This window comes from Vipera ursinii, assembly GCF_947247035.1.
Source record: "Vipera ursinii genome assembly, chromosome: 4".
NCBI lineage: Eukaryota > Metazoa > Chordata > Lepidosauria > Squamata > Viperidae > Vipera > Vipera ursinii.
The window spans coordinates 63,974,216-64,118,394 of NC_139514.1; the positions used below are offsets into that span (position 1 = coordinate 63,974,216).

The 144,179-nt window shown below is 37.4% G+C and overlaps 1 protein-coding gene and 1 long non-coding RNA gene across 2 annotated transcripts; both read right to left on the reverse strand.

Annotated features, from left to right (window-relative positions):
- Positions 1-12,384: 12,384 nt before the first annotated feature.
- On the reverse strand, positions 12,385-115,839 carry LOC310639918. Its single transcript, XR_014492430.1, has 3 exons — positions 115,713-115,839; positions 107,743-107,840; positions 12,385-12,418 (listed from the first exon to the last, which is right to left on the reverse strand). It is a non-coding gene; the product is annotated as an uncharacterized lncRNA (long non-coding RNA).
- On the reverse strand, positions 24,183-26,588 carry LOC310640339 (la-related protein 1B-like; the record flags this gene model as incomplete). Its single annotated transcript, XM_083362554.1, has 1 exon — positions 24,183-26,588. Exon 1 carries the CDS (start codon positions 26,502-26,504, stop codon positions 24,183-24,185), a length of 2,322 nt encoding a protein of 773 aa, XP_083218680.1. The 5' UTR covers positions 26,505-26,588.
- Positions 115,840-144,179: the final 28,340 nt, after the last annotated feature.

The following is a 144,179-nucleotide window of genomic DNA, read 5'->3' on the forward strand; positions in this document are numbered from 1 at the left end:
GATACCCAACTTTTTCTTTCCACCCCGAACCAACCCAGTGATGCCCTCACCGTGATGTCCCGTTGCCTGGAGGCGGTTCAGGTCTGGATGGGGAGAAACAGGCTTCGTCTCAATCCCACCAAGACTGAGTGGCTGTGCATATCGGCATCTCGGGCTAACCAAACTATTCCACCTCTAACGATGGGGGGGTGAGGTGTTACCCCCCGTTGATAGGGCTCGCAACTTGGGCGTCCTCCTGGATTCACGACTCAATTTTGAAGACCACATAGGAGCCGTGACCAGGGGGGCTTTGCACAGGTTCGCCTGGTGCGCCAGTTGCGTCCCTATCTGGACTGAGACACCCTACGCACAGTTACTCATGCGCTCGTGACCTCCCGTTTGGACTACTGTAATGCACTCTACATGGGGCTGCCCTTGAAGACCACTCGGAAGCTTCAACTGGTGCAGAATGTGGCCGCGCAAGTTGTAATGGGGGTCTCCCGATACTCCCATGTAACACCTCTACTCCGTGAGCTGAATTGGCTTCCGGTTGCCCTCAGGGTGAAATTCAAGGTGCTGGTTATCACCTATAAAGCCCTACATGGCCTGGGTCCGGGGTATTTGAGGGAACACCTGCTGCCGGCATCAAATGCCCTTCGCCCAGTGCGCTCCCACAGGGAGGGTCTGCTCAGGGTCCCACCGGTAAGAGATTGCCGGCGGGTGACACCCAGGGATAGGGCCTTCTCAGTGGGGGTGCCTGCCCTCTGGAACCAGCTCCGGTCATTCCGCCGGGGCCTGAAGACCTGGCTCTTTGAGCTCTCGGGCCCAGGCTGAGGAGTAATTTATTTTAATCGGGGTTTTAATTGCACAGGGTTAGTTTAATTTTTTTTAAATTGGTTTTAACTTTTGTATTGCTGGTTTTTTAACTCCCTGTAAACCGCCCTGAGTCCTCAGGGAAAGGGCGGTATATAAATGTAATAAAATAAATAAATAAATAAATATTGTATAGATTTTCTTAAAATAAAAACATTCCAACATAACAAGTCACTTTTTTGCTACTTCAACTTTCTCAGCTAAATTTAATGTCAGGTCAAGTATAACTAATCCTCTTATATTTTCCTACTCCCTATGAAGAAAAAGTTATCAGAAAGATAAATCAGAAATTCATGGAAATACCATGTTTGGCGGTTTGCCTTCCAACAGATGTTAGGCTAATTGAAGTTTTACAACACTACTCCATGCTTCTTTGACGGTTCCTTTGGGAAGGTATCTTTAGCATCTTATTCTTGGGTTGATGGGAACATGATATCAGCTGTGTTGCTTTTATTCAGTATCTTCATTCACTTATTTTAATCTCAATGTTTTATCCAGTATCAAGAAGTTCGTTCCCTAGGATTCTAAGCAAAGATGGGTACAGCACATTTAGCATATAGCACAACTATTCCAGTTTTTTTTAATCAGATCTGTTTCTTTTGAATAAGAAGCAAATTGGCAATCAATGTGGTTTGCAGAACAGAGGTGTGACATGTGCTGTTCTAGGAGCATACCACTACATTCTGCACCAGCTGAAGCTTCCAGATACTCTTCAAGGCATCCCCATGCACAACACATTTCAGCAGTTCAATCTGGAGTTAATTAAGGCATCAGGCTCTCCATCGAGACTCTCATAGCATCATTTAATTTGCCAAAGGGAAAGACATGCAATTGGGCATCATCAGCATATTCACCCCATGATGCCAGATGAGGTCACCAAGTGGTCTCATAATGTTAAAGAAGAGAGGAGAAAGCACTGAACCCCAATGGCTGAGGGCAGGATCTTTCCTCCCCAATCATCAGTGACTGGAATTGACCTTGAAGGAAGGAAGGTTTCCTCTATTATATTAATAATCAAATGTAGTTTTATTGTTTGTATCATAGTATGTCACCAAAATAAATGTTGACTATATAAATGCCTTACACAGATATAATGTGACAGTACATAGGCTTAGTGATATTTATACATAAATATTTTCAGGCAAGTAAGAATAATGTGGTTAAATGGTGATATTGTGAAATGGGAATTTCCAATTATTGACTGTTTTCATTGTTGGGATGTTAACTACTTCTGGGAAGATCTTGTTACATCTTGATCACATAATTTATTCCATTAATAATTTGGTTTCAAATTGATTCACATACTATAATATCCATTTCTAAAAACCAAATACCACCTATTAATCTCAAGGTGGAATGGGACGTTTAGGCTCCTACCCTTGGCCACACGTCCTTCACCTCAAGCCTACCGCCTCTACCCATTTGCCTGCAGCGTTCCTCCTCGGCTGGGCCACCCCTGCCCATTCTCCTTGGCCAATGGGCTCCTGGTCCTCCACCTTGCACTGGGATGAAGGGCGCAAGGTGGAGGGTCAGGGGCCCATTGAGGAGGAATGCTGCAGGCAAATGGGTGGAGGCGGTAGGCTCAAGATGATGGAGGTGTGGCCAAGGGTAGGACCTCCTTGGCTGGGCCACCCCTGCCCATTCTCCTTGGCCAATGGGCTCCTGGTCCTCCACCTTGCACTGGGATGAAGGGCGCAAGGTGGAGGGTCAGGGGCCCATTGAGGAGAAATGCTGCAGGCAAATGGGTGGAGGCGGTAGGCTTGAGATGATGGAGGTGTGGCCAAGGGTAGGACCTGAAGGATCCTAGACCCATCTCAAGGGTATGACTTATAGAACAATTCAATGAGGCAATTGAAATGGCCTGATATAGCTTATTATTACTAAAAAATTTCAGATTCCCCCTCTTCCCTGTTCCAAAAGGTATGATTTTATATTTAATAAACCAAACTGGCTTCATTAAAATTACTCACTAGTAGATGTGCAGCACTTTCTTGGAAAATGTGAAAGAAAGGAAGAAAGCTTACTGCCAGATTATGCCAAACATAATTAGAAATAGGCTATGCAATATGCTATTTAGTGGAATGAGAAAGTCTGCCAGGTAACATGAATACTTGCTGCTGGAATTTCAGTTCACAAAATAAACATTTTGGATACTGTCATTAATTGGTATAAAGCAGGGGTGTCAAACTCAATTTCACTGAGGGCCACATCAGCGTTATGGTTGCCTTCAGGGGGCCGGGTGGGCGTGGCCAGGTGGGCGTGACCAAGTGGGCGTGACCGGGTGGGCGTGGCCAGCTCAATGCTGCTCACTCAGCGCAGCTTACTCGAAATGCCTAGGTCAGGAGAGAACACGTTGCACCAGCTAATTTGATGTGGGGACATCTCATTGCCCCACAAGCTCTTCACCTCCCCAAACATCTGCAGCCAAGCATGTGCAGAGGATGGAAAGGGCCTTCTTCCCAAGCCCAGGCATGATTGGTAGTTTGTTAGCTCAAATGTAGATAGCCTCCTAGTCTCCAAGCTTGGAGAGAGAGTGTGTGTGTGTGTGTGTGTGTGTGTGTGTTCCTTCTTCTGCCTTGACAGATCTCTGGAGAGCAAGAGGAGGCAGGGAGCAGCACTTCCCAGTCCTGCATGAGGGAGGCTGGCCCTTCTTGAAAGGGAAACCCCATTTCCACTCATGCGTGGAAAGGATGCTGGCTGGTTGGAGCAGCCTTCCCTCATGCAGCTTCCCTGCCAACTTATGCTCCTCTCCAGAGATCTTCCCTCAGCAGCGGCCGGCAAAGAAGCTCGCACGCGAAACAAGCCTGGCAGAGGAGCCGGAGCAGCGAGCAAAGACGCCCGGCCTGGATCCTGCAAGGCCCGGCCGAGACGCGTCCCCAGCAGCGGAGCTGCTCCAGCTCCTCTGCCGGGCTTGTTTTGCATGCGAGCTACTTTGCCTGAGGCTGCTGGGGACGCGTCTCGGCCGGGGCCTTGCAGGATCCGGGCCAGGCACCTCTGCTTGCCCTCAGAAGCACCTGGCCCAGAATTGCATGCGAAAGAAGCCCGGCAGAGGAGCTTCAGCACAGATGCGCCCGCGGGAGCTGAGCCGCTTGTCTCCTCGTTCGGGCGCTGTGGAGGGCGAGCCGAGGCGCCCGGGCCGATCCTGCAGCGCCCCAGCCCAGATGCCCCCACGAGAGCTGAGCCGTTAATCTCCTCGTTCGGGCACTGCGGAGGGCGAGCCGAGGCACCCGGCCTGATCCTGCAGCGCCCCAACCCAGATGCGCCCGCGGGAGCTGAGCCGTTAATCTCGTTCGGGTGCTGTGGAGGGCGAGCCGAGGCGCCCGGCCCGATCCTGCAGCGCCCCAGCCCAGACGCGCCCGCGGGAGCTGAGCCGTTAATCTCGTTCGGGTGCTGTGGAGGGCGAGCCGAGGCGCCCGGCCCGATCCTGCAGCGCCCCAGCCCAGACGCGCCCGCGGGAGCTGAGCCGTTAATCTCGTTCGGGTGCTGTGGAGGGCGAGCCGAGGCGCCCGGCCCGATCCTGCAGCGCCCCAGCCCAGACGCGCCCGCGGGAGCTGAGCCGCTTGTCTCCTCGTTCGGGCGCTGCGGAGGGCGAGCCGAGGCGCCCGGCCTGGATCCTGCAAGGCCTGGCCGAGATGCGCCCCCAGCAGCGGAGCCGCTCCTCACCCTCCGCAGCGCCCGAACGAGATTAACGGCTCAGCTCCCGCGGGCGCGTCTGGGCTAGGGCGCTGCAGGATCGGGCCGGGCGCCTCGGCTCGCCCTCCGCAGCGCCCGAACGAGATTAACGGCTCAGCTCCCACAGGCGCGTCTGGGCTGGGGCGCTGCAGGATCAGGCCGGGCGCCTCGGCTTGCCCTCCGCAGCGCCCGAACGAGGAAACAAGCGGCTCAGCTCCCGCAGGCGCTTTTGGGCTGGGGTGCTGCAGGATCGGGCCGGGCGCCTCGGCTCGCCCTCCGCAGCGCCCGAACGAGGAGATTAATGGCTCAGCTCCCGCGGGCGCGTCTGGGCCGGGGCGCTGCAGGATCGGGCCGGACGCCTCGGCTCGCCCTCCGCAGCGCCCGAACGAGGAGATTAACGGCTCAGCTCCCGCGGGCGCATCTGGGCCGGGGCGCTGCAGGATCGGGCCGGGCGCCTCGGCTCGCCCTCCGCAGCGCCCGAACGAGGAGATTAACGGCTCAGCTCCCGCGGGTGCGTCTGGCCCGGGGCGCTGCAGGATCGGGCCGGGCGCCTCGGCTCGCCCTCCGCAGCGTCCGAACGAGGAGATTAATGGCTCAGCTCCCGCGGGCGCCTCTGGGCTGGTGCACTGCAGGATCGGGCCGGGCGCCTCGGCTCGCCCTCTGCAGCGACCGAACGAGGAGACAAGCGGCTCAGCTCCCGTGGGCGCGTCTGGGCTGGGGCACTGCAGGATCTGGCCGGGCGCCTCGGCTCACCCTCCGCAGCGCCCAAACGAGGAGATGAAACGCCAAAGCATGCCAGCAGAGGTAACAGAGCGGCTCTTTCTCTGGCCTCCTCAAGTCCGCCCCCACCCACACAGCAAGTAGAAAAAGGTCCCACTCACCTTTCCACTCCTCCTGTTTCTTCCTCCGTTGACTCCACGTGCAGTCCAAAGAAGCAAAGAAGTTTGTAGGCAGTCCCACAAACCAAAGAAGTTCATTCAATCAATTCGAACTTTGAGAGTTGTTTTTTTTTTGTGAGCAGTTTGAATTGATCGATTGAATTTTTTTAGTCCCACTTTTTTTTTGGAACTGGGAGGAGGCTGCCTGGGCTCTGGCCAATGAGCTGTTGAGGGGCTAATGAGCTGCAAATGTTGCTGGGCTCCACCAGCACTTGCCTCCTACTGAGCAGGTGCTCAGCCGGGCCGGCGCCAAGGTGGTGGGGGCCGGACCTTTGTAATTTCTGGGAGAGTTGTGCGGGCCGGATTCAATCATATGGCGGGCCGTTTGTGGCCCGCGGGCCTTGTGTTTGACATGTCTGGTATAAAGGGAGCAAACAGTTTTTCTTGTAATATATTTTAGAATGACTTTTCTGTTCTGAAACAATACTTTTCTCTTTTAGTATGAAAAACAGGTCTTTGTCACCTCTCAAGAAATTTTTACTACTCTTACACTTTCAAATGAATGGATAAATTTCCAATGAGTTTCCCACAGAAAATATCATACAGGTATTTTCTGAATGAAAAATCATGGGTTCTTGAAATAGCAGAGCTGCAACTGTAATCTGATGGCAGTATTAGAAGCTCACGTTGCTGGAATAGTTCAGAGTACTTTTTACAAAGTTTGGTTGGTTCATTGGGTGGACTTTATTAGTTAGGAAAAGCTTAGTCATTCTAATCCAAGGTCTAATAATCTCCTAGATAAATTGCTGTAATGATCCTTGACAATAATGTAAGATTTTCAGTTGGTGAATTCTTGTTAATTTGTTTCTAATATTATTGGTCAGAACACTTATCTTCTTGGAGTTTTCTGATGCCACACTTCTCCATGTAGAAAAAGGATCTATCTGATCAATTTGCCTGAGGAACCCATTCTTGACAGAGGGTAATTTATTTCTCACCTTTAAATTGGTGGTGGTACATCCTTTCTTTAAGAAGCCATTGTTGGCTTCCGGTTCGCATGCGTGGTGCTTCCAGACGTTCAGGGACAGTCTGTCTCCTGCCGTCCGTTTCTTTCTTGTTTGTAGGACCCTGAAAAGGGTCAAAAATTGCCCTGGAGGGGCAATTACCAAGAGGAGGACTTCCCTGCAATCACAGAAGGATGGCAGCCCTCCGCTGGAATCCGGGATCATCTCCTTTGGCCCAAAGAAGAAGAGACCGGCCATAAAGATGGCCGATCACTAAGCCACTCCCTGCCGAAAGCCAAAAATACTACCTAGCACTACGAAGCAATCTAGAGGACCTGGGTGAGCTTTTACCTTTCCTATTCCTATAATCATCTTCCTGTGGAACTTTCTTGAAAATCTCCTTCCCTATTTTTGAGAAAACGGTGAATACTTACTTTGAGAAGAAAGCTTAAAGCCTCAAAGTTACAAAAGAAATCCAATTAATGCAGCAAAGAATTTAAGCAAATTCAGTTGTACTTACTAAAAAGCTTCTATTTGTTGCTGGGGACTCACTATCCTATTCTTTCTTTAAACTGTGAATTAAAAAAAATTAGACCAATTCTACAAAAGTTCTATATTAATTTGAAAAAAAAAGAAAAAAAACCCTCTTACATTTTATGTTATATATTATTGATGACATCTTGTGGCAAAACCTGGTACAGCAAGTAAATTTCCTTTTTCTGTTGTGAAAGCTCTCTGAAGAACAGAGCTGTTATTCACCTGGCACTGAATACAACTCTTCAGGAGGTGGAAAGTTTTTGACTATTATTAAAACAGCCTCCATGGAAGATTTAACTGTAAACAACAACAAAATGGATGAATACATCCCACCACTTGATTATAAACTGAAACTGGACACGATCTTGGCAATAACAGAGGAAATTAAAGCTAAGCTGCAAGAAAAATCTGACAATTTAAAGCCATCAAATCAAACTCTGACCTTAAATGAGGAAAAGATAACCCAAAACCAAATAGAAGTGAAAACTAACACTAAAACATGAGATTTCAAAGAACAACAAAAGCAACCTACAGAAACCTTAAAGTCCAAACTTTAATAGCAACTACAAAACTTACAAGCCAAAAAGTAACAGCACCTGAAGAAAGCTACACCAAGAGTGAAGACAATAAAGGCCTTCAAATACACTATATTGAAAATTCAATTAATCAAATGACAAATACAATACCAGCTACTACTTTCTACCTAATCCAAATAGAATTGGAAGAACAAAAAGATTTCACTGATTTAATGACAATTATATTATATCAACCACCAAAAACTGAACTACCAAAGCAAAAATACAATGGTTACAAAGGGGACATGTTCCTTACAAAACTGACATTTGGATACGCTCCCTGGATTCAAATAAGGGGTATAGGAAGAAAGGAAGATATATTTGAGAATTTAAACATACCAAGATGATTGGCATCAAATGAAGGCAAGAGTTAGATTTAAAAGACTGAACTTGTTTATCTTTTGGGATTCCTAAAGATAGACTATAAAAATATCTTTCTTAATCTATGGATTAAGGGGAATCTCTAAAAATATATCACTGATTTTACATTTAGCTCTTAGATTTGTAAAGGAAAAATAACTCTGAACTATATTATAGAATTTGGAATGACATATTAAAAGATAATATTTTAATAATTGATGTATGGTTAAGATGCCTTATAGAATATTCAGTGGCTATTTTTGACCTATACTATAGAATTTAGAATTTTATATTTAAAAGATAGCATTTTAATAATTGTTGAACGGTTAAGGCAAAAAATACATTTCTAATAACTGGTGATTTGCTAAGATGAAAATTAGACTTTAATGGTAAAACATAAGAATGTTTTGTAATGAACAATGTAAGTTTTGTAGACAAAAGAATTATTCTTTATTGAAATAGGGAATTGTGGGTCACCCAAAATATATATATATATATATATAATAGGCTATGCTAAAATATCTTATTGCAATTAGATAAAATTAGATAGCATTTTAATAATTGTTGAACGGTTAAGGCAAAAAATACATTTCTAATAACTGGTGATTTGCTAAGATGAAAATTAGACTTTAATGGTAAAACATAAGAATGTTTTGTAATGAACAATGTAAGTTTTGTAGACAAAAGAATTATTCTTTATTGAAATAGGGAATTGTGGGTCACCCAATATATATATATATATAATAGGCTATGCTAAAATATCTTATTGCAATTAGATAAAATTTAAAAACAGAATATTGATATGTATTAGTGAAAATATATTTTGAATTCTGTTGATTGACTTGGTTATAACCAGAAATATACTAACTTGCTTATTTTGATTATGTAATCACTAAGGGAATTAGAGAGGATATCTCTGTTGATTAACCTGAACTATTTACAAATGGTTATTTCTTATTTTAATTATCCAACCACCACATTGTTTCACAAATACATGTATATGTAAATATTAAAATCAATAAAACTTGTATAAAAAAAGAATCCATTGTTTAACCTGGCAATTAAGATACTTTGTTGGAAAGGTGAGTAACATACAGCTATAGAGAATCCTGAGGTAGATTGATCAGATCTCTACTCAATTAGGATTCAGGTCTGGATATGGAACAGATAATACATGGATTGTTAAATTGGATGACTTTGGCCAGGGCCTGAATGCAGTAGTATGAGCTGCTGTATCTGTCAGCAGCTTTTGATACCATCAACCATGATATTCTTCTGACATGGCTGTCAGACTTAGGACGCAGGGTTACACTGGTTCTCCTCTTTCATAAATAGCTGATTTGCTAGCAATGGTAAAAGGGGCTTAGCATTTTCTTGTCTACTAATCATCATTTACATGAAGCCATTGGGTGATATCATTCACCAGTATAGTGCAGTATCAGTATGTATATTATTCAGCAATACATGTTCACCCATGACTGGGCAGGACATACAGTGGAGATTCCAACTTCCTTTTCTTTAAACATGCTGGAGATTTCCAGTATGAAGGAGATAGACTCATATGAGTTATAATTATTATTGATTCAGTTTGTAAACTGTCTTTGTGCCAGAAGGCACAAATAGCAACTAAAAATTAAAATACAACTAAATAGTAATTTTTAACATCTTATAAAAACAGATAAAATTGCTATTCAAGCTAAAAATCTAGCCGGAAAGGAAAATCTTTTCTAAAAGCAGAAAATTGAGATATAGTTCCAGAGACTGACACCAACCAAAGAAAAGGCTCTCTACTATGCATCAGACAAATGGAACACAAGGCCTTCTTTAAGACAGCCTCTCCTGGTCAGTTGATATTGAGATACTAGCAGAAATAGTACAGGTACATATGATATTATATTCATTATCTTCAAAGAATGGTTAATATTTAAACCTAGACAGACTGAAAAATGATTCCTACTCTATTTTTTATTATAAAATAGGCTGCACTGCAAAACTAATTAGCAGGGGAAAATTATTTGTGTTAATCTTCCAATTTAGAGAATCTTAATCCCCTCCTCCATCAACTAATCTTATTAAATGAATTCAGAAATAGTTACTTCCATTAACCTCCAGCCACAGCAACCACCAAAAGACTATAATTAATTGCAAAAACATTTTTAAACACTGAAACATATTTAATCTGCAGTTGTGTAGTTCTGATTACAAGGAATAAATATGCATGCTTGACCTTTTACAACTCTTCATGTTAACACCAGAACTCAGTAAGACATTTAGTTGAAAAGAGCAGAGTGGTTTATCTTGAAATCAGGATAGTGATATATCACCAAATAATCCCTTTTCTTTCCCCTTTTTATTCTAACAAATAAAAAACACTAATATATATTATCTTCCTGAAGTGAGCAATATAGTTATTCAGCTTTATTTCCAAAAAAAGCAGCATATAACCTGATTTTTCCAATTATGATCATCATCTGTAACAGATTTATTTGGGTAAGAGAGAACTATTTTGGCTACATACTGACACAAAAATTTACAAGATTATAAAATAAAATTGATTAGCTTTAAAATTCAGGGGTCTTTATTTCTTTAATGCTTTTTGTTGCTGTTGTTAAGCTGCAAAAATATCAAATAAAGTTTACATCCTTCTTGGGGAGGACAACAGTCTCCTTAATCTTCTACTGGAAGCCTTCAGCTGTAAATTCTCAATTTGTCCCTTCTATCAGCACCATTCCATAATTGCGGAGAGAACAAGGAATGGTCTTAGAGGCCAGAAAAAAAGGCACTACCATGGCAACTAACAGACAGGTGTCTGATCTTAAGTCCATTTCAATAAATTAATATGAAAAAGTATCTCAGACAACCCCCTCCCTAATTCACATGAAGTGAGGGAGGCACATTCAGGATTGCATGATTCTGTTAGTCTAGCTCAGGGGTAGGCAACCTTGGCTCAGGAATTCTGGGAGTTGAAGTCCAAGAGTCATAAAAGAGCCAAGGTTGCCTACCCCTGGTCTAGCTGTTCCAATAAAAATAATTTAGATCTATAAATTATAGGATTGATTTCTTAGTATGGTCTGTCTTCTTGGGCTGACAGTATCAATTCAAAGGAGATGTGAATATAACAAGTATGTTATACAAGTAATGCTAGGCAAAACCTCACTTTTGTGTCTATCATAATAATGTGATCATATATCCTCACGAAGAAGCCTCCTGGGGAAGGCAAAAATAATATAGCACAAATGTTGATAGCTTATCCTGTCAACCGAATAGGCTGACAGTTTGCCACTAAAATTTAATTTAATAAGTTTGTGCTGCAGAAACAAATGGAAGTTACTATTTCAGCATTTAACGGTAACTATAAAAAAAGTCTCATAGGAGCCAACAATTTTTCATATTACACAACTACTTTTTCTAGTCATACAACCTAAATGCTTAATAATGAATTAAGCATTATTTCTACATAAACATAGTTGAAATCAAAATGTGCCCTTGTTCTCACCTCCCCCTTTTTTTTCATCTCACCTATGTGGCCATGTTAGTTTGTGACAAAAGAAAAACTGCACTTTAGAAGTTAGTAAATTTATTTGAGGTGAATTTTCACATATGACATCCACCTCATTAGATGTGGGAATAAAGTATTGTGAAAACGTTTTTATAAATACATATAATGACATGAAGAAAAAGCAGATCAGGAGCATGTAAGAAAACCTGAAACTTGCTTAAGTTTATCACCTATGTGATAATTTCAAATATTGAAATATTATATAATAATAATAATAATAATAATAATAATAATAATAATAATAATAATAATAATAATAAAGTTGGAAGGGACCTTGGAGGTCATCTAGTCCAGCCCCCTGCTCAGGCAGGAAACCCTATACCATTTCGGACAAATGGCTGTCCAGTCTCTACTTAAAAACTTCCAGTGTTGAAGCATTCACAGCTAATGGAGGCAGGTTGTTCCACTGATTAATTGTTCTAACTGTCAGGAAGTTTCTCCTTAGTTCTAGGTTGCTTTTCTCCTTGATTAGTTTCCATCCATTGCTTCTTGTCCTGCCTTTGGGTGCTTTGGAGAATAGCTTGAGTCCCTTCTCTTTGTGGCAGTCCCTGAGATATTGGAACACTGCTATCATGTCCCCCCTCGTCCTTCTCTTCATTAAACTAGACATACCCAATTCCAGCAGCTGTTCCTTATATGTTTTAGTCTCCAGTCCTGTAAATCTCTACTTAATTATTATTTTAAACATTTATTGTGTTCCATTATCCAGTACCGTTATAAGATTTTGTAGCTGCTCTTTAAATGTTCAAATATTATAAACATTGTAATCTGTGCATATTTCATATGATGATTGTTCTTCTATTTCTGATCCAAACCAGTGAGTAGAAATTACATTTCATATCCTGCTTTTAATGCCTCTTACTAGTAATTTTGTTAATTAACACTTCCAAGTATAGCTTTTCTTCAGAATTCAGGAAACTGTGAAATTGCTTTATTGGTGATGAGCAGGCTGAAGAAATGTTCCCAATTATTACTGTGCATCTGGAGTAAAAAAATGCACAAACTCAGTTATCTAGCACAGAGAATTAAAGCAATACACAAACATCTTGTATTAGTAGATGATTAATTATCTTATGTTAAAGATTCAAGACATGTTGATGGATAGCCCATTGCATTATAATCTTGTTTGGTTACCTGTAACCTAAGCAATGGAATATGAATAGGTAGATAATTTTACATGGGTTCCATAAAGAACGTTCATCATATTAGTTTTTGTAACAACACACATAATAAGTCAAAATTTCTATCACTTGGTAAGAGGAGGAAGAGGAGGAGGAAAACCATAGCTTCACATTTTAATTACTAGCTCAAATTATATCCTTCCCCCCCCCCAATAAAATGAAGAATTAAAAACACCCAGTCAATCTGATTAGAGTTTGGAGATGAAGTTTGTTTAATTTGACAGCAATAAATTCCTAATGCTTGTTAAAGCAAAAGTAATATCATAGCTTACTTTAACTTGGCATATATCACTTATTTTTCAGCAAGGAGGATTTTGGATTAGCTGTTTGAATTTCTTAATTTAAAATTGATAGATTTTTAAAGAAAGAAATCCTAGACTAAAAATCTTCTTTTCTACTGAAAAAATAATTCTTTGTAAAATACAAAGGAAATTAAATAAATTTTTGCTTTTACTCTGTATGCATTCAGATATAATTCAGCTTTTAAAAGGGCACTTGTCAACATATGGATTGACAGTTGGTACAAGAAAATGTTAGTTTTTCTTATTCTTCACAGCTTAGAAGAAAATTACAAGCATCTTTCCACTTAACAATTGCAATGTAAACTACCAACTTTCATGGTTAGAGGAGACTGGTTAAATATATATGTACTAACTAAAAGATAAAACATCTCAGCTGTTGGAAATGAATCAAAAGACTATTAACTAACATTGTAATGAACATTTGCCTTCTGTAATAATAACTATTGCCAGAGTCATGCTTAATGAACAGAATAGCCTTTTATGCACAGATAAGGCAAAAAAAATTACTTTACACCTTGCCAAATGATTTGAATGGAATGCTGTAGAACAGGGGTTTCAAACTGCCGGCCCGCAGATGCATCATAGCGAAACTGCACCCATCCCATTTCCGGCAATGGCAAAAAAAGTCAATATACGTCATGACACGTCACATGATGTTGCGAGTTTGACACCCCTGCTGTAGAAAAAAATTTCTCAACTTTAAGACATGTGGATTTCAACTCCCAGCATAGCAAAGTTGCCAAGGTTGAGAAACACTGCTATAGAAAGTTTAACTGCTCTGTGAGACTTCCATCAATGGAAAAGTCAGGAAGCAAGAAACACAAACAGCTTACAATACCAATGCCTACTGTTACGTATTGGGCTTGTGGTACCACACCATGTGCATTGCTGGTGAGCTAACGGCTCTCCAGAAACCCAGACAGGCCGTCTCCAGTCCTGCAATTAGTCAGCCCCAGGCGGCAAGCACGAGTTCAATCCTATTGGCTGCTACTGTAGGGCTAGGCTATATATTGTGGCTGGGTGCGGCCCAAGCTCAAGTACAGTTCCAGCAAGAATAAAAGAATGAGTTTCTCTGTACTCAGCCTTGTGTCTTCATTCCTGCTCACCAGAGCCCACGACTTAACACCTACTACAAAAATCTGACAGGGAAATATGGCAGCATGTCAAAATGAAGAAACAATATGAAAATCTTTGCCCCCTTGAACAAACAAACTATCAAGCAATTCCACTGAGAATATGTTTGCAGTCCTGTACAAAGTATAACGATCTGAAGACCTATCAAAGAAATACACACGAGAGACACACAGAGACATAGATACTCATGATTTAGATGATAAAAAAAATCCACTTGAAATAACTCAAGTACTTTTAAAATGTCTAAAATAGTGGTATTAAATTAAGTGACAATAAATTAAGAAGTGAATTTTAGTTTGGGCAATATCTTCCCAAATTTTCTAATACCAGGAATCTCTCTAAGTACATACAGTATATCAGTTTTGAAGTAGTATTTCTTTGAGCAACATTTATTTTTCTTTTAAACTGATAGATATCCATAAATATATGCATTTACTAGGATAGCTTTATCAAAACAATGGAGATGTGAAAATGGATTTCAGACAAATCTTTGAACTATGCTAATGGCTATCCATGTTATTACAAAGAAATATGCATTTTCTGATAAAAGCTTGTAATACCTTTTAAAATGCTGGTTTCTAGCCCAAAAGTAACAGAGCATATCTAGGTAATGGAAAGTTTCCTCGATTCTACCAAAAAGAAAATAATCTTTTTAGTTGTATAATCTTTAATTTCTGAGTAGAGAGTTGTATATTCTTCTCTTCTAAGAAATAATCATTATTACTAATGAGTATCTAGAAGCGAGGAGCACTAAATTTGATCTCTAATGAAAAATGGCCTATATTAAGGCACTATTTTTAGACATGATTGCATTTGCATTTATATTGAGGACCTATAATGTCCTCTTCTCTTTCAGACACATAAATTTTGAGACACTTGATTCTGAATATCAATGAAAAATTTACAGAATATTTGGTGTACAGATTTAACCAATGTCTAAGATAATATCAGAAATCAGGAGAAAAGTACTACTGTATGTTCTTCCTTAGCAGTAATCTCTACTTTCTATCTGGCAAAGGGATTTTCTAATATTAAAATAAAAAAGCAAAATAAATATAAATGATACAAACGTGTACAAATGGCAATTTTTAGAATAGTTCAGAATTACTTTCTTTTCTTTGGAAATTATCGTTTTCTGGCATTTTCATAACTCTGAAGTATTTATTTATATAAAGTATTTCATTCTATCATCTTTATTTCCTTTAAAAGGAAATAAAAATAAAAAGAAATTCTTCTTCCTCAAGGATAAAAAAACAGTCCAGTTGCCTTTTCAAGAAAAAAAAGCACCTTTGAGGTTCCTCTAAAAGGGTTCACAAAACACAGTTCACAAAACACAGTAAAATAGTGTGAAAGCCAATACATATAATACAAAAAGAAACAGTATGCATATTAGCTATGTTAACATGTTGTGATACAGCTTCAGTCCCTGACATGTTGATGATGATGATGATAACTTTATTGTCACTTTGAATGTACACCAATCGGCATACATCAAAATGAAATTTCGTTGCATACAGCTCTCAAAGGGTCACCACCATATATACTCCTTGTTCGGGGCCCGCTCAAATTTCACATTGTCCATTTTAGTCTCTAGGGAGTGAACGATGGCAAACAGGACAGATGGAAATGGGGATCCATGTGGATTAGCCCTCAAATTCGCTTGTATTCTGACAACCTTGCCTTCTTTCCTTTTTCTGATCCTGACTCTTCCACCCTTTCCTTAAAGAGGCCTTGCTTCTTTTCGCCCCTGGAGCACGCTGCTGCTGCCACCACCAACTCCTCCAAAAGCCTCTCTCTCTTCCTCTGGGCCTGCTGACAGCCTCATCCAGTTCCTTTGCTCCATAAGCTCCAGGTCCTCTCCTCCTCTGCCTCCCCTGGAAACGGTCCTGATTTGCAGTAGAATCCATCCCTGGGCCAGCAGTCAGATCTTGCTGCTGGTAGAACAAATTCAAACAGCGCCAACGACTTTTAACAGTCTCACCAACAGTTCCAAAACAACTAGAAACTCGCCATGCCAGCAAAGATTGTCGGTCGTATGTCGTATGTTACCTTAGTTCCACCATGTTGCTCAAACACATTAAAATCTTCCTGATCATGTGGCCTATAGCCTTTACTATCCCTCCCAAAACTATTCACCTTCAAGAGCCAATGCAGCCACAGCCATTCCAGGTGCCGCCATCTTAGAACTTTTACAAGAAGAGCAAGCCAGCAGATATCCTAACCTGTATAAATTTGAAGTTCAGTTGTTCTTTTAGATTCTCCTGAGAAAAAGACAAATGGACCAACGAGCAATGGTGTAGACAGCATATTTTCCATTCAAATTAAGCCTGAGTAATCAACAATAGTACTAAGTGTGATGACCAAACTTGAGCAATACCTAACAGGTCTAAAATCTATTAACAGAAATATTACCAAAGACACTACTATAAAAAATAAAATCACTTGTAATTAATGAATGGTTTAAGCTATAGACTCTGTTCTCAAATTTTGAAATGGCTCACTTTGTATGTGATGGTCATGATTTATTCAAAATACAGAATGACCTAATTGATTTATTAAATAGCACCTGTAGAGACATTGATGAAACATTAAAATACTTTTAAGCCAAAAGAAAGCTATTACACAGTGTTTTTCTTGTTGTTTTAAACTCCTTTTTGTGCACAGGAATAAATTACACTACAACCTACAACCTGTAGTTGCAGCTTTCTACAGTTGTTCTTCTAAATTAATAAGTATGACACCTTTCCAGACTTCATCAGAAATATCTCCCAGAGCATCATCCGGTGAAGCAAATGCTAAAGGAATATGAAATGAAACAATCCTATGCAAGGGAGTCAATTTGTTATTATGATGCACTAGCACATTTTTTAAAAAGAGATTGTTTTGACATAAAAACTAAATAGAAAATCAGTAGGCTGCAAACCAAGACATAAGCATCTTGTTTCTTTGCAACTTTAACTTTGAGTCTTTCAAAGGTCCCATTGAGATGTAGAAGAGAAAAATCATGTCTTCTTATAAATGGGTATTTTGTGATCAAATATATTTGTCACAGTAGTTACTGTATTTGGTAATGGCACCTAGCATTTGCTGACTAAAGTACCAAATGTGTCCCAGGGATCAGAAAAGGGACAAGATGACAGAGAGGAATTGTCCATTGCCATCTAGAGAAATAGAAGCTAATAATAAACAGAGGAATAATTTGGGGAATGATCTATACTGGAATACTTGCTCAGTTGCTGAGCAAATTATTTTTTCTCCCCTCAAGGAAAACCTGGCTGCCTCAGGCAAAGCTGGCTTATTTTTCACAAGCTTGTAAGTGTAATGATAATTTGATAATTTCTTCTATGCTGCACATTTAACCTCTTTAATGATACTGTACTCTCACTGAGATTTGGTTCTGCTTTCTTTGCTGAAAGTGGTGTGAGTTATAGTTTGCATTATTCACAACTTATGCACCACAAAAGATATTCCATTGCCCTCATTAATCATCACTTAAATTTAAATAAAATGTCCAAATTTCCAACTCAGCAAAAGCATTATGGGGTACATAATATAATTAAATCACTAAAAGTGCTTAAATGAACAGCATATGCTAAGTCTCTCACAAAGTTGGGTTCACTGGTTTATTTTACCTTCCATGTAAAAGGTTTAATTATTATACTGAAACTAATAAGAAATTAATAGATTTCTAAGGTTCTGCAAGCCCTCAAATCTTATAGCCGTACATTAATCTTAATTACAAAATGTATGGTTGAGTTCCTTCCGTATGAGTTATTACAACATAGAGGAAACTGGGGGGGGGGGACTTGTAAACTCTTCAGTGAATATATAAGACAAGATGTATGACTGTCAGCAAATAATTTATGAATGAACTAAAAAAATGCAAGCAAACCTTAGAATGAAGGTTCTCATATATTCATTCACCTACTGTATATAGTTGTTTCAAATTGCTTTTCATTGTTAAAATTGTATAATTGCTATTGTGGCAATACTTTAAAAAATGTAGTACTGTGCCTATCTGACTGCAGAAGAAAATAGGTAGATAAATGCATGGTTACTCAGTGAATATATCCTGCTTCATGTTTTGAATATAATTAAGGACTGGTTCAAGGGACGCGGTGGCTCAGTGGGTTAGGACGCTGAGCTTGTCGATCAGAAGGTCGGCAGTTTGGCGGGTCGAATCCCAAGTGCCGCGTAACAGAGTGAGCGCCTGTTACTCGTCCCAGCTTCTGCCAACCTAGCAGTTCGAAAGCACGTAAAAATGCAAGTAGAAAAATAGGGACCACTACGGTGGGAAGGTAACAGCGTTCCGTGCGCCTTTGGCGTCTAGTCATGCCGGCCACATGACCACGGAGATGTCCTCGGACAAGCGCTGGCTCTTCGGCTTTGAAACGGAGATGAGCACCGGCCCCTAGAGTCGGAAACGACTAGCATACATGTGTGGGGGAACCTTTACCTTTACCTTTAAGGACTGGTTCACAAATATAAAACTTTCACCTTCCATAGCCTTATAATTCCATGTCATTTCCATGTTCATTGGAAAAATAAAAGCCATTGAGAATGATGGTCTGAAAACTACTTGAAAAGCCCAGCTACTCAGCCTCTTTATAAGATCAGGTACATCCTATTGATTCCTACAAGGATTGTTTGATCTTTGTAGACTGGATAGGTTCAGCTCTAGTAGTTCTCTATCCAGTTCTCTTGACAACTCATTATGGCAGGACTATAATATTATATCTTAACTTGACCTGGAACATAAAAAGTGGTTTATGTTTATATTGTATAGAAAACAGAGATGCTTAGATACTATGATGGATAACCGGGTCATAGTAGCCCCCCATCCTGACATTGTTTAGAAATTGCCTGAAAGCCTGGATTCTTTCCTTTATAGGATTTTTTTATATGGTAGTCTAAATATTTTTCTTCTAGATGGACATTGTTTTTTTCCTTGTTTTATTATTTGTTTTTAATTTTCTTTGGCTTCCAGAGTCTTGATAGGGTTCAGTACAAATGTGACAAGTAAATAAAATAAAATACTACCTAAATTCCTGGGATGAGACAGTAGTTAACTTATGGATTCATTGAGAGTTTGGGAATAATTTCTGAATGCTAATATTGCGTCTACATTCCACATCTATTTATCTATTTTCATAAATGACATGGGTCTATGTTTTTGGGGCCATAGCTGTCTTCTATCTAATAATTTCTCCAATGTCAAGGTTTTCCTGCTACTAAGGCAACAATTGCATTAGCAAGGAAAACATTAATCCTTCTTCCATTTTGTATTCCATGCAAATTGTACACCATTCTGTTCTATTTCTATTAAGTATGTTTTTTCAGGATTGCTGAGAGTAGAATTTAAATAACTTGGAAGACTGATAAAAATTGATTGGGCTTGAAAAACTGATGAAACAGTACTCCAAATAGTTGGCTAATATTTCAGTTATATTTGTACTTCTATAAAAGACAAATACCAAGTACTACATATTCTCAAATTTCTCTCCTCTTCCCATTCATTGCACCAAACATTTATTTTACACTGATATTATAAAAAATATTTACATATAGAAGAGGCAGAGGAAGATGGGTTTATGAAGGAGCTCTATATGATCACAGTATGTGTCATTCATCAGGTTAAAGTTGTCATCCTATTTCTCAAATAGAGCACTTCAGAGAGATGAAAGAATCAAATGTCCCGAAGTTATTAATGAGACAAGATGTGTAGGCATGTAAATGTTCAGCAAAGGAAACACTTTTTTATGTGTAAAATGATGGAGGAAGGAAAGGATTAAATTAACAGAAAAGGATTAAATTTGGATCAATGGATCCAAAAGTATATATACTGATTTACAAAAACAAACCTCTAGTAGGCTACATTAGTGTAGCATAGGGAATTTTTATAAGGAACCATGAAAATATACTTTAGCAATCATATTTGAATAAATCAGTGCTGTGCTCAGAGATTTGAGCTTTGTATTATAAAATGTCGTAAAATTACCTCAACACGTAGAAAATCTTGGACAACATTTTGAATTTCTCCAGAATCTTGAGGAATAATTTAAGATTCAGATCTTCAGTTCCATTCACAGGAAAGTAAACTTTATGTTTTTAGTAATAGTTTGTACTTAGGTCCATTAGCACTTTTTTATTTGTCTGTCAGCAACAATGACACTTTTGCTGAGAAAATATTTAATACACTGGCTAACACTGATTTTAAAAATTCCATAAATAAAAATGCCAATTTTACAACTGGTAAAATTGGTATTTTTTTCTAAATGAAAACTGATGTCCAGGTAGTAAAAGAGGAGATATAAATTAAAAATGTCTCCAACAGCTCAAGATTAGCTCTGACAGAATCCATTTTCTGTGTCAATCAGTACATCTTCCAAACCCTGCTTTGTCTTCCATTGCAAGATTAACTAATTATACAACATATAGAAAATTAAATACCTCTAGCAAAAAAATTAAAGAACAAAGTCTCTTCATCTATTATAATGGACATATTAAATCATGGCAAATAAACAGAAGAGCACTGACACTAATGTCCCCTAAACTCTGCTAAAGATGTTACCTAGCCTGGTAATGAAACATTCAGAAACCAACCCACAAGCTCGGAGAATTTAAATCATATTCATTACAGTATATGGACATATTAAAGGTAATAATAATAATAATAATAATAATAATAATAATAATAATAATAATAATAATAATAATAATAATAATAATAATTTGGAAGGAACCTTGGAGGTCATCTAGTCCAACCCCCTGCTCAGGCAGGAAACCCTATACCATTTCAGACAAATGGCTGGCCAGTCTCTTCTTAAAAACTTCCAGTGTTTTTAAGAATATGAGAATATTTATTGGAATGACTTCAGTTAGAGCAGAGGTTCCCAATCCCCGGTCCATGGACCAGCATGCCAGCAACCAGTCCACACAAACAAGCAAAGCCCCATCTGTGGGATGCAGGTAACACACAAAACCCATGCCCCTCTGGTCTGTGGAAAAACCTTTCTCCATGGAACCGGTCGCTGGTTCCCAAAACCTCTGAGTTACAGCTATTAATAGATAGCAGCAAAAATCTGTTAAGATTTTCTGCCACTTAGTAATCATATAGATTTTGCAGCTCATTTCTAAAGTACCCTACTGTAATGTTAGCAGAAATAGTGCCCATGATTGGGACAGTTAGGTTAATGTGTCATTACATTCCATGGTGCACTTATATCAATTAATTGAATTGAACAGTTTAGTGCAAAGGGACAGATAACAACCAATTATCATACCGTATAATACTTTCACACACCAATGTATATAATAAAGAATCACCATTCAGATAGAAGAGATATCCACAAGGAATGATGAACACTCTGAGAGTGGCTGAGTTATGAAGGTCAGCTCTGCATGACACAGATTATCATGGGATTCTACCTTGTTTTTTAAGGTTATTATTGGGAGATTAAAGGGAAGAGAACAATTACACAGACGATTTTGGCTCCTTTTTTCTGACGATGTTATCACATCACTGCCACATCTCCTATCACCTTCAGCCACCAAAAATAGTAAAAATGTTAATATTATGGCCCTTGTCCACAAATGTTTATGTATCCTTGTCCTGCTGGCACTGAAGATGTTTAATACTGCATCTAGTTTGACCTGACCCTTATCTGGGCAAATTAGAAGATAGTGTCATATGAATAAATGCATCCCCAAATAAGATACTTTTTATAATTTCTGGACTTTCTGCAACCTCTCCCAGTACAATTAAAAACATAAAGAACCCAAATGAACAATTGGGAGCAAGCATAAAGCTACTTTTGACCTTTTTTCTTCTGGCTAAAAAAATACAAAAGGAATATGATATAGAAAGGGCAACTATTTTTATATGTTATTGTACTCGGAGGACAAATTAAACATGTCCTTAAACTTTCCCCTTTAAATTGCTTGACTTTGAATCATTTCTCTAGATTTTTTTTTCTGAGTAGCTTTGCTTAGTCATTGTGTTCCATTCATATATTTTGCAATATTTCAACTGTAAGCAAAAATGTGGATTTAGCTTTACTTTTATCATGATAACCATAATTTGGGAGAAGCAGCCTTGCTGTTAAATTAAACATAACATATGCATACTGCAGCTACAGTAGGTAAGATTTTAAAAAGTGGAAGAGGAAAGATGTTGAAATAGGATTGAATTGGAACTAATATTTCCTTTAAAATGGGGAAGCTCACTGAATGATCAGAATTCCATGAGAGTTCCAAGATTTTCATTTTAAAAAATAGGGGAATTCAGATGACATACTAATTTAGAAGTAAGTCCCACTGAATGTAACAATGTTTTTATTGTGGTAGGTACATAAAGGTTACTGCAGAATCTGAAAGTGATGGCTGAATAGATCCTGCAGCTTCAATAAGTCTAACAAAATGTGCTTCTTATTACATACATGGTATCATCAAGTCATTGCAGAAGTCTGGTCATGTTGTCAATACCAACCATAACAGCCAACCTGGAAACAGGCCCAAAATAGCTGTAAATCTGTATAATTGTATTCATAAATAATGAGCCTCAATAAATTCTTATTAGGAAACAAGCCAGACAGGTTTTAGCAATAGCAATAGTACTTAGATTTATATATTGCTTCATAGTGCTTTATAGCACTCTCTAAGTGGTTTACACAGTCAGCATATTGCCCCCAACAATTTGGGTCCTCAATTTACTGATCTTGGAAGGGTGGAAGTGTTCTGTCTCAAGCAAAGGGGGCTACTATTGCTTGATATAGGCAGATAAACTCCACAGAAAGGGTTTCATGCAGATTACTTTAATTCATCAGGCATTCTCTAAACATTAACTCACAGTTAATGGAGAGATTCTTCTGAAGCCCATTTCATAATCTAAACCCAACACGTAGGTGAAAAGAGGTAGTATTTCCCATGCTGAAGGAGCCAAACAACTCCCGTGGCTAGAATTCATAAAAGCCCACTGGCCTGCACATAGCCAGTAATCCCAGGTAGCCAATCAGAAGTCCCTCCCAGTGGCCAATCCGAAACACAGATGTAACCAAGTAACTTACCCAAAAGGTTATCCCTTAAGGGGACAGTTCTTAATTCCTAAAATAGCTATTTACTCTGACCAGCGCAGCAAGGATGGGTCAGCCTTGATCTGGTCAGGATCAAACTCCTGGCAGTAGGGAGAGTTAGCCTGGAGACTGTACACCAGAGGGAAGGAGAGTGGTCAGGGTACACCAGATTCATAGAAGCAGTGGTCTACCACACTAGACAGGAACCAAAGTTCAGACTATGTCAAGAGGCCTCTGAGGTAGTCCAACATATAGTGGCAGGTATAAGATGCAGGCAGGAGCAGCATATACTAAATGACATAACCAAGTAATTAGCATTGTGTACAACCAAGTTCCCAACCTTTTTGGCTTTGTGGACTGGCAGGGGGGAGAAAGGATGGTTCCATGCATGCGACAGACAAGCGCATGCAAGCATGCAGCTCCATTTGCATGACTGGAGCACATAACAAGCATGCAAATGGAGCCCACCCACACACGCTCACCCACTGCTCATACAAATGGGGATATGCAAATGTGTGCTCACCATCACTCTGCACCCTGGTTCCAAAAGGCTCAAGGTCTAATAGGGCTGCACCTTGGGGTCTGGGGACCTAGGTTCAGATGGAAGATTCCACAGAAGGTCATAGAGAATACAAAAGCTACGATCCAGTGCGACTTCCAGATCCAGACAGACAAGCAAGTATTTAACAATCAACCAGACATAGTTAACAAGGACCAAAAGATAGCAGTAATGATAGATATAGCAGTGCCAAATGACAGCAACATCAGAAAGAAGGAGTATGAGAAGCTGGATAAGTATCAGGGTCTGAAGGAGAAATTGGAGAGGATGTAAAAAGTAAAGGCCAAAGTGATCCTAGTGGTGACAGGAGCACGCAGGGCTGTGACTCCTAAACTGGGAGAATGGTTCCAACAGTTCCCAGGAACAACTTGAGAGATCTGTCCAGAAGAGTGCAATATTAGGAACAGCAATGATACTGTGTAGGACCCTCAAACATACCATAGAGAATCCAAGATTGAGGAAGACACATATCACCCATAAGGGTTAGTAGGAATTTTTTTATGGTCTATGTGTGATAAGAGGATGAGATACAGCAGCACAAGTACAATACAAAGCAACAGATCTATGCCGTGTTTTTCTTTTTCTTCGTGTCCCAACATCAATAATTCTTGATTCTTTAACCACAGGATAGAATCTTGGTGTTTTGTTAGGATCTTGCAGTCTTGGTGTAAGAGGTGTTTTAGGTGTTCTGGTAGGTTGAACTCCAGGAGATTCAGGAACAGCTGTTGGCAGTGAGCGAGCCATCGTTGCTGGAGGTATTTCCTGGACACCAAACAATTGACAAGCCAGCTCTTCAGTTACATCTTTTGAAGGACCAGGAGGATCATCCTGATTTGAATCCATTACATATTCAGGAGTAAGACTGTCAAATTCTTCCTTGCTGATAAGATGTAACTTCTTAAAATTTTCAACTTCCTGCTTCATAGCAATACAATCATTTTCACCTTGCTCCATCCACAAATCCTGTTCATAGTAGTATAATCCATCATTAATAACTTTGGCAAGTTCTGATGTAATTTTTGCACGTGACTCATGATTGCCAGTTCGATCTCCTCCAGGATGTTTTCTCATATATGGTGGGGTCTGTGTCACAATCAAAATCTTATTTAAGTCTTGATCATCAATTTCATAATCTGAATCACTTTCTGACCATTCTGTGAATGTATTCTTCCTGCCTTCTATTTGTTCCATCTCTTCATCAAACAAAAAATCAAGTTCTTCCTGTTCTTGTTCTTCAGAAGACAATGGTGGTGGTTGTTGATTTGTCAATTCCTCATGTGCAGACACAGATTCCTTTGGCTTTACTAAGGAGGGACGATGTCTTTTTTTAACTTCTATCCAAAGTTCAGAGTCCAAATCCAGGAGGCTTGTAGATAATCCTTTGGATATTACTTCAAGATTGCTTGTTTCAATGCTTTTCTTAGTATTTAGACTTCCTATTCTTGGAGAACTTGGTGCAGATTCTGTATGTGAACCAAAAATCTGGCCTGGTATGAACTCTGGGCAGTTAATAAGCTGAGAAAAGTCTCTGTGTGTAAGACTACGTGGAGAGGGACCTGGAATTGGCCATTTTTCTGGTTCTATCCTTTTCCTCATCTTCTGATCCACTATTTCTATTTCAGTACTGTCCTTTAAGGCCTCTAATATTAAGTTAACATTTGTAGTGAGAGCCTGCACCCGGTGGAAGCTGGCAATCAAAGATATAGGCAAGAATCCTTGCTGGTCCATCTTCCTTCTCAAGAAGAAGTCTCTTTCCAGGTTTTCTACACTGAAATAATATTCGATTTGGCATTTAATGTATTCTTTAAGCAATGTTTCATCCACAGAATACATCTGTACTCCTGTTCCATCATCATAATAATACATCATATTAGTGCTAAGATCTGGTTGAAATGGCGGATCAGTCCTTTCACTATATAGTTCTCGGTAGCCACATGAATAGTCATGGTTCATTCGTGGATTTCCTCTTCCACGTCCTCTTCCTCTTCCCCTGCCTCTCCCTCGTCCTCTGTAAAATCCTCTAACACTGCCACCTTCACTTCTCACACTCGAAACTTCATCATGATCTTCTCGCTTTTCCCTGTCCCTTCGCCAGCTAGTTCTTGCCTCATTGTGTCTGTTGTTGTGAGGCACAAGCTTGCTGGTTTCTGGCTGGGACCTTGAACTGTTCTGAGATCCTGGCCTTTCTTGGTTATCTGGCTTCATATCATCTAAATGAAGTGGTACCCATTTATGCTTATTACCTTTTTTCTTTTGATTGTTAATCGGACTCTCATCTTCACTAACATTTTCTCCATGAATATCTGGATTTATCTCCAAATTTTCCTTTATTTTATTGGTATTTTTCTTTTCATTTTTTTCTTCTTTCTCTTTTTTTATTGGAGCTTTTTTATTCTGATTACTTACATTTTTACACTCAGAGTTTGCAATTTCACTTGGTGTTGGCCAGTTTGTTGCATCATTGAAGTAATCTGCCTTACTGGGTTTCTTTATCTTCAACTTTCCTGTTTTTATGACTTTAGTAGAACACTGCAGTTCAGAGTTGGGGGGAGGCTTCCAACGTGTCCAGGGATTCTCTCTCGGCGGTGGTGCCTTGACCACATGACCCAGCTGCGGCCTCCCCCGTTGCCACTTGTCGTTGTTGTCCTCTTGCTGTCGTTGCAACTGCAAGCCCTCGGTGGAGCCACTTTCCCGGGAAGCTTCGGTTACTTGGCCAGAAGGAAGCAGGAACGGCTCCCGATGGTTCTCTTCGAGTAACCAGGCCCCACCATTACTCTTCTCCGCACCCCGAGATGGTGGCTGCGAGGCAGCCACTGACATGCCGAGAAGGGGGAGCCGCTGCACTGCCCGGCACACTCCTCTCCCTCTGTTCCCTGCTGGGCAGCAGTAGGAAGAGAAGCGGGGTGCTGAGAGAGCGGAGCGAAACTCAGCAACAGATCTATAGAAGTAGGGGTCTACCCACACTAGACAAAATCCAAGGTGCCGACTATACAAACAAATCTCAGAGGCAGTCCAACACATAGTGGCAAGGTATAAGATGCAAGTGGGAACAGCATATACTGAATGGCACAACCAAGCAACTGGTATTGTATACAAGAACATACTGTAGCTGTCCATTGGAAACATTTTTCCAACTAATTTGAATTCACTTCCATTTGCATAGTCTAACTTGGTCTGCTCTTTCAAATCTTCATCATAAATCTAATATTAAAGCAGTGTAAAGCCTATTATCAAATTTTCTTACTATCAGCACTTGCTTCATTATTTTAAAAAAGCATATATAAAAATGCGTAAAAATTAAACAAAAGATTGTTTTAAAAGAGAATGTCAATATCAAATAGCAATGGAATGTTATTGTAATAATCTTCAATTGACAACAGCTAAAAATTAAAATGTAAATAATAAGCACTATATTCCTAATCTTGCTATGGCAAGATCTATTCCCTTTGGGGAAGAGCAGACAGAGTCCAGAGAAAGTGTGAAGATGTTTTTATTCATGTTGTTGCAATAAATCCATATTTCCTATAGTTTCACTGTATTGTTTCCATTGTTTCTTTGTGTTCATTTTGGTGTTTACATTTTTAGGGAGCTGTGGACATTACAAGTCACTAAAATTGTTAACAAATATTCAATAATATCCAGTAATAGTTGCTTTTGAAGTTGTATACAAATAGTTACTTTGTATAAATAAAAGTTATGTTCCTTAATATTTTTCTCTAGTATAAACTCAGAATCATTTTGTCTCAGTACAAATTCAGGTGATTGATTCCAACTGGATTACTCATAAAAGGCAACAACTGAGAAAACAAATAGGAAGCAACAAGGATTTTTCAGAAGTACAATAAATCATACAGTGAAATATAAGGGAACAGTATAGTCTGTATGCACACATGCACAAATCTGTCCATTGCAAGTTCCATAAACTAATATCTGGGAGATTTCATTTCTAAACAAGAATGTTAAAAATGATTTTTAAAAACAAGTGGGATGCACTGCTTATTACTTAGAAATGTACTTGCCTACAGAAATAATTCCATTGGCTGTGGGGATGGGTATAGCAAATATAGGCTGCAATATTTATGTTATGGCTTCCAGACTGGAGATGCAAAAATTGAGACCACTACTGGATGACAGTTAAGGATGGAGAAAACTTTGTTTCAGGTTGGCATCTGATGGATATCTCTATTTTTCATCCAGTAACTTTATTTATGAAGGGACCTCTAGTTAAAGGTGGAGACATACAATACACCATTCTGTGGTCATTCATGGGGGAATATCATATTAGAATCTGTGTTCTAAAATCTCTTTCTTCTCTACCTTCAATAATATCAGGGAATTCTGTAACAAAAGCATTCTCTCTAATTGAGAAATAAGTTCCCTTTTAACTCTTACTTTTCTTGCTTCATATGCAAGCATGGATTAAGATGAGATACTTTTAAGAAACCAATCATTATTGGGGGGGGGTTAGAACAAAAAGGTTTATAGAGGTTTTAGCTTGGCTTTAAAAATATACCAGAGCTAAAAAATACATCAGAGTCTTGCTAGTAGGGAGCTAAAAACTGTTGCTGGTAATTCATTTGGGGTATTTTGTTTGCAGCATAATGAGCAGTCAGTAGCAATCATTTTTGCTAATCACACCTTTACCCCCTCCCCAAATATGACATAATACTACAAAACTGTATACAAACTGGACAAGCTTTGTTTTTAAAAATACTTATATCAGTAGATTTATTTTAAAAGCTTGTGCTATAAAAAAAACTTACACCTCAAAGAACCAAGGGAATTTAAATTAGCAGTGTTCCAATATCTCAGAGGTTGCCATAAAGAGGAGAGAGTCAAGCTATTCTCCAAAGCACCTGAGGGCAGGACAAGAAGCAATGGATGGAAACTAGTCAAGGAGAGAAGCAACCTAGAACTAAGGAGAAACTTCCTAACAGTGAGGACAATTAAGCAGTGGAACAACTTGCCTCTAGAAGTTGTGAATGCTCCAACACTGGAAGTTTTTAAGAAGAGACTGGACAACCATTTGTCTGAAATGGTATAGAGTTTCTTGCTTGAGCAGGGGGTTGGACTAGAAGACCTCCAAGGTCCCTTCCAACTCTATTACTTTTAATATTATTTTAATGTTTTTTTAAAAAAAGTTGTTAGCCTATTTATGTCAGCATTCATAACCTGAAGGAAGTTGACATCTCCACATTACAAGAATTTTCATAAGCAATATTTTTAAAATTATGCTGGACTGAAAGGTTGCTCTAATATGAATCTTTAGTGACTTACACACCCTATTTGCCATCAAGGATCACACTGTATTTTAAATTATAAAAATGTTCAGGGTTTACTTCCAGCCTTGATAGAAACCATCTCAAACCCTTTTTCATGGCCCAAGGTTCTGTCGAAAGGTTTCTGTAATTTGTATAGTAGGGCTCAGAAATGAAAAAGATTGGTAAAGCAGTAATTTTTTCAGGGAAGATTCCTATTTTTTTTTCTACAGGAAAGAGCTAATTTTATAGTCTGCAGACTTCAAAAGAAAATGACACATGCCACCATTCTTCAGCCCTTCCTGCTTGCAAAGAGCAAAGGGTCTTGCTCTAAGCAATCAATTCAGGAAGAGAAGCAGATGAACCACCTAATAAGCAATAAAAATCAGATCATAAAACATTCTGGTCAATATGTCAGTAAGCAAGTAACCAGTGAAGGTTGACTAACAAAGGGGGTCATACAGTCTGATTTCTTACTCCTAGCAAGGACACAAACAGATGAGTTTTTCTCACTATAAGAAAAGTGAGACTTCACAGATCCTATCCTGGAGAGGGATCATATATCAGAGTCATCAATTTGGTTGGCAAAAAAGTGAGCTATGAGAACAAAGCCCTGGCAGTGGGGAAAGTAAATGTGAATCAAATTACCTGGGTAAATGGCAACCAAAGAACCATCACTTTTTCCTTCCCTGTCATAATATTGAGTTGGAACAGCATTGCAAAATAAGATAAAAGTTTTCCAGTTAACTGAAGAGTAAAACTCACTTAAGTATAATGAAAATAAATTTGCATGTCAGAATTCTTAATCCTGGAAAACAAGATGAGATAGAAATGATGCATCAGAACTGCATATCCTATCTTTGTAGCAGAGATGGCAAACTTTCTTTTTAAGAGCTAAGGCCAAATCCTATGATAGGTTGGAAGCTGTGCATCATCATTGAGCAGAGCTGAATAAACAGTAAGTGGAACCCAAGCAAAGCCAAATATACCATCCTGTAGCCCAACAACCTCTTGTGACCCTTCCTCATGTCATGTTTTTACTTTTATTATTCTTATTTTCTCTCTTTTTGCCATGTTTTATAAAGGGCTTTCTCTTCACCAAGCCTTTTCCTTCCTGATTCTTGCACCATTATCCTGGCTATCCCGTCAGCTATTATCTTGGAAATGGGAGGAAAAAAATGTCTCTTGCTATTCCACTTCAAAATTAGGAATATTCTAGAGGCACAATGAACCAATCTCCAAGCAAGCTGTGGGATTGCTATTGATCCAATGGCTACCTTTAGAGCTTACACTTCAGAGTGGCCCATTTTTATATTTATGTTTATTTTAGAAGGTTACATATGTTTTTCTCCAAAGTAGTAGGGAATAGAACTGTCGCGCCCCGCGGGCTCGACGCCCAGCGGCGCCATGGGCGCGACACTCACCGGCGCCGTGTAGTATCCATTTAGTATCAGTTTGGAATTATTTACGTCTAGACCATAGAGGAATATATTGTTTCTTTTTATCATGTTTACAATAAGACTTTAAAAAATGGATAAGACTCATATCCTATATTCATCCCTGAACATCAGGAGGATAAGATTATTTTGCAAATATTTAATATTTTTCTCTTTCTTTTTCCCAAGTTCAATAAAAATTCATTATAAAATGTCAAATTCAATATATTAGCAATATAATTTAATATCAACAATACACCTTTAAACAAAATATTTATTTTCAACATGGCATTAATATATGTTTTGATCTGAAATGAAGCTATGACTAGACAAAACCAAAGCAAGAGTTAAATAGCCCTCAAATTTCTTATCTGCAGCAAAAAGGAAATCTAATATCCAATCTTTTTCAATCCCTTTTGAAGAGTCCAATATATGAAATTGTATTTTCTGATGAATTAACTTTATTATTAAATCATAAGAAGTATATTTTATATTGCTTAAAGCTTATAGCTAGTGATTTTGCAAGACTGTGTATTCCAATTCTTTGGTTCATGTATCACGTATGTAACTATATTAGTCTTCATTCTATTATTTTAACTGAACTGAATATTTTAAATACTGATTGATTTAAGGCTCTTAAAATTGCTGATAAACATCTGGACCATACTATTTTGTCAATTGTATATATTTCCAGATGGATTATAGGTAAATCAGAATCAGAATGTAATATCTCAGGGTCTTCAAAGTATTTATTCTTTGTTTGATTCAGGATGTACCTGAGCAAACATGTAGCATCAATCATACTGTATTCAAATTCAAATTATTCCTCACCATCATTGATCAATATATTTTAGCCTGGATCAAAATGCTAATCTATTCATAACAAAATATATCTTATAGCTTCCAAGACTGGAAACAAAGATTTTTGTTTAGAGTACTTAATTCCTAAAATTTGCAGATTTCTATTCTATTCTATGACTCTATTCCCCTAGATCAGGGGTAGGCAACCTTGGCTCTTTTATTACTTGTGGACTTCAACTCCCAGAGTTCCTGAGGCAGCATGGCTGGCTCAGGAATTCTGGGAGTTGAAGTGCACGAGTCATAAAAGAGCCAAGGTTGTCTACCCCTGCCCTAGATGAAGGTACAAAATTGCAAATCGATGGATAAAAATGGTGGAAAACCCATGTCTTCCTGGAACAAACTTCCTAAACTGAATCTGAACCTAAGACCTAATTTGGTTGGAAAGATTTAGGAAAGTATCTTAGTACTATAGTTCTATGGAAATGTTTATTTTATTACATAGTTTAAAAGGCTTTGTTTCATAGATTCCTAAGAGTGTGGAAATAAAGAGACCCAATAATAATGTATATAGCATACAAGACACATGAAATTATGTGACAATATGGAGAGATTCAATCAGTAATTACGATTTAGTATCAATAAATATCAATTTAAATACCATTAAACAGAAAGATAACATTTAAAAAGCATTATTATATCCCAGGGAGGATAATAATTAAGTTACAGTAAAGAGGGCAGTTTAAAAATGAGAGAAAAATGTTGAACTAGCATGAAAGATTGTTATATCATTTAGAGGCAGAAAAGTCTATATATTTACCATACATCCTGTTTTGAACAGAAAGAAAATCATTGTATGGAGAGAAAATCAGATAATTGTATATGTCAAGTTTCAAATAAACTCCTAATATAAGCATCTCTGAAAGATGAGAACTAAAACAGTTTGCTTAGTAAAGCAAATGCAATATTCCCCAAAATATTGTATACAACATACATTGGTCCAACAGAGGAAAAAAATCATTTATTATTATTATTATTTATTCGGTTTATATATACCGCCCTATTCCCAAAGGACTCAGGGCGGTTTACAAGGCAAAATTTAAAAACAATCCAATATAAAATTAAAATTAAATTAAATTAAGTCTAGCCGCAAAAATTAAATCACAATTAAAGCATGAAAGAAGGCAGGTGTACAAACACAGCTGTCAGAAGAACAAATGAGTTGTATGCAAATATATCAGACATAAAAAACAGCATAGACAATCTAAATTCTCTTCTCCTTCACTGTATTCATTCCAAAATCTGGTAATTTAATTCCAATAATTGATTGACTTGGTTGCCTATATTAGTTCTATCAAAAGACAACAGGCTAAGCCAAGCAGAGATTTCTGTGACTATAAAACAGAGAAGGGCCCTGCTTCTGTTAGGATGGCTGCCTAAGCTCACTAAGCTTCCTTGGAGAACTGAATTATGCTTTTCTAAGTTTCCCAGGGAGGTAAATATTTTTCCTTGTCCTCTGTAATTCTTTATCTTTCTAAAAATCAGAAAAAGGATTTTTTTTGTCTCAGCTCCATCAATAACTAATGAAGCATGAACTATAGAGCTTCCTGCTACAAAAATGTATAGAATTGAGCTGAACATCCAAGGAATTGTTATTATATTCCATGTCTTAGTGACCTAGAGTTGCTGGTTGGAGAGCTATGTCAGCAACATTCTCTCATGATTATCCAAGTGGGCATATCCAGAGTTAAGGCAGAAAAAGCAGTGACAGTACAGGTGCCACGAGGGAGAATCATAGAGATGTTTTATTTTAATTGTTTCCAATCGCCTGTCGTTTAGTCTTCGACATATGTTTAAAACACCATTATGATCCACTGATCAGATTTCATAAGATTGCACTGTTATCTGCAGAATCCCATATATTCAGCATCCTTCATCCAAAATTATTGTAAACCACCACCCAGTCCAATATAGCATAAGGCAGTAAACCTTACTATACTTTATAATGCTATTCCATGCAAGTGCTGAAACTGGGACAAAAAAAAAATAAGAGCATAGAGAAATAGTGCAATAACTGAAAATATTCTGACACATTTATTGCAATTCTATTTATTTTAGAATTAAATAAATTTTGAGAGGTCCTTCCTTATTTTCTATTTTAAAAAAAAGCTGCTGGAACTTCTTTATTATTCCTGTACACCTTTATAAAAATATGTGTCATCCTTTCTTTCATTTCAGTCAGCAAATTCCCACAGAAGACCTTTGGGTGGGAGAATTTATTACATTTTCATATCCAGACATGTGAGTATAAATGAAACAACAATGTATATTTTATACATATAAGAATTATACTGCCATCATGAGCATATTTTCTTTATAACACACAAAGAACATTTTTAATCAAATATCCACATTAAATGTATGGTTTATAAAGAAATAAAAATACTATACCAGAATAGTTGAGTTAGATAACAGCTACTGTACATATTTTTATCATTATTTTTAGTTCAGACTTTTCTTTTTCAAATTTTATCAGAAGTATATATAAAAGTATCAATGGAGTATGCATTAGTTATATCCAAAATTTAAATTCCCAAATTAAAGTGAGCTACTTTCAGCCAATTTTGTGGTTCCATCATCAAGTGCTTCATAACAAGACCTGAGTTCATGAAATTGGAACCAAAAATCTGATTATTTTTTTAAAAAAATGATTTGTCTTTTTTGTCTTATGGTCTTGTAATCACATTCTACATATATAGAGAGATATAGTCAGTGGTGGGATTCAGCTGGTTCGCACCACTTCAGCAGCATCGGTAGCTAATTTTTTGTTACCCAGGACCACAATGGACTTCCGGAAGTGGCATCCACACAAAGAACCAGTTATTCACATATTTGAATCCCTCCACTGGATATAATATTTCCACTTCCACTGACAAGAATATGAGAAAAATTATAATTATGTGCCTCCAATTTATAAAGATTCTTTTCACAAACTCCATAGCCCCAATGTACACTATCTGTTTGAAATGTATCCCTATAGAAACTATATGTTATTTAATTCTGCCAAAACCAAAAATAGCTATTTCTAATTTTTGATCAGAAGTTAAAGTTCTAATTCAAAACATCATTCAGGCTTCAAAACTTTTGAAATTAATTTCACATGTCTGTAAATAAGTTTTTAATAATACACTTACTTACAGTATTCAGAGCCCCTTCACCATTGTCAATTTTGTTATGGTGCAGCCTGATTCTACAGTTATTGAAATTCATTTTTTCTCATTAATCTACACTCAGTACCCCAAAATGACAAAGCAAAAACAGAGGTTTAGAAATTTCTGTAAATTTATTAAAAAGAAAAAGCTGAAATATCACATTTGCATAAGTATTCAGACCCTTCAGTCAGTACTTCGTTGAAGTACTTTTGACAGCAATTATAGCCTCGAGTCTTTTTGAGTACGACGTGACAAGCTTTGCAAACCTGGATTGGGGGTGGGGGAAATATTCTGCCATTCTTCCTTGCAAAACCTCTCAAGCTCAGTCAGGTTGGATGGCAACCATTGGTGGACAGCCATTTTTCAGGGCCCTTCACAAATGTTCAATAGGGGTTCAGGTCAGAGCTCTGGCTGGGCCACTCTAGGACATTCATAGAATTGTCCCTAATCCACTCCTGTGTTGTCTTGGCTGTGTGCTTAGGATCATTGTCACGTTGGAAAGTGAACCTTCTGCCCAGTCTGAGGTTCTGAGCATTGTGGAACAGATTTTCATTGAGGATATCCCTGTACTTTGCTCCATTTAGCTTTCCCTCAAGCCTGAACAGTCTCCCAGTCCCTGCTGCTAAAAAACACCCCCAGAGCATGATGCTGCCACCACCATGCTTCACTATTGGGATGGCATTGTGGAGGTGAGGAGTGTTGCCTGGTTTCCTCCAGACGTACCATTTAGAATTGAGGCCAAACAGTTCAATCTTGGTTTCATCAGATGAGAGAATCTTGCTCCTCACAGTCTGAGAGTCCTTCAGGTGCTTTTTTGTAAACTTCAATGTGTTATGCACTAAGGAAAGGTTTCACTTAACCACTCTGCCATAAAGCCCAGATTGGTGGAAGGCTGCAGTGATGGTTGTCCTTCTGGAACTCTGTCCCATCTCCACACAAGATCTATGGAGCTCAGTTAGAGTAACCATTGAGTTCTTGGTCACCTCTCTTACTAAGGCCCTTCTTCCCCAATTGCTAAGTTTGACAGGGAGACCAGCAACCAAGAGTCTTGGTTGCACCAAACTTCTTCCATCTGAGAATAATGGAGGCCACTGTGCTCTCAGGAACTTTCAGTATAGCAGAAATGTTATTGTAGCCTTCCCCAGATCTGTGCCTTGCAATAATCCTTCTCTGAGCTCTGCAGGCAGGTCCTTTGACCTCATGGCTTTTGCTCTGCTATAGTGTGTAGATTAATGAGTAGATTAATGAGAAAAAAAATGATTTTCAACAACTGTAGAATCAGACTGCAGCATAACAAAATTGACAAAAGTGAAGGGGGTCTGAGTACTTTCTGAATGCACTGTATTTTCTTACATTGTGGTTCAGGGAGGCATAGCTCTCACTTGAGACATGAATCCTGGAAAAATCATACACTTGCTGCTAGATTTAAATCAGGAGGTTTTCAAAATTTAAACCCCAGCTGGATTATGTTCTTAATGCATAGCCTTGAAGATTTTGCAAGTGGAATAAAATGGATAAAAAAGACATGTGAGAGGGATAAAAAAGGATAAAATACTTCTAACTTCTATACATTTATATTTTTGTATTTTTAAATTTCTTGTTTGTTTCCTTGTTTATTTAATAAACTCCCAAACAACCAAGGGCGGAGAGAGAGAGAGAGAGAGAGAGAGAGAGAGAGAGAGAGAGAGAGAGAGAGAGAGAGAGAGAGAGAGAGAGAGAGAGAGAGAGAGAGAGAGAGAGAGATCCACCTTTACCGCTTCAGGTGTCAAGGGAAATACAAAGGACTGGCTCTTGTTCTTATGGCGGCCTTAGTCATCATTAATCAATGTTCTTGTAGTGTGCATTTGATGTTGTCTCTCTGTCTTCTTCTGGTTCTACCTCATGTTCTTTGACCTTATACATTATAATTATGTACTATACATTATAATAGTAATTTTTAAATGAAAAACACAATCCAGAGTTTGTCTATAAGTTATTTCAATGTTACATGTTTATATTACTTGGATGATAAATGTTGCTTATGTGCAACACAGATACATACAGGACAGATGCAGAATACTCCACACACATAAATACATACATACAGTATGTATGTATCATATTTTTAAGTCACTTTAAAAAAAAGAATTCTCTACATTTTTCACTTTGATTCAAAGTGTCTCGTGGGGGGGATCAAGAAAGTGGTTTTGATCAACCTCTCTCCTAAATATATTACATTTCTTTAGACTTATTTTAAAGAGACAACTAAAAGAACTGTATGATTAAAAATAAATTGTACTGAGACATGTATGAGAGATACTAGTGGAATCTATTTCCATGAACTGGATTTTTAGCAAGTAAAGGCTCATTGTTAAGTATGAAATTGTTTCTGTGATATAACCCTTTGCTCTCCTTTGATCAAAACTTTATTTTCAAATGTCCTACTGTAGTGAGAACTATAATTGCTATCTGCAGAAGAAGTTCAAAACAATAATTTTATGGGAGAATTGTAAAAAAATGTTCATGAAACAACTGAAGAATTCTATATCTTGATGATTAATCTCTGAATTGACCTTACATTAATTTGAAACAGGATATCCATATGTAAGCTAAGAAATGTAGCTTTCTTCAGATTGGATGAACTAAGAATTCTGCTCTATTCCCACAGAGACATCCTTATCTCTGCATCCCATTTCCTACCAGCAATTCTAATCAAACCATTACATAATACACAACATTACATAATAATTTAAGTATTAGGAAGCAATGCAAAAACAAAAAAAGTTCCCCTGATGATGAATAATGCATGGATGTAACCAATGAAAGGAATAAAGCATGAGATTTAAAATTATTAATGTTACTTTACACACACATTATATATAGTGTTAATTAACAGGAAAAAAACAGCAGAGGAAAAGGCCCAGAACTTTTTTTCCTCCCATAATTTATATTCCTGGCTACTGCTGAAATTAAAGATAAGTCAGAATCAAATGCCTCCATCCTTTGCTAATTCTTAAATGGTGATTAATCTGCCTTGAAATGTCACTCTTCAATCCCTTGTAATTGCAGTGTAGAATACAGTGATATATTTAGCTTATGGTCTCACCAAATACAGCACATCCAGATGCATTATATTTCTGCTACAAAAATGAGATTCATTTCCACTGCATACAAATCGATGAAAACTATCTTGGCAAAGAATTCATATGCAATAACCAGGCTGTTACATCGTTGGGATAAAAAAACAGTTGCAGCAAGGACTTCTTTTCGTGTCTTCCTACATCTTGACTTTTCTTTCTTCTGGTTAGGCTGGAATTATGAGTAAACTACAGTGCTAGAGTCAGTGTTTTACTCATGCAAAATGGATTTTCATCCATAACCTTGCAAATACAAGAACCAAACAGTTGAAACTAAGACATTCTGGTCATCCTAATTAAGTTTCTTTACCTATGGCAGATTATTATTTCTTCCATTTTCACAGCTCTCTATATACATGGAACTACTAATAAATACTGTGTATTCAGCAGAGAAGCTTCCTCAGGAAGCATCTTGTGCAGTAATTATTCAAAGTCCAATGAATAAAAGATACCAGAAGATAAAGAAAATAGTTTATTCAGCAATGACCACTGGATTTGTCTTCCAACAACAGATCACAGCACTAGCATGGTTCCAATACATGCATAGCACATGTGCCTATTTTCAGTGTGGAATTGCAGGAGTTCTCATGCCAAAAAAGCTTTCTTGACTTCCTTTCATTTTTTCCAAAATCTGCCTGTCAATCCAGATTTCCAATGTGTCTAGTGTCTAGTCTTTCATTGATTGAAACATATAAACTCAGCACCTTTCCTAGGAAGGCAATAAGCAATAGCACCTGGCTCCTGATAAAGGGAGGAGACTACAGTCATACCTAGGCACTCGACTGCTTCAAAATTCATCGAAGCAGAAATCTTGTCCTGGTCTTTCTTCCAGTGGTTGACATGCAAGCAAGAATTTGCTGATGTCAGCTGCCTTGTGACTTACTATTTCTTCCAGCCAAAATAGGCAGTCACGTGGTAAGTCACATGTTATTCTTAGTACCTGTTGTTTTTAGTATTCAGCATGTTTTCCAGCCCCTTCATGGATTACTGCCTTGTCGTGGCGAAGGGGCTTGTGTAATTCAATGAAGCTATGAGCTATGCCGTGCAGGGCCACCCAAGAAGGAAAGGTCATAGCCGAGAGTTCTGACAAAACGTGATCCATTGGAGAAGGAAATGGCAAAACACTCCAGTATCTTTGCCATGAAAACCCTATGCACAGTACCAAAAGGCAAAACGATATGACGCTGGAAGATGAGCCCCTCAGGTCGGAAGGCGTCCAATATGCTACTGGGGAAGAGCAGAGGGCTAGTACTAGTAGCGCCAGAAACAATGAAGTGACTGGGCCAAAGCCGAAAGGACGCTCAGCTGTGGATGTGTCTGGTGGTGAAAGGAAAGTCCGATGCTGTAAAGATTTTTTCTCCACAAGAACCTGGAATGTAAGGTCCATGAATCCAGGCAAGCTGGACGTGGTCAAACAAGAGATGACAAGACTAAACATCGACATCTTAGATATCAGCGAACTAAAATGGACAGGAATGGGTGAATTTAATTCAGATGACCATCAGGTATACTACTGCGGGCAAGAATCCCTCAGAAGAAATGGAGTAGCCTTCATAGTCAATAAAAGAGTAGGAAAAGCAATACTGGGATACAATCCTCAAAATTTAGAATGATCTCAGTTCAAATCCAAGGCAAACCATTCAATATCACAGTAGTCCAAGTCTATGCCCCAACCACCAGTGCTGAAGAGGATGAAATTGACCAGTTCTATGAAGCTCTACAGCACCTTATAGAACTAACACCAAAAAATGATGTCCTTATCATCATGGGGGATTGGAATGCTAAAGTAGGAAGCCAAAAGATAACCGGAATAACAGGCAAGTTTGGCCTTGGAGTACAAAATGAAGCAGGGCACAGGCTGATAGAATTTTGTCAAGAGAATACGATGGTCATAGCAAACACTCTTTTCCAACAACCCAAGAGACGGCTCTACACATGGCCATCACCAGACGGTCAACACAGAAATCAGATTGACTATATGCTTTGCAGCCAAAGATGGAGAAGCTCTATAAAGTCAGTAAAAACAAGACCAGGAGCTGACTGTGGCTCAGACCATGAGCTTCTTGTTGCAAACTTTAGGCTTAAATTAAAGAAAGTAGGGAAGAGCACTAAGCCAGTCAGGTATGAATTAAATCATATCCCTGTTCAACATACAGTAGAGGTGACAAATAGATTTAAGGAATTAGATCTGATAGACAGAGTGCCTGAAGAACTATGGACAGAGGTTCGCAACATTGTACAAGAGGTAGCAACCAAAACCATCCCAAAGAAAAAGAAATGCAAGAAAGCAAAATGGCTGTCTGAGGAAGCTTTGCAAATAGCTGAGGAAAGGAGGGAAGTGAAAGGCAAGGGAGAAAAAGAAAGATATGCCCAATTAAATGCAGAATTCCAAAGAATAGCTAGAAGAGATAAGAATGCCTTCTTAAATGAACAATGCAAAGAAATAGAAGAAAACAATAGAATAGGGAGGACCAGAGATCTTTTCAAGAAAATTGGAGAGATGAAACGAACGTTTCATGCAAAAATGGGCATGATAAAGGACCAAAATGGCAGGGACCTAACAGAGGCAGAAGAGATTAAGAAGAGGTGGAAAAATTACACAGAAGAACTATACAAGAATGAGCTTAACGTCCCTGATAATCACAATGAGGTGGTCACTGACCTCGAGCCAGACATCCTAGAATGTGAAGTGAAGTGGGCCTTAGAAAAGCTGAGCAACAACAAAGCTAGTGAAAGTGACAGTATTCCAGCTGAGCTATTCAAAATCTTAAAAGACGATGCAGTAAATGTGCTACACTCAATTTGCCAGCAAATTTGGAAAACTCAACAGTGGCCACAGGATTGGAAAAGATCAGTTTACATTCCAATTCCTAAGAAAGGCAGTGCCAAAGAATGTTCAAACTATCGCACCATTGCACTCATTTCTCATGCTAGTAAAGTTATGCTTAAAATTCTACAAGCTAGACTCCAGCAGTATGTGGATCGAGAACTACCAGAAGTACAGGCAGGATTTCGAAGAGGCAGAGGAACAAGAGATCAAATTGCTAACATACGCTGGATCATGGAGAAAGCTAGAGAGTTCCAGAAAAATATCTACTTCTGCTTCATTGACTATGCTAAAGCCTTTGATTGTGTGGATCATAACAAACTGTGGCAAGTCCTTAAAGAGATGGGCATACCAGACCATCTTATTTGTCTCTTGAGAAACCTATATGTGGGCCAAGAAGCAACAGTGAGAACTGGACACGGAACCACTGATTGGTTCAAAATTGGGAAAGGAGTCCGGCAAGGCTGTATACTGTCGCCTTGCCTATTTAACTTATATGCAGAGCACATCATGAGAAAGGCAGGGCTAGATGAATCAAAAGTTGGAATTAAGATTGCCAGAAGAAACATCAACAACCTAAGATATGCAGATGATACCACTCTAATGGCAGAAAGTGAAGAAGAACTAAAGAGCCTCTTCTTGCGAGTGAAGAAGGAGAGTGCAAAACTTGGGTTGAAACTAAACATTAAGAAAACCAAGATCGTGGCATCCGGCCCTCTCAATTCCTGGCAAATAGATGGGGATGAAATGGAGGTAGTGACAGATTTTATTTTCCTGGGCTCCAAGATGGGGAGATGGGGACTGTAGCCAAGAAATTAAAAGACGCTTGCTCCTTGGGAGGAAAGCCATGTCAAATCTAGACAGCACACTAAAAAGCAGAGACATCACCCTGACAACAAAAGTGTGTATAGTCAAGGCTATGGTCTTCCCAGTTGCAATGTATGGCAGTGAAAGTTGGACCATAAGAAAGAATGAGCGCCAAAGAATTGAGGCCTTTGAACTATGGTGCTGGAGAAGACTCCTGCGAGTCCCTTGGACTGCAAGGCGATCAAACCGGTCAGTCCTAGAGGAGATCAACCCTGACTGCTCTTTAGAAGGCCAGATCCTGAAGCTAAAACTCAAATACTTTGGCCACCTAATGAGAAGGAAGGACTCACTGGAGAAGAGCCTAATGCTGGGAAAGATTGAGGGCAATAGAAGAAAGGGACGACAGAGAATGAGGTGGCTGGATGGAGTCACTGAAGCAGTAGGCGTGAGCTTAAATGGACTGCAGAAGATGGTAGAGGACAGGAAGGCCTGGAGGAACATTGTCCATAGGGTCGCGATGGGTCGGACACGACTTCGCAACTAACAACAACAACATGTTTTCCAGAACGAATGACCTACAAGGACCAAGATATCACTATATATCCAAAGTAGAATTTAAATTTGAAATTATTACATGGATTGATCTTTATGAGCCATGGCAATAAACTTTGAATTAAATGTGTTCCAAAGAGCTGTCAGAGATCTGGATTTGGGACAGACCTAGGGAAATTCTCCTTGAGAAAAGATTTTTTTTTAATTACAAAACAAAAATAATTTGTTTTACAATAACAGTGTTGTGCTTTCTCATTTATTATGCTATTTCATCTTTTGCTCTGTTTCCTGGTATTTTTCTTTACTGTATTTTATTAATTTTTCTGCATTCCACTCACATATTTTGGACCTCAATTTACGTCTGCAATTGAGCCTGGAATTTTTGTCATAAGTTGTTGAGGTTGTAAGTCACATGATTACTTGACCGGACTCAAATTTATTTTTTTTATGTTTTTATGACATTTGTTAAACAAATCACATGATCATTAAGCAAATCATCGGTCATAAGTCTTAATCCAGTTTATCCAATGGGTATTTTTTTTCCAGGAATGGCAAAAAATATCACAAAACATGATCACAAGCCCATGGGAGGATGCGAGCACTGCTAAAAGACAAGCTGGTTACCAAATGCCTGAAATGCAGTAACATAACCGCATGAATATGGGTATTGCACTCATAACTTCAAGAATGGTTTGTAGATAACTTTTTTCAATCCATCATAACTTTGAATGGCCATTAAGCAAGTGGATGTAAGTTGAGAACTATCTATATTCCTACTTTTTCTTTCCATGCCATAAGTTTTTAGCCTTAAAATCTATTCTATTCTTTATTTCTAACCTATGCCCCTTTTTCTATTCATTTTTGCTTTTACCTATTTCTTTATGCTTATCTCCAATATCTATGGTTTTACATATTTTTACAGTTTCTTTGAACTTCCTAGATTCTGAAGTTTAATCTGTAGCTGAATGTCTTATATCATGTATTCCATTTTTCAGTCCTCTATTTATCTAGGACATTTTCTAAATTTTAATGCCTAATGCTGTCCTCTCCAATCCCCACAAACACCTTCTAAATGCTGGATTGGTATCTTCTCTGGCTGGTCCTAATTTTCAAGACTGCAGGCAGCAAAAAAATGATTCTGCAGCACTTGGTCTTAGCTCCTGGCACTTTCACTATGAATTTCTTTCTTTCTTTCTTTCTTACTTTCTTTCTTTCTTTCTTTCTTTCTTTCTTTCTTTCTTTCTTTCTTTCTTTCTTTCTTTTTTTCTTTCTTTCTTTTTCTTTCTTTCTTTCTTTCTTTCTTTCTTTCTTTCTTTCTTTCTTACTTTCCTTCTTTTTCTTTCTTTCTTTCTTTCTTTCCTGACTTTCCACTGGCATATGTGCTTTTCTGAGGTCCTTTGGAAACTCTTCTGGGCAACAAATTTGCCTTCAAAGTGCTCCTTCACTTGCCTTTGGGACCCTTTCAGACTGATTTGTGTCTTTTCTCCTTTTCGTTGGGTGGTCAGGTTTCTGCAGCCCCTCCCATCATTCCAGGCAGTTGCTGCTGTCCTTTGGCCAATACTGTCTTGCACTCCATTACAACTGTTAGATCTTCGGTTCTTTAGGCATTAAGCTGCACAGCTATTTATATGGTTGAGCTCTAGGCAGCGACCAATAGGTTTAAAGTATCAGTTTCCCACCCCAAATCTCATTATCAGCCTGGAGACAGCAAGTCTGGCTCAGTACAGCAACCGTTACATAACACAGACAAAAGTAATCAGACATTAAACAAGTGATCAGACATTAAACAAATGATTTTACACAGAAAAATGGCCAATAAATTACAACTGTCCAGGCCCACTAGAACAACTCGCTGCTGGACAACTCGCCATGGCCAACTAGCCATGGGACAAGTGTTAAACTAATATCAAAAAATGGTGGAATAGAATAATTAAAGAAAGGATGCCAAAGGAGGGACAAAATAAAATGTGAATGACAACAATTAAAATAATTAAATTGAATTGTTGAATTGGCCTGTGGTGAGTTGGCCATGGCGAGTTGTCCTGCAATAAGTTGGCCATGGCAAATTGACCATAGCAATTTGGCCATGGTGAGTTGGCTGGGGCGAGTTGTCCCATTCTGTCCTTTGAATATTCTGTAACTGTAGCCACTATTCCTGATGATTGTGCATGGGCAGGGAGAAAGAGATGATGTATCTTCCCAATCATTCCCTGACTCAAATTGGCTAGAATTTTAGTAGAAAAATCTGCCACCGCCCAGATTACCACTGTTCTGAGATTCCTGTCACAGCTGCTGCTGTCATGGTTTGGCTGCTTTTGTGCTTCTGGGGGATTGGTATTGCTGTTGGCTTCTGCCTTTGATATTTATGGAGATTCTCAGTCATCCAGGTCATGGTTGTCCCAAAAGTGCTTTTTCAGGAGGCAACTGGACTTTCTTGTTTTTTCTCTGAAGACATTTCTCTTCTTATCCAAGAAGCTTCTTCAGCACCATCCAGTCAGAGTTATCAAGTTGCCTCCTTAAAAAATCACCTTTGGGACTGCCTTTGACGTTATTTACTTCCTCTTGATTCCCTCCTAACATCCTGAAACTCTTCAGCATCTTCTTAGCTTAGATTTTCACACACATATTTCTTTCCCCTCTTAGGTTAAGATAACCAAGACAGATCCTCAAACAGCGTAGACCCCTCAACAGGATACGGGCTGGATAAAGGAATTCAGCACATTTATCAGCCTGCAGCTGTCCTCCCTACTGAGCTTAACTGATTTTGAAGAACCTAAGTAGGTCAAGTCTAGCTAGTACTGGAAAGGGATATTGTAGAAAATTCCAGCATTGTGAGATACATTGAAAATTTTGGCAAACAGAATCTTGGAAGAAGAATTAAAAAAACTACCCTCTTAGGGGAAAAAAACCCCTCATATTCATGCAGTCATCAAGAAGTGAGCTTGACTTGAAGACAGCTTGCTTTATCTTCTACATGAAAAATTGCTTTAGTAGCATAGTTGAAGATTTTAAAAAATCATCAGTGAAAATCAACAGAAATGAAATTTGTTAGGTTTATGCAAACTAAATATATTTATGATAACTTAAAAAAATATTATGGTATAAAATTGCAAAGAATGGGGTCTAGTTTGGTATATCATATGACATTTTAAAAGCAAACAATTACGAAAAAGTGGTCATGATAGTAAAAATATTCTGGTATCAGTAAACTAACATATGGAGTGTGAAAAAAATTGTTCCAGTTCAGATCATAAAAAATAGAACTCAATTCCCTTGATTGTTTGTAATTCAGCAGTGTCACTTTATAATCTTATTTTGCATCTTTTGTATTCAAGAATGCTAATATTGGTCAACAAAAATATGAACTATAAATGCTTTGTTTTTGCTTTTTCGCTTCTGCCAATTTTGGTGATTTTCAGTAATATTTTTGGTTCAAGAAAAAAAGGCTATTTTAATTCAGGGTTTCTTGCTCTGTCATCTTGGATCTTGGATAATTTTGTCTAGAAATTATATGCCTTATGTACTGTGTCTGTGGGTTTTCTCTGTTATTCTTATCATTATCATGATAGTTATTGTTAACTGTAGATCTGTCATGGACAATCCTTCTCTCCAGGTTTCTAATTGCCTTTTTATCAGCAAAATGATTTGTCATCTGCAGACTGGTTTACTTGGCAGTAGAACTGCAGAGCCTCTCCTGATAAGAATTAATAGGACAGAAAATGAAGGTTACAACTAGTATATATATAGGTTGTAACTGCCCCCTTGCTCCAGCAAAAAGTTATTAAAGATAAGAATTTTTCTGTATAATCTCTTCATAAACTAGTTTTTAGGCTGTTCTTAAAATCAGTGGCCATCTAGTTCCCATGATAATTCAAAACCAGTCTAATGCCAAAATAAATGATATTTGGCAACCAAATGCTATAATTTCTGTTGCTACACGTTACCAATATTTTGAAAATGTGTTGCAGCTTGCATAATATCATCTTTTTAAAAATTAAGCATAAATCACACCAAACTAGAACTCTTCAAAGGCTTGTCTGGTATAGCCTTCTGTTTCCATAGAGTCCAGGCAGATCTACTTACAATGGCAACGGAGCACCTATAACAAGCCTACAGCAGTTCTTTACTTACAATGACAATTGGGACTGGAATTTCAAATTCTGCAAAGTGTGACCACATCATTTATTGATGGAAATCTCTACAGACCCAGTTGCCATCTCTCTAATCATTATCAAGGCAACTTCCTGCCACCTTCCCGCAACCAAGTCAGTGGGGGAGCTGGCAAGAAGTTGCAAGACCCGACACTGGGTTTGCCAACAGGCTGGCAGGCAAATAAGTGGGTTCTGTCAGGTGGGAGAGGGCACAAAGATTGCATGAGAGTGGAAGGCAATGTGTGAGGATGCAAAGGAGGCACAGTAAGGCACCTGCCAAAAGGATGTCCTTTTGTCACTGGGGGCTGGCTGAAAGAGCTACCCGCAAAAAGAGCTGAACTCCTTTGTCAGGGTAGGAAAAACAAAGCTCAGATCGGAGTTCCCTTCTTGCACTCCACCACAGACATTATCTTCTGCACATTATCTTCTGCAGTGGGGAGCTGAACTCTTTCAGTGTTGGAGAAATGGAGCTCAGAAAATGAAGGTCTCCTGAAGAGACCTATTGCTGAACCCCACTGGAGGAATTTCCTTCCATGCACAGAGGGGAGCTAATATCTTTCAGCAAACAGCTCTTTCAGCTACCCCCTAGAGAGGAGAGGGAGTCTAGATTGAAGCAGAGAGCAGAGATGCAACATCGTAAGGTAAGGAGTAAGGGGCTTCAGGTGGGTGGGGAAGCCCTGGGAGGCCCAGTGCAAGCCGCATATGAGTGTCTCCCTTCTGAGACTGAAAATCTTGCTTGTATTTTAGCAGGGAGGATTTTCAGTTCCAAAGTGGAGCTTCCCAGAATCTCCTACATTCCTTCCCAAAGCCACCCTGTGCTTCTTGCCCAGAACTTTGTACACTTAACAACCCACATGAACCCTTAGGATCCACATCCAGAAGTGCTGGGTTTACATTCATTGAAAAATGAAGTCATGTGGGCAGTCACATGATGTCTCACTTAATGACTTTACTCAGCAACCAATATTCTGGTCCAATTGTGGATGTTAAGTGAGGACTACCTGTATCTGGCATTTTCCTCACCAATTTAAATATTCTTTCCTTTCCTCTGCATAAAAGATTATTTCTTTATACTTCATTCCCTTGAATCTAAAGTTAAGTCATATGAAAAAAAAATTAAATGATTTCAGACTACATTTCTTGGGAAACTAATAGCATCATTTGGCAATAATTAACATTATTTTTTAAAAATGGAATTTGTGTCTTTGTTGTATAACAGCAATTTTATTGAGCTGATAAGAGATTTTTAGATTGTTTTAAAATTAACAGGGACATTTCATCATTGGTGTAGAACACAGCAAAAGCATTTAACAGAAGTTGCATTGCTGACTATGCTTCCCATAAGGAGTAACGTTTAAACTTAAATCCCTAGACAATATAGTTAAACTTTAACCATCCCACCTATATATTCAGTAATAGAGATTTTAGAGCTGATCAGAGTTTCAAAGGGTTACTTTGATTAATTAAGCTTTGATTGGATTACCCAGTTGAAGCAGATTCACACAGCAAAGCACAGATTTGTTTTGAAGCAGAGAAATAAATCAAGTGGTTTTGAAGCACATCAAAGTTTTATGAAATACTTTACAAGCTTGATGGCTTTTCTCCTGTTTCTACAATTGTTAGAGCAAATGCTGCAATTTCAAAGTCATCCATGGGAAATATTGAGAATAGGTGTCTAAAGGAAGGTAGAAAATAGGATGAAGCAGATACAAGTAAAACAGGCAAAATAAAATATAAAAGGATAAAAAAGAAAATAGTACAAATGTTCAATCTCCAGTGTATAATTTTAAAAAAAATACTGAAATCAACTGAAAATTGTTTGGCTTCCATACACTTTTTAAGCTTCCCCCTTTTATGGTTATATCATTTTATTTTTGTTTGTTTTCTGCCTTCAAGTCAGTCTTGACTCCTGGATGAGCTCCTTCAATTCTCTCAGAAAGATTTTTGCCATTGTCTTCTATTTAGGGTTAAGAGATAGGGACAGACCTAAAGTAACCAAATTGGTTTCATGACTAAGGTGGGACTAGATCTCTCTGTCTCCTAGTTTCTAGCCTATTGTCTTAATCACATACCAAATAAAGTTCTTTATACATTATTTCACTAGCGCTACAAAACACAGTGATGAAAATAACTGATTACAATATTTGCCAGATGATTTGAATGATTGCTTTATATAGCTGTGAGAACTAAATGGTCTAAACAAATATTGGATGGCTTGCAGGTACAGTATGCTAATTTCTATTCAGGGGCAAACAAAATTCATAGACTTTCTTGTGTAATAAATAAAAAAATCCTATAAGTACTAAAGTACTAAACGTTCAATAAAATAACTTTTTAACAATAAATCCTTTTATAATTATAAGCAAAGAGCAATACAATATATATATATATATATAGGTATTTCATTTTTTAAAAGCATACTTGTAAAAGAAAAGCTTTGAATAACAGTTCGACTTTATTTGCATACTTGAGGCATTCCATTAAAAAAAAACAAAAATCTTAAAATATTTCTGTGGCAAATATATTTTAGAAAAAATACCTAAAACCCACTGTTCGTTTATTTAAGAAAAAGACATTTGCTGATATAAATTGATATAAATTTGGTTTCTACAGGATATACAATTTGGAGATAGAACAGAGAAGGTCTTCTTGGTGGTATAGCATTAATTATTGAAATTTTCAGCCTTGGTGGATATGCAGAAACCAACTGAAAGTAGTTTTAAGTATTTTAAGTGTTAACACTTTTCAATAATATATTTTTGGGAGTTTTTTTACTATTTATGATAAGGTTTTAAGCCAGGCTATGAATAAACAGAAGTGGCAGCTGCTAGAAGTATTTATTCATTCAACCACATACAATGGTTGAAGGTAGACTACAATATTAGAGATATCCTACTAGAGGTACAGTATGCATTATAACAAGTGGACTTTGATGTTTAAATATGCAGATTGATTGTGATTGTCCTGAGGATGTATTCAGTCTGGGAAGGAAAATCTTTCCTAGGTATGGATTATTAAGGGGGGCGGGGGTGTCTGGCATCTTAGAAGAAGTTTGATGAAACCAATGAGGTGCTAGTCTAAGTTTTATGACTGTATATTTATTTAGGGGACAGAGGTTACTAAAGAGAGCGGGCAAATCAGAGGATTTTAACTTCTAATGTTCTTTTCTACTGTATATTATTTTTCTACCTAAATTCTAACAATGTTGTTGTTGTTGTTAGCTGCGAAGTCGTGTCCGACCCATCGTGACCCTATGGACAACATTCCTCCAGGCCTTCCTGTCCTCTACCATCTTCTGGAGTCCATTTAAGCTCACGCCTACTGCTTCAGTGACTCCATCCAGCCACCTCATTCTCTGTCGTCCCCTTCTTCTATTGCCCTCGATCTTTCCCAGCATTAGGCTCTTCTCCAGGGAGTCCTTCCTTCTCATTAGGTGGCCAAAGTACTTGAGTTTTAGCTTCAGGATCTGGCCTTCTAAAGAGCAGTCAGGATTGATCTCCTCTAGGACTGACCGGTTTGATCGCCTTGCAGTCCAAGGGACTCGCAGGAGTCTTCTCCAGCACCACAGTTCAAAGGCCTCAATTCTTTGGCGCTCAGCCTTTCTTATGGTCCAACTTTCACTACCATACATTGCAACTGGAAAGACCATAGCCTTGACTATACGCACTTTTGTTGACAGGGTGATGTCTCTGCTTTTTAGTGTGCTGTCTAGATTTGCCATGGCTTTCCTCCCCAGGAGCAAGCGTCTTTTAATTTCTTGGCTACATTCCCCATCTGCAGTGATCTTGGAGCCCAGGAAAATAAAATCTGTCACTACCTCCATTTCTTCCCCATCTATTTGCCAGGAATTGAGAGGGCCAGATGCCATGATCTTGGTTTTCTTAATGTTAAGTTTCAACCCAAGTTTTGCACTCTCCTTCTTCACCTGCAACAAGAGGCTCTTTAGTTCTTCTTCACTTTCTGCCATTAGAGTGGTATCATCTGCGTATCTTAGGTTGTTAATATTTCTTCCGGCAATCTTAATTCCAACTTTTGATTCATCTAGCCCTGCCTTTCTCATGATGTGCTCTGCATATAAGTTAAATAGGCAGGGCGACAGTATACAGCCTTGCCGGACTCCTTTCCCAATTTTGAACCAATCAGTGGTTCCGTGTCCAGTTCTCACTGTTGCTTCTTGACCCGCATATAGGTTTCTCAAGAGACCAATAAGATGGTTTGGTACTCCCATCTCTTTAAGAACTTGCCACAGTTTGTTATGATCCACACAATCAAAGGCTTTAGCATAGTCAATGAAGCAGAAGTAGATGTTTTTCTGGAACTCCCTAGCTTTCTCCATGATCCAGCGTATGTTGGCAATTTGATCTCTAGTTCCTCTGCCTCTTCGAAATCCTGCCTGCACTTCTGGTAGTTCTCGATCCACATACTGCTGAAGTCTAGCTTGTAGGATTTTAAGCATGACTTTACTAGCATGAGAAATGAGTGCAATGGTGCGATAGTTTGAACATTCTTTGGCACTGCCTTTCTTAGGAATTGGAATGTAAACTGATCTTTTCCAATCCTGTGGCCACTGTTGAGTTTTCCAAATTTGCTGGCAAATTGAGTGTAGCACTTTTACTGCATTGTCTTTTAAGATTTTGAATAGCTCAGCTGGAATACTGTCACCTCCACTAGCTTTGTTGTTGCTCAGCTTTTCTAGGGCCCACTTCACTTCACATTCTAGGATGTCTGGCTCGAGGTCAGTGACCACCTCATTGTGATTATCAGGGACGTTAAGCTCATTCTTGTATAGTTCTTCTGTGTAATTTTGCCACCTCTTCTTAATCTCTTCTGCCTCTGTTAGGTCCCTGCCAATAGATTTTATGAATTACAACATAAAGGGTTTTTTTAGCATCTTGTTTCAAATAAAATGATGCTTTCTGCCCTTGTACTCCTCAACTTTTCAGCTCTACTGTAGCCAATGTAACCACCTTAAATAGACAGTATGGCGTTTTAACAGATGAACAGGAATACAGTATAGATGTGAAATGTGCTCGAAAGTAGTATGTTCAGAAAAAGATTATTTCTGCCCAGAAATATTGAAAGAGCTTTATATCAAGAAATGTGGCATTTCTATTCCACATTTAATGCAGGTTAAGTACATTAAATAGATTACTAGGTGAGTATTTGGCTATTTGAAGTCCTGCTTACCAAAGTGTCATTCCGCCCCTATTCTTTTGCTCAGCACCCTTCTGAAAGTTATCTAATGTACTTCTTGCAATCAATTCAGCTTCCTGCAAAAAAAAAATCAATGTGTGATCTTTCATAAGCTTCCACACTTTTAAACACTATTAAAAGTGCCATCACCTGCATTTTACACTATTGTGTGCTAAATTAAATCTGTTAAGCAAACTGAGGGAGAATGAAATATACCCTTTACTGATTATCACTAAATAGTTCACAAATTAACACTGTGCCTCAAATGAAGAAATAATGTCTCTCTTTGAGTCAAACATATGCTTCCAGTAACTTGATTAAATAGTTCAGGGGTGTCAAACTCAATTTCATTGAGGGCCGCATCAGCATTGCGGTTGCCCTCAAGGGGCCGGGTGGGTGTGGCCTGGGTGGGCATGGCCTATTGGGTGGGCGTGACTAGAGTGTGTATGGCCTACTGGGTGGGCATGGCCAGCTCTACATCGTTCGCATCAAGGGTGCCTATGGGGGCCTGGGCAGGGGTGGGATCTGAGGGTCTCTGGCAGGAGGGTCTCTGGGCCAGAGCCAAGGCAGTGGGGGCCGTTCCCTCACTGTTTCCAGGATGGCTTTGCGGGCCACATGAAACCACTTCGCGGGCCAGATCCGGCCCCCGGGCCTTGTGTTTGACATGTCTGAAATAGTTGGTAAACACTGAATGCCATCTGCTGACTAATGTGAAGTATTTACAAGGGCAATAATTCCAAGTACTAAGTTTAATAAATTGGTTTACAGTTCAGTGTAACAATATTTGGACTAAATGTCAGCCTTTCCTCGGTAAACCAGACAGGAAACACCTGATGGACTTAATCCTACATTAACAAAATGTTGCAAGTCTGAAAGTACAAACTACTTTCATCACTTTTAACTGCTTGACCCATTAGTGCAGGTGCTTCTTAAATTTCTTTCCCTGACTGTTAAGCCACAGGGGATTCCTGCCTCTCTTCTCTGATGGTTGCCTAGGCGACATCTCTTCCTTTCATTCCCCAAAGTCATTTACAGATTCCATTACATCAAAATATATTTTATTTTTATTAAGTTAAACTTGGACATTTAAACTAATTAAAAGTGACTGATCAAGTAGCTGATTTAAGCTTAACTTGTACATTAAACAGAATCCTTTAATATGGATCAGATCTTAAGAATCAATTAATGCATTACTGTAAAGTTTGGGATGAAATGAGTTCAATATTAATATTAATATTTCTAGCAATGTAAGAAAAATATTTAGTTCGTATTTGTTACTAGGGTGGATACATCTCATTTGTTAGCTATTATTAAACATTACAAAATGGTTTATTCACATGATTATACATTTAGGACATTTTAAATTCCATAAGCTGATATTTTTAACTGAAATATCAATAAACTACGAATCATATTGATGGCCAAATTTTTTTGTCTGTATGTACTTTTCTTAACTATCCTGAATTTTCAATTTAGTTTTGGATATTTTGAATATTTAAATACCAATTATTTCATGCTAATGACTGCAATAAAGTTAAGGTACTATATATTATATTGATAGTGAATACAAATCTAGTTCTGCATTCAGTTTTCACCTCACATTTCTTAGGATTATTTTACAATTATATATTTTACATAAGGATATTGCACAAATTATACAGCATCAGCAGATCTATAAACATATACGTGATATTCTAAAAAGCAGAGAATGTATACTCACCTAGTAGTCAGAGGTCTTTTAGAATACTGTACATGCGTTTAAATTGAACATGTGTTTAAATTTCATGTACATTATATGGAACATATTGATGCAGAGAAATACCATGCTTCCCCCAAAATAAGACCTAGTCTTATAATTTTTTTGCCTCCAAAAGAGGCATGAGGTCTTATTTTCAGGGGATGTCTCACCTGCTTACCTTAGGACCACCAAAGCCAAGCCTCCCATGCCCCAACACCTGTCACGCCACTGCTTGACTTCTGTGGCCACTTGTGGCTGCTTGTGGGCATTACGCCAGTGCTGCTGTTCACGGCAAAAGGCTACATGGCGCTTTGCGCCAGTGCTGCTGCTTGCAGCCGAATGTCACACAGCACATTGCATCGGTGCTGCCACTCATGCATGCTATGTTACATGCCATGGCATGATGCGCCACATGGCCTCCTGCCATGAGAGGCAGCATCGGCGTGAAGCACCATGCAGTGTCTTGCCATGAATGGCTGTACCAGAGTGACAAGCCACATGGCATCCAGCAGTGAGCACCTGCAAGCAGCCACAGAAGAAGTTGGGCAGAGACGCAATAGGTGTAGCGGCATATGAGGCCTGGCTGTGATGATCCTAAGGTAAGTGGGTGCGGGCCACTTGGGGCAGCTCCATCCCCCACCCCTGCCCTAGCTTGATTTTTATGCATGCACCTCACCCCAAAACTAGGGCTTATTTTGGAGGTAGGGCACATATTAGATACAAACATAAAAATCAAGCTAGGGCTTATTTTCGGCATAGGTCTTATTTTCGGAGAAACACGGTATATATCAATATACAAATTTATGGCCTCTTGCCCTTGCACGAGTTGTGGTTGATTGTGTTCACATGCAAAGCTCCCCTCACACAAGCAGTGACTGTCTTGTGCTTATGTGTGAAAGCTTTTCTTGCATGGGTGGCAGTGGCTTGTGCTGTGCGTGAATCTCTCCTCACACAAGTGGCAGCTGTTTGCACTCACATGCAAAGCTCCCCTCATGCATGTGATGGTTGTGTTACACTCACGTACATTCTCCTCACATGAGCAGAGGCTACTTGCCCTCACACATGAAGCTCCCTCACGCAAGCAGTGGGCATCTTGCACTCATGCACAAAGCTTTCTTTGCACAAGTGGTGGCTGCTTGTGCTTACTCATGTCCACCTGTCACTCACTGTCTACCTGGGCTGACAAGCCAGAAAGTTGGCGATTGTTGTTCTACATGGTACTTGGGTTGGGATGAAATTAGGTTTTCCAGTCTGTATTAATTCATATTAACCCACATTTTATTCTGCAAAGGTAATTTTACCAATTTATTTCATATTATTTCTCAGTCACTCTTTTACATTATTTTTTCCTTGTAGTATACACTTGGGTGACAATAACAAGCTGGGAAGAAAATATGTTGTGACCTTCCTTTGAGTCAAGGTGATTTTTTTCATCTGGAAAGAATTGATTTTCCAGTGTTTGTATCAGGTTAATTATAACCATGATTAATCTTCATCTGATCATGCACCGTACATGTTTTATGGACATACACTGATTGGAAGATTCATTCTGAAAAGGCTATTGTTTAACATATAAACACAGCCACCTAGTTGTGATTTATCTTTAGTTCTGACTGAAAGACTGCATTGTCTGTATGCCTTTCATCCATAACTACATGTATTTGCAATTCTATCCATCTTGCATAGAACATATGTTTTTAGCATACATTTTTCCCATGTGGCTAAGTGGTCCAGTTTTTATAAAATGATCTGAATGGTTTATTTGTCTATATTTTTTTAAGTATATCAACATTCAGCAAATATATGCAACACCAATTTCATGAAGTTATGGTTACTGGTCAAGACCACAGCTGATTGATAGCTGGTAGGAAAACTATTATTTGTATTTAATCACTAAAATTCCATACAATTTAATTTAAAATAATAATAGATATCACAAATTTTAAATATTCTAACACAAATGACACCATGTGCAATACTTTCATGGGAATCATCCATACAGTCCAGTGGCGTAGCGTGGGTTGTCAGCACCCGGGGCAAGGCAAGTAATTTGCGCCCCCTAACCCGTGGATTTTAGCACTCGAGTCTCTTCCACTAGCTCAGGAATTCTGGGAGTTGAAGTCCATGAGTCATAAAAGAGCCAAGGTTGCCTACCCTTGAGTTAGGTTCAAGGCAAAAAAGGGTCTCTGGAGAAGAGGGAAAATGCTACTTTAAAACTGAAACAAGGCAACTTTAAGGTGCCTCAGCTGTGATTTAGGATGAGACAAAGAGAGGACATGGCGTTGAAAATGGTTAATGGGGCATGTTTGTTCCACTCTTAGTGGATGTCAAGATAAACCCCACGAGAGAATGACCTTACAACAGATGTGAATAGGCTTGGACTACGTTTGTAGATTGAGTGCATACATCACATGGAGCGATGATGGGCTTCATCAAGATTTATGATCCCACAATTGGCTAGTTTTCTCCATCTTGTCCTAAACCCTGGATACCAACCACGGTTTATGGCTTAGCATGTGGTGTGGGGTGACCCAACATGTTAGGCAACAAACAATGACTTCCAACTTACAATGCCTCAGCTTCCCAAGGTTATTCCAAAGCCGGAAAAGCCAACCAACCCACCCTGCAGCTTTGCCTGCTTAGGCTGAACCCCAGGAGTTCATACTTGCTGCGGCGCCCGACCTATTTTCTGCCCAGACGCTGCTTATCCAAGCCAAGCCGCCTCCTTCTCTTTGGCACCTCGCCCCAAAGATTCGCCGGACTGGCTGGAAACTCTCGCTGCTGGTGACGTGTGTCGGGGGGCGTCCCGATCGCCTCCTGCAGGGGGAACTGAGTGGCCGCAGAGAGTCAATACGGTAGGAGGAGGAGGAGAAGGAGGAGGAGGAGGAGCAGCAAGCAGCCGCAGGTGCGGCGGCTGCAGTTGTTACCTTTACCTCCGGGAAAGGAGGAGACGGGGGCGGGAGCTGGGTCGGGGGGGCCGGGCTTGCAGGTTGAGAGCCAAGCGGAGGAGAGCCGCGGCGGGAGAAAGAGAGGGAGGCGAGACGCCGCCAAGCCTCCCCACCCCCACCCGAGAAAGGAGGTGATCCGCAGCCGCGAGAGGACGGGATCCCGCTCTGGCTGGGAGCAGCGAATGCGGTTGCTTTCTACGCTCCGCCCACTCGCTCGCTCCTCCGACCCTCGGTGAAGCAGAATCGTCCCCCTCCGGTGAGCTTAATGGGCGCCCCCCCAGATGTTGCGCCCAGTGCGGCCGGCCTCCCCTGCACCCCCCCATGCTACGCCACTGATACAGTCCTCTTCTCTTGCCTGTCCAGGTCTTTGAGGCTGTCTATTAGACTAGAACCTCCATCTTGGAACCAGCCTGCTGCTAAGACAAACTGAACCTCTATTAAAGTAAACTGACAAAGAACTTCTCAACTGTCCAACTAGCAAACTCAAAATTAAGGAATCATCAAGGCTTTGGAGTGCCATAAAAATAAAACTTTATTGAATACACATCTCGGAACTGAAGAAGCAAAACCAGCTCTGGTTTCCCATGCAAAAGATTGCTTAGTTAAACACCAGCTTCCCTTGCCTCCACCCACCAGGTGCCCCATTGTCCAATCATAAAACTTTGTCTTGTTATGGGTATGGTCCACTTTTCATCAAGCACCCATGTTAGTGATCTTGGCATTTCTGTAGGCTCTCACAGTCTATGAATGGGTTCTTGGAATCCCGTTTCCTCTCTGTGCCTCCTACCTCTTCCCCCTTTTCGTTGGCAAGTTGATAAGTGATGGAAGCTAGCAGATCTCGTAGCAATTCAACAGAACTAGTGTTTTCCATTGGAAATGTGACAACATTGTGATTCTCATTGTGAACCTGAGGGAGGTCAGTGATCTGAAATTATCCAATTGGCCTCTGGCAAGATTGCCATCTCTCGTATGGCCATGGGGTCTTGTGCATCTGTGGCCATTTTTCCCTTAACTGCCATAGAGAACAGAGCCTCACCTTGCAGTTTTTTCTTTTCCCATCTATCTTTTTGCTCCATTAGGAGATTTCATGAAACTGTTTCAGTAGTTTGTTCTTTTTAGTGACAATATTCACTGCTTCTCTACCCACTGGAGAAATAAAGCAAGGCAAGGATCAAAAAGTGCCTTTAGATATTTGCAATCTGAAAGAGCAAATGTTGTCCCGTTTGCTATTAAGTTACTCAAAAGTTCTGAGTAGATTGCTATTTGGAACTCTGATCTCAACCTTGGATTCCATATGATCCAAATTTCCTTTTAAAAAATACAGTACCTCATTTCATTTCTAATCCCTCAACACAGTTAGAAATAGGCTGCAACTTTTTTGGAGGTTCATGAAAAGTTATGATTCATGACGTTTCGGGCAAAGCAAATTCTTTGAGTGACTTTTTAGTTCATCTCACTCTGAAAAAGAGATGTGAATGCATTCTGCAAAGGTAAATTGTCCAACATCTGCTATATTGTGGTTTGTCAAAATCAGCCTTGTTAAAAAAAACTAACTAATTTTAAGAAAGGCTTACATATTCAGGCAAATAGGACAAAATATTCTCAACTTTATTATAATAAACTCATCTGAAGTCTTCCTATTTTTTCCCCAAGATTATGTATGCTTCATATGCTTCTCTGCCTGTATTGATATGTTACTCATGAGAGTGAAAATCTCCCACAAGAAAATCACACCTGAACTGTTCAATCATAGAGGTGGAACTTATATCTCATTAAAATATCCTTTCTGTCCATATCAGTAATTAGAATTCATAACTCTAACTATTAAAATTTTTAATTTCCTTCCTGATAAGGAGATCATTGTTTATCTTTTAAGTCACTAATTTTCAGATGTATCAGAGCAGGGGCTACATTTTTATGTGCAGCATTAGACCAAAAAAACTGACTGGTGCTTCCCTCACAGTTCTGGCTGACTTGACTTTATTTCATTTTTATGCATATTTTTTAATTGTTGTATATGTTTTAAGATATTATGGTTTGTTCTTATACTATAAGAAAATAAAGCTACATATTACCACTACAATAATCCCTAGCCTTATGAAGTGCTAGAAGAATAGCAGAGAAGGTGGAAAGAACCTTCTTCACTTTCACAATTCTTTTTTTTCCCACTAACAGCAGCAGAAATTGTTGCCTCTGTCTTTGTGTAAGAAGAAGAATAGAAACTGCAATGTATTTTCCACTTTGCCACTACTTTGAAGAGGAGAGGAGGTTTAGGGAACAGCCTCTAGGCTAAAACAGATTATTTATTTCATTTGAATGCAAAAATGTTGCTTTGATGGCGAGCTTGCCAGCATTCCCATTTAAAGAGAAAAAAGCCAGTGCAGGGGTTACCTTCTTCAGCTGAACGACTGTGTCTCAACTCTGATTACCCTGGCAAAGATTTCCAAATACAGTGTTATATTTGCTATTAATATAAGATGTATTGAATTTAAGTCAAAACAAAGAATCGCCCACATTCATTGGGAAGATTATTCCACTAAAATAACAGCAGAAAAGAGGAAAACAGCAAGTTAACAAACAGCTATTGCAGTATTATTCCAATCATAAAATAATTTAAGCCAGAGTTGCACTGCATGCACAGATATATATTACACACACTTATTTTAGATACATGTTAAGTTACTGCTGTATATCGTTCTGTAAGATGGCTCCTCTAACAAATGCTTATGTATTCCCACCTCAGCTAACAAGCTGTGCAATGCAAAGAGGCAGCCATGCCAGTATTGCCTAGCTACTAAAACTCATAACACTGTTTACCAGAATCTTATTCCTGAAGGTTTAATTACTATTCTTAATATTTACCTCCTAATACTCCTAGCAGTTAAATATTTATATTTCTTAGTTTGATTTTCTTCTTTTTTGGGCAATATATCCCAACAAACTGCTTACCCATTACCCCAGGAATTTTGATATACCTCCTAGCCACCCTCCAAGCTTAATAACTGTTAGTCAAATAGTATGTATTCTCAGAATCATCCAACTAGAAAGAAAAAAATCATTCATACAGACTACTTCAAACAGGTAAGTATCATTCAACTATAACTGCAGACTGAGCTGGGACATGGCACTGTTGATTCTATGCTTGGAACTGTATTAGAAGCAGCATGGACATCTCAAACATTTGGAATTTAATTAAATTAATATGAAGTACAGTATTTCTCACATTCAAAACACCCAGTGAGAAATAGAATTGGCATTTTTGAAAGTATTTCTGCTTTGGCTATGTCAGTGGTTAGAAGAAAGCCAATTTCTCCAAATACACAGAAACATTGATAATTTAATACAATAGTTTTTGCATTTACTTGCAACCTTTCTCTAAAGTTTCACCCTTACAGCTGATTGAAATTTCTTGTTCTCTGGTGCAAATATAGTTGAAATTCAATTAACTTAATAAAAGAAACCTACAGAAACCTAAACTATTCTGAACTATTTATATTAAGATTGGCAACAACGGAGGATCATTCCTACATATATTTCAAAAGCTTCAAAGCTTCTGCTCCTCTGTAGATTTCTCAGCATTTATTGTTTTTGAAGTAAGCTATTGGTGGATCTTCTCTAAGCAAATTGCTTGATACAAAGTTACAATCTTTATTTTTCTTTAGACATTTTCATTAGTTTTCCCCTACCCCTCAGGCACAGGTCATGGCAATTTAAAAACTACAGGAGACACAAAACCCATCAAAAGTGGTTTGTTTGAGGTTTACTATTTCTTATTTCTCCACTATATTTCACTATATTTCTCCACTATATTTCTCCACTATATTTCATTCCACATTTCTTCAAGGCACTCACCATGGCTTCACAACAACTTTAGACAATCTAGAGAACAGCAATGTGCCTAGTGCAATCCAAAAATGCCCTGAGAAGTTATAATCGGAAATTAATATTTCTGTTCCAAACTCTACCTGTTATCATGACAGTAAAGTGTATTGAAATGTTTTTGATGTTATATTTGCAGGAGAGAGGCATAGAGTTGTAATTTTTAACTGGTGAAGTCCCCAAAGACTTTGAGGCTTTGAAAACCTGATTGTATAAAATCTGCAAAAAAAGAAAGCCATTGGAAAGATGTTTCTGTTTTCAGATATCTATATATCTGGCAAGTAGCCCATTCTTCTCCAATTATAGAATGCACTCCCTTATTCCATTCTGTTCTATTTGCTCTCCCCTGCTTGTCTTTAGAAACATGTTGTTTGCCATGATTCTATTTCAGTTATTAAATCCTTCATTTTATATTCTAGTTGTGTTTTGATTGTCTTTCACATAAATCTTCTAAAAATGCTGAACAATTCTCCCTCATTTTCTGTGCTTTGCCTACTTCAAAAGTGAACACCACGAGTAACATAGCTAGCAAATACATAGTTTCTCTTTCATTATTCTGGCTGAAAAACAGAAAACACAAACTGTACACCAAATAATACTCCAACCTTCCAGAAGCTGCTTACATACACAAGGTAAGTCTTATCTTTCTGCTGTGAGAAGTGGCAGTGAGTGGAAAGGAATGAGTGCTATAGCTAGTACAATAGCTCTGGACAGTAGATTACATGAGAGGCAAGTCACTGATTTCTGCAGCTCACTTTTGAAAGGTGAAGAATCTCCTTTCCTCTATTTCTACAGAATGGGCAAGCAGTTTGTTCAATAAACCACCTCCCTAATAACTATTTGCCCTGAGACAATTTTGCTCACTACAAAACAGACATATCCATCATGCTCTTCCATCCTTATTCAGAGCTCAGAAAAGTAATGAGAAATAGTAAGCCAAAGAAATTACAGGCATGAAATAATAAAAGGAAACTTGCTGAAACCAACATGATCCACTGTAGCTTTGCAAGTTGTCCTTTTTTACTCCATGCCATTCGTTGTGTTTCATTATTTCTCCCTTTGCACCTTCTTAAAGAAGACATCCTAAATTTAGAAATTATATTCCATGTTATAAATATTTCATAATGGAAGTCTATTTGATTCATTAAAGGAAACAGCATCCCTGTGGTGGGACAGGTGGTCAGAGTGATGCAGGAAGTGCTGTCCATCTCTATATGCACTGTAATGCACACCAATAAGGTAGACTTCATAGTGTTATGCTGCATTGCTGCTTTCAGCATTCTGATAAAAGCAATAAAGCCCTGCAGATGCTATTGACTGGGGGGTGGTAAACTATCTGCTGCAAACTCCACACATGGTGTCAAGAAGGGTATCCAGCCATAAACATTGAGGTCCATCCAGTCATCCCGACTCTCCCAAATTAAGGAATTTCAGGGTCACAAAAATGGAGGGGGGGTTGTACCAATTGTCCCCTCTTATAGCCTTTTAATCAATATTCCACAAAACATTCTATCAAGAATGATTTATGAAAGTATCTGTACTCTTTCATCTTTGTCTTTCTATAGAACAAAGATGACATTAATCCACTCATCAGACTTCATATAGTCTTCATACACATGTAAAGCAACTTTCATAGCCATTATGCAGTCCTCCATAAACTGTAGTCGTCACCTTATGGCCACAAAGTTATTAATTAATTAATTAATTAATTTAATCCCATTTATATCCCGCCCTTCTCCGAGGACTCAGGGCGGCTTACAATCTAAGAAGCACAAATCAATGTGCTTAGCAATAGCCTTCATTCTATGTATATGCCTGCTTATTAGGGCTTTCGGGGGGGCCCCAAGCAGCATTATTACAAAGTCAGCTTATTGCCCCCAACAATCTGGGTCCTCATTTTACCTACCTCGGAAGGATGGAAGGCTGAGTCAACCTTGAGCCTGGTGGGACTCGAACCTGCACTAATATCTAATATCTAGTGCTTATCATGTTTTTAATCAATTGAAGCTTTCCCATAACAATTTTCAGTAAATAGATAAGGTGTAGATGATTTTATCAATATTTAAATGTGCATAATAGATAGGTTTTGTCTGCATGTTTCTTTTCCTTCTTGAAACAATAAAATCTACTGATTTGCTAGACTGATGGGTTTGGAAATAATTAAGAATATACTAGAGGAAGAAGAATATTAGTCAGAAGGTGGACAGTTGAGAAACATATTTTGTAAGTTATGCTTTAGAAACATTTAGAGAAATTTATAAGTTTTTAATCAGGCAAATAAAAATTACTTCTAATTCATCCAAAATGTGATTTACTGCTCCTATATTAAGTTAAGTAGCTGTTTTTAAAATAGTGATTTGAGTGTGAAGAATTAAAACAACAGCAGACACAGACAAATGGAATACATAACATAAACCAGAAATATATGCATCAGCTTCCCAAGAAAATTATAGCTTCTACAGAAATCAAGTGCTGTGTATATAAATCTGCTATTATAGACTCCAATACAAGATGTTTTTGGTAGTTTGCTGTATGTACTAAGCTTCCATTTTGGCTGTCACATAACAGGGAAATATCTAAGGTAATGTCTGCTGAATATGAAAGATTTGATTACATTTCCAAAGAAAATCAACTAATGAATCTATTGTTGATTTCTAGTCTACAGCTCTAGTTTTCAAGCAATGCCAAAAGGAGGTCAGCGGACACAAGTGCTGGAGCAAGAATGACTAATGATCCTAAAATAACCAGATGCTAAGCAATTAAAAAGCCGATGTTTGCTATTTTTATCTTTAGAGAAATCAATTTAACTTGTTAATTGGATGAAAGAGCCAAGTGAAACAATACAGAAACAGAAGATAAACCTAGGCCTGGCCATTTATTTTTCTAAAGATAGACTAGCTACAAGCAGGCAAGTAATCTCAGGGGCCATTTAATTAATTGTGTTGATAAAAACATGAAAATGATGAATGAGTCCCTGTTCAAACATACTACTAAACAAGGCATTTAAAGAGCTTTTGGGTTTGAAGTTCTGAGTAATTTACCTGCTCTGAACTCTGAGGAAATGAAGCACAGTGTATGTCAGGTGAGTGACTGCACCTTCATCAATCACCCTGTTCAATACCTACTTTTCAGTGGTAACCTCTGGCCATCAGCCAACACTAAAGCCAACTGCACTACATTAATGGGAAGAAAAATGGCAAACATGAGACAACCCAGCCAACTATGAAAGCTCTGTTCATTTTCAGTGTTATCATTCCAACATTGCAAGCACAAGGTTCCAGATCGTTCTCTCCCCTTACCCCTGCCTTTTGCTTATTTATTTTCTGGTAGTTAAATCCTGCTAAAGAATGCTTTATATTTTAAATCTCTTTTTTAAAAATATGTCCTGACAAATCACAAACTGAAAAGGATGTTTTTGGTTTTTAATCCACAAATTTAACCGCAGGAGATGACTTCTTTTGAAATACGGTTTTCCTTCCAGGGCCTTTGCGGTAATGGCAATGTTGGTAGCCCTATGTAAAAGTGAACAATATCAAGATTGCAGAAACCAAAGCTCTAAACTACACCCAATCAACTTTTCTTCAGTAGGAAAAGTCATGAATGGGTTCACTGGGGAAGAATATGATTTATCCCATTCCCACTTTCTCTGCTGTTTTACCAGATTTCTAGATACCGTAATAGTTTGATGCTGCTGGAGTTAAGATGGATTTGCTCTAGCAAGAAAATCATGTGTACATATATGCATGATCGCCCTATCTCTGTGCTCTATAAGTCAATAGCATATACACCTGGGGTCCCCAACACCCAATCCATGACCTGGTACCTGTCCACACCCCATTGGGAACTGGGCCACGCAAGTGGTGGACAAGAGTGAGAGCACATGAAACTCCATTTGTGCAAGCATTGGACACCCATGTGAAACTATCCCCTCTCCCCTCCACCATTGCCACTGCCAGTCCACAAAGCCAGAAAGGTTGGGAAAGGCTGATATACCCTGTAGAGTATGCAAGATGGTTCTGTATGGTTGTTGTAATGCTAGAGAGGTTTTCAAAAGCACTTTGGGGTTTAGCAACATTGGGACCAAGCATCGTAATTTCAGTAATGTGGGCACAAAAGTGTCCAATATATCTGCCGTTTTCTTTTCTTAAGTACTTAGAGGTACTTCTTTGAAGTCAGTTTTCTTTATGACTCCTCTATTTGGCTACCTTCTCAGCTAGCAGCAGGTTATGCATTTACAAAGGGTAGATTAAGCTAGTTATTTTAAAATAAAAGATTTCTCTTTTCATAAGGGAAACATCGGTAAACACATGAAGGAAAATTCTAGGCTCTATTGATTGAGCTGGCATTACTCTAAGTTAGCAACATTGTTTTCCTCTTTTCAAACGACCTAGTGTTTATCCTCTTACTGGAAGAATGGAATATAAAATCAAACACATTCAGTGCCGTGTTGTAACGTGTCTAGGTAGGGTCTTCTGCCCAAAGCAGAGCCCTGTGTTTTTCCAATGCAGCCCCCAGGGATGGCAAGAGCCTATTGGAAAAGGGCTGCTTTCAAGGTTTAGTCATTTCACCTCTCTGCAATTTATGCATAGGCACAACTGAGCAGGGGAAGATTTTGAAATGCAAATGCTCAACAAACAAAGCATGTCCCCAGAATAACATAATTGCATGTAAGTCAGATAGACAAGTAAATAAATAAATAAATAAATAAATAAATAAATAAATAAATAAATAAATAAATAAATAAATAAATAAATAAATAAACAAATAAGCAAGTCGCTACTCTTGCTACACTTCAGATTGTATGGCTGGAAGAAATAATAACGAGGCCCAGGAGCTGCATGCAAATCAGAGAATTAATCTCCTGAAGAATGCTTTATGTTATAGGAGTCCACAAACAGATTTGCTTCAGCCACAATAAATCAAACGTGTGGGTAGTTCAGTTTGACTGATGGTTGCACATGCCACTGGCAGCAGGGCAGTGACATATATGAAATAGCAATAAATAGTTGTGCTGGCAGTTCAGCAGCCCTTGCTCAATGTCACTGGAAGAGATGGAAAGCTATGGGAAAAAATTAAAAGCCAAACGGAGGAAAACAGCATTGCTTTTCTGCACCTACTCTCCTATTTTGCTTTTGTGTGAAACAAGAACAGACATTCTTTAGCAAAGATTTGAAATTATGTATAAGCCAAAGGCATTGAATCTCTCTATTGACCTTTGTGCTGCTGTCATATTATAGAGAATTACTTATGCTTTTCCCCTCCCTATCACTTTAAACGGAGAAGAGCTATTGGGAAGTTCAGGGCAGTATTTAAAATTAAAGCTACAGTAAGTTTCCCTCTTCCCTTTAATCCCTGAATAAAAATATAGTAAAATTCTGAAGTAGTTGTTAGATTCAGGGGCAGGCTATAAATCCAAATTCAACAACACAAGAACAGAAATACTACCTTTTGTAACAGGTAAGATTTAAATATATATAGTATTTTCTTTCAGTACTGGATAACTCAGTAGCTTTCGGCAGGCATATTGGAAAGAGCCAGGGCTTTTTTTCTCATAGAACGCTCAGAACGGAGTTCCGGCACCTTTTTTGGATGGAACATTGTAGGGTAGGCAAGGCGGGTTGTATGACATGTGTGAGTTCCAGCACCTTTTTCTTTTACAAAAAAAGCACTGGAAAGAGCTATTGACTTTTTTCATCCTAAGTGACAGAGTAGCTTGTTAGGTTTGAGCTTGTATGAATTTACCCACTTTGCTTTATAAGTCATGGCTGAACTAATTAAGATATTATAAAAGTTGATTACAATTATCCTCTTTGTGCATATACTGTAAATACAGTAGCCCTAGTTAAAATTATCCCCGCGTTGTGTGTTACAGATTTAACAGGGAGGAAAAAGGGAAGAACAGTCCATTCTGAACAGATACTCAGAGCATTTATTAAAGCTGAGGTGAGGCTTCTCATTTTCAAAAGTATGCAGGATCAGACCAGGCTATTAGATCTGATTGATATCTCCAGTCACTCTTTGTACATATCTCTGCAAAGCCTCATTGAATCTAGTCCTTTCCTCCTTATCTGTCACAATCCAACTGATAGCTCTTGTCATATCCTTCCTCAGACAAATTAAATTATTGGAAGCAGAAAATAATCCCAAGAGCTGTATAACTATATGAAATGTGCAAAAAAAGACATTTTAATTCCCTGTATGCAATCCTTCTTTCTGTACCAACAAAAAGGTATGGGGAAAGTACTTGAAAGGCAGCCCTAAAGTTAAGAGTCTGGAGGAACTTCTCAATGAGGAAATGAGCCTGAGCATATTATAAACTGCTGCCATTAGATGAAGCTACCTCATTAGATGAAGTACAATGAACTAAGAAAGCTTCTATGAAATAAAATTAGGGTCATCAACTTTAATGGTTTTTAAAGGGTATTTGATAAATATATGGAAGGCAGAAACATATTCCTGAATACAATTCAAAATATAATTCAATGAAAGCTATTCTCCTCAGGCTTCCGGAAGGCAACTGGGTGGCCATTATAAGAAACAGGATGATAAAGTATATAGAGTTTTGAACTGATCCATCAGGATTTTACTTTTCATAAATTCCTCAAAGTACTTTGATTCATTAGTTCCCACTCATGCCAAACTACAAAAGTCTAGAGAACTGCTTTATATCATTTTATGATTGGTATTTCCATCATTGTTTTTGCTTTTAAACAAGTGGTTTGGGTCACTTTAAACTGTTAGTAAAGGTAAAGGTTCCCCTGCACATGCGTGCTAGTCGTTTCCAACTCTAGGGGCCGGTGCTCATCTCCGTTTCAAAGCCGAAGATCCAGCGCTTGTCCGAGGATGTCTCCGTGGTCATGTGGCCGGCATGACTAGATGCCAAAGGCGCACGGAATGCTGTTACCTTCCCACCATAGTGGTCCCTATTTTTCTACTTGCATTTTTACATGCTTTTGAACTGCTAGGTTGGCAGAAGTTGGGACGAGTAATAGGCGCTCACTCTGTTACGCGCTTGGGATTCAACCCGCCAAACTGCCGACCTTCTGATTGACAAGCTCAGCGTCCTAACCCACTGAGCCACCGCGTCCCTTTTAAACTGTTATATTAACACAATTTGTCCTACTATCTGTGACATTCTAACTGCTGCATGAAATTCAAAGGGAAAAATATTGAATGTTCCCACTCTGACAACTGATGAAAATTGCAGCCATTTTCTATTTGCTTTTAACATGCTTTTTCTGGTATTTAGAAATCAGGTGCACAAGAAGGGGGGTTGGGATGAAAGCTCAAGCTCAGCTAGCCATAATAATAATTCTGCTTGTGGGAACCCAAGGACGAGCTGATACTGTTTTGGCGGGTTGAGAAGCTGGGAAGAAAGCCCACATTTTAGGCTAATTGGAGAATTTGATTTATGACAGCTTATTGGAGGTGGGAATTGCACTATGTTACTTTGTATCTGGGGGAAGGGATTTTAGTTTTGGGGTTCAACTGTCTAGTGCCGATACTTAGTTTCCCAAATAAATTGTTCTTTCAGGAAGAATTCTGCCTCAAAGTTCTTTTGATGGGTTTCATCTGTCGGAACCATTACATTAGATTTGATATATTAAACCTTTAGATATTACCTAGGATGTTCCTAAGCATAAAATCCTGGTCTTAAAGTTTGGCTGCTTTAGAAAATTTGAGCAAAAAGAATATACTAGTCCTTTGGTAAGTAAGACTTAAACTCAAAACATTTTTCCATAAAAATGGCTAGAATGCTCTTATTTTTTAATGTCAATGATATATGGACATTTTGGGCATGTTTGAATAGTTAGCTGATAATTGTTTTTAATAGTTAAAAGTTTGTGATCAATACTATGCAGCAGTAAAGTAATTATAGATATAATTTACTTGGACTTCAGTAAGGCATTTGATAAAGTAGATCACAACCTACTACTTGATAAGATAGAAAAATGTGAGTTAGATAGCATCACCACCAGATGGATTCGTAGCTGGCTGACAGGCCGTACTCAGCATGTGGTCCTCAATGGAACTGCATCTACATGGAAGAAAGTGTGTAGTGGGGTGCCCCTGGGCTCTGTTCTGGGCCCAGTGCTCTTCAATATCTTCATTAACGATTTGGATGAGGGGATAGATGGGGAACTCATCAAATTTGCAGACGACACCAAGCTGGCAGGAATGGCCAGAAGATAGGCTTAAAATACAGGAGGATCTGGACAGGCTTGAATACTGGGCACTATCTAACAAAATGAAAATCAATGGTGAAAAAAGTAAGGTTCTACATTTAGGCAGGAAAAATCAAATGCACAGGTATAGTATAGGTGGTACCTTGCTCAATAGTAGTAACTGTGAGAGGGATCTCGGAGTCCTAGTGGACAATCCCTTAAATATGAGCCAGCAGTGTGCTGCAGCTGCCAAAAAAGCCAACACAGTGCTAGGCTGCATTAACAGAGGGATAGAATCAAGATCAAGTGAAGTACTAATACTACTTTACAATGCTTCGGTAAGGCCACACCTGGAATACTGCATCCAGTTTTAGTCACCACGATGTAAAAAAGATGCCGAGACTCTAAAAAGGGTACAGAGAAGAGCAACAAAGATGATTGGGGGACTGGAGGCTAAAACGGGAACGGTTGCTAGAATTGGGTATGTGTAGTTTAACGAAGAGATGAGTGAGGGGTGACATGATAGCAGTGTTCCAATATCTCAGGGGCTGCCACAAAGAAGAGGGAGTCAAGCTATTCTCTAAAGCACCTGAAAGCAGGACAAGAAGCAATGGATGGAAACTAGTCAAGGAGAGAAGCAACCTAAAACTAAGGAGAAACTTCCTGACAGTTAGAACAATTAACCAGTGGAACAACCTGCCTCCAGAAGTGGTGAATGCTCCAACACTGGACGTTTTTAAGAAGAGACTGGACAGCCATTTGTCTGAAATGGTATAGGGTTTCTTGCCTGAGCAGGGGGTTGGACTAGATGACCTCCAAGGTCCCTTCCAACTTATTCCAAATTATTATTATTATTATTATTATTATTATTATTATTATTATTATTATTGTTGTTGTTGTTGTTGTTGTTGTTGTTGTTGTTGTTGTTGTTATTATTATTATTATTATTATTATTATATCTAGCATATTATTCTACCCAGCCTATATATTTTTTTTAAATTTTTATACATTAAACACAGGAAAATCTTCTCAGAGCTCTATACAATACTTTCCTCATGCTACAGAGGAAATTGGCACCACATAAGAAAAACCATAGATCTCTCTGTTAATAATGATATATTTGAAAGGATAGTACATTTAATAGGACCCTTCCATAAATATTTAAGGCTGGATAGCATATAAAGTCACATCAGTACATCTTAAGATCATTCATGATGTACGAGTTCTTTCTTTCTTGAAGAACCTCCAAACCAGAGATGAATGAACATGCACATAAATATCTGTTGGCTGAATACCAATGACCTAATTAGGAATATCACATCATCGTTTGAGCATTTCATGAGTGACAATGAGGTGTAGTGAAAAACAAATGTTGAATAAACCTTATTTTCACTAGGTTACTGTCATGATATCATGGTATGCAAAATGATGACTATCATTAACATTGACAATGTTAATAATCAATTAACTCCTGATCCTACAGAAACATTATCTACTTTTCCATTAATCCTTTGTAATTTGATTGTCTCATTTTCTAAAAAGGTAGATTCAGCTTTATAAAGCCTGAGTCCTCCACTTCCACAATTGAACTATTATTAATTGCTTACTCCTAGATGTACAGTGTCCTTTTTGTGTTGTTTCCTCTAACTTCTGCAAACTTCATATACTATGAACAAAAATCATCTGTCAAGTCAAAATCTTGAATCCCACTGGTCCAGATCCAGACAGCCCTCTTAACCTAAAGTATGAAGTATAAAAGTTAGAAATATACCTTATTGATCCAAGTGGATAGTTTAGTATCCTCTGACATCATTTATAGTGAAATGACAATGATATTTATGAATAGGAAAAAGGTATCAAATTTGATTTCGTTGGCAATGATCTTGATGCTCTGCATCTTTATAATTATATTCAGAGCTTAAATTGTATATTCCAAAACATACAACTAGATGGTAGAATGGGGGAAAGATAACTAAAAGAGGCCTTTAATTTTAATTTTATCTTAACTTCTGTATTTATTGTATGTTATTGTTGTTAGCCGCCCTGAGTCCTTCGGGAGATAGGGCGGCATATAAGTCCCAATAATAAATAAATAAATAAAAGTATTTCTGTTCATTGTATATGTTGCTTTCCCCTGGGCTTTGTTAAACTGGTTTCAAAATTCACAATTTGCAAAAAGAATCTGTTCTTTTTTTAAATATACATACATCTTGTTCAAAGTATTAGATGGAATTCATTGTTGAGTATCTGACACCTGGTTTAAGTATCTCAGTTGAATGCATTTAAAGTTTGGTTATTTTACCTTTACAATATGCACTCAGTAATATAGAAGTTTTTCTCATGTTCTTCAGTTAATGCCAGTTGAGAAAGAGGCACTGTATTCTTGCCTGCTTGGTTATATTATTGTCAATTCAGAAGTTTTAGGATAGCACAGAGGTAAGTTATAACTTGTGTTTCTTCAGTTATACAGCAGTTACCACTCATTTCTGTTCCTTCTAATCACAGCATATTAGTCTGGAATTATAATTCCAGCAGACATCCCAATTAGTTATTTAGCACTGCCAAAATCCAACAGCTAAACAAAGATACTGCTTTGTCAAAATAAATAGCTATGAAAAAGTTGGCCTGTTTGCCTGTACTGCAAAGAAGTCCCAAAACCATTAAGTGTTTTCACTTCTGAGCATTTTAGCTGCCAATAGCTGATAGAATTAACAATGTGCCAATGGAAAATAGCTGTTCACCCATCTCATAATTCTTCATTAGTTACCATACTTGGCTAAGGGTTCTATAACAGGGTTCCCCAACCTCCGGTCCATGGACTGGCACCAGTCCATGGCATGCCAGAAATCAGGTCAGGCAAACAAGCTAAGCTCCATGTGTGGGCTGCAGGCAGCACATGAAAACATGCCCCTTCCAGTCTGTGGAAAAACCACTCTCTCCACAGAACTGGCCCCTGGTGCCACAAAGGTTGGAGGCCACTGTTCTCTAAGGCTCATCTACTAAATCCACAGTATTAGTTTTTTCAACTGAAAGATCATGCTTGACATAATATCAAGTACCTGCAGTCATCATATTAACTACATGGTTAATATGGTTTTCTAATTGCTTTATTTAAGATTACCGTACCTCTGAAATCTCAAAGACTTACTCTTTTTATTCAATATTAGGATATTAGGATTCATTAGGATTCTTAGAACTACTGAAACGTGTGATGGATCAACATGTACTGCCCTGTTCACCGCCCTGAGTCCTTCGGGAGAAGGGCGGTATACAAATAAAATTAATAATAATAATAATAATAATAATAATAATAATAATAATAATAATAATAATAATAATAATAATAATTTCTTTTCTGATCTGCAAAGAGCCAGAATGGATTTATCTAGTCCAGTGTTTTTCAAACTTGACAACTTTAAAATGTGCAGACTTCAGCTCCCAGAATCCCTATGCTGGCTAGGTAATTCTGGGAACTGAAGTCACACATCTTAAAGTTGCCAGATTTAAAAAGCACTGATCTAGTCCTGCAAGACATAGACCCTTTCTTCCTCATGCCCTAGCTAAGCTGCCTGCCCATCTTTAGCCAACTCAAAACTATCCTTTGATTAAAGCCATAAAATGTTTTTTTATTCTTATCAACATCAAAGCTTAGGATGTGAATAAAATATGTCAATATGCCTGTTTAATGGATGATTATGCCTACACTTAATATGCAATTTTAGAATATAAATTCAAGTAGCAACTCTTGTTGCTGTTTGAAGCACATTTGGTTTTACTGCAATAGGAATGATATTGACTAGAAAGGTCAGCAGAGACTATTTTACTTCCCTTTACATTCAGCACAGGGAAATCCTGAGGGCTTGGTGCACTTCTGAATTTTATATTATTTTCATCCCACTTTGTGAGGATCAGAATAACAGCAATCTATTTTTCCCCTTTTTTACTACCTTGGACTTTTGTTAGCTTTCATGCACTTTCATCTTTGCAATATAATTTGGATCTTTACATGTTTTAAGTATTTAGTTTGCATAGAATGGAAGTTAAAAGCTACTTCTTTTCTAATCTTAAGTTTTATCGATGAACCAATGTTGTTTTTTTTCTGTTGGCACAGTATCAAGGCAAATAGAGTAAGTGCCGTTCTTGCTCAAAATGAAAGATTTCTAGAATTTCAGAGTAATTGCTGGTTCTGCTGAGTGTGCAAGATTATCTTGAGAGCAAAATTTGAGGAAGGAGATAACTTTTTGTTTTTTTCTGAGCTGGCGGTTAGAAGACAAAGGGATGGTATCTATGTCTGTGACTTCCTTACAGAAATTAGGGGTGTGATTGTTTAGGTGCCTAATGATTATCTGTCCCTTACCTGACACTATTTCAATTTAGTATTTATAATATAATTGTTAGAATGCTACAGCGCAGCATAAGTAGATTAACTTATAAAATTAAACAAATTAATGTGATATTTTCTTATATCCTTAAAAATGTGAACCTATTGAATCTTGCAAAATTTTGAACTTATTGTGCATGGTCAGCAGTTAAATTATTTTATTCCAATGAGAATAATTTGACTGTACTTGATTTAAAACCCTGCAGTGAAGATTTGTTTTAGTTTTACTATGCATTTTCTTTTTTTTCTTTTTCTTTCTTTCTTTCTTTTTTTCTTTCTCTTCTTGCTGTCTAGTATTTGTAGTTCACTTTTTTTAAAAAAAATCTTTATTGTTGATTAAAATCAGTAAAAAAAATGAATACAGGGTTAAAATTGAAATACATGTGAAGTTTATTTGGCGCAATTTCATATTTCACAAACACTAAATTTCATCCCAAGTGTTTCTATTGATTATAAAAGTTGTACCTTATCAGGTTATTTTACTTCACCTAACCTTAATTACTAGGAAATAAATCTCAGTAAAGTAATCCCTACTTAGTTCTAACCCGTGAATCTGGGATTCAGCTGTTGTAAATTATCTTTCTCAGTTTTTATGTAATGTTATGCAGTTACAGCTCTCTTGACATTTGCTCTATAGATCGTCTTTTGAAAGCAGTTACATTAATTCAAGTATGTGCATGGAGAACTGAAACTTGTATTTATAATCCAGCGCAAGAATACTTGAATGAATTGAATGAATAAGAATTTCCTTTTGTGAACTAATTACGGGTTTCTGTTCACAGAGTTTATTTTGTTGGTACTGCTGTCTTTTATTGGCAATATTAGGAACAGTGACGAAACCATTTAAACTGATATGGAAAACTGACCTTCTGGAGGTCTAAAAATTCAAACATCCTGGAACATTTTTTCAATGTTTATTAAAAACATTGAATTAACTTACAGTTAAGGTTAGGGTTACAGAACAGAGGATTTTGTTTGCAAACTTTCTTTTCTAATCACTTCCGGAATCTGCTTGTTAACTACTTTCACCTATTAGAAACCTTTGGATAGAAAAGGTTGAAAGCACTGCATGAGCTTGCCTTCAATCCTTAACAAAAGAGTTTTAATTACAAGCTCAAGAACTTTCTAAAAATTGAAATAAACAGTAAAATGTTGATTTAAATTTTGATTTTAAAAAGCTAAAAATGGACTAAGGCTCCAGATAAATTTCAAGTAAGATTTTTAAATGAATTATAAAGAATTCTTCCCATGGCAAATTGCCTTTGTTTTAAATTCTTTTTAAAAAACATAATAAAATTGTAAGCATTGAATACTGGAGAAAAGTAATTAAGGGAGAAGAACACATAAACTTGACTAATTCTTACAGAATGGTGCATAATAGTCTAAAACTGTAAATACTGAAAGACACTTTTGAAAAAATGGAGTCAAAAATTAATATTAATATTATCAATAGTGATATCTGCCTCCACGGATAGATTATGTCTAAAAGATGTTATGGAAAGAAGCACACACAGACTGATTTGAAAGTGGATTTACAAATGACAGAGTTGCAAGAAAAACTCTGAAAAATGTATTACAGTGGATACATAAAAGAAATTAGGTGATATTGTAATATGTAAAAGGTACATACAAACAATTAACCAAGAGAGTGATGTAGATAATTTTTTTCAATTAGGCTTATAAAAGAAACTTGTTAAATTTTTGAAGACTATATTGAGAAGGTATAAAGAAGAAAGGAAATCATGTTCTGTGATATTATTTGAATGGACTATAGATTAAGATTGTCAGAAGAAAAAAGAAGGAATATAAACATGGGGGGTGTTGTTCAAGATTAAAATAGGTAAATTGTTATTTCTGGTAAGCTTTACTGGACTCTTGCTTACACTAGGACTGATATGACAATGCTTTATGGATTTGTTTATAATTAAGAGATAGGATTAAGAAAAAAAATATTCCAGTTATCTTTTGGCTTCCTACTTTAGCATTCCAATCCCCCATGACGATAAGGACATCATTTTTGGGTGTTAGTTCTATAAGCTGCTGTAGGGCTTAATAGAACCGGTCAATTTCATCCTCTTCAGCACCGGTGGTTGGGGCATAGACTTGCACTACTGTGATATTGAATGGTTTGCCTTGGATTTGAACTGAGATCATTCTGTCATTTTGAGGATTGTATCCCAGTATTGCTTTTCCTATTTTTTTATTGACTATGAAGGCTACTCCATTTCTTCTGAGGGATTCTTGCCCGCAGTAGTATACCTGATGGTCATCTGAATTAATTTCCTGTCCATTTTAGTTCGCTGATACCTAAGATGTCAATGTTTAGTCTTGTCATCTCTTGTTTGACCACGTCCAGCTTTCCTTGATTCATGGATCTTACATTCCAGGTTCCTATGGAGAAAAAATCTTTACAGCATCGGACTTTCCTTTCACCACCAGACACATCCACAGCTGAGCGTCCTTTCAGCTTTGGCCCAGTCGCTTCATTCTTTCTGGCGCTACTAGTACTAGCCCTCTGCTCTTCCCCAGTACATATTGGACGCCTTCTGACCTGAGGGGCTCATCTTCCAGTGTCATATCATTTTGCCTTTTGGTACTGTGCATAGGGTTTTCATGGCAAAGATACTGGAGTGGGTTGCCATTTCCTTCTCCAGTGGATTACGTTTTGTCAGAACTCTCTGCTATGACCTTTCCATCTTGGGTGGCCCTGAACAGCATAGCTCATAGCTTCATTGAATTACGCAAGCCCCTTCGCCACGACAAGGCAGTAATCCATGAAGGGGGGGTTAGTCCTCCCTAAAGATGCTAGAGACTAAATACTGTATGAGACTTTCTGCATTTCATTATATTAACACCTAGAACCTGATTAGAATCTTTGAGAATATATCAGTATAGTTTTTTGTATTTCTTGTAATAATAATATTAAGTATAACATGTTATGCAATAATCATATGATGAAACCTAGTACCAAATCATTTAAATGGCTATACACAGACACAGAAACACACACACCAATGCCTGTTTGAAAAGGACTCGAGAGTCTTATGTTCCCCGAACATCAGAACACCTGAATCATTGAGGACATTTATTTTTCGTTGAGCTATAATGTAAAATAGGTACAAGTTTTGTTTGTTGTTTGTTTTCTTTTGAAACAAATTCCCATTTGGAGAAAATGCATCTCTTACTCCTTATTCCAGTGCTGAGTTTTTGGTCTTGGCAGGAAAAATATGTTAGCTTAAGAAATTGACAGCTCATACATTAATAGCCAAGACCAGTCAAGCAGAAATAAAATTAATATGTGGAGTTTGTTTTCTCTTTGTGTGGAGTAAAGATGAGGGATTTTATATTATTATTGTTGTTGTTGTTGTTGTTGTTTTGGTGACTGCAAGATCTGTAACAGCTCAGGCAAAGTAGTGACTTTCATTCCTTTTTCTCAAAATTTCAGATCACCAAGATAAAGACAATAACAGAACTCCTTCGAATTGCTTTGGTTTGGAGAGTGAAGGTGCTGGCAATCTGATATCATAATTACTCCTATTTTTGAAATTAAGAGAGAATTCCAGACAGAGTGCCTGCTGCAGTCTGAAATGACACAGATTTCATACCTCTGAAAAGATGGATATTTTCTGCAGGTCATAGAATCTTAGAGGGTATGTGCTGAAATGTACCTTTCAGGTGTTCTAGTCCAGGGCTTTTCAACCGCTGGTATTTTGCCACATGGCAGGTGGTACGTAATTGCTAGCCAAGTGTAGCAGGGGAGGGGAATGAGACTAAGCCAGCCAAGCCTGAGAGAGAGGGAGAGGCAGCTGCAGCTGCAGGATCGTCTGGGCTCAGCAGAAGCCCCAGGAGCCAGCAGGGCTCCAGCTGATTGGCTCCAGCTGATTGGCGCTTCCAGAAGCAGCTGGAGGTGAACTGAAGAAAAAGAGGGGGGGAGAGAGGAGAGGCTATAAAAGAATGTGGTTTGGGTAGGGGAAGGGGGGAAAAGACAACAGGAAAGGTTTAATCCCTTTAAACAAATGTAATTAATTTTACCCCCTTTAATTGAGTCTGTCTGTGGCTTTTAGAAAGTTTTGTTTGAAGGTAAACTGGCTTAATTTAAAGCTAAAGCTTTTTGCAGTTGCCGGAGCCTTTCTGTCTTAGATTGCAACATTGTGACATGTGAAATGCCTGAGGCAGCTTAAAGAGAGAGAAAAAACAGAGTTTGTGTTTCTTTATTTTCTTGCTTTTTACTTGATTCCTGTATCTTTTAAGGGTACAGGGAAGGGATTGGGGGGTGCATTCTTACTACACTGTGGAAGAGCTCAGAAGGGCCAACCAGCTAGCTCAGGAGTCTACAAACCTAGAAACTTTAAGACCTGTGGACTTCAACTCCCAGAATTCCTCAACTAGCCATGATTCCTATTGTATAGGAATATAAAGTAGAGCATCCCTGACAAATGGTGTGTTCTTGAACACATCCAATAGCCTCCTCTTTCTCTAAATGATTAATTTCACTCTTAAACCTTTCTTAACCTTAGGAATATTTTTATAATATTCAACAAAAACTTGGTTTCTTATAACTAACATCTATTATTCATAGACTTCTAGAAAGTATGAGATAGAATTTATAGGTTATCTAATTCATCTCCCAATTGAGTGCAGGAATACATTAAGCCATTCCCAACAAGTGGCCATACAAACCCATTTTAAACTCTTCAGTGAGGAGAAATCCACTGCATAAATTCAACTGCATAAATAATACTGTCTGAAAAGTCCTCCTAATGTTCAGTCTAAATCTCCTTTCTTTTAATTTTAGCCCAATGATTCTTCCTTTGATTTTAATAGTGAACAATTCCACCCCAGCACCATCCCTGGAAATGAAACCCATTTAGATATGATAGGTATCGTATCTCCCCCAAATCTTCTCTATTGTCCACCAAGCATCTAACTTGTTTCTAGTATGGTTTGTTATCTGACTGCTTATTACTCTGATAGATTTCTCCAGAACCCATACCAGTTTCTCCATGTTCATTTTGAAGTGAAATGTACTTCATTTTTAGGAATAAATTTAACCAATTTAGTAATCCAACTAACACACATATTTTATTCATAATGGAAGAGACAGCCCTTCTAATAACTAAGCTACACAATTCTTTATTGAACAATTATAAACTAACCTTTCAAGTCTTATTATACCCAAGGCAACCACATAATGCAAAAATAAAACACTCTCCCGAGCCAGTTCTGGAACACCAATAATTTTCCCAATCCTTCCAGTCTCAGAGCTGGGTCCATACTTTGGAAGATCCATGAATTTCATCAATCTTTAGTTGGTAGATGGACTGATTATGTGTCATTAATATTAAGAAAATGAAAGTGACAAAAGAGTTAGTGATCTTTACATCACCTTTCATTTTTTGTCAGTTCACCCATTCTGTATGTAGGCACACAAAGAGTATGAACTGGCTACTTTAAATATTCTTTGCTATAAATTTCCAATTTTATACCAAAGGCCTCATGAATAAGTATTCTAGTAAAGTATATAAAATGTAAAATAGTAATTACCACATATTTGGATTCTGGCTGCAGGTAATTATAAATGAATATACGAGAAATTTCCTAAACGTCACAAATATAAGATCTGGCTTTTATATTCTGTCTTGAAGAGAAACAATCATTATCATTTTCTTGTGATAGAAGCATTGTAAAATAACTAAGCAATGTATCCTCAAGCATTATTATCTTGAATTCCTTCCTGTAGGGAACATTTCTTATTTTCACACAATACCAAAAGAAATTCAGTGAGATAATAACAATTTAAAGTATTGATTCGTTGTTTACCTTTTTGTATTCTGCCATATGAAATTCTTGAAATTTAATCTTCAGAAAAGCAGACAACTATTTGAATCTTACAATGCCATTATTAAGTTTGTACAAGAAGAGCAGAACAATTTATTTTATTTCATGAACAGAAACAAAATTTCAGCAGTTCTAGCAACTCTTCTATGTGTCCAATATATGTAAAAAGTAGAACTGGCCCAATCTTTCTCACTGAAAAGGGTCCATTTCTAAGTACATGACATAGAATAACATAACATTAAATTTTGTTTTTCAGTTAAGATAATGCATAGAATCTGTTCATATTTGATAGAATTGTGGTTCCTGTCTCTGATGTTTCATCATTCTAATTTTGTATCTAACCTTTTCTAGAATGGCAGTTGAAGAAATCGAAGCCTTATTGATCCACAATTCAATTCTTAAGTTATTAAAGATTTTCCATCATTGAACAATTATTATTTTGGTTCTTACAATTAAGTAAAAAATATGTTCCTTATTTTTAATCTTAAGCTTCAGTCCCAAAAATAAATACAATGACCCTAATTCTGGGAAGCATTCAATTCTTTCTTGAGTGATAATGCTTATCTCACTGAAAATTTTGCACCAGAGTTTATATGTCTGTCACATATGACTATTATATATGAAAGATCCCTTTTTTAATATCCTCTATACTACAACGGTGTTTCTGGGGTCATGATGTCATCACAGGGGGTCCACGAAGACCTGAAGAAATATTATGATTTAAATCTTGAGTGATCCATGGCCATGGCCCAAGGCCACAAAAGATATTTAAAGGGGGTCAACGGTGAAGAAAGGGGTTGAGAACCACTATTCTAAAGCATTTAGAAGAATAGTTGTGATGTATGTACAATAACTGTGTCAAATATCTGCAGTATATGATCTTCCACTGAAACTCCTGCATAGAAGCTGAAGTGAATCCACCTGGTTTCTATAATTATGCAAGCAAGAAGCTGTATTATTTTGCAGTCCCAGGAAGAACTTGTTTATCAGTTCCTAACCCATCACTTTTGGATGCAATGTTCCCAGGGATGCATCTGAAAATGTATCTATTTCTCTCCTTCCTCAACCATGTATCTCATTCCAGTTATAAAAACATTGCTCTGATCTTTAATTACAGTAACCTTCCTGGTGTATAAGAACATTAGCAGTGCCTGCTGGATCTGACTCCTGACACATCTAATCCAGCAATCAACCAACTGGCTAAGGAAACCACTAACTTCTCTGTGGGTGATCTTTAGAAACAATCCCAAAGCCATCAATACTAATATCAACTGATCTCCGTGATTTCCACGAATTGGTGGTCCAACACATTTTTGAAGCTAGCCAAGCTGGCAGTCAACATCATATGTTGTGGTAGTGAATTTCAAAGTTTAATTGTCTTATGTAAAAGATTTTCTTTTGTCTCTCCTGATTCTTCCAGAATTCAATTTCATTGGGTGACTTCAGCTTCTAGTTTTTTGCGAAGGGGAAATCAGTTCTCTGGTCCAATTTATCCAGACCATGTATAATTCTGTACACATCAATCATGTCCCCTTTTTTCTGAATTAAAAATAGCTCCACTTTGTAACCTTTCCTAGAGACGCTATCTCTTGATCATATTAGTTGCCTTCCCCTGAGTTTCCTCTAACTCTATTATTTCCTTTTTTGAGGTGTGGCAACTAGAATTGCACACAACAATCCAAAAATGGTCATTAAGGGCATTACATTATTAGTGTTTCTATTTTTAATATGATTTTGTATTATGCTTAATATACTTTTGCCTTTTTCACATGCATATATGCAGTGTATTCACACCTTCAATGAACTGTCTACCATTACACCAAGAATAATGACACTGCAGAGATCCTATTGATAAAACCAAAATCAAATTTAACTTGAAAGCACACTGTGTAATACTGCTTTTATTTTCTTCTTTATTTAAAAAAAATCGGCAGTTTATTTTTATACTATTAAGAATGAATTTGTACACTTGGCACATGACAGTACAATGATATTAACTCAGGATTCTGATAAAGCAGTTTTAAAGTGGGACATATATTAATGCTAAATACTTGAGAGCTTAACTTTTTCAGCTACATGCATTTTGTATTTGAAAGCGTAGAACAGCCATCTCAAAAGGCAAGAGGAGGAAGTATAGAACCAATTATTAACTACTGTGATGTGTTTTGGCTTAATAATTTATTTTATGGAACACATTTTGTCACAGTCTGTACTTAGAGAGATTAGAAGTTCATCTCCACATTCATCTCCACATTCATCTCCACTCTATAGAATACAGTATAAATGCGCTCTCTCGGTCTCTCTCTGTTTAAATTAAGTTTTGGTATCTCATCTACTCAGATTTCAGGGCCATCCAGACTGATTTCATTTACAGTAGCTCTTATCTGATCAAGATGATTTTATTTCTCTGAAAGTGGCTACATTTTTAATTTAATTTAATAATATTTCTATGCCGCCCTTCTCCCTAAGGACTCAGGGCGGTTCACAGGGCAAGAATAAAATACAAAATTACAAATATTAAAAGGAAATTAAATAATTGCCCGATTTTAAAACAATTGATATATTACAATTATAAAACCCCAAAGATAATATTAAGAATACAAGAATAAAAAAACCCACCAATCCCCCATCAGGCTAGGCCGGCTTGTACAAACAAAAACGTCTTGAGATCGCGATTGTTTTACTATTTGTAAAATATGTCACATTTTGACCATACCAGTTTTATAATTATTTAGTTTTACTATGATATTTATTTGGTTCTCACATTTTGTTTATGGTTTTGACCTGTGTCTTGTGTTTTTGATACCTTTAGGGCAACAGGGTTGTGACTTCATCAAAGGAGACAGGATCAAAGTTGTCATTAATTTTTCCTTCATTCCTTGATTATTTTTTTTAGTAATTCCTCCTTCAGCAGACAATCATCCTCCCTATTATACAATTGGTTCCATGTGAATTAGGCAGTAGAATTTTATGAAAGCCTGAAGCAGAAGCTTACAAAAGGGAGCCCAGAACTGGAAAAGTAAGTCTAGAAAAGTAATATTACTTCAACAATTTTATTGTATAGGCAAAGATGTAAGAATAATAACATATAAAGAATAAAAGACTGGATTATAAAATTGATAGAGCTTGCAGAAATGGCAAAGCTGGCGAGTTTGGCCAGGTAAAAAATGATAAAGGCTTTTTAAAGTCTGGAAGCCTTATGTGGACTTTTTGTTCAAAGAAGAAAAGATTAAATTGATGCTCATAAGAGAACTGTGCACTGATAATGTTACCTATTTGGTTAATGAAATGTATGCAAGCATACCATCAACCTCAGAGAGTACAAAAGACTCCTCTGAACTGCTGATTTATAGATTTGGGGATTTAAAAAGGTCTAAAAAGGGGGGGGATAATAAGATGGAAATTACTAACTACAGAAAAGGGAGGAAGTCATACTTCTTACCGGTAATTTTCTTTTTTATTTTCCATTTCATTTCTTTCTTTTTTATTTTCTATATTCTTTTTTTTCATTACTCTTCTATTTTTATACTTTCATTATACAGGAAAATTTATAGGTATAGAAAGGAAGTGGTATAGTTTCTTGGGACTTGTGTCTCTCTTTCATATGCATATGAGAAAGAGAAACAACTTTCTCCTTTCAGTTTTATTTCTCATAATTTGTTATCCTGATCATTTTGATATCATTCATATTGTTGATGTTATCCATAAAAATCTATATGTCTTGGACTTCCAGTTTGCCATCACAGTCATTGCAGACACTGGAAGTCAAGCTCTGTCTTCCGCGTTCGATTTTGTTCTGCTGGGGAACCCTGGAAAGGGTCAAAAGTCACCCTCTAGGGGTGATGAGCAAGGAGGGGACCCCTGCTTGATCATGGGTGCGTGGAAGCCCTTCCTCTCGATCTGGGGCAGCCTTCCAAATTGGCGGAGGAAAGACCAGCCATAGCAATATGGCTCGTCACTTTAAGCTGCAGACAGCCGAAGTCAAACACTTCTAAAGCAACGCATATGAAACTGGGTGAGATTTGATCTTCTCTTTAAGATCTTAAGTATTTTCTTTTCTTGTAAAAGCTGCCCAAAGTATCTTTTCCCCCTGTGAGGAGAGAGGAATTTCTACCCCACCCTCTAAGAACAGCGGTGACTGACTACCCAGGGGGGTTAAAGCACTAAAAGAATAATTTTAATCTAATTGGGTTTATATGTTTCTGAAACTTGGGGACCAAATGTTTTCTTAATTTTACTGGAGACTTTTGTTTTTATCTACAAAAAAGAAATAAAACTGGAAAAAGGATTATGAAAATTTTGGACTTAAAATCTTTAAAGAGCATCAGTGACATCCTGTGGAGAGGTTTGGTATTACACATTGTTATTGCCTAAAAGAGACTTGACTTAAAGCCCAGACTTCAGATAAAACTCTTTCGACCTTGATACCACCTGTGAGAAATTCAGCTGTAAAGAGAATTTCTGGGCAGCATAATTGGCCACCTGCGTGAACTATGAATGTAAACCTTTACTGACTTTCAGAGCTATATGTGGGGAATTGCTTTCCTATTTCTTTATCTGAGGAACATTGGTTATTACATGAGATGATGAAATACCTTGGACTATAAAATCTTACTTGACAAACAACTTCTACTATAAAGACTACCTATAATACATGAAATAGAGGTCCCATACCTAGTTATAAAATTATTTTTAATGTCTGGTTATAAAGTCCTCAACTTAATACACTATTGAGAGAATATGGATGAAGACCTGAAAAAGATTCTTTCCATGTTGAAAGCAATACATGAAACCATTCTTTCAGCTTGTGATAAAATAAGATGCAACATAAAAGAACAAAATACCAGCTTAGATATACAAACCCAAATTTTGACTACAACCAAAGAACTAACAATGCAGAAGATAACAAAAGAATTGTAACAATCAAATACTAAAACAGAGGACTCAATTGACCAACAAATACAGTTAATGGAAAATTCAGAAAAGGGAGTGACAACACCAAAAATGGAAAAGACTTTCTATATAAATCAGAAGAAATTTGAGGAGAAAGAAGAACAGATTGAATGGAAGATAAACATATCAGGACAATCATGGGAAATTGGAATAATAGGGAGACGATCTAATGAATACAAATGGGCTAGCCCTTCCAAAAAAAATGGCAACTAAATGGTCTCTGTTATTTCAAATAATATATATAATAATAATAGAGGGAGATCTATTTGATGATTTAAAAGCCCCTGACATGGAAGGCTAGTTGGCAAAGGAAGAAAGCTAGAATAAGGCTGAAGAAAATTGGGGTTTTGATTTATTAGAGGGGATTTCATATTACTAATTAGAGAGTTAAAGGGAGAAGTTGAGATAAGGGGAATTTTGGTCATTAAATTTAAAATATTTGGAAATTAGTTGAAAATAAGGATTCTATTTGTTTAATAATTCAAAATTAGACCCAAAAGAAAACATTATGAATATGTTTGATTTATTAATTAACCCAGACAATATATATATAATGGTTTTGATTTATTGAAAGGTATACTGTATTATTAATTAGATAATTTAATATGGTGAGGAATAGATAACTTTTAGAAAATAGAACAAGACTATACTCAAATAGATAAGATGTGTATTTTTAATATTAGATTCTGTTATGAATTGAGATAAGGGAAACTTTGGTTACCTAAAATCTGAAAATTATAAATATCAAATGTTAAATTTGAATATTGATGGGAAATTAAAAATAGGGAAAAAACCAATAACAGGATATTAATTGTCTATAAAGATTGAGTGTAGAAGTAATTAACATATGTATAAGCTAAAAAATTATTGATAAATATAATAATGATGTTTTTACTTAGTTGATATAATAAGAATTGTATTAGCTTAAATTCGAGATAGTGGATATTAAGGGGAAAAGAGGAAATATTTGATGTTGTAATTCGAGAATTGTACTAAATATTTTTGTATGTTATTAAACTAATGATTAACCCAGCCACCACATTGCTTTTTAAATACCTAAATGTAAAATTAGAAAACTAATAAAATATTATTTAAAAAATCTATATGTCTTCAGTAACTTGTTCTACTGCAAAGATTTTCAAACACTGTGATATCAAGGTCTCCTGAAAATATTATTTTTTTGTAATATATTTTATTGATTTAAAAAAACATAAATCACTTAATAATTGGTGAACAATGTGTTGTCTGGGTTACATTTGTAAAACAATCACTAACAATTGATTTCTATAATCCATAATCCACATAATAGTTTTAGTTCATTTCCTCTTTTCCCAAAATATCCTCTTTTGCAAACATTGTTGTTGTTGTTATTAGTTGCGAAGTCATGTCCGACCCATCACGACCCCATGGACAAAGTTCCTCCAGGTCTTCCTGTCCTCTACCTTCTTCTGCAGTCCATTTAAGCTCACGCCTACTGCTTCAGTGATTCCATCCAGCCATCTCATTCTCTGTTGTCCCTTTCTTCTCTTGTCCTCAATCTTTCCCAGCATTAGGCTCTTCTCCAGTGAGTCCTTCCTTCTCATTAGGTGGCCAAAGTATTTGAGTTTCAACTTCAGGATCTGGCCTTCTAAAGAGCAGTCAGGGTTGATCTCCTCCAGGACTGATCGATTTGAACACCTTGCAGTCCAAGGGACTCACAGGAGTCTTTTCCAGCACCATAGTTCAAAGGCCTCAATTCTTTGGCGCTCATCCTTTCTTATGGTCCAACTTTCACAACCATACATTGCAACTGGGAAAACCATGGCCTTGACTATACATCCTTTTGTTGGCGGGGTGATGTCTGCTTTTTAGTGTGCTGTCTAGATTTGCCATAGCTTTCCTCCCTAGGAGCAAGCGTCTTTTAATTTTTTGGCTACAGTCTCCATCTGCGGTGATCTTGGATTTGCAAACATTGAGTTAATACAATTCTTATTGTTTTGATAGATAACAATTAAATATATAACTTTTTCCCAATAGTCCTAAAAATAATAGTCACATTAATATAATATTTCTTTTCTATCCAATCATTCTGGTTGCCTTATCATAGATACTGTTACAGTCCTTATTTTAATTTGTTTCTCCCATCAAATTCTAGATACTCTTTTTTTCCTTTTTTTTATTAGTTTTCCAATATTACAATAGTATCTTTAAAAAGTAACATGGTGTCTGGGTTATAATAGTTCCATTTCAGACAAATACATATTATTAAAAATCTCCAAATTGTTGTAACCAATACTTCCTCTCCTTTGTTTCCTTTAATACATATTATCTCTTATCTAAATTAACATACTTCTCATTGCTATCCATCAGTCATTTAATAGTTTTCTTATATTTGTCAATACTTTGGTATATTTTATATTTTAACATTCCATCTTTAAAACATCAAACACCTTATATATATTTCCAGCTTTAATTTTACATTGATATTAAAATTAAACGTTTAAAGTTTCTCATTTTCATATTACTAAATAACCTCCTTTCCCTTTACACAATTTTCTCCGATACCTAGTAATGTAAATACACTTCTTATTTATCTCATTTCCATATCAATGTTAGTAGTACAATATTAGAATAGTAGTCATTAGGATACCAATTGCAAGGAGAAGAAAGAGGAGGAGGACAATATAATATTCTTATTTCTCATTTATACTTTCCACATATTAAAAATTAACCAAAATTTCTTCCGTTTCAACATCCTTTCATGTCACTACATCCAAGTATATTTGTTACATTCTATCATTCTTAACATATATACATCTTAATCCATGTCATTTAAAGAGCTCAATATTTCAATGTTAATATTCGTACATCTGTGTTTTATTTTTTTTAATTAGTCAGTATTTTTATCTACTCATCAAAACAATCTCTCATAATCCAAGTACAGTCCTGTCTATTTTGGTATTATCTATTTCAGGCCTCTTAAGGATGTCCATATTTCTTCAATCATATTCTTGCTTTCTTCCTTTGCCATGTCATTTTTCGCTTCTTTGCCTCAGAGTCATCAAAGCATTCTTGTGTTGTTATATCATATTGGAGTAGCCCTCCAGTCTCCATTTTTTAAGGATTGAGGAGTCTGTTAACAGCGCCAAATCTTCTCATTATATTCACCTCTTGATAATTGTCCTGGACTGAATAAAAAATTTTCCACCTGTTTCCCATTATGGTCTTCAAAAGTCTGTGTTTGCTGAATAGTTAATTCTTCTGCCAATGCATTTGATTGTTCAATTTCTTCAGTTAAGTTCTGTCCCAATAAAATATTACTTGTAGTCACAGTCTGAGTTTGTTTCTTTGAGATGCTTTCTAATTCTTTTCCAAAAGCTCTTATTCATCGCCAGCTGTATAAAGGAACTGATAAGTTTGGTAAGATATTTCCCACATAGCATAGATTTGTTTTTGAAACTCTTCCATGTTGGAGTTTCACATCTGGTGTTCAAGGTTAATCTTATCTTGTTTTTCTTAAATATTTTCTTTTTTTATTATTATTATTAAAAAGTTTTATAAAAGTTACAATACAAACCCAGCCCCAAACCACCCCCTCCCCCTCCCCCACTTCAAAGAACTGAATACAGGGTTACAAAAATAACAATCAAAATCTAAATAACATTAACCAACTATATATGTAACCAAGTTCCTAACGCACTTTAACTCCCCTTTAACATGAACACAAACAAGATAAAAATAAACATAATAATAATAAGAACATAAAAACAAGATAATATAATACTAATAATAGAAATAACAATAAAATATAATAAAAACTAATAAAAATACCATAAAAACATACTAATATTAATAAAATCATTCTATAGTTCATTCATAAGCTAGATGAAACTTTTTAGTCCCATATTTGTTCTGAATATAATCTATCCATCTTCTCCAGACTGAAATGTATCTTTCTTGTGAATGATCCTTCAAATAAGCAGAAATCTTAGCCATTTCTGCCAAATTTGACAGCTTAAGTGTCCAATCTTCTATAGTAGGCAAACTATCTTTCTTCCAATATTGACCTACCAAGAGCCTTGCTGCTGTTATCAAATTCAACATCAAATTTGTTTCTTTAGTATCACAATCTATAACAATACCCAATAAAACAATTGTGGAGAAAATTTTATCTTTCTCTTAAAAATCTTTTGAATATTCCACCAAATTTTAATCCAAAAGGCTTTAACATTTCTACAAGTCCACCATATATGATAATAGGTAGCATCCAAACTACCACATCTCCAACATTTGGGCTGTAAGTTAGGATACATACAGGACAGTTTTTTGGGATCCAAATGCCAAATATTAAACATTTTTTGATTTTTTTTAAAGAGAAAGTCAGATTCCCATTTCAGGTTTAGCCACTGGGTGTCCCCCAAGTACTTTGAAAGTTCTTTTCTTTTAGTCCGTTTCTTTTTCCATTTTTTTTTAAAAAAAACACCCCTGAGCTTGCTCGCCGCTTATTTGAAGGGAGGGTTGAATTCTCCCCTCCCTCTCCACAGGGGGGGAAGGTACTTAGCAGCTTATTTAGGTGAAAAGAAGAAGATTAAGGTATAAGAGAGGAATCTTACCCTCATCTCTTCTCTTCCACGCTGCTTTAATGTTGCCTGGTGGTAAGTTTGACTTCAGCTGTCTGCAGCCTAGTAACTGGTCATATTACTATGGCCAGTCTTTCATCCACCGGTATGAAGGGAATGCAGACACTAACGGGGGGGTTGTGGCTCCCCTGCATTTCTGCAAAAGCCCCTCCTTTCTGGTCACCCCTCCAAGGTGACTCTTCGGCCCTTTTAGGACCCCCCCCCAGTGATGCAAAACTGGACGTGGAAGATGAGAGCCATCCTCCACACATCCATATTGGCTGGCTTGGCAAACTGGAAGCCCAAATTCTAGATATTCTTACTGGTTAAGATTTTCTCAAAAATTAATTACATTTAAGAATTTAACTCTATTTTTCCATATAAACCATCTCACACTTTTACATTTATTAAGGAATAGGTAAAACAGTAGAAAAAAGAAAGAAAAGCAAGAGTAAAGAAGCATAAAAAATAACATACTACTTAAAATATATATCCCTCCTAAGCTAATAGGAGGGATATTCTTTTTAACTATAATTAAAAACATGTTTAATTGTTAAACATTACATTTAATACATCTAGTCTTCTAGTCCTTTAACTCTTATTCAAAACATTTTTATCCATTATAATTTTCTTAAATTCAATCATATTTAAATATCTAAAACATTTCCTTTATCTAAGTCATTTCAACTTTTTTATATTACTCATATCAAGAAAGAACAAAAAAGGGAAAAAAGCATACTATATTATGCTCTTGGAGTGACATATATTTTCCAAAACCTTTCTATTTCTTTAACCATATTCAAACAAATGTTTCCTTTTTAAGTATTCTCTCTGGTAAGTCCCATCATCTATTTTCTTAGTTTCCACTTTAGACTTTTTCTTTTGCCCAGTGTCTTTCTTAATCAATGTATTTTGCTGAATCAAATTTTTTTCCATATGTTTGTAAATGTTGCTGTCAGGGCTTTTTTTCTCATAGAATGCTCAGAATGGAGTTCTGGCACATTTTTTGGATGGAACCTTGTAGGGTAGGCAAGGCAGCTTGTATGACATGTGTGAGTTCCGGCATCTTTTTTGTTTACAAAAAAAGCACTGGTTGCTGTAGATATAAAAAGTAAATCAGGAGAAGTGTCTTTGTACAAGATTTCTGCCTTTCCATGTTTGTTGAAAATCTTTTTCTTTTTCTTTCTCTCCACTTCTCTTATCATTTCCTTTCTCTCCAATGTTCCTGACATCTCTACAGTCCATTTTATTCAATCTGTTTTCTTGCCGTCAGATTTATTTTGTGGTCTTAAGGAATAAGTTGTTTTTTCCAATTCTTGTGAATTTTTTTCCACTAGGATTAAATCATGTTTCCTTGTTTTGTTAAGTTCCATCTTTAAGTCTCTGTTCTTAATTCTGTACCCATTTATCTGTTTTATCTGCTCCTTCTCTGTTGTTGTTTTCTGGGAATTTTTGTTGTTGTAGAGTTAACTTAGAAATAGATTGATTTATATTTTCAAAGTTATTTTGGATTTCTTTGTGGTTTAAAGTAATTGTTGTTTGAATTAATTGCAGTATACTATATATCTCCTCCTGTGATGTATTTATCTTTTCTTGATATGTTCTTTCTACATGTCTCTGGTCCATGATAGACAAGAATTTGAGTTTTCCTCTTCTTTTCTTTTCACTGTAAATAGCTTTAGAGTCCCAATTAGACAGATATTTGTAATCCAAATAATTCAAAAAAAGATTTTTTTTTCTGAAATTTATAATTCTCTCTTTGTCTGCAGCCCAGATTATTGTCTTTTTTTGTCACAGCTGTTCTTTGTTGTTAAAGCTTTGAAGATTAGCTAACACAGATTAGCTTTTCCAGGTTTTGCCAAGTCTTATATTAAAGTCATAGCTGTCATAGTCTTCATCTGGCAGCAACTATTTGTTTTTCAATTTCCAAAATGAACAATTATCTTTAAAATGAGAGTCTTAACCATTCAAACCCCTTCATGGATTACTGCCTTGTCGTGGCGAAGGGGCTTGCGTAATTCAATGAAGCTATGAGCTATGCCGTGCAGGGCCACCCAAGACGGACAGGTCATAGCAGAGAGTTCTGACAAAACGTGATCCACTGGAGAAGGAAATGGCAACCCACTCCAGTATCTTTGCCATGAAAACCCTATGGACAGTACCAAAAGGCAAAACGATATGACGCTGGAAGATGAGCCCCTCAGGTCGGAAGGCGTCCAATATGCTACTGGGGAAGAGCAGAGGGCTAGTACTAGTAGCGCCAGAAAGAATGAAGCGACTGGGCCAAAGCCGAAAGGACGCTCAGCTGTGGATGTGTCTGGTGGTGAAAGGAAAGTCCGATGCTGTAAAGATTTTTTCTCCATAGGAACCTGGAATGTAAGATCCATGAATCAAGGAAAACTGGACGTGGTCAAACAAGAGATGACAAGACTGAACATTGACATCTTAGGTATCAGCGAACTAAAATGGACAGGAATGGGTGAATTTAATTCAGATGACCATCAGGTATACTACTGTGGGCAAGAATCCTTCAGAAGAAATGGAGTAGCCTTCATAGTCAATAAAAGAGTAGGAAAAGCAATACTGGGATACAATCCTCAAAATGACAGAATGATCTCAGTTCGAATCCAAGGGAAACCATTCAATATCACAGTAGTCCAAGTCTATGCCCCAACCACCAGTGCTGAAGAGGATGAAATTGACCAGTTCTATGAAGCACTACAGCACCTTATAGAACTAACACCAAAAAATGATGTTCTTATCATCATGGGGGATTGGAATGCTAAAGTAGGAAGCCAAAAGATAACTGGAATAACAGGCAAGTTTGGCCTTGGAGTGCAAAATGAAGCAGGGCACAGGCTGATAGAATTCTGTCAAGAGAATACGATGGTCATAGCAAACACTCTTTTCCAACAACCCAAGAGACGGCTCTACACATGGACATCACCAGATGGTCAACACAGAAATCAGATTGACTATATGCTGTGCAGCCAAAGATGGAGAAGCTCTATACAGTCAGTAAAAACAAGACCAGGAGCTGACTGTGGCTCAGACCATGAGCTTCTCCTTGCAAAGTTTAGGCTTAAACTGAAGAAAGTAGGGAAAAGCACTAGGCCAGTCAGGTATGAATTAAATCATATCCCTGTTGAATATACAGTAGAGGTGACAAATAGATTTAAGGAATTAGATCTGATAGACAGAGTGCCTGAAGAACTATGGACAGAGGTTCGCGACATTGTACAACAGGTAGCAACCAAAACCATCCCAAAGAAAAAGAAATGCAAGAAAGCAAAATGGCTGTCTGAGGAAGCTTTGCAAATAGCTGAGGAAAGGAGGGAAGCGAAAGGCAAGGGAGAAAAAGAAAGATACACCCAATTGAATGCAGAATTCCAGAGAATAGCTAGAAGAGATAAGAATGCCTTCTTAAATGAACAGTGCAAAGAAATAGAAGAAAACAATAGAATAGGGAGGACCAGAGATCTTTTCAAGAAAATTGGAGAAATGAAGGGAACGTTTAATGCAAAAATGGGCATGATAAAGGACCAAAATGGCAGGGACCTAACAGAGGCAGAAGAGATTAAGAAGAGGTGGCAAAATTACACAGAAGAACTATACAAGAATGAGCTTAACGTCCCTGGTAATCACAATGAGGTGGTCACTGACCTCGAGCCAGACATCCTAGAATGTGAAGTGAAGTGGGCCTTAGAAAAGCTGAGCAACAACAAAGCTAGTGGAAGTGACAGTATTCCGGCTGAGCTATTCAAAATCTTAAAAGACAATGCAGTAAAAGTGCTACACTCAATTTGCCAGCAAATTTGGAAAACTCAACAATGGCCACAGGATTGGAAAAGATCAGTTTACATTCCAATTCCAAAGAAAGGCAGTGCCAAAGAATGTTCAAACTATCGCACCATTGCACTCATTTCTCATGCTAGTAAAGTCATGCTTAAAATCCTACAAGCTAGACTTCAGCAGTATGTGGATCGAGAACTACCAGAAGTACAGGCAGGATTTCGAAGAGGCAGAGGAACTAGAGATCAAATTGCCAACATACGCTGGATCATGGAGAAAGCTAGGGAGTTCCAGAAAAACATCTACTTCTGCTTCATTGACTATGCTAAAGCCTTTGATTGTGTGGATCATAACAAACTGTGGCAAGTTCTTAAAGAGATGGGAGTACCAGACCATCTTATTTGTCTCTTGAGAAACCTATATGCGGGTCAAGAAGCAACAGTGAGAACTGGACACGGAACCACTGATTGGTTCAAAATTGGGAAAGGAGTCCGGCAAGGATGTATACTGTCGCCCTGCCTATTTAACTTATATGCAGAGCACATCATGAGAAAGGCAGGGCTAGATGAATCAAAAGTTGGAATTAAGATTGCCGGAAGAAATATCAACAACCTGAGATACGCAGATGATACCACTCTAATGGCAGAAAGTGAAGAAGAACTAAAGAGCCTCTTGTTGCGGGTGAAGAAGGAGAGTGCAAAACTTGGGTTGAAACTTAACATTAAGAAAACCAAGATCATGGCATCTGGCCCTCTCAATTCCTGGCAAATAGACGGGGAAGAAATGGAAGTAGTGACAGATTTTATTTTTCTGGGCTCCAAGATCACTGCAGATGGGGACTGTAGCCAAGAAATCAAAAGACGCTTGCTCCTGGGGAGGAAAGCCATGGCAAATCTAGACAGCACACTAAAAAGCAGAGACATCACCCTGTCAACAAAAGTGCGTATAGTCAAGGCTATGGTCTTCCCAGTTGCAATGTATGGCAGTGAAAGTTGGACCATAAGAAAGGCTGAGCGCCAAAGAATTGAGGCCTTTGAACTGTGGTGCTGGAGAAGACTCCTGCGAGTCCCTTGGACCGCAAGGCGATCAAACCGGTCAGTCCTAGAGGAGATCAATCCTGACTGCTCTTTAGAAGGCCAGATCCTGAAGCTAAAACTCAAGTACTTTGGCCACCTAATGAGAAGGAAGGACTCACTGGAGAAGAGCCTAATGCTGGGAAAGATCGAGGGCAATAGAAGAAGGGGACGACAGAGAATGAGGTGGCTGGATGGAGTCACTGAAGCAGTAGGCGTGAGCTTAAATGGACTCCAGAAGATGGTAGAGGACAGGAAGGCCTGGAGGAATGTTGTCCATAGGGTCGCGATGGGTCGGACACGACTTCGCAGCTAACAACAACAACCATTCAAACAATTTTAGATTTATCCAGATTTAAGTTTTAAGTTTCAGGTTTTATATTTATTTCACTTCCATATATTTTGATCTTCCATAAAAAGATTAATTTGCTGCTTCCATTAGTATAAGGGTGGGGTAGAAATCCCCTTCTTTCCTTTTCAGAGGTATTTTGCTTCTTGGGGATCTTTTTCAGGAAATTAAATGTAAAATAGAAAAGAGAAGATTGAATTCCTCACCCAGTTTCAAGCAAACTGTTCACAGTCGTGCTAGTTAGTGCTTTTGGACTTCAGCTGCTAGTATCTTGGGTTGGTCGATGCAATAGGGCCCACCTTTCTCCTGTTGGGTTAGAAGACTTTCCCCATGTTGAACGGAATGGCCGCTGCCATTCCAGAATCGCTGGAGCACCTTCTTTCTTCATTGCCTCTCTGGGGTGACTTAGACCCATTTAGGGTCCCCAGTTAGGGCAAAAGTAGTTGTGGGGGTATGGAGAATCCACAAGCCCATGACCAGTCACTACCATGCAAAGCTGGAACTCCAAGGTCTCCTGAAATTATAATAAATGTGTGTGACACTGACTACAGTCTTCTTGGAGTGAAGGCTGAAAATTGATGTCAAGGAAATAGTCTTAAAAATTCTCCAAGGAAAGTGACAGTGACAGTTATTTATTTGGACTTCTTTATGGACTACAGCAAAATATATGGGAAAATCCCATAGCTATTCAAAGTAAACTAGGGTTGAGTTTAGGATTAGGGTTAGGGTTAGGGTTAGGGTTACGTTTATGGTTAGGGTTAGGGTTAAGGCTAGGGTTAGGGTTAGGGTTAGTCACATCTGGACAACAGTAAAATACATGGGAAAATTACATTGCCAAAGAAAATTAAAATAGGTTAGGGTTAGGGTTAAGGTTAGGGGATGCGGTGGCTCAGCGGGTTAGGACGCTGACCTTGTTGATTGGAAGGTCGGCAGTTTGGTGGGTCGAATCCCGAGTGCCGCATAACAGAGTGAGCACCTGTTACTCGTCCCAGCTTCTGCCAACATAGCAGTTCAAAAGCACATAAAAATGCAAGTAGAAAAATAGGGACCACTCCGGTGGGAAGGTAACAGCGTTCCATGCGCCTTTGGCGTCTAGTCATGCCGGCCACATGACCACAGAGACGTCCTCAGACAAGTGCTGGCTCTTCGGCTTTGAAACGGAGATGAGCACTAGCCCCTAGAGTCAGAAACGACTAGCATGCATGTGCAGGGGAACCTTTACCTTTTACCTAGGGTTAAGGTTAGATCTCCTTATAGTCATAGCCAAAACTAATGTAAGGGAGAGATTATTAGAAGTTTTCTAAAGAAAGTGGGGGATAACAGCTTTTCATTCAGACTTCTTTATGGACCGCAGTAACATACTGTATATGAAAAATTCCATTACCAATAAAGATCAAACCAGGGTTTAAGGGTTAGATATCCTTGGAGTCAAAATCAAAAACTGATCTCTGGGATGAATTTGTAGAGGTTCTAAAAGTAAAGTGAAGGTGACAACTTTTCAATCAGATTTCTTTGTGGACCAAAGTCCAATACACACAAAAATACCATTGCCAAAGGAAATTAAACTTGGAATAGGGTTAGGGTTAGATCTCATTGGAGTTATGGTTGAAAATTGATGTAAGACATAAATTCTAAAAGTTAAGGAAAGTGATGGTAACATTTTTGTGTGGACTTCTTGTAAACCACAGTAAAACACATGGGAAAAATCCCATTGTCAATCAAGATGAAATTGGAATTAGGGTTAAGGTTAAGGTTAGGTCTCCTTGGAGTCGGAACCAAAAACTGATGTCTGGGATAAATTCTTAGAGGTTCTATAAAGAAAGTAATGCTGAGAGCTTTTCATCTGGAGTTATTTGTGGACCACAGTAAAATACATGGGGAAATCCCATTTCCATAGAAAATAAAACTAGCATTCATGTTAGGGTTAGGTTTAGGTCTCCTTGGAGTCAGGGCTGAAAACTGGTGTCAGAGAAAAATTCTTAGTGGTTCTCAAGATAAAGTGAAGGTGACAGTTTTTTGTTCAGACTTCTTTGTAGACTGTAGTAAAATACATGGGGAAATCCCATTTCCATAGAAAATTGAACTAGAGTTCATGTTAGAGCCAAAAACTGTTGTAAGAGATAGATTCTGACATGTTATCTAAGGAGAGCAATGGTGGCAGCTGTTCATTTGGGCTTCTTTGTGGACCACAGCAAAATACATGGAAAATCCCATTATCAATCAAAATGAAATGAGGGTTACGGTTAGGATTATAGTTTGTATTAGGTTTAGGTTTAGGTTTAGGTTTAGGTTTAGGTTTAGGTTTAGGTTTAGGTTTAGGTTTAGGTTTAGGTTTAGGTTTAGGTTTAGGTTTAGGTTTAGGTTTAGGTTTAGGTTTGGTTTAGGTGACAGTTAGGGTTAATAAAATACATAGATTGCCAAAGAAATTAAATTAGGAAAATTAAAGAAAATTAGGGTTACAGATAGAGTTAGGGTTAAGGTTAGGTCTACTTGAAGACAGACCCAAAAATTGACATCATGGCTACATTCTTTGAGATTGTCTAAGGTAGAGGTCCCCAACTTGCAGTCCGCGGCCCACTTCCAGGCTGTGACCTACTGGCCACCGGTCCACGGAACAGGCTGGGCAGTGTGTGCATATGTATCTGCGCACTCACCCTCACTCATGTTATGTAAATGGGGCACTGCAGTGGCAAAAACAGGACACTGCTGCCATGCAAACAGGGTGGCGCAGGGTGTGAAAACTGGGCAGCACATGGCATGAAACTGGGAGAAAACCAAGCAGTGCAAGGTGTGAAAATTGGAGAAAACCGGGCAGTACATGGCACAAAAACAGGGGGAAACTGGGCAGCATGAGGCACGAAAATAGGGAGAAACTGGGCTGTGTGCATTGAAAAACCAGGTGGCATGTGGTGCAAAAACAGGGGCAAACCAGGCTGTGCATGGCACAAAAACTGGGTGGTGCACAGCGTGAAAATCAGATGTTGCATGGCACAAATACGGGGCGATGCTAGTGCCCATGCAGCAAAACTGGCACAGTGCTAGCTGGTGTCACATGGGCGCTAGCACCACCCCATTTGTGTAGCATGTGCTCGCGACCCTGTTTGTGTGCGCACAAAGGTTGGAGACCCCTGGTCTAAGAAATGTGATAGTAACTTCTTTTTGTTCAGACTTCTTTGTGAACCACAGTAAAATACATGGGAAAATCCCATTGCCAAAGAAACTAGGATTAGGATTAAGGTTAGGGTTAGGGTTAGGACTCTTTAGAGTCAGGACCAAAAGCTGATGTCAGGGACACAAGAGTGATAGTTTTTCATTCTAAGTTAGGATTAAGTTAGGGTTAGGGTTAGGTGTGAGCCACTAACTGAAGTCAGGGATAGATTCTTAGAGTTCACTTGTAGTTACTAGGATACCTTTAAAATTACCTCTACCTTTTCTTTTGCCTAAAACAATCCATTTTATATCATGCAAAGATGGAACTCACATTCCTAATGCATCCAGTGTTTATAAGCATTTGTTTTGCCGTTGATCACATTACCTACTATTACCATTTACCCACCAATCCTTCTGCCAAGTCTGGAGTAATGTTCTCATGTTGTCATGGTAGCCTGGAGTAGGGGGAAATCCTATGTGGATTTATCAAGGGACATCAGAATTATTCTGCACCTAAAGGCAGGACAAGAAGTAAATGGTGGAAGTTCATTAAAGAGAAATCCAACCTTGAACTAAGGAGAAATTTCTTGACAGTGAGAATAAGTAAATGGTGGAATAATTTACCTCCAAAAGTTCTAGGTGCTCTATCACTGGAGGTTTTTAGGAAAAACTGGACAGCCATTTGTCTGGAATGGTACAGGGTCTCCTGTTTAAGTAGAGGGTTGGACTAGAAGCTCTCCAATGTCCTTACAACCCTATTATTCTATGTCCTGTGTTATATTTGGCATCTGTTGGTTTTAATTTAATTGCTGCTTGAGGAAATGGTTGATTAGATAACCATGGAATATTGAAAGCATTGTAGAAATGGAAGAACAAGCAATTGGCAAGTCTGTATTCTCAGTTTTTAAGGTAGCTTGTAGAAGGTTTAATGAAACCTTGCCTGAATACTTGTTTCTCTGAGGCTATGTTGCCAATCATCAATCTATAATCATTATGGATACTTGGTTGTGGAAACTGCAGAAAAGGCATTGAAGAGGTTAAGAATAGAAGTCCAGTGTTCTGTATCATACATTCACAAGTTGGATATATGTATGGATTGATGGGTGATAGGCCTTCAACTTTTATTTCTAGCAATCAATATTTCTTTTCCAAATAACTTAAATATAATGTATCATAGCAGCCATTTGAATATTGGATGGGTTTGTTCAAAATACAAAGGAATTCAAACTATTTAAAACTACCTTATATTATTCCATTTTTTCTGCAACAGTTAAGCAGCCTATGAAGGACAAGGAAATATTAACGGTTTATTAGCAGGGACGCGGTGGCTCAGTGGGTTAGGACGCTGAGCTTGTCGATCAGATGGTTGGCAGTTTGGTGGTTCGAATCCCGAGTGCCGCGTAACAGAGTGAGCACCTGTTACTCGTCCCAGCTTCTGCCAACCTAGCAGTTCGAAAGCACGTAAAAATGCAAGTAGAAAAATAGGGACCACTCCGGTGGGAAGGTAACAGCGCTCCGTGCGCCTTTGGCGTCTAGTCATGCCGGCCACATGACAACGGAGATGTCCTCGGACAAGCGCTGGCTCTTCGGCTTTGAAACAGAGATGAGCACCGGCCCCTAGAGTTGGAAACGACTAGCACGGATGTGCGGGGGAACCTTTACCTTTACCTTTAGTTAAGGATTTATAGGCCTAACATAAAGGTAGAACTCTTCTACTCAATTCTCCAGAATTCAAACAATTTTATTCTTGTAATATAAATTGGGTCATTCATATTTAAAATCTCAATGGATTTGAATGATCAGTGCCACTAATTTCCAGTTCTTTATTATTTCTAGTTCTTTATAATTATATGTACTAGTTTCTTGTTAAGTTTAATACTATACCATTTCCCATTTTATATAGAATGAAATCATATCTAGAGCAACTTGTCAGATGATCTCAGCTGCATGTAAGATGACAAATATTTTTAGAATATTTTTTTAAAAATTAAAATTCTGTTTTAAATGACTTGCCCTAAATTTGTATGTAACTTAATGGAAAAATTGAAGGATTCCAAATGTACTATTTTCTCTGGTTGTTTGGTTAACTTGAGCGTGACAGAGCTTTTGGGGGCTGAAGTAACCTAAATTTCTAAAGTTAACATATAGAAATAAAATAAAACTAATAACACTCTACAACTGCTATTATTTATAAATGGCAAAGAACAAACTTAATACTTTCTTTTACCATATTTTTCTGTGATATGTTGTGGTCCAGAGCTGTTATGGTGTTCCAAGAGAATAACACAATGGAGATCCATTACAGACAGAAAAGTTCACAGGATTGGTTGTCATCAATGCCATTACCCTGCCCTCCAGACCACCAGACCAGTTATTATTTTATAATAACTGAAGATGCTTTCCTCTAAATGGAAGAGGAACAGGATAAGAACAAAATCTGGCAGATTATTCAACTACTAAAAGTTGAACTAGCAGATGCCAAAAGTAATAAAACTGATTACTACAAAAAAGATAAGATTCTTTCAGAAGGATTCAGCAGTTTTCCAGTAAGTATCACTCTTGCTTGTATTGTTAGATTACATTCATTTTTTCCCATTTCTTTAGCTGTCCTTTAATTTCAATTCTTCTTATTTCATTTGGTAAAAGATCAAGTGAAGTTAAACCTACACTATTCCATATTGTTAAACTTTGCACTACTTCAGTAGTAGTTCTTGCTGTTTAATTTTATCTTAACCAATTAGATTGTTTGTGGACAATAATGATTAACTTTAGTCTTTAGATTTATTTAGGTTTCTTTTGCTTTTGATCCTGCATATGTTCACTTGGAAGCCAGCTGCTAACTGTTTTGTCAAATGCTATGATCAAGGCAAGCATCTATGCTTGAGGTTAAGCAAAGGTGACATCTGAAAATGACAGTAACATGAAGCCTTCCAGACAGTTGAATACTGTAGGGAAGAAAACAAGCTTTTTCTCAACTCCTCATACAGTATCACTTCAGAACAGGGGGAGGGCCATGTCATTGGTTAATTTTACAGTCTATTCAAAGGGTTATTTAATAAACTGAAAAATCTGCTGCATTTTTTAAAAGCATTACAGTGTACTAACATTAATATATACTAAAATAAATGTCTACAATAGTAATGAGGAGATGCGGGGGAGAATATGTTCTATCTTTTAACAATCACACCTTTGGGAATTGAAAGTGCCTGCTTTATGCTTCAGAAATTTAATTATCTCATGGAAAATAACCTGTTGTCTCTGTTTTGTTTAATTAATCATATAGTTATAAGATTATTTCCACATCTGTTTTACGGAAGGCAAATGCCTATGTGGATGAAAATAAAAAGAGGAAATGAGCCGGTGTTATTCTGAATTATATATTGTTATATATTATTATATATAATAATATATAATTATATTATATTATATATTCTGAATTATTTATTGTTTTATATAAAACATTAGGAAATGCCAACTGTATTTTCCTCCACCATGTCAGATTAGCATGAAGTGCATAACAATATCATGATTACCATGTTGACAAGCAGACAATACATTACACATACATTCTGATTGGTAATTTTATTAAGTAATGAACTCTGTGTCTGTGTTTGTATGTATCAGAGATGACAAGTCAGTGGTGAGGAAGGCCGAAAAGATCATTGGCAGTTCCCTCCCTCCCATCCAGGACACAGCACTGAAGCATTGTTTGAGCAGGGTCCTTAAAATTATCTGGGACACTACACATCCTCTTCACAACCTGTTTTCCTTGTTACCTTCTGGGAGGAGGCTCCGTGGTATCCAAAGCAGAGCATCCAGATTCAGCCATAGATTCATTCCATACAGCATTAACCTTGTGAACTCTCAAACTTCCTCCTTCTGTTATATATTCAAGATGGACAGTGTTTAATACTTATTTGTTATGTATGTGTAGGGGTGTGGGTCTATACATATGTTGTATGTAGTATGTTTGGGTTTGTGTCATGTATGTGTTCACTTTGAGAGCAGGCAACTAAATTTCATTTTTGATGTGTGCCATTGTGACCACAGTAAAAAATGATAATAAAGGTTATCTTATCTATCTTATCTTATCTTATCTTCTCCCATGTTATTTGTATTGTTTGACAGATAATGATTTTATGTTAAACAATCAAGCTAACATGATGGCATAAAGAATATGCATCTGAGAAAACAGAGTGGAAGTTTTCTTTCAGCCAGAAATAGATGTACAGAAAGCTACATTAGATAAGCCTTCTAGCTTATGGTTGCAAAGTAGGGTTGTTGACTAACTTTAAGTGCAGGAATGTTTATGTATTCGATATTACCTTTGGGATCGCATTCAGTTTCCAGATCATCTTTACATATAATTCTGAGAAAAGAAAGTTCCAGCATGTGTATGCACAGAGAATTTCCTAGAGATCCAGCCTATATCCTCATCAAAAAACATTAATTATGTCACCATCTCAGGTTGACATTTCTTTTAAAAGGATGGAAATAACATCAATCCTACCTATAGTACTAACTATAGTATTGAAGATAGATTCCCAGACAAATTGTAATATTCACTACAGTTTGCTAGCTTTTTTGGTTGCTGCTGCACACTGCTGGCTCATAGTCAAGTGATCGTCCACTAGGACTCCGAGGTCCCTCTCACAGTTACTGTTTTTGAGCTAGGTCCTGCCCAATCTTATTTGTGCCTTTGGTTTTTCCTGCCTAAAAGTAAGACTTTGGTTTTCTCCACATTGAAACTAATTTTGTTGGTTAGGGCCCGTTGTTCAAGTTGCTCAAGATCTTTTTGGATCCTGTGTTTGTCTTCTGGGGTGTTGGCTACTCCTGCTAGTTTGGTGTCATCTGCAAATTTGATGAGTTCCCCTTCTATTCTCTCGTCTGAGTCATTGATGAAGATATTGAAGAGTACTGGGCCTAAGATGGAATCTTGTGGTACCCCACTACTTACTTCTCTCCATGTGCATGTAGTGCCATTGAGGATTACTCATTGAGTACAGTTTGTTAGCTAGTTACAGATCCATCTGGTAGTGCTGCTGTCTATCCCACCTTTTCTTAGTTTACCAAGGAGTAGGTTGTGTCTCTACCTTGTCAAATGCCTTATTGAAGTCTAAGTATACTATGTCCATTGAGTTTCACTGGTCTACTAGTTTAGTCACTTTATAGAAGAATAAGATGAGATTGGTTTGGTATGATCTATTTTTGACGAACTCGTGCTGGCTACTAGTTATGACTTTGTTTGCTTCTAGTTGTTCACAGATCTATTTTTTGATAATCTTTTCTAGGATTTTCCCAGGTATTGATGTTAAACTGATTTGTCTGTAGTTTCCTGGATCCGTTTTTGTCCCCTTTCTTGAAGATGGGGACCACATCAGCCCTTTTCCAATCCTCTGGTACTTCCCCAGTGCTCCAGGATTTATGGAAGATGTGGTGCAATGGTTCTGAGATAACTTCTGCCAGCGCTTTCAGACCTCTCGGATGTAGCCTATTCAGTCCCGGTGATTTATATTCATCAAGGTTGGATAGGTGCCTTACCATTTTCTTGCTTATTTTAATTGTTGTTTCTGGTATGTCTTTTGCAGTGATTTTTTTGGTATATTGGGCTGTAGTTTCTTTTTCTGTGAAGATTGACACAAAGTATGAGTTAAGCAGCTCTGCTGTCTCCCTGTTGCCTGTAATTTCCTTGCCATCTTCTCCCTTTAGTGGGCCTACAGTGTCCTTGATTTTTTTTTCTTGTTAATATGTTGGAAGAAGCTTTTTTTATTGTCCTTAATTTCAGCTAGCCTTTGTTCATTCTGAGCCTTTGCTTTCCTGACTTCTTTACATGCTCTGGCTGTCTAGTGATAATTGGCTTTATTTATGTGCCCCTCTTTCCATTTTTTGTATTTGTCCTTTTTGTCTTTTAGTTTGTTAGTGAGTTCTTTGTGCAGCCATGCTGGTTTCTTCTTGGATTTCTTGTTTTTCTTTCTCAGTGGTATTGTGCTGGTATGGGCTTTTGTGATCACATTTTTCAGGGTTTTCCACACTTTCTGGGTTGTTTTCCCCTTTAGGATGTTCATCCATGGGATTTTTTTCTAGGTTCTCTCTTAGTTTGTTAAAGTTGGCTCTTTTGAAGTTTGGGACATTGGTTGGATTGTTTTCTATTGCTGGTGTTTGCATTTTATTAAATTCTAGTATGATGTGGTCACTTTCACCCAAGATTCTGGTAATTTCGATTCCCTCTATCACTTCTTCTCTGTTTGTAAGGATTAAATCCAGTATAGCTTTACATCTAGTTCCCTCCTCCTTTTGAGTGACAAAGTTGTTGGCTTGGCTGGTTAGGAATCTGTTTGATCTCCCGCTCACTGCAGAGTTTGTCTCCCAGTTGATATCCAGATTTCTTTTATTTTCACTAAAGATAATTTTTCATATGGAAAATCTCTTAGGTGAATTAGAATTAGTAGTGTGAAATCAGTACAGGAAAGAAGAGTATCATTAAACAACTTCAAAAAGCATACTAATGGTTTAATCATGGAAAGTGTCTTAAAAAGAGACAATTCACTGAAGCTAGAAAATAATATTCTATATTGAGGTTCTACACAAAGCGAAGTGTGGATTAAATTATATAATTCTGAAGTAACATTTGTCCCAAAGCACATGAGAAAAGTACCAAATGAGTAACAAATAAGATATTTAGCTCTTTGTTTCAGAAAGTAGACATATACTATATAGACAGCACCTGCCAGGGGAAATCAAGGGATCAGAATATTAAAAATAGCATCATGCCATCACAATATAAATCCTTTGAAATGGGTATTGTATTTGGGGGTATATTTTTTAGCTTCAAATGTAAAATTATACAAAAATAATTATGAATTGTTATGGTTAAAAATACAAAAAGAGTTAGATAGTTGAAAAAAATTACAATTATCCTTATTGGGAAGAATTGCAGCAGTAAAAATGAATGTTTTGCCAAAAAATTTATTTTTGTTTCAAATGATACCTATACTTAAAAAGATTCAAATTTGGAGGAATGGCAGAAAGGTATTAATAAATTTGTTTGGGCAGGGAAAAGACCAAGAGTTAAATTTAAGATAATGCAAGATGTACGTGAAAGAGGTGGTCTTAAAATGCCCAATTTTAAATTATATTATGAGGCTGCTGCTTTATCATCAATTAGTGATTGGATTAATTTAACACAAGGGAGATTATTGAATATTGAGGGTTATGATTTGTTATTTGGTTGGCATGCATATTTATTGTATGATAAGAAAGTGGATAATGTTTTCAAGACACATATATTAATGTATGCTCTGTTGCAAGTTTGGAAAAAATATCGACATAAGTTAAATTATAAAATACCAATTTGGGCAATACCTAAACATACAATAGAAAATATAAATGTGGGATTTAAACATGATGTGATTACATACAAAAAAATTCTTAGGATAGAAAGGAATGTATGGCAATTAAAGCCATATAATATTTTAAAAGAAGGAAAGTTAGTACAAACTTGGTTCCAGTATGGGCAGTTACAAGCAAGATGGAAAGAAGATCAGAAAGTTGGTATTTCGATAACTGATGAAAATTTGGTAAAACAAATTAGAGATCAAGGTCAAGCACATATAAGAAGGATATAAAATGCACTGTTAGAAATTGACTCAGAAACAGAACTTGTTAAAGATTGTATGATAAAGTGGACCCAGAACTTTCTGGAGGTTATAACAATGGATACTTGGAAAAAGATATGGGTCAGAAATGTAAAATTTACACAGGCTCAAAATTTAAGAGAGAATTTTTATAAAATGTTTTATAGATGGCACTTAGATCCTAAAAAATTAGCAAGTATGTATCCGAACTGCCAGCCCAAATGTTGGAGGTGTGGTTGTGAGGATGCAACGTATTATCATATATGGTGGACTTGTAAAAAAGTTAAAGCTTTTTGGATTAAAGTTTGGTGGAATATGCAAAAGATATTTAAGAAGAAGATAAGGTTTTCTCCACAGTTATTTCTGTTGGGTATTATTACAGATTGTACTGTCATAGATACTAAATTGATGTTAAATTTAATTACAGCAGCAAGACTTTTAGTAGCACAATATTGGAAGAAGGAGGAACTGCCTACTATAGAAGAGTGGACTTTGAAAGTTTCAAACCTGGCGGAAATGGCAAAGATTTCAGCATATCTGAAAGAACAATCGCAACATAGATATATTGTGGAATGGAGAAGATGGATCGAATATATTCAGAATAAATATGGGACTAAAAAGTTTCATTTAGTATTTGAATAAGTATTAGTTTTACATGATGTATTATCAGTTATTCATTATAGGTTAGTAATTTAGTTATGTTTAAGGGGAGTTAAAGCGCGATAGAATTTAATATGTTTTTTTAGTTAGGTAGCATATTTTAGCTTAAGTTTGTAAAGTTAATACCCTGTATTCAGCTCTGGGAAGTCGGGGGGGTGGAGAGGGTTAGGGAGGGCAAGGGGGAGGGGAGGGGGAGGGAGGGAGTTTATGTTATTAAAAATGTATTTTAAAACTTTTCAATAAAAAAGAAAAGAAATGGGTATTGTAATATCACATATACATTCTCTCCCTCTCCCTCCCTCTTCCTCCCTCTCTATCTCCCTCCCCCCCTTCTCTCTTTCTCTCACAGAGAGAGAGAGAGAGAGAGAAGAGGCAGAACTATAGTGTAATGGCTGGTGTTGTTTTCATTTTTTTTAACATAAGCAGCAAGCGTATACACTCAAATTTGCAAGTTGCAACTCTATTGGCTTCAGCAAAAGAAGGTTTGATATTTCATAGAGCCCTGATCTTAATGCTATGCATTGCTTGTTAATTTATTGGTAGAAAAATCATTTCATTGATCAGCTGGAAGTTAATTGTAGGCATAGCAAATTAAGTCCATATGAAGGTGACTAAATCATATCTTTACCTATCATTGCTGCCTTCAGGTTTTTTTAGTTGGTTGAGCTAATTGATTCTAGTTGACACTTCGTTAATTTTTTCCATTCCACAATGACTGGTCCTTCCAATGTGATCCATTCCTTTCTATAGATTTGGCCCTGTGGCCCCAGATACAAGCTGAATCATGACAAAGAAAGTGTTTGTTCTTTGGTAAAGGGTGCTACTAAATCCTTTTAAATTGGGAAGTCTGATACTTGTAAACATTTAGGTATAAAACTTTCACCTCTTGATTAAATATAATAAAACAGAAGTTGGGGTGGGCAGAAAGAAGATAAAAGAGATTTTGTTTTTGTTTTTCCTGAGAACTATATTGAATACACTTCTTAAAGCTAATAAATGAACATGTAAAAGTTATAACCATTAGCTGAAGATACTTCCAATCATGTATAATTGTATATGAAGTTTTCAGTTCAATAATCAGCAAGGTAAAATTAAGACATTTTATATTTAGAAAGATGTATACTGTTGTTTATGTTGGCCTTTACTCATTACTGATTATGACTTTATTAGACAAGCAACCTTCTCTGCATGCTTTTTTTGGTCCCTTATGTTTTTATAGGTGTGTGTGTGTGTGTGTGTGTGTGTGTGTGTGTGTGTGTGTGTGTGTGTAAATGCAAACATCCAGTATATTATAGGTATAGGAATATGGTGAAGCATACAAAATCTTCAGATTATTTCAAGCCCCTTCTTGTAAAAAATAATAATTCTATAGGTGTGCTAAAAGCTATTTCAAGTTTTAGAAATAAATTCTTATTATTTTGATCATCAGCTTTGAAAACCAGTAAAAGTGGCTTCACATTTTATGAAGCTGTTTTCTCTTTAATGACAGACAAGTCTGAATGTACATTAATCAAAGTTCAACCTTTGAAATAGCAAAAATCCTTCATGTAAGCCTTCATTAGTCTCTGTCTTATAAACTGTATTTTTTGTATTGTCATAGGCTTTAAAACAGTGCAGAGAAAATGATTCTGTGAAAAATATTCCAAAATGATGTGATTGTCATATTTTAGAATAGAGTGATTAATCCAAGAATCTAAAGCTACATGCTGCTGTCAGTTTAATTTCAAAGATATCTGAGAAGATCTATTTGTTTCCTTCCAGAGACTAAATGAGAAGGGGGGGGAACAGTATCAGAGAGAAAAAATGGGAAAAGTTAAGAAAAACTTTTGGTTCTGTGCCTGTCCACTACCTCAACACAGCTTCCAGATAGGCCACTGGAAGGGCCAAGCCCTGTGATAGAAGATCATGAGAAGCCACAGTTTTGCAAATCAAGCTAACTTCCAATTTGGGGTCAGGCAGTATAACTGTTAACTTAGTAAATAACTCCCTTATTTCTCTGCCAGTTTGCATTAGATCTCAATTCCTTTGTTTATTTCTCTTCTCCTGTATTTAGTAAAAAGAGAGGATAGATTAGAAAGTGCTTAATTTAGAAATAAGCCACATGATGATGCAAAGAAAAAGAAAAGAAAGACCAAGATTTGAAAGAAGAAAGATAGAAAAACTATGAATAAGCAAGAGATAAAAGGAAGAAACACAAAGCTTTCCTTTCTCTGGCATTTTGCCTTCCAGTGATTACCATCTTTTCAAATACAATATATCAAAATTATTTGAGATGTAAATCATCTTATTTTCTCCAAATCAACTGTTCTACCTGTAATTTTAGTAATGTTTTCCACCCTTTGTTTCTTCAATCATATCATACTGTTCTCAGGAAAGTGAGTGGTAAATATCCAAATTTTCAAAGCTAAGGGTCTGCTTGGCCATCTGTAGGATTCAGTGCTCTTTTAATTTTTCAGTACAGGCAGAAAATATGCTACAATTGCATTTCCTGGTGGAAGATTCGTAGCTTCAGGACACATTTCCAGACATCTTTTTCTACCAAGATGCAATGCATAGCTGCATAGCTGCAATCAATATGTATGTGTTCTGTATTAGAATGAGCAAGCCCATGCAAATTATAAGCCAATTGATGTAGTTCTAACTTATCATAAATGCCAAGGCAAATTTAAGAGGTTTTGGAAAAGAAGAAAGCCTCTTAGTCATGAGCCATGAATTCCTTATAGCACTTTTGACACTTGCTGAAATTTATAGTCAACAAGGTGATTCGGCCAGCTGCAAGCTCTCCAGCTAACTTTTAAATACTGCCATGCTCCAGTAGCTATATTTCTTTTCCCATTATCAGGAGCTGGGTTTAAGATGCTAGTATTGAAGAAGCTGGAATTAGAATCTGACATCTCAGACAACAGAATAACTTCATCATTAGAGCAGATAAGTGAGCCAAGGAACTATCATTGATTGTTACAGAGCCTTATCAAACATTATTGGGCACTGTCTGCAATAATCAAATAATATGTGCAGTGCCATGCATGCTATCAATTTCACCTAAAGTAAGTATAAAGAGTCAATATACATCAGAAAGTGGATATGAAATTATGTTTGGGTGGGTGTTCTCGTTTCTATAATGTCACATAAAAATCAATAGTGATTTATTGATACACTAAGTCAGTGTCAGCAACAGCACTCCTGATGCTATTTGAGGCAGTCTTTGTTAATATTTAAGTGCAATTGGCTAGCACGGATGCTTCCATGGAATCATCTATAGAAGTGTTTCTCAATCTTGGCAACTTGAAGATGTCTGAACTTCAACTCCCAGAATTCCCCAGCCTAGCTTAGCTAAGCTAGCTGAGGAATTCTGGGAGTTGAAATCTGAACATCTTCAAGTTGTCAAGGTTGAAAACCACTGATCTATAGCATTGTAGCTGAGAAGCAAGCTACCCATTAAATCCTATAATATTTGTCAATATACCACATCCTAAAATTTCAAATTCAAATTCTTACTTTAACATCTGATTAGCAATCATGGAAAATAAAATGGGAGATGCACACTTACTGCCTGCTTATCTTCTCTCAGGTGTTCTCTGGTCCATGTTTAAAATTCACAGTGAGCCATGATGTATCCAACAGACCCACTAATATCAAATGCAGACTCTGGAAAAGGCATGTGAAGTCTTTGGTTTTATGAATGTTGATAATAATGAACATCCTGGTAAGGCTAAGGAGAGTTAAGACAATCTAGAGATTCACATTTCTCTTCAGTATTGTAGACGTAGAACAGATTCTAACTCCAGTATTTTCCTCTGCATCATGTGAGGACTATATTACAATGATCGGGAACAGCAGGAGCAGTGATTCCATACGTTTTTGTTCTGTCCAGCCTATGACCAGCCCTGTTTGTGTATCAGGGACAACCCCTTTTTTCTTTTAACAATCAATAGGCTGGGAAAAAAACCCAACCCAAATTTATTTACAATTCCAAATAATAAAGTCTTTCAAACAAAAAAGCAGCAGAATATTTTCTTCAACCAAAAATACATGATTCAAAACATCCAACAAGAATCAAACAAGAGTCAAAAAGATTAGCAAGAACAGTCTAGGATTCTCTTTGAATGTCTCCAAATGGCTGCCTTCAGCTACCAGCACCATCCACACCTTCCCCTTTTATTATCTGTCCCAAGGCGTGGCTTCTCAATGCCTTCTCCTCCTTTCACTGAGTTGCCTCATTGATTTTCTCTGCTCTACTCTGCTGGATTGCCTTCTGCTTCTAGCATCTCTGAACAGATTCAGCTGTGACTCCTCTGAGTCTGACACCTCCTCCTCACACAACTGAGCCTCATGAGGAACACGACTGGAGGGGCCAGGCTCCTCTGCAGTGCATCAGAGCCTCCCTCTGATACCAAAGGCTCTCCAAACCCCTCCTCCTCTCCTCCTCCTCAGATTCCTCAAACTCAGCTGCTGGGAGCATAGGCTGACACTGAAACACAACAGTTTTGAAGTAAATATGTGAGCGTTCTCTGTGGGTGCACCAGACTTATGGAACCATCTTCCGGTTGAGCTCCGGATGGCGCCCGACCTCCGCTCCTTCCGGCGCGACCTTAAAACCCATCTCTTTAAGGAAGCGGGCCTGGCCTGATGGGATGGGGTGGGTTTATTATTATGACTTTAATTTTAAATTTGTACTATGGGCATTGTTTAATCATGTTTTAATAATTTTAACTTTTGTATCTGTCTTTTACGTATTGCCCTGTTAACCGCCCTGAGTCTCTTGAGAGAAGGGCGGTATATAAATTAAATAAATAAATAAATAAATAAATAAATAAATAAATAAATAAATAAATAAATAAATAAATATCTGAAGAATACTAGCTCACATTTATTCGGACAACAGATTCCTGTATATTTGTTAGGTAACAGGATCACTAGATCACAGGGAAAAAATATGGTACTTCTTTTTTTTGTACAAGTTTTATTATTTTTTAAATATTTACATTCAAATATTTGTGAAGCAATATGGTGGTTGGGTAATCAAAAGAAAACAATAGCAAATAACAAGGTATTTGTAAATAGCTCAGGTTGCATCAACAAGGATTCCTTCTCCAATTCCCTTAGTTATAACATAGTCAAATTAATCAAATTAATACATTTCTAATTGTGAGCTAGTCAATTAAAAGAATTTTCAATATATTTTCACTAATATGTACATATCAATGTCCTGTTTTTAAGTTTTACTTAATTGCAATAAAATAATTTAAAGTAGCCTATGATATATAGAAGAAAACTTAATTTTTGGGTAACCCACATTTCCCTACAAAGCTTACATTGTTCATTTCAAAACATTCTTATTTTTTACCAGTAAAGTCTATTTATCATCTTAACAATTCACCAATTATTAGCAAAATATCTTTTGTTATACCTTTCCAAATTCTATAATATACATCCATTCTAATAGCCAACTTTCCTTTAAAAGTTAAATATAAGATGAATTTCTATCTATATCATTACAACTAATATATGCTATGTGTCATCTTAACCGTACATCAATTATTAAAATACTATCTTTTGTTATATCATTCCAGATTCTATAATATAGTTCAGAGTTATATTCTAGAACCTTAATTTTGTTTTTCCTTAAAGATCTAAAACCTAAATATAAAATCAGATTATATTTTTAGAGATTCCCCTTAATCCATTAAAAGAAATTTTTAAGCTCTATCCTTACAAATCCCAAAAAAGAGACAAGTCTAATTTTTTTAAATCTAATTCTCACCTTCTTTTTGTGCCAATCAGGCTTCCATATTGGTGCCTTTAAATTCTCAAATGTATCTCCCTTTTTTCCTACACCCCTTATTTTTTTTTAAATTCCATTTATATCCCGCCCTTCTCCGAAGACTCAGGGCGGCTTACAAACTTAGCAGTAGCCTTCATTCTATGTATATGCCTGCTTATTAGGGCTTTCACACCCCTCCCAAGCGGCATTATTACAAAGTCAGCTTAATTGCCCCCAACAATCTGGGTCCTCATTTTACCTACCTCGGAAGGATGGAAGGCTGAGTCAACCTTGAGCCTGGTGGGATGCGAACCTGCACTAATTGCAGGCAGCTGGTGTTACTTAAGGAGGCATTAGCCCACTGCTCCACCAAGACTCCATATTTGGATCCAGGGAGACCATCCAAATATCAGTTTTGCAAAGAAAGTGTCCCCTTTGTAATCATTGAAGTGTTGCTTTAACAACTCAGGTTTTTGATGTTTGATGTAATATAGTTGTCATTAGTTCGGTCTGGTCTTCTTCCAATTCCATATGGCTTAGGTAGATAGTAGTAGCTGGTGTTATGGTTATCATCTGATTAGCTGAATCCTCAATGTACTGTATTTGAAGGCCTTTAATATCTTCGCTCTTAACGTTGCTTTCTTCGGGTGCTATTATTTTTTGAGTTGCAGGTTTTGTAGTTGAAGTTCAAGTTTGGACTTCAAGGTTCTCTGTAAGTTGCATTTGTTGTTCTTTGAAGTCTCCTATTTTAATGTTACTTTCCACTTCTTCTGTTTGTTTTTGGATTGTCAGTTCATCATTTAAGGTCAAAGTTTGATTTGGTGGCTTTAAGTTGTCAGTTATTGCTTTAAATTGTCAGTTATCTTGCAGTTTGGCTTTAATTTGCTCAGTTATTGCCAAGATTGTGTCCAGTATCAGTTTGTAATTAAGTGGTGGGATATATTCATCCATTTTGTTGATGTTTACAGCTAAGTCTTCCATGAAGGCTATTTTAATACGAGTCAATGATATCCACCTTCAATATTCCTAAGAGTTGTTTTCAGTGCCAGGTGTTCCCACTCTTATCTTTGAAATAATGTCAAGGACAGCTCTGTTGATCAGTCAGCTCTCACAATAGGAAAAAGGTTTACTTGCTATACCATGTTTTGCCACAAGATGTCATCAGTAGCATATAGAATAAGATGTAAAGTTTTTATTCCAAATTAATATAAAGCTTTTGTACAATTAGTCCATTCTTTTTTTCCTTAATTCACAGCTTAAACAGAAAATAGGGTAGTAGATCCCCACAAAAATAGAAGCTTTTTAATAAGTACAAATAAGATTGCTTGATTTTTTTGCTTAGTCACTTGATTTCTTTTAAGGCTTTAAGGCTTTAAAAGTTTGTTCCCCAAGTATACAATCACCGTTCTTTCAAAGGAGGGGGAGGAAATTTTTGGAAAAGTCCCACAGGAAGATGGTTAGGGGAATAAGAAAGGTAAAGTCTCACCCAGGTCCTCCAGATTGCTTCTTAGTGCTAGGTAGTGCTTTGGGCTTTCGGCAGGGAGCGGCTTAATGATTGGCCATCTTAATGGCCAATCTCTTCTTCTTTGGGCCAAAGGAGCTGCTCCGGATTCAAGCAGAGGGCTGTCACCCTTCCACAATCACAAGGAGGGCCTCCTCGTGGTGGTCGCCCCTCCAGGATTTTCGACCCTTTTCATGATCCTCCAAGGAAGAGAGATCGGACGGCAGGGAGCGGACTCTTCCTGCACGTCCGGAAGCACCACATGCACAAACCAGTACTTCTTGACCGTACAATTATTTTCTGTTATCTGGTAGAGTTCTATTTTTTTCTCATCTCTTTAATTTCTATTCTTCACAAAAAATGGGGGTATATAGCCATTTTTTTATGACAGACAAAAATGATTTTGACCTTTAATGAGACTCTCCCCATTGTAGAAAATCGCCTTCTTGTTACAAATTCTCTATAGATTTCTCAAGGAGGTATATGCCTTGTTTTGCATTTAAGGCAGTTTGTTTAATTTAAATGAATTATTCTTTCAGTAAAATTGGTTCCAGTGTATTTTAAAAGAGTCATAAAAAGTCATATTGTGAGTAGAAGAATGTAAATTTGCAGAGAAGGAATTTAATGACCTAAGGTATACTTTTTTTCTTTGCTTTTATTTTCCTTGATATATGAATTAATCAAGCCCAAATTTAAATTTCTGCAGTTGTCTCTGCTTGCCCTGAGATTTGACATGGTTGGCATACTCCAGATTTCATATATTAGGGGACCCAGAGGCAGTGGTGGGATTCAGCCAGTTTGCACCACTTCGGCAGAACCAGTAGCTAATTTTTTGTTGCCCAGGCCCAGAATGGACTTCCAGAAGCAGCATCCACACAGAGAACTGGTAATTCACATATTTGAATCCCACCACTGCCCAGGGGACATTAATTTTCTATCATGATATCTGCCTCCTGAACAAGCAAGCCTCTGAAGATTCAAACAGTCATGATCCTTCTTATAGTGAACCTTAAAGACTTGGATATTTCCAGAGGCCCTGGGCTTAGTACTGTAAGATGTATGCCAGCTATATGATGGGTTTTATGTTTTGATAATATAAATTGGTTTCCCCCTGTTATACCACATTGAATTCTTTTTGAGTTTTTTATTGTTGTTCCTTGCCATTTTCTATTATCTTTGAACCAAGAAACTATCACTAATTGTGAATCAAAATAGGTTTCCTAAACTTCCCCAGCAATATAGAAGAAAGCAATATGATCTATTTTAGATTAAAAGATTCACAATCCTTTCCCATTTGCTTCACTGACTACAAGGGGACTGAAGTCCAAAATATTTTTTTAAAATACCAAGCTATTTAATCTATTATTTTCTACTACACATGGCTAAAACTTTTATTAACTTTTTGTATAGTATTCATTCATTCTATAATTCCCTGTCTTATACATTAGAGATAACATTAAGAACTCCTGATTTGATCTACGTGAGGTTAAGAATAATAAAATGTTTTGACATGTTACTCAGGCATTAATTGCTATTTGGATTTAGTTCAAATGCAAAAATGATTAATTGGTTCATAATCAAAACCACATATCTATCTATTATTATATGGATCTAAAGTATAGGCAAAGATTTCCACTTTCCAGTTGTATCTGACTCTAGAGGGTGGTGCTCATTTCCATTTTTTAGCTGAGGGAGCCAGCAATGTCCAAAGACATTTCTATGGTCATGTATCGAGCATGACTATACACCGAGGCTCACAGAATGCTGTTACCTTCCTACCGAAGAGGTACCTACAGTATTTATCTATTCCCATTTGCCTACTTTCAAACTGCAAGGTGGGCAGGAACTGGGGCAATTAACAGGAGCTTGCCCCATCACAGGACACTCAGGTCTCAAATCCAGGCTGTCAACCTTTCAGGTGACAAACTCAGTGACTTTAACTGCTGAATCTTCTCGCCGCCCGCCCCCCATATGGATCTAGTGATAGTAATCAAAAATTTGTGCCATGGGGAAAAAATGGCAGGCTTTTGGCTTTATTTTAGGGATTGTCTTGGTCAAGATTGCAGCCGGTATTTTTCTCATATTGCCTAAAATTAGATTTCTATCAAAAGACACCTCCCCAAAAAATATCCATTGGGTTAAGGTTATACAATAGTTAATTATATTTGAAGAAGAAATTTTGACATTAATAAAAGTGAAACACAGGCTCGATATCATAAAGTCCTCCAAATAAATACAAAAAAGACATAAACCTGAAAAAAAAAACAGCATTCGTAGAAATATTCCTACAAGAGAAAATGCAGTTTTGGGTTTAAAAAAAAGGCCACATCTCCTGCAACTTCCATAAATAATTCACTGTCAGCTTGTAAACAATAGAGATGTGCAGTATGAATGCCAAAGAGGGCCTTTATATGTCATAAAGCCACTCAAAAGTGCACTTGCTGCAGCAAGGCTGACTGTGAGCTTTGATGTGCAGGAAAAGAAACTGCTAAGCTGAGGTCATCACTTAGTAGAAAACAATTTCCCTCATATGGAGAAGCAGACTCACTGCTGTGCTTCTGAGACAGAAAGAATGGGTTTAAGAAACAAGACTGCATAATATGGGCTTTGAAAGGGGAAAAGAAATCTTGTGCACACCTTGAGAATGACCTGAAGTGGACACAAAATAAATGACTTAGCTTGGAATAGCCAGAGGAAATTGACATGCCTCAGGGTCAAGGTTCAGAATTGGGGCTATATATACTTTTAATAAGCAACTGATAAAATGCTTCCCTTTTCTTTAACTGAACCATTACCACAGAATCTTGATGCTCCCTTCATGAACTGTTATGGATGAAGTGGATTTGGAGATATAGATACAGAGACAGAGACACTTAGGATACTGCAACCAAACTGCTAATCTCCCATGGTGGTCCCAGCTATTTCTTAAGCCAAATTCAAAGAATCTAGTCTAGATTGCAGTAGATTGCCAATGAGGCTGGGCACTGGGCTGGTGCTCAGTTTTGACCAGTGTTTCTCAACCTTGGCAGGTTTAAGAGAGGTGGACTTCAACTCCCAGAATTCCTCAGCCTGCATGCTGAAGTCTACTACTCTTAAACTTGCCATGTTTGAGAAACATTGGTTTAGACACAGTGACAACACTATTATAGTCACTGATTGGTCGTTGCCTTTTTTCCTGCTTTTTCCATCTATGCACAGCTTCTGTGGGGACAAGCCTATGTGTGTCTGTCTTTTTTTCTTGGGGGAATTGTTTTCTTCTCATTACCTCTGTGCCTTTACTTTTCCAGATGTTTACACACTTCACCTCCATCCTTTTCTATGTATCTCTTTGATTCTAACTCAGATCTTTTTTCCTTTTGTACTACTATCATTCTGAAAATGCAATAATCAAAGCAATAGTGAATACATTATTCTTTCATTGCTGTGTTCCTCTGAAAGTCCATGGAAACCTTGGAGCAAAGAGGAACATTGTTCAGTTTCATCCCAACACACTAGCACCATTCCAACGTGCAACTGAAATGTGTAAAGGGAATGAAAGCTTTGTGGTACTGGGGGTAGGAGAGGTAAAGCAAGGGGGTCATGTTTTGCCAGTCTGGCTCAAATTAAAAGAAGTCTACTGGCAGATATAAAAGTTCCAAGGTTGAGGATAGTGGCAGTGATTATATTTTCAGGAAAAAAGTAAAGTCAAACCTGAAAAAGGGGTACATCTGAAGGAGGTTTATGAATGAAAAATAATTGTATAAGTTTACAACTTTACAAAGGAAAATTCAAGAGCAAAGCCAAGAAAAACAATCAAATCAGTAGTGGGATTCAGCCCATTTGCACCACTTTGGCAGAACCGGTAGCTAATTTTTTATTGCCGAGGTCCAGAATGGACTTCCAGAAGTGGCATCCACACAGACAACCAGTTGTTGACATATTTGAATCCCACCACCGAATCAAATCAAACATCATTGTAAATTTATTTTTTAAATGGAAATTCAATTTCTATATTCTTCATGTAAGTGTAGAAGATGCATTAAGTGGTATCATTTGTAAAAGTAAAATGACTAACATAAATACAAAAGTGAGTTTTTGAAAAATAAATAAATCTAAAGGACAGATTTATGAAATAAAGGGCTGTCCTTTATAATAAAGAACATATGGTCACTCTGTCAAGGGTAAAACTTGCTTAAATGAAATAAGAAACACAACAAAAGTGTCAGTTTAGGATCCAGAGGTTTATTTAAATTTGACACACAAATTCAGTACTTACATTTCAACAACTCATTGCAATGAGGCCAAATGCACAGGCAGTCCTTAAGCATTATGGCTTAGTGGCCAAATAGCACCGCTCTTATCTCTGAGGCAGACTTTATACCTTAGCACTGTGCCCACTTCTGACTTCTGGAACCACCCAACAGTCTCTTTCCTTATTAAAACCATCAACACATGACTTTCTAGAACAGGGGTGTCAAACTGCCAGCCCATGGGCTGGATGCATCACCAGGAAACCACGCCCACCCCATTGCTGGCAATGGGGAAAAGGCTCCGATATGTCGCATGATGTCACGTGACATCGCGGGTTTGACATGTCTGTTCTAGAAACTTTGCTAGTTCCCTTTTCCTGAAACTGACCACTGGGTTAGTTCTGTTTTCTTATTCTGTTGCCCAGGTTACTAGGCCAGTTTCCTGCTCTTCCCTGTCCTTGTTCTAACCATTATTTTCCTCACTACCTTCCTACATGTATCATTGCAAAACCTTTACCCGTGAACAAGGTTCAGTTCCTTAATTCTCATACTTTTTTGCTCCTTGTTCTGCTTAAGAAATGTGTGCCAACCACAATCTTTCACCATCTACTGCTAAGGTCACAGTCCTTTCTTTTGCTAAGTATTTCTCAGCAGACACTGCCCTTTATTTTAACTGACTATCAAAGAAATATATTTGATTTATACAGAACGAATTATTAAGATATTTTTTTCCTTTCACAACTCTAAGGATAGTCCAATGATTTAATGTGCCACCATTGTATCATCCATAAGATTATTTTTTTAAAAAAAACATCAGCTGCAAAGAACAAGTTTCAGCCACCAGTCATTGGATTTTTGCCGGACTGGAACTGCAATTGCTTCTAGAGAGGAACAACGTAGTGGAGACCATCCATCCTGAAAGGTTTAAGGTGGCTCAGATCAGAAAACAGAACTTTTGAATTGAAGATGGAAAACACTGTGTGGGAACATTGTAATGGCTGGGAGTAAGAGAAGGACAACATTGTTTATTTCTGCACTCAAGTGGTGGTGATTGCCCCATACTGGTAAAGAGCTGAGCACAAAGTATAGATTTTCACAGATAATGATGGCATGAATATTGATATTACATGTACAGTATATATAATATATTTGAGTATAGTATACTATATATATTATAGGTTCAAATCGTGGTCACACTTAAAAAAATGGGAGGGAGGGAGGGAGGGAGGGAGGAAGGAAGGAAGGAAGGAAGGAAGGAAGGAAGGAAGGAAGGAAGGAAGGAAGGAAGGAAGGAAGGAAGATTTATGATACTTCCTGCCAGCTTCCCATGAGGAAAGTCAGTGGGGAAGCCAGCAGGAAGGTGAAAGTCACTCCTGCTTCCATTGCTTTTTATTTCCCATGGTCATTTTGTTTCTCTATTTAGGTAGGAAAATATCTTTGAAACAATAACCCAATGCAAGGATTGTCTAGTTCAGTCATGTCAAACTCACGACATCACGTGACGTGCAACGTATCAGAATGGTTTTGCCATTGCCGGCAATGTGGGGGTGTGTGGCTTCTGGATGATGCGTCCGGCCCATGGGCTGGCTGTTTGACACCCCTGGTCTAGTTAAAGAATTAAAAGAGGAAAAAAAACAATAAAGGAAGTTACTTATTTTCCAGGTACTTTAAAGTTTGGCTTTGCCAAATGTTACCAGTCAGGGTTCTCGGTTGTTTTACTGAAGCTAGAAGGACAAATTAACATTGTAAAGCTCCATTTTTAATTTTATGCATCCATTTCAATAATAAAATCATACAATTATGATTAACTCAATTTTATAAAGTTTTAATTATTTGTGTGTGTTTTTCAAGTTCAGAAATATTCTGTAATTCAAGATACATAATTCTGCATTGATTATATATTTTGGTACAAAATAGAAATCTTTTCTGTTATAAGATGATCCCATTTTTATTTTTTTATTTAAGGTGGGTTACAACTGGATTCATTTCTATTGCAAAATTATCCTTATTAATGCATACAAACAATTAGGATTGTACTGATATTTTATTTGCTTATAAGAGACAAGAGACCCTTATAATTTTGTTTACAGTGAACTCTCAATTGACTAAAAAATAAACTTGTTTTTCTTCCACTATTTTCACTAGAGACTTTAGTTTTAGCTCATTAGGAATAAAAATGAATTAGCTAAGCTTTGAAACATACCATTGAACATATGTGCAAATAATATTATTCTTTCTGAATGTACTATACAGATAAAAGGATCATTGAAGTAAATGTCAGATTTCTAAGTTTCTGCATGGTATAAATTTGATAAGAATTCTTTTGGTGATTATTGTTACCTTTTCATTAGAACCTCCCCATAGAATGTTGACTTTATTACATTCTCACAAAAAATAAAAAAAAATCTTTTTTATTATATTTTATTATATCTCTTCCAACATGTCATAGAACAGGTGTTTGCTGTTCAAATTATTTTACAATGCCTGCATTGTAAGATTTTAAGATATGGTTCCTGCAGTGAGGCATATAAGAATCGCCAGATCTTCCCAAGGCTTTCCATACTATGTCATCCAATTGTTTCTGTAAATCTGGCTCCCAAACTTGTTTCACATCTGGTGGATTATCTATTGTTCTAGTTATTCCCAATAGATATAAGTAAATCATGGGGGAATTAGATTGTGTAAAATAATTAACAATCAATTTTTCAAAATCTGGGCCATTAATAAGTTCCTTTATTCTCTTCATTCATAAAAACGGGTTTACCTGAAACCAAAGTAGTCACAATAATCTATTGCCTAGTTTTTTTCTACCTATTTCTTGCTACACATTACCAAATTTTACCAAATTTTTATAATCTCTTTTGCTATAATTTGTGTGCTATTCTACCCTAATTCTAAACCCTAGAAATCATAAATTATAAAAAATAATAAAGGCAGGGTGTAAATAAATATATAAAATTTATTTAATTGAGAAATATTTGGTAAAGAAGACAAGTACCTTATGATTGCTCATCATTAATTTTCATTAATACAGCCTTTATTTTTAGAGGAAGCAGGGGGTTGGACTAGATGACCTCCAAGGTCCCCTCCAACTTTATATTATTAGTATTAATAGAGCTTACATATATATATATATATATATATATATATATATATATATATATATATATATATATATCCACATATATATACATGTGGATACATATTGAATATTTTATATTTGTGTCTATTGTTTTATTTAAGTAGAATAATAAATGGAATGATAGTGTAGCCCTCCCCCAAAAGAGCAAAATCAGCTGGGGGGACAGCTTCTCCAAAATAGGAAGAAGGCTTCCATGAAGTAAAAACCAACTGGCGTTGCTCACTAAAATGATCCAAGTGTTTGTGAACAAAATGTTTTATATCCATTCACAAAGGCAGAGCATTCCTTGTGAATGGATATTTAGTATCTGGACAGCCCCATTTATAAGCAAAGTGCTGCCGGCTGCAGCCTTCACAGGTAACCAAAACTGAACAGATTAAGGATACAAAGACATTTGTATGTATATTTCCCCACCCAACTCCAAGGACAGGACAGGAGATCCCAGCCACAATAGGAATCATCCTACCACAATTAGAATATTAAAAAACACACATTTAAGTCTATTGCATAACGAACTTAGATATCTCAATCACAAAGCCCCAAAATCAAATAAAAATCCTTCTGCTCATGAGACCAGGTTGTCAGCTGTCCCAGAACCGATTGTTGCATGTCACTTCACTTCTGAATCAATAAAGGGACACCCTTTCCAGCAGCCAGCTTCACACCCTCACTTTGCTGCGGAGGCACTCTCTCGCATTCGTTCTCTCGGCTGGAGAAGCGAGCCTGATTTCTTCCAACAATATACTGTAATTATTCTGTATATCTTAGCTTTCTGCACATCTCTATATAAAAAAATAGATTGCAATTATTTAAAACAAAACTTTCCAATTTTTATTGCTTAATGTTTTTAACTTCATCCATCACTGAGAAATAAATAGGTCACTTTGGAAAGACCTAGTATTTTAACATTCAGTTTGTTTTAAGATAGTGAATGTTTTACTCCAGAATAAATACTTATTTTCATACTGACAACAGTTAATATTAAGTAATATTAAATAACTTTTAAATCTGATCATGATAAAAAAACATCTGGCTCTAATCACTACAGATAATACTGTTTAGGATTAAAGTTTTCATTATAAAGCCACTTTCAAATTCATAACAGTTTGGGGAATATCAATTAAATGCACCAACTAAAAAAAAGGACATGTGTTTATTTCTCTTTTTAAAACATTTGAATGTTGCATTGCTTCATTTCACAGAATAATTTAACCATATATTGTACATCTGCCTGGATTCAGCTTTAGTGAATGACCTTGAGTTTTAACTTATTTCTGTTACACTCCTGTCAGAAGGAAAGAGATGGACTGACTGATAGAAGAAATATGTGAGAAGCCTAAACCTGACATTTAATCCTTTTAAATTAAGTTTCTCTAACAGATTTTTAGCATATTTACAGGATCCCATGCAATTTGTAAGCAAACATATCCAGGGTTGTAGTTTCATTTGCATAAACTGTAAATAATGAAGAAAAAAATCTGTGGTATTTCTGCCAAAGACTATATTCTACTATATATTTTTTCCCCTTGGTACTCAGGTTATTTGTTCACTTCTGTGCATTTTAAAGCCATCATTTGGCTTCCTCCCTTTTATATTATAGACCTGTGTTTTTTTATTTATTTCATTTATTCTCAACGCATAAATTCCCTTTCCATGTCATACTAGTTTATCACAAGCCACATTAAGCAACAGATACCTGAGCACAGCAGATACCATTTAGTATATTATAAGTATTCCCTTGCCAACTTTCATTTATCCACATTAAACAGTCACACAAACAAGAATTGAATCATCATAGGATATCCATTCAATCCCTTATGTCATTTTACTTTCAGTATTCCTTGTCTTCATTCATGTTATCCTTTTTCAAAGATGCAGATAAAGGATATTGTTCATGCATAGATGATTCACATTATTGTTATTTATTTATTACATTTATGCCACTACGTTTAATAGATTCTAATACACATTAAATGCCAATCTGAAATAAAATCTACTCACTTTTCCAAACAGAAAAGTTTCTAGGCCAACTATGGAGGTCACAGGACTAATTGCTCCTTTTCTTCATTTGAAGGTAATAGATAAAGTCTTCGGAGTTCCATTTGTAGGTCTACAAAGTTTCCTCTGCTTGGAAGAAATAATAATTTTCTTTAAAACTCAAGACTTTTGGTCTATCATAAGAGGATATTAATTCCATATATCTGAGTTGGCGCAAATCACCAGTATCTTGGTAATCTTAATAATGTAGTCCAGTTTTTTTACAAAAATAAACTGTAGGCTTAAAATATTCTAAACCACTTTCCAATAAAATTAATTACATACTTTCAGAAGCTGCTATAACAACAAATCCATGTTGCAAAGTCAAACTCTGTTTTAATTGTATATGTTGACTGTTGTGTAGCCAGTTCTTTGCAGGCATTGAGTGAGATGGAAGGTTCATAACAGCAACAGGCTTTATTGAAGATCAGAACATAACAGAAGCAACATAGGAGCTGCTGTTCAGCTATTTATAGGCTTGGCCGATAGGCGGCAACCAATAGGTTTAAAACAGTGGTTTCCCACCCAAAGACTTAATTAGCCGTCTGGAGACAACCAGTCTGGGCCAGCCCAGCAACCATTACAAGCATACACGTGTATGCTTAGCCATTGAACTAAGCAATTAGCAAGCAGTATAAAATAAGCAAACACTTACAGCATGTAAAAAAGCCAATACATTACATTGACAATTTGCAATTTTAAACTACAATGCAACAAATGTACCGAAGAAGGGATTAAGAATAAACTGCTCTAAACTCTTAATACCTTTTCCTGCCAAGTACCAAAAACTTTATGAATTTTTTAGATTGGAATTATCCCAAATTGCTAATTTGTCATGTGATTAAGAATCAAATTTAAAATTCCTTCCTCAGAATCTACCAAACACATCTAATGGCTTTTAATTCTGGAAAAAAACAACTCAGTGTTAACTAAAGAAACAGAGGAGTCACATAATAGCTTTTACATATGCCCATTACTGGGTTTTGGAATAAATAATTTGAATGCCACCAAAAGAAAAAAGAAATATATATATATGCCCAACCCAAGTTAAATATGAAAGAAGTAAAGGATACCCTTGAAAGATTCTGTAAGAATCCTGATGGTTGAAGAAACTATTCCATTTGTAATAATGCTGAAATGTTTAAATACTGCTTTTCTTCAAATAAAATTCAAACCAAATCCATTTTTATCAAAATAATTTTCATCATAATGAAACACTTTCCCCATTCCACAAAGGTAGCACTGTCAATTCAATTTTTCTCCAACTAATTTCTAAAATATCTATTAACAGTTTAATATTATCCAAAGTTTGTTGCTTTTTTATGAAGCCAGATTGTGTGGGATGAATTATTAAATCAATATGTTTTTCAGTGTTTGCACCAAAGTTATTGTCAACATTAAATCAATATTTAATTAAGAATTAAACAATATTTTGAACCATTCACTGAAATCTGTTGTTTACTTGGCTTAACTGTTACAATAGCCTTATAAAAAAGAAAACTTCACTAAGTTTATATAGAGTATCTCAAGCAGTAGTGGAGGTAGGAAAACACCATTTTTCTCTCATTTAAGGTTTATGAAAACCATCTGGACCAGAACCTGCCCAGTTTTATGGCTTTAATAGTACATATTCTTTTGGTAACAATAGCAGTACCACAAAATCAGCATGTTGCAGTGTTGTGGAACACTTTGTCTCCTGACGGGTGGGCTACCTTTTTTATAGCTTTATGAAAGACTACCTTGTTTGCATTAGTTGCTTGCTAGACATCGTGGTTGATGGGACATGGTGAGCTACTTATTTTTATTATATTAGCCTTCATTTTTTAAAATTTTAGATCCACCATGAGTCTTGGCGTAGGCTAGTATATAAATGTTGACACAAATAAGAGAGAAAAGTTGGAAAATGAAATGGCGAAGTCACTGGGAGAGCATAGAAAAGAAATAGAGATAAAATCTAGATTTGTTTATTTATTATTTGTAGGACTTGTATAGCTGTCTATCTCATACAGTGTTGCCAGGCAGCTCACAACAATCCACACAACATAGTTAAAAACAAGGCACAAGACCAAAATCCTCACATCTCAAGCCCCATCTAATCCAAGACTTGGTATATGAATCAGGTCTTCACAGCCCTCAGAAGTCTAAAAAGGTAGGGGTCTTTCTGATGTCTGATGAGAGGGCTGGAGTGGCTACCAAGAATACCTCCAAGGTCCAATCAGAGGGCAACATTTAAGGGAGGGCACTTGGAGCTTACCCATTCTTTCTAACAGGGTAGGAAAGAGAGATACCCTCAAGGAGATACCCTCAAGGAGAGGCAGTCCCACAAGTAACCTGGCCTTATGCCATGTAGGGCTTTATAAGTTAATAACCAGCATCTTGAATTGTACCTGGAAAGCAATTAGAAGCCTGTGCAACTTAGGCAGCAGAGGTGTTGCACAGGTGAACCAAAGATCACCCAAAAATGCACATAGCACTACATTCTAGGCCAATTAGAGCTTCTGGGTGGTCTTCAAGGGCAGCCCCATGTAGAGCTCATTGCAAATGGAAGGTGACTAATCCATGGGTGCCTGTGACCAAAGCCTTCCATCCAGAAATGAGCATAATTGGCACACAAGAAGAAATTGTACAAGCCCCCCTCCCCCAGCCAATCAGCACTCCTGATGACATTTCATTCATACCATAGTTTGCCAAACTCTAAATTACATGTGTACATATTTGGATATGCATGTGTGGCAACCTATATCCATTCAACATCACATCTAGATGTAATACATGGACAACTTTTAATGCATGTTTCCTACTTTTTATTAAGCTGTACCAATTAGTTGATTTCCCTTGAAGTAGCATGGAAATAAAATATTTGATGCATTTATGTTTCCTCATACACAATTGTCATGATTTAGCAGTCAAATGTCTGGATATAGACTTGGAAGCTCCTACGTTTCTCTTTCAGGACACGTGAGTGCAGCTTTTATATTGGAAGCCTACATCAAATCATATGTTTGTCACCTTGATTTATTTGTAGAAATAATAAAAGTGAGATACAAAAAATAAATAAATACATATTTTGTGGTTGTCAAGAATATGAAGCAATATATGGACATAGTTGAGGAAAGAGTGCTTTGTATACACCAAAAAGAAATAGTGTGTTGTGTGCCTAAGTTTGTATGTATGGGAAACACAATACTTTATAGCAAATGTGCCTCATATTAATTTTTGTCATTAGAAATGAACAATATTGATTTGGAGAGTACTTAAAAGCATTGAATGGAATAATAGATTTAAACCTGGGCAGAATAAGTATAATTATGCAGTTGCAAATGGTGTAATTCAGAATTTTCCTATAAAAACTGACTACCTTTTTTATATAGAGATTTAAATATGCAATAAGAACTGTCTTACAAGATTTTTCAATGATGATTTGGGTTTGATTTCATTTAAAAAGAAGATATAATGGTTTAATATCTACTTTACCTTTATATTAGTTAGCCTTCATAATAAGGATTTACTTTTGCATTTATTCATCAGATAGATAATAAGTGCATCCTTTTTCTCTCATCAAGAGCATTCAGCACAGAAAAGAACATTGCGTTACGGCAGATTATTTTACATCCATTTTAATAATGTTTAAATAAAGATTTAATTTTCTTTATATATTGTGTGCATCCAGCCATCCCTGAAGGTTATTGAGCTAGCAGCTATAGTTTCAAGGACGTTCTGTTTTGTGTTGTGAGAGTTTTCTTTGTTGTCCTGTCCTTTGATATCACAGCATGCTCTAGTTCATGTGTTTATCTTTTTTGGATTCTCTCCATGCATATTTGTAGCTAATATGGTTGAATGATTACAAACTGAATGTAACTCCTAGAGATCTGACTTGAAGTTCAAGGACAAATCCCACAATACCCTTCCATTTATCCTTCCATTATTTATGACTTCAGTTTCTATCATTCTGCAACTGTTTGTGACATACAACAGCTTTGTGAACTGTTAGAGGAACTTATTCAGCTTAGAGGAACTTATTCAGAAATGCTTTATAAAACTGTTGATAATCTGAAAAAGAGTTTCTCTAACTTTCTTTACTTTCTCAGAGGTATGGTTTCTTTTAATATAACAAGAAGTTTCAAAAGAAAAGGGTTTGGATATTATACGAAAAAAACTTCTAATAAATTTAAATATCAAGCATCTTGATATTAGTTGTCTATATGCAGATTCCATCACTTTACAGGTTTATTTAGAAGGATTATATTCTAGCCCAGTGATGGCAAACCTTTTAAAGACCGAGTGCCCAAACTGCAACCCACTTATGAAAAGTTTTAAAATACAATTTTCCTTTGAAAAACCCCCCTTCCCCCTCCCTCCTCCCCTCCCTACCTCCCCCCTATCTCCCCCCCTCCCCCTCTCCCTCCTCCCTCCCCTGCCCCCCCCTCTACTTCCCCTCCTCCCCCCCTCCCCCCCGACTTCCCAGAGCAAAATACAAGGTATATATCTAAAAAGCAATCATAAACAATCATATACTAACAATTATAAACTCTAAAATCCATCACTCTCTAGCTTATATAGAGTAAACCAATCCTTAACAATACTAAATATATATAAAGAACTAAAATAAAAGAAAACTAGCATCATTCCCATCTATGTTCTTCCACAATTCACTATTACCTAGACATATTCTCACTTACACATCACAAGCACCTATCCCTATTAACCTCTCTAGCCAAAATAGGCTATAATAGATAGTTCTTACACAAATTAACCCGCATTAACCCACAAAACTTTCTTCCTCTTCCTCTGTAGTTAATTGTCCATTAATTCCAAATTGAAAATTCTGTTACCATACATAGCATCCCAAAACTCTTAAAAACACAACTACCACTTGACTATAAGTATATTGTGGAAGTTCCATAGATTTCTACTGGTCTTATTTTTTAATCTTTTTTGAGCGTTTTAAGGCAGCACGCGTCACCCTCTGTTCTCTAGGATCATCCAAAAGAGTTGCAGCTTGATCTCCTCCTGTACCCTTCTCGTCTATCTGTCCATCTTCATCCTCTTGATGTTCTCCTTCTCCAGATCCCTCTGCAGCTTCCAGAAGTGTTGATGGGGTTGCTTTTAAAACATTGTTGTAAAAATCATGCGCTTGCTTCACAGTACCCAAACAGTACCTTTTGCCATCATACATGAAGCTCAACCCAGCTGGGATCTCCCATCTGAACCTTATATCTCTTTGCTTGAGCTCTTGCACAAGAAATATAAAGTCCTTCCTTCTCTTTAAAATCTTTGGAGGAATTTCTTTTAGAACCAAAACTTCTTGACCAGCAATCACAACTTTAGTATCATAGGCAGCTTGTATAACTTCATCTCTAATTTCCCTTTTTACAAAATAAACCACCACATCTCTAGGCAACTTTCTCTGCTTTAGCAATCCACGAATTCACACGAAACACTTTGTCCATGCCTTGTTTTATTTCAGATGCTGGATGGTTCAATACCCCCTCAAAAGCCTCAGAAACCAGCTGCTTTAAATCTTCCTTAATATTCTCTTTTAGGCCTCTAATTCTAACAGCAAACTGCATCTGGTAAAATTGAGCCAAACTCTGTTCGCTATCCATTTTGTCTTTTAAATCTTCAATTTCCAATACTTTTGCTTCTAATATAGCATTCTTTTGAGTCAAGTCTTCCACTTGATCATCCAGCACCTCCACACATTTAGCTACTTTATGCACTGAGGACAAAATGTCTACCTTCATCTCTCTAAGTTTCTGCTCCATCCTTTCTTCCATTCTCTGCTCCAATTTCTCCAATTTCTCCTCCATCTGTGCAAATTTAACACCCATTGACTCCAAAATTAACTGGGTATGTTTTTCAAGATCCTTCGATGTCAATACATCAGGAGAATGCAACGCCTGCAGTAATGATTGTTGTTGCACCGGAGAATTTCCAGCACTCTGAAAAGTTCTAGGGGGAGGTTTAGCCGCCATCTTTTACTTACAATTGTGACGCACTTTCACTTTAAGTTTTAAGCAAAGTCCATCAAGCTTGAGAGTAAAATAAAATAATCCTCTTCATCTCTTCATCTTTCCCTCTTGTACTGCTCTGCCTGCTCTGAACTGTTAGAGGAACTTATTCAGCTTAGAGGAACTTATTCAGAAATGCTTTATAAAACTGTTGATAATCTGAAAAAGAGTTTCTCTAACTTTCTTTACTTTCTCAGAGGTATGGTTTCTTTTAATATAACAAGAAGTTTCAAAAGAAAAGGGTTTGGATATTATACGAAAAAAAACTTCTAATAAATTTAAATATCAAGCATCTTGATATTAGTTGTCTATATGCAGATTCCATCACTTTACAGGTTTATTTAGAAGGATTATATTCTAGCCCAGTGATGGCAAACCTTTTAAAGACCGAGTGCCCAAACTGCAACCCACTTATGTATCGTCTGGTGCCAGGTGGGCATGGCCCATTGGGTGGGCGTGGCTGTGGTGGTAATGGCAGACTGGGTGGGACTAAAAAGTTCAATCAATCAATTCCAACTTTGTGAGATCTTTTTTCCCAGCAAGAAGTTGAAATTGATTGATTGATTGCAACTTTTTTTTTGCACATGGCGGCGGAGGCCTAAACCGAAAAGGTTTTATAAAACCCAGCTGAAGGCCTAGGACAGGGATGACAGCGCGCATGCCCACAGAGAGGGCTCTGAGTGCCACCTGTGGCACACATGCCATAGATTCACCTCCACGGGCCTAGGACAGGGGTGACAGTGTGCATGCCCACAGAGAGGGCTCCACATGCCAACTGTGGCACATGTGCCATAGGTTCACCACCATGGTTCTAGCCAATAGTCTGGCAAGTATAAATTTAGGCAATTTAGAAAAACCAAAAATAGCAGATTGTAGTTTATTATAAATTGCTCATACACTATTCCTCAAAATGGGACAAATTCAGTGGTGAGATTCAGCCGGATAGCACCAGTTCGGTAGAACCGGTAGCTAAATTTTGCTGCATTTGGAGAACCGGCTGGCTTCCAGAAGTCCAGTCTAGGCCTTGGAAGCCTGGAGGATGCCTCACAGGCTTAGAACGGCCCACTGGAAGTGCCTGGATACCACTTCTGGACGTCTGTTCTAGGCCTCGGAGGCCTGGAGGAGGCCTCACAGGCCAAGAAGGGCCCACCAGAAGTGCATGGATGCCACTTCTGGAAGGCCGTTCTAAGCCTCCAAGGCCCAGGCCTGCATAGGATAAGAGAACTGGTTGTTCAGGTATTTGAATTTCACCACTGGACAAATGCCATACAGATTCACTGCCAACCAAAGACCCACTGATATGAAACTCACTATTGGTTCTTTCCTCGTTGTATCTCTGATATGGAGCTGAGGACTGCCCCCGACCTCCGATCATTCCGCCGGGGCCTGAAGACCTGGCTCTTTGAGCTCTCGGGCCCAGGCTGAGGAGAAAATTTTTAACTGGGGTTTTTAAGAGTACAGGGTTGATTTAATATTTTTTAACTTGGTTTTTAACTTTTGTATGTTTGATTTTTAATTCCCTGTAAACCGCCCTGAGTCCTCAGGGAAAGGGCGGTATATAAATGCAATAAAATAAATAAATAAATAAATAAATAAATAAATAAATAAATAAATAAATATCCATGCTGTAATTATGGCATGTGAAGTGGGAAAGTTATGGACACTGACTTTTATATAGTATCTAGAGGTTCCATGGAGTTCTGGGAGATATTTTTTGGCTGAAGATTCTCCAATTCAGAATTCAACAAAAAAAATGATCCACATTTCTTCTCCTCTGCACTTTTAACATCCAGCCTGGAATTCAGAAGAACTGTAGCATGTAAAGTAAAGTAGCATGACTTTATGACATTTCAATTGATACTTCTCAAAAAATTGCTTACTATGGCTTTTGAGATTTCTTTCCTTATCTCAAACAAGACCTGAAATATCTTTTAGTTTCTAAAATGAAGTGATGTTCAGACATATTGTGCTTGAATAAAGACTCCACAGCATGAATTTTAATATTATAAAACCCTTTTAAATATAAATGATAAATATAACAGGCTTGCTATTTATGCGCTATGGTAACTCTGGTGGGGGAAAAAAGAGAATCTAAACTGAAAATCTCTCTAAATCTGTCACTCCATTCTCACTGAAATTTTCTATTTATTTAACATAATAGGTGAAATTATAATATAGCTCCCTGCTGTTCACTTATCAAAATTATTTGTTTTTGAAGTACATCTGTTCTATTGCTAGAGATAAAAATAAAAAATCATCATATTTTAGGTAATGTAGGCCCAAATTGTATTTGGCTATGATTCCATGCTGTAGTATGAAACATAAACTACTAACATGGCAGCTTATCTGAAAAAATGTTTTTTATCTGTAAGGTAGAAACTTTCTAAAAACAAATTGTTTTATTCTTAAAACTTAATCTCAGTTACTTCATAGGTACCAGCAATGTTTGTAAACATACTCAGAAATGTTTCAATATTATTTATAAAATGCCCCAGATATCCATGTCTTAGTTGCATAGGGCTTGAATATTGTAACACACTTTATACATAACAGCATTTGATACATTTTTAGAAGATAAAAATAGTGCAAAAAAGCCCCCAAAACTTTTTAGTGACTGTTTTCTGTCTGTCCTATACAATATAGAAGAGAAAGGATATGGCAGGCATCCATACTGGGATATATGTACCTGGAAATCAATATTCTTAGAGGCAGATGCCTCAGTTTGGAACATCTTACTCCCTGAAATTAAGCTAATCCTTACCCATTTATTCCATATGAAACAGGTTACAAGCATCCTCTTCTTCCTGCCTTATGGTGAGAAAGTATTAATGGAAAATAGCAGATTTTTAATGGTTACAATATGTATGGATTTTTATATAATTTTATTAAGAATGCTTATTATAATAGTAAAATCTAATACAAACTAAATTTAAAGAAAGAAAAGGAATAGAAAAAGTGACAGAAGTGCAATGAAAACAGAAAGAAACAATATAATAAAGAGAAAATAAATATATATATACAAGTGACTTCCAATCTTCATCACACATATAAACAAATGTAATGACTTCTCACTCCAAGATTACAATTATCTCTTCATCTCATAACACATTCCTTTTCTATAAGCAAATCCATAAAATATCAGCACTTACATTCTGGTATCAGCAGAAAGTCCCTAAAGGGTTGCCAGATGTAACAGCCTGTCTTGTCTTAACCTTGATCAAATAAAGTAATTTTATATTCTTTCTTTTTACTTCCAATAGTCTTAATCCTTAGCTCATTCAAATATTGTTGTAAGATTTTATCTCTCTTCATTTTTTTCTTCCCATCACACAGAGTTCTTCATAAATTCAATAGGAAAAACATTATCCAGGTTACTCTTTTGGTTTATAATGTCTATTTCCCTTTTGAATTTAAAAATCAATTTCTTTGGTGGATCCAATGAAATATCATTCTCCAAGTCATTGTCTTGGCCTGTCAGTTGTAAATCTATTTTCAATACCATCTTGATCTTGTCAGCTAAAATTTGTTTTACAGCTCTCATTTCTTCAATAATATCTTTGGACATAGTCTATTCACAGAAACAGACATCATTTGTGACATTATTGATACTATGGCTTCTAATTTCTGACTCCATTCTTCAAAAGTCTCCTTCATTATTTTCATTGCTGTTACATTTTGAATGTTATAAGTTTGTATTTTTTTCACTATCTAAATTTTTTAGTTCAAGGAAACAAACAGGCCAAAACACCTCCTTGCCAGCAATGAATGAATGAATGAATGAATGAATGAATGAATATCTGGATTTTCACTGAAACAATTTATAAAGAATTTATGATCTTGAGTTTGAAAGACTTGCTTTGGTTTTTAATCTGTTTTGTTCCTAATTCAAAGTGCTGGTTATTTGCTGCATTTACAACTTGAATGGTCAATATTCTAAAATATTTCTGAAACATCGGCTTTTGTGACCTATCGTAGAAGTCCTGCTTTGCAGTACAGATTCTTACTGTTTTAGATACAGGGGGAATTATGTAGAGCACTGCATTTTCCATAAGAGTTCAAAAGCTTTGAATCTGCCTCCCCACTAAAAATAAAAAAGTAGGATCCAATCTTAGCTTGTAGTCTTACAGAAGCGTAGACTTTATTCTTTCTTTGTTTGTCAATTATATATGTGATGTAAGGTAATAACTCTCGTAGCACTCTGTCCAAAAACATTAACATACAGTAGTAGAGTAAAAACATTAATCTGTAAATTCCAGTGTTTGGCCAGCACAAAAAGGAGAGCCTATTGTGTCCTTGTCCAAATAAAACTTTGCTTGTAAGGTGTTATGTTTTATTAATGCAACATCAAACATCTGAAAGTCCTAAACAAGTAGTGCTGAAGAACATATATTTAAAAATGCAAATTATTTTAGATTTTTCCAGTGTGAAAGTGTTTTGAAAGCAATAACAAATTCAGAAGCAATGCTTCAGGGCTTAATTTGATGAGAGAGCATTCCAGTGTCTTTGCAACCTATTTAAAAATATGCAAGCAGAAAGTATTGGAAGAAAGCAGACTTAGAAATGCTAGTCTTGCTTCATATTTTTAAACAGCAATTGTATCTAAACTATAACTAAGAGGTAGCCAGATCCAAATAAGATGTCTTCTATTTTTATATATGTGAATACTACAGCTTCTAGAAACTACATATCAGTATCAGGGCATTGCTCACAAAAGACTGAAAAGACAAAGAAATACTTCAACATTGTGTCTTGGGCCCAGTGCTATTCAACATTTTCATAAAAGGGGACTGAATGGGTGTTCATTACCCTGTCCAAAAAGATGCAGTTCAGTGGTGAGAAAAATAAGGTCCTGCAGATAGACAGGAAAACCAAAATGCACATGTATAATTTAGGCAATATTTGGCTCAACAGTAGTGCCTATGAGAGGATAACCTAATGAAGAGAAGATTTAGGGATGACATGATAGCTCTTTTCCAATACAGGTAGTCCTTGACTTAAAACAGTCCATTTAGCAACCATAACAACGGCACTGAAAAAAGTGACTTATGACCATTTTTCACATGACCTTTGAAGCATCCTCATAACCATGTGATCAAAATTTGGATGAATGGCAATGGACTCATATTTATGATGATTGCAGTGTCCTGGGGTCATGTGATCACTTTTTGCAAACTTCTAACAGGTAAAGCCAATGGAGAATTCAGATTCACTTAAAAACTTGTTACTAACTTAATAACTGCAGTGACTCACTTAACAACTGTGGCAAGAAAGGTCATAAAATGAGGCAAAACTCACTTAACAAATGTCTCACTTAACAACAGAAATTTTGGGCTCAATTGTGGTTGTAACTCAAGGATTACCTGCATTTGTAAGGCTATCACAGGAAAGAGGGGTTATTTTCCAAAGCACCTGAGGGCAGGACAAGAAGCAATGGGTAAAAGCTCATTAGAGGGATACCCAAAATGGAACTAAGGAGAAATTTCTTCACAGGAAGAACAATTAGTCAATGAAACAGCTTGCCTCCCAGAGTTATGGGTGCCCCATTATTTGAGGTCTTTAAGAAATGACTGGACAACCATTTATCTGGGATGCAATAAGTTCTCCTGCCTTGTGCAGGGGTTTGGACCTCCAACGTCCCTTCCAGTCCTACGATTCTAAGAGTCTTTCCAGTGGTGGGATTCAGCCAGTTCTCACCACTTCAGCAGAACCGGTAGCTAATTTTTTGTTGCCCAGGCCCAGAACAGAATTCCAGAAGTGGCAACCACACAGAGAACCAGTTGTTCACATATTTAAATCCCACCACTGGCTCTTTCCACTTATTAGAGTTCTTTATGGTCTCCAAGCCTTTCATTTATGTGAATTGTCAACCATATTATATTATCCCTAAAACTATTATTACTTGTCTGACATTTCTGCATCTTTCTGCACTCTAAGATTGGATATGCATTAAAGCTGTTTTTGCATATATGTCCCTGTAGCAGTTAGCTACATATTTATTTTTTATGTCAAAATTCCCCACCACCACCACCCTGAGGCCGCTTGCTTTGAAATAAGTTTAAATGTGCTTTCCCACAAGTAGCCTCATTTTGCAAAATCATGGTAATATGTAATGAAAAAAAAGTGCAGAAGATTACAAAACAATGTAATCAAGTGCAATAATGAATATTTCAACAGGCCAACATTTCAAAGTTTTAATTAAAATTACTAGTGCTATTGATATTGTAATGTATTTGAGTAACATAAGAGACGAGTCATCACCTCCCAAATGGACTTCATTACACATGCAATTAATTATAGATATTGCTGCTGAGAATACCTTGGGATGTCTGAGATTTAAAGCAAATCCTCCAACATTTAACTAGAGAACATTTTTCTGCTAGCATCACCAGCAGATTTACTGTTGCTATATATAACCCAGATACTATATTCCTGGATTAAAATGCATATCTTTTTTTTCTATTTTTCTGTCCAACTAATTCAGTATAGTTCCTGCAACCATCAGATGAAACCTTTTAAAAGTGTCTCTCTGTGCGTGATTCATACATGCAGAACATTTCTTTTGGGCAGCTGTCTGAGCTAGAAAGCAAAAACATTTTAATCATAGAATGCTGTTGTACTGTTTTTTCTTCTCCCTTTGACACTGCCCCCTGCACTACTCCCATTCCCTTCTAATGATGTCTTAGGAGCTGTGTGATATTGTTCTAAAACAGTTTGGACTAAAATTAGTATTTTTCCTCCTCTTAAATCTAGACAGGGAAAAGAGATTGTCTTCTTTAGCAAAATAAAAGAAAATTTGGACCTCTTCACTTTCAAACAAGCCCCATTTGCTTTTTGACATTGATGATAGCAATGTTCTATACATATTTTAAATTAAAATGGGTTCCCCCTCTACTATTTAGCGATTGTTTTTTAAAACAGCTTCCAGCCCACTGCTCTGGTTCCCACATTCCATTAAAGGAAGTCAAAACTATAATCAAAGACTTCTTATGTATGGTTGTATGGGATCAAACTTATTTTAGAAAAGATGAAAGAGTAAGAGTAAAGTTTTCTTATAACCTTTGTTCTTTTTTTACTGGATGAATTTACACTTCCTACCTGTTGATAGCTCCCTTTCTTTCTAACAAATATTTAATCTATGCAGAAAGTTACGTTGCTAAATCCAAAAACATGGACTCAATTTTGATGCCAAAATTAAGTCAATAATATTTCCCCATGTGCATTAAGATTCAGTGGCGTAGCGTGGGGGGTGCAGGGGGGGCCGGCTGCACCGGGCGCAACATCTGGGGGGGCGCCCATTAAGCTCGCCGGAGGGGGACGATTCCGCTTCGCCGAGAGTCGGAGGAGCGAGCGAGCGGGCGGAGTGTAGAAAGCAACCGCATTCGCTGCGCCCAGCCAGAGTGGGATCCCGTCCTCTCGCGGCTATGGATCGCCTCCTTTCTCGGGTGGGGGTGGGGAGGCTTGGCGGCGTTTTGCCTCCCTCTCTTTCTCCCACCACGGTTCTCCTCCGCTTGGCTCTCAACCTGCAAGCCCGCCCCCCCGACCCAGCTCCCGCCCCCGTCTCCTCCTTTCCCAGAGGCAAAGGTAACAACTGCAGCCGCCGCACCTGCGGCTGCTTGCTGCTGCTGCTCCTCCTCCTCCTCCTCCTCCTCCTGCCATATTGACTCTCTGCGGCCACTCGGTTCCCCCTGCAGGAGGCGATCGGGACCGCCCCCCACACACACGTCGCCAGCAGCGAGAGTTTCCAGCCAGGCCGGCGAATCTTTGGGGCGAGGTGCCAAAGAGAAGGAGGCGGCTTGGCTTGGATAAGCAGCGTCTGGGCAGAAAATAGGTCGGGCGCTGCAGCAAGTATGAACTCTTGGGGTTCAGCCTAAGCAGGCAAAGCTGCAGGGTGGGTTGGTTGGCTTTTCCGGCTTTGGAATAACCTTGGGAAGCTGAGGCATTGTAAGTTGGAAGTCATTGTTTGTTGCCTAACATGACATAACATGACATGACATGACATAACAAGATGGAGAAAACTAACCAATTGTGGGATCATAAATCTTGATGAAGCCCATCATCGCTCCATGTGATGTATGCACTCAATCTACAAACGTAGTGGATTTATCTTGCTTAGAGAAGAGATAGGATACAGACAACTTAATGCTCTTACACAATAAGAATATTTATTTATTTATTTTATTTTGCATATTTAAAAGCATTGACTGATCCAGGAAGTTCCCTGCTCCATGGCATCACTTTCCAATTTATGGAAAAATATAAATATGAGAACGTATTATATGGTGTTTGCCAATACACTCCTGCTATCTCTCACATGATGTGGTAGAATATTACTGAAGAACACAGTTGTCAATCTTCCCTTCAAGGCAAGGAAAGTGCAGAAAAGTGATAAATATATCTAAGATCTAACCAGAATACAAATCAAGCCCTATATATGCTGTAGGTCATCCCAGAGTTTAAATTCTAGGACTTTTTCTCCTGGCTTTTCTGGGCAATGGATTCTTAGCAGTGCTTTTCCCCAACTTGAGCACTGGGTAAATCTGATCCACGTTAATATAATTATTTTGTCCTGTTTCTACCTGGCCAGACTCAACCTTTCATTAATGACAACTTACCATTCAGGATATATACTGTATCCTTCATAAACCAAACTGCCTAGTTCTCTAGTGTCCAAACAACCATTACCATAAATCACCCATCACAAGGTACAGTATATTCTCAACACAAAAGGCTATCTGTTCTGATCTAAAAGAATGATCCCTTAAACATAATTGTTTCCCTTTTCTTTTTTTCTTTTTTATTAGTTTATTGTATAAAATACAAAAATATAAAAGAAAATATTACATTGACCTTCTTCCCTGAAATTCTTTTTCTCCGAACTGCAAAAGGACTGTCACTCTGTAGATAATCTTACCTTGCCACAGCACAAAATGGGCCCAGACCTGCTCAGTCAGAATCTACACTGAAGTAGATCCAAACAACTTTATCTGAATAGTCTGAATATATCATTCACAGCAGTTCTGTAGATCAGGGGTGTCAAACTGGTGGCCCCCGGGCCAGATGCATCACATGCAGACCATGCCCACCCTGGCTCTGCAAAGGCAAAAAATGTAACAATATGTCACAGTACATCACGTGACATGATTGAGTTTGACATCTGTGCTATAGATGATCCTGGGATCCTTCCTGCCAGCAGGGAGCACGACATCCTAAACAGGGTTGCTGATTGGCTGTACCAAAAGACATGATAAGGTCAGAGAAATGTGTTGTTTTACTATCTATATAGCCACAAGATAATCCCTAAGTGGAGTTCTCACCATGTTTAATCGTACTTGCTTCAAGTCTTCCTTCAATAACACTCCAAGTGGCTTTTCAGGACTTCATCTCCTGGAGCTCCTCAGTAAACCAAAGTGCACATTGGGTTCACAACATGGGGAGAGGCTGAATATAGTGGCAAATTGGTCCAAGATTCCAGCCACCTGCCCATTCCAGGCACTAAATAAGGCATCGTCCAAGCTGCTCCCTTACGTTCCCCAAGAGGAGAAGTAATATGTAATACTATACTTAGAACTTTAAAAAATATTTGGAATCTATAGCGTAAATTCTGACCTTTACATACTTAGACTTAGTGCTTTTTTGTAAGAAAAAAGGTGCCAGAACTTAGCCCCCCTCCTCTCCCCCGGCCAGGCCATTCCTTGATCGGCAACCTTTCACTCCCCTCCCAAGCCAGACTGCCATGGTAAAGCAGATGGGAGGGTTGGGGTAGGCCTGGTCCCCCTCCACCAATTCAGAGCCAAGGGGAAGTGACGGTGAAGAGCTCTGCTGTCTCTGTGCACCTCTGGAGGGGTTTTCTTTAAGCTTCACCCCGCAGATCACCTGCCCAGGTGCAGCCACCGCCTCCTTGTCCTCTGCCAACTCTCCCATGGCTTGTGCCATGACAGGGTGGCACAAGCCTCCCCTGCCGCCTCCCTCTGCCAGTCCTTTGTCGCCTATCTCACGGAGAACGGAGAACACAGCAGCTCTGCGTAAGGATGCACAGCAGAGAACAACACTTGCTTGCTGCCCTACATTGCCCCACGTCTCCCTTCTCCCTTCTGGAAATGGCAGCCCCATTTCCTGCTGCTTCTCCTCCTAGCACAGTTCCTCCCTCTTCCCGAAAGCATTTGTTTGCTAACCTGCTTTCCAGCTTTGGCGTGTTTCTCTTCTGCTGCAGGGAAACAGAGTTTGTGGGACTAAAAACAGTTCAGTCAGACTTTCCAACTCCTTGTGAGATCTTTTTTTTTTTTTTTTTGCAAGAAGTTGAAAGGTCTGACTGAACTTTTTTTAGTTCCACAAATTCCATTGAGAAAAGGTGCCGGAACGCCATTCCATGCATTCTATGACAAAAAAAAGCCCTGCTTAGACTCATTTAACATCTTGCTCCACCAACCTCCTCAGAGCAAGCCAACCATGCCTGATGACCAAGCTACCCCAAGCACTTCCAGAATGAGCATTTCCAGCACCAGATTGCTCCCTTTACTGTTTTGCCAAGAAAGTGAAGTGCCTCTCACTCACTCCATTTTGTTGATATCTGGCACTTTTAATGTTCAACCGGAATCACCATTTACGTCAGTCCTGTTCTAAAGTACAACAGTGTAAAAGATTTATTCTTTCTGTTGTGTTATGAATATAACATATAACTAACTTTAATTAAATTTAATTTAATAATGATTTCAATTATTTTAATTTAATAGATCATTTAATTAATTATTAATAGACACTGATCCATACATTTTGTAAAACATAGAAAGACCTGCAGACCCTACTAAAGTTTAACCACAATTATTGCAAGATATCTTGGTTATAAATCAGGCCATTTCACAATAATAAAGCAAACCTTAAGGAATATGATAAAGGCTTTGAGAAAGTTGTATTTTAAAGCTTCCCATTTAATACTAAATGATTCTGCTTCTTTACTAAAGATGGAAAATCTGCATGTTTTTCAATACCAGGGAAAGAGATTTTTCTATGAAAAGTTCAAAATGAATGGGATGATGTCTTCTTTAAAGTCTCTCAGACAGAAAGCAAAATACAGATAGTTATTGTGCAATCACATTCATTTGCATAAACTCAGAAGACTTGCTGAATAGAGAATTTAGAAAGAGTTAGTTACTTATCAGACTTGTTTTAAAAGATACTGTTTCTGCTGTAGATTTATGATTTAACTAAATAAATGAATGAAATGGAATTCAGAACTTTGAAAATAACCTCAAGATTATATATTATATATATAATTATATATCCATTTATACACACACAGATTTCTCAATGAGTTTTAATTACAGTTTAGAACAGGTTTTTTTAACTGCAATGAGTTCATTCCATACTCATTTAAATCCAGTTAAGACATTTTCAGCAACTACTATGTTGCAAAGGAGCAATGGGTATTCTCTTAAATAAAAGTCACAGATCAATGTCTGGGGACAGAAGAACAGCAAATGATATTTATGTTTAATGTCTTATTTTTCTTTAACTAAAATATTACTAGCATAGTTACAATGCCTAAGTACTTATACTTAAGGTCTTTTCTTTGAAAAGTTAATCTTCACTACCGCAAAATAGTAGGGACGTGGTGGCTCAGTGGGTTAGGATGCTGACCTTGTCGATCAGAAGGTTGGCAGTTTGGCGGGTCGAATCCCGAGTGCTGCATAGCAGAGTGAGCGCCTGTTACTCGTCCCAGCTTCTGCCAACCTAGCAGTTCGAAAGCACGTAAAAAATGCAAGTAGAAAAATAGGGACCACTACAGTGGGAAGGTAACAGCGTTCTGTGCGCCTTTGGCGTCTAGTCATGCCGGCCACATGACCACAGAGATGTCCTCAGACAAGCACTGGCTCTTCGGCTTTGAAACGGAGATGAGCAAACACAAACATACAAGCCTGACATCAGGTAATGCAATTTCAGGAAGAAAAGGTCAGCTCCCTGCATTGGTGATCAGAAGTACTCCAGAACTGCAAAACATGAGTTTGGAAGCCATATACAAATAGCCTTTCCTTACTGCACCACATTCACTGAGTTGATGGATTTTCATGAGTATTTTCCTGAAATAGCATCTTAAAGATGAAATGTGACTAAGGAATCAGATTGGCCACATCTATAAGCTTTCTGACCGAATGCGAACTGTTTTTCACTCTCCAATTCTTCTCTGGTACTCTGTCACATGGTCATTTGTTGTTTCACATTTATATATGTGTATATGTGTGGAGAGAGAAGGTACATTATATTTTACTCAACTTCCACCCCAGCTTTGTAAATATTTTAAATCAAAAGCATATTTCAAAAGTGATAAAAAGACTGATCCAAAAAGTTGAAATAATACTTTTAGCAGAGAAATCTAAACCTCACTACAGGAAACAATTTCATGCACGCATGTATAATAAAGTGTACATTTATTTACAGTTTCAAACATAAAAACACAAGCCTTAGTATACTGCCTTCATGAAAAGTAGGCCAAAGTCAATTTATTTTATTGGCAAATGTCCCTACTGTCAGAGTGTTTAAATATGCCAAATTGTTTGGTTGCTAGCCATTCTCCTTTTTGTCAATACCATTGCTCCAATCTGCTGTTATTGAACTAAAAATTCTAGAGATTTTCAAAACAGATGAATTTCCCAAACAGATAATCTTGAAAACATAGAGTACTGACTCATTGCCAGAACAAACTGACAGTCTAATCTCATTACTTTAAAGGGAGCTGAATCAGTGACAGTCATTCAATAATAGTGAAAAATAGAATCAGAGAGCAGAAAACAAGTAATAAAACAAAAACACATTTTTACAGTGAGTATAGAGTGTGCTAAAATATAAGTGAGTTTATACTGCAGCTTGTAGTAGAAGAATAATCCATACCCTGTGAAAGATTAGGTAAAATAAAACATGGTAAGATAATGAACTTGGTTGGCTATTATTATGTTCTCACTAATTTAAAACTGTTGAGAAAGATTATTGATCATTGTCAAGATTTACATTATGCTAGTCATAAGGATGCTGTGTAAAATGATTTCAGAATTTTCTGATCGGCCATGCACCCTCTAGTATTGAGTGTCTGTTGCCTCTGAGCTGCCATCAGGTAGAGGCAGAATTATGTACTTAGCCATGACAAAATTGAAAATTTATCTGAGAGAGTATGGAGTGATGAGATCCACCATGTGCTTGTTTAACCCTTAAATATCAGCCAGCTGCCAGGAACGTAATCTTTGATGTAGAATAAGCCTCTGTATACTTAAAAGGAGGCCCACCCTTGATCCAGAACACCTTTCTCATTATAATCCTGTCTGGTGACAAAGAAAATGGTGGCTTCTCAATGAACTGATTTTATGGAACCACTTCAATCAGGGCTTCATCCACAGTATATTTGTGGGTCATCATGGTGGTCATGTGACCCATCATCTGGGTCATCATGGTGAATCAAACCAAATCTTGATTACAGTCACAGACCAGCAGAAACCATGATGAAAGGTCTTGCTGGGAACTAAGAGTGCAACCCTGTTAGTCTTCTTGGATATTTCAATGGCATTCAGTATCAGCCATGATGTCTTTCTGGGTTGTTTGACACAGTTTTGCCTTCAGAGCACTGTTTTGCAATTATTCTGGTCTCTCCTGAAAGGACGTGGCCAGAACAGAAAACCAGCAGAAGCCAAAAACAAAATATCAGATTTGAAAATAGGTTATATTCATCCTAGGACTAAGGAAAGATAAAGTTGGGGAGGGGGAGATCAGAGCAAACTTTTTAAGTTTTTGTTTCCTTTAAACTTATAAGCATGAAAAAATAAGGCTGGAATAAACATCAGGGAGCAGTGCAGAGCACTGTATTCATAAAAAACACAAGGGTATGTGGTTTTCTCTAGATTTCATGAGCTCATACCCTAACATTTGTAATTTGATCACTTGATATAGCATTACTGTAGCAATCAATGAAAATGCGTGCTGTTTTAAGAATTACCTGAACAGTCTTCCTCAGTCTGATGCTATCATGTTTCCAAATAAGCATATGATCCTGGATGGCTGCTGATGCTTAGAATTGTACTTCACCAAATATGATAGGCACTGAACTGTGAAACTCATATTAGAGCTTGTATCAAAATATATGAATGTAGTTAGTTAGTTAGTTAGTTAGTTAGTTAGTTAGTTAGTTAGTTAGTTAGTTAGTTAGTTAGTTAGTTATCCTCCATAGACACTTATACCTGCTCCCAACCTTCACAGATAACTTTTCCTGGAAAATAGTTCTTCCTGATAATGTAATGCAACAGGTACTGACTCTGGTTTCCAACCACTTCCTACGCCAAAAGGAGCATTTTATTTTTACATAAAATTGTTGAACTTTTCACATAATCCAAGGGTTGGCAACCCCGTATTCGAGGCCACAAGTAATCTTCCAGCCCCAAAATGAAATCCCAGAATATCCCCAAATTATCTGATAAAATTCAGAAGTAAGACTGCTCATATCTAACAAATTCATGAAATGAAATGCACCCGTGTAGTGATAACATGTAGTAACATATATTATATGTACTAATCCTACATATTAGTATTATTATATAATCAGACAGATTCTCTTTACATTACATGTTAAATGTGTGACCTCAGGTTGAAAGGTCTGTCCAACCTGATTTAAGCAAGCAGAATGTTAAAATAATACATATTCAGTACGCCTTATATCAGTACAAGTATACAATTTAAGGCTATTGGATTGCTTACTGGAACATTTCCAAAAGCTACCATCAAATTATGATTGTTAATGTGACAGAAGAAAAAGTTAAGCACTTGGAAATAATCTATTAACTGTGATGAAATAATTTTTAATTGAATTTCAGTTATGTTAAATCCTTTTATCTCTTTTCTCTCTCTCCCTCCCTTCTCCCCCCCCCTCTCTCTCCTCCTTTGTCTACTTTTTGGAATAAAGTAATGGACTCTCTCTCTGCATGTGAAATATTTACTTTGGTGCCCTACAGGTCAAAGTTAACATTTGGAGGAGCAGAGTTAATTGTGTGCCACATTCTCTTTCAAAGGTTAGAAATAAGATCCTGGTGGCATGAGGGTTGACTAGCAGCTTTTTCTTCCTATTCTTCTGCCAGACTGTATATATGGAAAGACTGTCAATATAGAATGACAGTATCTCATTCAGTATGGAAGTAAGGACTGTCAGCATGGAAGGACTGAATGGAAGAACGTATTATGGAAAGCTCTCTGGGGGGATGTCCAGACTGGGCTGGTGCTAGAGCAACTTCAAAGGAATTTAAGCTTCTTCCTCCATTGCACCCCATCCACAACCTTTTTCATGATGAAAATGGAAAAGGACAGAGAGAAAGCCCTCCTCAAACTTATTTCAGGTTTGCCAGATTTCAGGAAAAACAGCATTTTTTTTACTTGAAGCCAGCTGGTTATTTGCATTCTTTTAGAGAGTCATTGAAGCCACTTGAAAGTTTATCTGTGTGCTCAAGGTCACTGGAGTGGTGCAAATGGGTGTGGAGCCTTCTTGGAACTGATGAAAGGACTGTGTTGTAGACTGGAGATAGGTGATGTCATATCCCTCCCCTTCTATTGAACAACCCTCTCTCAACAGATAAACCTCCAGGTGGCCTCTACAACTCTCTAAAAGAATGCAAATGACCAGCTGTCTGCAAGGAGTATAAATCCTTCCATTCCCCACCATCCAGTCAAAGCTGAAGAAGCTTCTTGGATGAGAAGCAAAACATCTTCAAAGAAAAACAAGGAAGTCCAGTTGCCTCTTGAAAAAGCACCTTTGGGACAGCATTTGGATCAGTTGAAATTTTCCAACACTGAACCACTTAGAGCACAAAGAACCTTTTATGCCATTCTACTCGGTGGAATAAGGAAGCATATGTCAACCTATTATCAGACGGGAAAATGTATTTTTCATCCTTACTCATTGTATTCAGTGGAAGTAAGAACATTTTGTTATGCTATATTTATCAAGAAGCCACAACTATCTATGGGATATGTTATTCTATATAATACCACACCATTATGATGTGTCATAATTAAATAGTACTTCAGCAAGAATTTCAAAAACATTAATTTTTATTTTTATTTTTATTTTAATTCCATTTATATCCCGCCCTTCTCCGAAGACTCAGGGCGGCTTTACAAGCTTAGCAGTAGCCTTCATTCTATGTATATGCCTGCTTATTAGGGCTTTCATACACCCCCCCAAGCGGCATTATTACAAAGTCAGCTTAATTGCCCCCAACAATCTGGGTCCTCATTTTACCTACCTCGGAAGGATGGAAGGCTGAGTCAACCTTGAGCCTGGTGGGATGCGAACCTGCACTAATTGCAGGCAGCTGGTGTTACTTAAGGAGGCATTAGCCCACTGCTCCACCAAGGCTCTTTTTAAGAGATAATATATATATATTAAGAATTATTTACTTTTTGATCTAGTAATAGCTTAACATGACCTAATACAAGAAAACCTCAGAAATAAGTATAGATTTATTATCACTCTCAGACACTTAATTACAAATAAAAGTAACCAGAATTTGTATTTGTAATGTTTTGGAACAAGGTGGAAAATAATGAGATATTTTATGATATAAAGAACAACTAGCAAAGCAGAAAGCAAAGCATTTATTTGTCACCCTAACTGTAATATTAATGCTCACAGATACTGATTTCTGGAAGACTGAAGACAGCTCCACAAAAAGTGGAATCAAGACATACAATGAAGAAGGAAACAACTAAAACAAGAGGATGAGAGATCATCCACAAATGCTCCAGACGGTTGCTCCTCATAAGAAGGCCACAAGACAGCAGTTTCCAGCAGGTTTTCAGCACTGGAATAGAAGAGAATAGTTATTTTTCACAAGCCATAATTAGCATCTTTCAAAGAATAGTTAATTTGCAAATTTCTAATCACATTTGGGAAATTGCTTATTAACTACTTTTCAACTATTAGAAACCTTTGGATCAAAACAGCTCAAAATACCAGGTAGATCTGCCTTCAGTCCTTAATGAAAGAAAATTTTAACTACAAGCTTAAAAGCTAAAAATTAATAAATAAACAGCAAAAGGTTAAGAGTTTGATTTTAGAAAGTTACAGAAAGACTAAGGGCCAGATAAATTTGAAATAAGATTTGGAATTAAATATAAAAGATAGCCTGGATAGTTTTTTCTATATCAGACTTATAAAAGAGACATATTAAAGTTTTGAAGAATCTTGTGAGAAGGACAAAGAAGAAATGGAAATTCATCTTCATATATTTCTGCTGGGTTTTTTTTAAATATACTCCTATTTTTCTTTTCTTTCGTTT